General features: G+C 33.3%; 8 protein-coding genes across 14 annotated transcripts in view; 6 read left to right on the top strand and 2 right to left on the bottom strand.

Moving 5' to 3' along the window:
• LOC130648382 (uncharacterized) overlaps window positions 1-2,359 on the top strand; it is a 2,807-nt gene extending 448 nt beyond the window's left edge. The window contains exons 2-7 of the mRNA XM_057454425.1: window positions 1-71; window positions 155-521; window positions 714-826; window positions 908-1,097; window positions 1,207-1,350; window positions 1,473-2,359. The exon at window positions 1-71 is cut by the window's left edge and continues 132 nt beyond it. Coding sequence (XP_057310408.1) covers window positions 1-71; window positions 155-521; window positions 714-826; window positions 908-1,097; window positions 1,207-1,350; window positions 1,473-1,645 — 1,058 coding nt within the window. The 3' untranslated portion in view covers window positions 1,646-2,359. The remainder of the gene's footprint in view (window positions 72-154; window positions 522-713; window positions 827-907; window positions 1,098-1,206; window positions 1,351-1,472) is intronic.
• A 4,108-nt stretch (window positions 2,360-6,467) lies between these two features.
• LOC130648383 (uncharacterized) lies at window positions 6,468-8,378 on the top strand. 2 transcript variants are annotated; one of them, XM_057454426.1, is made up of 5 exons: window positions 6,977-7,109; window positions 7,206-7,399; window positions 7,670-7,734; window positions 7,826-7,920; window positions 8,216-8,378. In XM_057454426.1, the coding sequence occupies exons 1-5, from the start codon at window positions 7,028-7,030 to the stop codon at window positions 8,335-8,337; spliced, it is 558 nt and encodes a 185-aa protein (XP_057310409.1). In that variant the 5' UTR covers window positions 6,977-7,027; the 3' UTR covers window positions 8,338-8,378. The 2 variants fall into 2 exon arrangements, with proteins under 2 accessions (XP_057310410.1, XP_057310409.1); XM_057454427.1 differs by lacking the exons at window positions 7,670-7,734; window positions 7,826-7,920; window positions 8,216-8,378 and adding exons at window positions 6,468-6,661; window positions 6,761-6,826 and having other exon boundaries at window positions 6,915-6,996.
• Window positions 8,379-11,321: 2,943 nt separating this feature from the next.
• Window positions 11,322-19,022, top strand: LOC130649316 (uncharacterized). The gene is made up of 4 exons (XM_057455574.1): window positions 11,322-11,364; window positions 11,563-11,632; window positions 12,003-12,100; window positions 14,706-19,022. Exons 1-4 carry the CDS (start codon window positions 11,322-11,324, stop codon window positions 17,882-17,884), a joined length of 3,390 nt encoding a protein of 1,129 aa, XP_057311557.1. The 3' UTR covers window positions 17,885-19,022.
• A 30,242-nt stretch (window positions 19,023-49,264) lies between these two features.
• On the top strand, window positions 49,265-63,459 carry LOC130648981 (sodium/calcium exchanger 2-like). 3 transcript variants are annotated; one of them, XM_057455151.1, is made up of 13 exons: window positions 49,265-49,403; window positions 50,638-50,716; window positions 53,169-53,933; window positions 54,025-54,092; window positions 55,313-55,480; window positions 56,001-56,049; window positions 58,353-58,467; window positions 58,783-59,015; window positions 59,552-59,718; window positions 60,015-60,189; window positions 60,953-61,131; window positions 61,278-61,607; window positions 62,259-63,459. In XM_057455151.1, the coding sequence occupies exons 3-13, from the start codon at window positions 53,207-53,209 to the stop codon at window positions 62,502-62,504; spliced, it is 2,457 nt and encodes an 818-aa protein (XP_057311134.1). In that variant the 5' UTR covers window positions 49,265-49,403; window positions 50,638-50,716; window positions 53,169-53,206; the 3' UTR covers window positions 62,505-63,459. The 3 variants fall into 3 exon arrangements, with proteins under 3 accessions (XP_057311134.1, XP_057311131.1, XP_057311133.1); XM_057455148.1 differs by having other exon boundaries at window positions 58,332-58,467; XM_057455150.1 differs by lacking the exon at window positions 50,638-50,716 and having other exon boundaries at window positions 49,379-49,403; window positions 58,332-58,467.
• Window positions 63,460-64,950: 1,491 nt separating this feature from the next.
• Window positions 64,951-79,519, bottom strand: LOC130648982 (eukaryotic translation initiation factor 3 subunit B-like). Its single transcript, XM_057455152.1, has 13 exons — window positions 79,359-79,519; window positions 74,452-74,644; window positions 70,361-70,480; window positions 69,738-69,795; window positions 69,499-69,627; window positions 69,111-69,320; window positions 68,924-69,003; window positions 68,202-68,454; window positions 67,797-67,868; window positions 67,644-67,716; window positions 66,432-66,639; window positions 65,805-66,256; window positions 64,951-65,389 (listed from the first exon to the last, which is right to left on the bottom strand). Exons 1-13 carry the CDS (start codon window positions 79,483-79,485, stop codon window positions 65,283-65,285), a joined length of 2,082 nt encoding a protein of 693 aa, XP_057311135.1. The 5' UTR covers window positions 79,486-79,519; the 3' UTR covers window positions 64,951-65,282.
• An 80-nt stretch (window positions 79,520-79,599) lies between these two features.
• On the top strand, window positions 79,600-88,430 carry LOC130648983 (uncharacterized). Its single transcript, XM_057455153.1, has 4 exons — window positions 79,600-80,191; window positions 82,585-82,871; window positions 86,405-86,632; window positions 87,212-88,430. The coding sequence occupies exons 1-4, from the start codon at window positions 79,734-79,736 to the stop codon at window positions 87,826-87,828; spliced, it is 1,590 nt and encodes a 529-aa protein (XP_057311136.1). The 5' UTR covers window positions 79,600-79,733; the 3' UTR covers window positions 87,829-88,430.
• A 274-nt stretch (window positions 88,431-88,704) lies between these two features.
• LOC130648978 (intraflagellar transport protein 140 homolog) lies at window positions 88,705-111,895 on the bottom strand. Of its 2 annotated transcripts, XM_057455144.1 has the most exons (33): window positions 111,690-111,895; window positions 111,288-111,509; window positions 110,582-110,712; window positions 109,941-110,080; window positions 109,278-109,453; window positions 108,948-109,036; window positions 107,565-107,671; window positions 106,455-106,582; window positions 105,543-105,635; window positions 105,063-105,173; window positions 104,464-104,542; window positions 102,965-103,056; window positions 102,514-102,641; window positions 101,408-101,525; window positions 100,994-101,141; window positions 100,613-100,737; window positions 99,767-99,854; window positions 98,891-98,934; window positions 98,347-98,525; window positions 97,853-97,930; window positions 97,270-97,450; window positions 96,893-96,976; window positions 96,506-96,612; window positions 95,811-95,912; window positions 95,145-95,421; window positions 94,438-94,511; window positions 93,345-93,399; window positions 92,909-93,091; window positions 91,913-92,113; window positions 91,537-91,749; window positions 90,862-91,028; window positions 90,432-90,573; window positions 88,705-89,730 (listed from the first exon to the last, which is right to left on the bottom strand). In XM_057455144.1, the coding sequence occupies exons 1-33, from the start codon at window positions 111,831-111,833 to the stop codon at window positions 89,518-89,520; spliced, it is 4,419 nt and encodes a 1,472-aa protein (XP_057311127.1). In that variant the 5' UTR covers window positions 111,834-111,895; the 3' UTR covers window positions 88,705-89,517. The 2 variants fall into 2 exon arrangements, with proteins under 2 accessions (XP_057311127.1, XP_057311128.1); XM_057455145.1 differs by lacking the exon at window positions 97,853-97,930 and having other exon boundaries at window positions 111,690-111,894.
• A 2,849-nt stretch (window positions 111,896-114,744) lies between these two features.
• Window positions 114,745-140,272, top strand: LOC130648980 (1-phosphatidylinositol 4,5-bisphosphate phosphodiesterase gamma-2-like). 3 transcript variants are annotated; one of them, XM_057455146.1, is made up of 31 exons: window positions 114,745-114,900; window positions 120,533-120,732; window positions 121,144-121,306; window positions 121,871-121,947; window positions 123,040-123,082; window positions 123,273-123,376; window positions 123,975-124,029; window positions 124,461-124,577; window positions 125,068-125,141; window positions 125,728-125,804; window positions 126,691-126,814; window positions 127,283-127,369; window positions 127,714-127,806; window positions 129,141-129,286; window positions 129,806-129,854; window positions 130,269-130,425; window positions 131,331-131,404; window positions 131,843-131,914; window positions 132,367-132,507; window positions 133,174-133,212; window positions 133,327-133,344; window positions 133,954-134,010; window positions 134,666-134,707; window positions 135,335-135,485; window positions 135,755-135,889; window positions 136,291-136,377; window positions 136,744-136,811; window positions 137,693-137,800; window positions 138,339-138,413; window positions 138,772-138,859; window positions 139,168-140,272. In XM_057455146.1, the coding sequence occupies exons 2-31, from the start codon at window positions 120,559-120,561 to the stop codon at window positions 139,335-139,337; spliced, it is 2,865 nt and encodes a 954-aa protein (XP_057311129.1). In that variant the 5' UTR covers window positions 114,745-114,900; window positions 120,533-120,558; the 3' UTR covers window positions 139,338-140,272. The 3 variants fall into 3 exon arrangements, 2 of the variants coding, with proteins under 2 accessions (XP_057311129.1, XP_057311130.1); XR_008982991.1 differs by lacking the exons at window positions 138,772-138,859; window positions 139,168-140,272 and having other exon boundaries at window positions 137,682-137,800; XM_057455147.1 differs by lacking the exons at window positions 137,693-137,800; window positions 138,339-138,413; window positions 138,772-138,859; window positions 139,168-140,272 and adding an exon at window positions 137,236-137,655.
• Window positions 140,273-144,179: the final 3,907 nt, after the last annotated feature.

The raw sequence follows: 144,179 nt of genomic DNA, 5'->3' as shown, positions 1-144,179 counted from the left end.
GGAGCCCTAAAAATGCGAAAGAATTTTATAATGTCATTGACAACATATTTTTTGACATACCTATTGATCAAGTATACATCATATTTTTATGCTTTTCCACTGCAAGTTGATTTAATAATCCCAAAATAAAATCTATATAAACACCTAATTTTAGGTCTGTATTCCTGGTCTTCATATTTCCTTGGGTGTATATCAAAAGATGTTTAAAATGTTTGAGTCTTCTTGCCAAGACTATGATGTAAAAATAGCTCTGCTGTTGGCAACAGAAGACAATGAACTGGATTCAGATTATGGTGACTACATCGAAGTCCTTAAAGAAACAAATGACTTGCAGCAAAAGCTGGAAGATGAAAAAGCCAAATTAGCAAACCAGCAAGATCAGTTAAACTGGCTTGTAATATCTGGTGGCTTACAACGAAATATACTGACGTACGAGAAAAGTATAATAAAAACTGAGAAGAAAATCACAGAATTAGAATTAGAAATCTCAACCTTGGGAAACAACAAAAGAATTTTAGTGGGTATGATCATTTTTATTACCTAAGTAATTTTTTGTGATATTCGCAAATGTTTTTTTGTCTGGAAATTCCAAGAAATTTAATTCCCGAAAAAAAACTTTCCAAAATTATAATTTTCATTCTGATCTTATGATGCAAGCCTTATATTCTCTCCAATCTAAAGCTATGTTTAATAGTTTGTTCATCTTATTTTAGGTGTTGGTCCTTGTGCTTCTTCAATAGATAAAACGCTGCAAAAAATGGGTGTTGAACGTCAGGCCTACCATGGCCAAAGTTTTATCGGCAACCATGTACATAAATTGCTAAAGGTTTGTTAATACTAACAATAATGTAGCAATTTAAAAATAACATATTTAAAGAAAATTAAAAAAACAATCTTGCTCTTATAGAAAGAAAACATCCAAAATTTAACATCCAGCATTAAAGAGATTGTTGCAGCACAAAAGCATGATGACCAGCTTATTCACAGTGTGAATTTAGAAATGGATAAGTACGACATGTTATTTACTTACTTTGCAGAAGTTCATAACATTTACAATTCGGCAAAATATCTGTCATGTGAGGAAATACTGGCTTTAGGTGAGAAACTTGTTCCTTTTTTTAATAATAAATAAGTTTTTTTTAAAATTTCATGTGCCAAAAACAAAACAAAAAGAAAGAATAATATACATATAGTACATAATTCTAGAAATTTCAATTAATAAATTCATGATGCATCTGCGAACTAACTGGCCAAAAGTTAATATTTCACCAAAACTGCATATGCTTGAAGATCATGTCACTGAGTTCATAGCAAAATGGAATGTTGGATTTGGGTTTTATGGCGAACAAGGTAAACAGCCACTTAAATTTGTAACCTGGTAACACCAAAATTTGTGTTTTTTACCAAAATGTGTTATTTTTCAGAAAATGTGTAGCTAGCTAGCTTAAATGTCAAATTATAACATTTTTAAGGTGGAGAAAGCTTGCATCATGAAATCAACAGGATGTCGAGCAGGTACAGCTGCATCAAAAACCCAGTCGAGCGGTTACGAAATACATTAAAGCAACATTTTGTTAATGTAAATCCTGAATCGAGCCAATTAAAACCAAAAATTAAAAAAAGAAAAATTGCACGTGAAGAATAACTTTTAGACTTACAGCTTAGATAGCTAGTTATATCTTTAACTGCATATTAGCATTACTTTGCAAGCTCCTTTAGTCTTTGCATTATTTCAAAGGTGGATCAGCTGGTCTAGAAAGAAAAAGAATTGAACAGTTAATTAGCTTACTACATGCATAGTTCATTTTTATTTGACTTTTTGTCGAGCTTACGTTAGTAGTGTATGAGACGCAGAAACCTTATTTAGAGTTACAGAATTGTTTATATAGAATGTTGTTTAGTGTTGTTATTCTGTGAAATATTAGCTTAGTAAACTACAACAGTTTTAATGCCTACAATAAATCATACAGTAGATTATGTCAAAGAGGGAGTTAAAATTTTCAGGTTTTACACTAACTTTTATTGCCAGAATTCAGCGCTCTAGCATTCTTTCAGAAGTACTGATACAGTTTTTTCGTTTTTCTTACCTTGTAGATGAGCCTTTCAGCTTTCCAAAAATATATAATACACCAGCCACATAACTTCGCAACGTCCACAAAACCAAAAATTAGTTGGAACAAGTTGCCATGTTAATTTTAACAAAAAAAAGTATGCCTTCAAAACTGCCACAGTATTACTCCAACAGCATGCTTGTCGCAAAGGTAAAAGAAAGATTTAGCTTCCAGCGTGTTGAAATGCTTTAAAAAACTAAATTAAATCCACTGAAATAGATTCTATCATGCAAAAGCGATTTCAAAAAGTTAGTTACTTATTTATCATGATTGTTTTTATTTGCGCCCGCCATCTTGCGCCTCAACGTGGCCGTAATTATTGACGCATGCGCAGTCTTAGTTTCCGCTCTGAAACAGCCGTGTCTTTTAGACGTCTTAAGATGTCTTTTTTTAATCTTCTGTTAGAAAACGCTATTAAGATGTCTTTAATGCATCTTCTTAAGAACGTCTTTCAAAAGACATCTTTTATACGTCTTTTGAAAGTAAATAAATGCGAATCCTGTAGTATACGCATTTTAGATGTCTTTTAGAAGATCTTTAAAAGACGTCTTTTAAAAGACATCTAAAAGTTATCTAAAATATATCTTTTAAAAGACGTCTTTCTCTTTTTGCTATAATGCATCTAAAACGCGTCTTTTAAAAGACGTCTTTTCCTACTTCTAAAAGTGGTCTAAAATGCGTCTTTTAAAAGACGTTCGATTTTTTATATGGAAAATTCGATTTAAAATAACGGGGGTGTTCGCAAACTTAGTTAGCATGTTTATTTTGTAGGAAATCAATTTTTCACGAAATTGAAAGTGGTAATTGTCACTTTTAATTATTTTTAAATACTAATGTATTTTGGCGACCCTTTATAATACGTTTTTATTTCATTACGTCGTAATTTTGTTTTCCTGCACCCCCTGACGGATATTCTTTGACACTTGACCATTGGAACACTCAATAAAAATTGGCGGTAGTTTCATGAAAGCATCTGCGGGATACCGGTCGTTTAAAAAGTAAGTATTTTTGTTTTGTGATTCTCGGAATAGAGTACAGCGGTTTTTAGTACTAAGTCTAAAGGTCAAATTCGTGTTCGGTTTCCCTGGACACAAAAAGTCGGTCCCGGCCATCTTTTACAGAAAGATGGCGATATGTAAACAAGCAAACCCAGCTAGCCAGCCAGTAGTCAAAAAAAAGGACAAAGACTGGAAAGAAAATATTAAAGAAATCAAATTTGTTTTCTGGTTTTGGTGTTTAATGAAGGAACCGTTATTTTTATTCTATATGCTTTTATTTTTAGACAAAAACTATTTCTTTTAACCTTGAAAGAAATTGAGAAAATGTATATATTTTGTTTTTGTTATACACTGCTGAAGCTAGCTAATTAGTTATTAGGTAGCACCTAGCTATATAGGACGCTAGCTAACTTCAAGCTAAATGGAAAATACTGTCTAATTTTATCTTTATCTAACTCTAATCCTAACCCTGTCTTATTGCTCTTCGGTACAAACTGTCAATGGAAGCTCTGCCCTCCGCCTTTCTTCCTTTACCAGTCAATCAACAAAGTCAATTTTTCATATTTACCATTCATGACACTGTCCAGGTGTTTCAGAGTGATTTTAATCTGCAGAAAGTTCAGTTATGCCATGTTTACATAATATCAACATACATAAAGAGACCACATAACTAAAAACTAATTATATTTTGGTGTCATTAATGAAAACATGTTTTGGTAAAATAAAATTTATATATATATACATTTTGTTTTTTAAATTTGAAACAAACCTTCAACTAAATTTTCAGATACTGTCACTTTGGGCAATGAATGATTCCCGTCTCCGCAAAGAAAGGAGATTGGTTAATCAAAAAGTTGAGATTTTAAACGGTGAAGATAGTGATCAACATGACCTGTTAAGCAATCCTTCTGACAATGAAAATGATAGATGTATCAGTTGTGATGACGAGCCTTTAGATTCCTCATTCTCATCAAATGAAAATGAAATTCTGTATAACAGTCTGGATACAGTGACCAATCCAGAATCATTAATTTTATCTGACATTTCACGATGGGCAGCTAAAAGTGGATGTTCCAGAGAGTGTTTAAATCAACTTTTGTTGATATTACGTAAACATGGCATGACTGAACTTCCTGCAGATAGTAGAACTCTACTTGAAACACCACGTCATGTCGAAACTGCTCATAAATGTGGTGGAATTTATTCTTATGTTGGTATTGTTAAACAAGTGAAAAAGATGTTAAAACTTCACCACTGTCTTATGAATGAAAACAATCTTTTTTTGACAGTAAACATAGATGGCCTTCCTTTGTCAAAGTCATCTCAATCACAGTTATGGCCGATCCTTGGTTCGTTGAACAACTCTGACAGTGTTTTTGTTATTGCTCTCTATCATGGCACCTCAAAGCCCAATTCTACAAATGAATTTTTGGAAGATTTTTTAAACGAAGTAAATTTTCTTCAGATAAATGGCCTGGAAGTTGAGGAAAAAACATTTCAATTTTTTTTAAAAGCATTTGTATGTGATGCACCGGCAAGAGCTTTCTTGAAGTGTGTAGTCGGTCATACTGGGTATTATTCATGTGAGAGGTGTAATATAAAAGGCCAGTATATTGACAACCGAGTAGTATTTCTTCATGATGGTTCAGAAATAGCAAGGAACGATCAACATTTTAAACAATTTTTATACCATCCACACCAGAAATGTATCAGTCCATTAGTCTCTCAGCTTAATTTTGATTGTGTGTCAAAGTTTACATTGGACTATATGCACCTTGTGTTGTTAGGAGTGATGAAGCGTATGTTGCAGTTCTTAACTAAAGGGCCACTTCAAATCAGGTTATCATCTAATCACATCTCACAAATTTCTTCTCGCTTGAATAATATTTCTGGTTCTATGCCAACAGAATTTAATCGTCAACCAAGGCCCTTACGTGATCTTCCATACTGGAAAGCAACTGAATTCAGGCAGTTTTTGCTATATCTTGGTCCAGTTGTTTTGAAAGGGATTGTTTCTCATAATGTGTATGAACACTTCCTTGGTCTTCATATTTCAATGAGCATCCTTCTAAATGATTCTAGTCAATCTCGTTATCGACTTTTGGGTTATTGTCGAGAATTATTACTCTGGTTTGTCAGTAAATCAAAAGATGTTTATGGAAGAAAATTTATCTCTTACAATGTCCACTCATTGATCCACTTATGTGACGATGCTGAAAATTTTCAAAGTTCCTTAAACCACCTATCAGCTTTCAAATTTGAAAATTATATGCAGGTGTTGAAAAAAAATGTTAGAAGTAATAATAACCCGGTTGCCCAAGTTATCAAACGAGAAAGTGAATTGTCTTCTTTGGTTGAAAAGTCTAAACCCACCCCATTCATCTCTGCTGATCACCTGAAAGATTCTTGTTTTTTACTTGAATCAGGAAAGTTTTGTGTTGTTAATGAAGCTCAAAAACATTCTAACCAAATAATTGGGACAGTTTTAAAACCTTGCAGCCTTGGAAGTATTTACAAATCACCAGCAGAATCATCTTTGTTAAATAACTTTTTTGTTGAAAAGATTACTGGTAAACGAAAAGAATTTCCAAAAAACATGTTGAAAAGAAAAGTTGTTTGTTTACCACACCGAAATGGTTTTGCTCTTTTTCCTTTTCTACACGAATTTGAAAAAACAAAGTATTAGAACTTACTTGTTATTCATGTTTGGCTTTACATTGCTTAATATGAAAAAGTGCATAAAGCATATAACTGTATATATATATACTATATTTATATGTTTTTACATTTTTACAAATTAATAAGTTTCTCTTTTGTGATTATTTGTTGAGCAAATTGTGTTTTCTTTCCGATTGAGCAACTTTTAGGAACGAAATTCTAGTTTGAGTGAAAAGCCATTATATACTTTAGGTACTTACACAAAAATTAGTGTATTTTGTTGTAACTCAAGTTGACCTCTACTATTTGGGATCCATTTTACATAATTTTTCAGTTGATATAGTTGAAAAGGTTACATCTTGTTACATATTGTGTGTACAATATATTATAATTACAAATAAAAATAAACGGTGTCGTCCTTCTTTCTTTAAATTACACGCTATTTTGTGTGCCCGTTGCACAACACTTTTCTGGCGGACAGACAAAATACGGCTATTATTATAGAGATAATAATAATAGAGTTAGTAACAATCAAGACTCAGCTAGTATAAATTTAATCAATGAATTGATTTCTCAATTTCTTTCAAGGAGCAATCATTTTGTTTAATGATGCATTAAACTCTTAAAAAGAAAGACTTTTGCATTACCTTTTTTTAATTTTTTTGCTTATTCTTTATTATTTTTTCATAGATTTGGTAGCAATGAGTCATCAATGTGTTGAGTTTATTGATCGAGGCAGGACACAGATGTTGACTATCCCAAACGAGTGGATCAGTGGAGACAAGTTTTTTTGGCCCAATAAAAGTGTATATGAAGCAGGCAAACTCTTCAAAGCCAAAACACTCCCAAAAGATGATTGGCAAAGATATAAGATTACCAGGATCTTAAAAAACGGTATTTATAAATTAAATTTTCAAGATGTTGTGATATCCTTAACAAAATAAGACAAATAATTTTCAAGTTTATAAATATATATATTGTTTTCGTTTTTAGGTAATGAAAGTGAATGTAATGCTGTGTCAAGCAGTATATCTGATAACGATGAATCAGAAAGTCCAGGTGTGTAAATCTTGTTTTTCCAAAGCCAATTTTATATCCATGCTTTTTAAACATGGTGTAATGTTTACTTCTAAAATTTTACTTGTAGTTTATAATGATTTGCTTCCCCAAACCTCGGAGTTAGCATTGCCAATTATTCCATCATTTTCTCCTCCAAAGAAAAAACAGCAGTAAGTATTGTCAAGAAATAAATATTAAAGTATGTATGAAAAAACAAGCGCTAAACCGAATTTTTATAGCTCTCAAAGTTCATCAAAAAAACCATCATTAGACTCGTTACAAGGTATAACTTTTCTTTGTAATCTTTGTAAACGTCCAATACTATGTTTTTAATTTTCCTTTGTTTAAATGGGTTTGTTACATTTTATATACAATTTAGAAACATGCAATCAGATTCTGGAGAATCAAAAGAAAATGTGCAGGTACCTTGTTCGCCTGGAAAGGCGAATAGATGGTATGGAAGGGCAAAACCAGGTACCAGTTGACAAAAGGCCTCTGGTTCAAATTGACAACAGGGAAGAACTTGAGCTTTGTGAGGAACGTTTGGGAAATCCTGAAGACTTCACGGCAATGGTGAGGTTTTTATTAGCCTGATATCCCATTTTAACATTGAATGATATTTTTATTATTTGATCATTATCATTTAATGTCGACATCATGACTCAAATCGGAAAGCAATGTAAAATTGTTCAGTTTTAACTTTATGACTTTAAAAATAAACATCTGTTTATCGATAAACGCATTGGTGGGAACCAGGCTTTAGTGATTTTATTTATATTCTTAATTTTGAAACTAGCATTATTGTAATACCTTTAATTTACACAATCTAGTTTATCTTTTTAGAAACAACAAATATCACAAATTGGCGGGGTGGACTACAGAGATGCTGTACGTCTCGCAATGAATAGGTAAAGGTATAATTTTTTCTCCTTAAGGAAATACACTCTCCTTAGTAGTTTATTTCTACTTACCTTTAATTTTAATTTTAATTTTCGTCAGGATCTTCACCACTACATTCATGGCGCAAGCCAATTTAAAAGGCAAGAAAGACAAAGTCCCGCTGGAAGGGAAATTAATTTATAGAATTATAGTAGGTACGTGTATTAGCTGATGTATTACGTTGTTACCCTTCTATGTATGGTGTGTTTTCTCTTAGTTTTTGGATAGAGAGATTGATTGAGAAAGGCAAGGTTGATTCAAGTTATAATGTTTTAAGAATGTTCTACTGTGCTACAGTCATTTACAAAAATAATGAGTAAATCGTTTTGCTATTACATAGTATGCAAATGATCGCGTTAGGTTCATTGGTCTATTTCTCAAACATTTACTGACTACGTTTCTATAAAAATCTATTATTTATCTGGAAATAAGCTATTTCTTTCTCTCTAGAATCTGTCAACGAGCGTTTTAAAGATGCGAACGAACAAGAGATGAGACGCATAATTGGAACCAAACTTCGAAACGCTCCCAGTCAAAGGATCAGGGACATAAGGGGTACCTTAAATGTATAAATTTCCAAAAAACAAATAAAAAGCCCTTTCGACTTACCTCATTTATGAATGTCATTTATACATTTAATATATCTCTTTTTGTTTCTTCTGAACAGACTTCCTTATTATTTCCAATATTTATTTTGTTTATTTCGGCCTTGCAAGCGTTACGACGAATTTCAACTACTAGCAACTTTCACAAAATTTTTAAGGTGACTCTTTCATATGGCCTAAGCTCAATATGCTTAAGATTTTTTCGACTAGAGTTCCAATTTATGCTTTAAATAGCATGGATAAGTTCACAAGTAGAATTCGTATTACAGATTATTGTAATGATCACAATTTGTAAATATGAATATATAAATGAATTGTATAGTGTTGATTATTAATAATATTTTATTTATTTATTTCCGGTTATATTTAAATTATATTTATGTAATTATAAAATATATTTATTGTACGAGTTTGATATAAAAAGTTCAAAATATTTTTATCGCAAAATATTTGTCGTCTTTCATGTCGTTATTTCTGCAATTTATTAAAAATGTACGTTTTAAAACGTTAACGTAAACGTCTTAAATTTATTTTATCAAATGCCTACAAAAACAACAAAAACAAAGGAAGACGTCTTATAGATAGATAAAAGAAGTCTTTGTCAAGATGCATTTAAGAAGTTGCATTTAAGATGCATTTTAGTCGCTTCTACATCTGTAAAAGGTCTAAAAGGCGTCTTTAAAAAGACGCGTCGTAATAGTTTTTCTTAAAAACGTCTAAAAGAAGTCTTTGGGAAGATGCATTTAAAAAGTTGCATTTAAGATGCATTTTAGTCGCTCCTACATCTGTAAAAGGTCTAAAAGACGTCTTTAAAAAGACGCGTCGTAAAAAAATTTCTTTAAAACGTCTAAAAGACGTCTTTGGAAAGACGTCTTTTAAAAGATGTCTAAAAGAGATCTTTTGGAATGCATCTTTGAAAAGACCTCTTTTAGACGCTTAAAAAGATGCATTATAGACGGACAAATCAGCGCTAAAAAAGACGTCTTTTAGAAATGCGGAAGATGTCTAAAAGACGTCTTTTAGACATCTTTGTGCCGGCTGGGTATGATATTACTTTCAGTATCACTATGCTAGTCGAAAGCCCGTGTAAAATCCACATGAACTTGCCCGTCACAACAAAGTCGACAGAATTATATAGCATTTGTTAATTTTAGCTTAAATATATCGTGTGCAGTTTAGCATGGTTTTGGCCTATAGACAGATAACGTTTTTTTTTTTTAAAAGATCTTTTATATCAGTACGAAAGAAATTCAAATCAATAAACTGTAAAAGAAAAGTTAAAGAGAGATTTTAAGTAGGTTTATTGGAACAGATTAAATAAAGGGAGAGATTAAAAATAGGTTTCCGTGAGCCTTGTGTTGGAAGTTTACGCTTAGGTGCTCATTTATTTTCAGATACCAATCTTGCCGGTGTCACCGTAAAAACATACTCCCCGAAATAATTACTCTCCAGTAATAATTTACTAGGAAATATGTACTCCCCAGTACTTATTTCCCGGGATATTGTTACCCCCGGGAGTATCTATTTACCAGAAAATTATTACTCCCTGCAGGAAATTTTTACTCCCCTACCTTAATAAATAAAAGATGACCATTATTATGGTGTTTATAAAAAGAATTTATTAAGAGAACTTACAGTGGGCTACCGAAAGAGTTAAAAATCCGGTGGGGTGGGTCTGGCTTCTCTTTTTTAGTGGGACCATCAAAATCTATGTAAAATCTTTTATAAGAAGCAAGAGTTGTTTAAAGAAATGTCAATACAGAAAGCTTTCAGAATCAAATGATTTTAATTGTTTCTTATAAATGATTGGTATATGTCAGAGATATCTCAATGTTTTTATTCAGCTGAACTTGACTTTAGAATAATCATTTCAAGATCATTTGATAATCTATTTTCCCACGATAACTACAACCTTACAACGAAAAACTGTAATTAGAATAATCATTTCAAGATCATTTGATAATCTATTTTCCCACGATAACTACAACCTTACAACAAAAAACTGTAAAAATCTGGAAAACATGAACTGCTTGAGCTTCAAAATTTAAAAATGAATTAAATAATAAGAGCTTTAAATAATAGAAAAACAAACTTTTGACCTTGGGCTTAAGAACTTGTCGGATAAAGTAAATAATAGTATTTTGTTGTAGATAAAAAAAAAACGTTTGAGTTTAAAAAAAGTATCACACAAAGTAAAAATAACTGGAGCTTGACACTTTAAAAAAACATACAAAAGGAACTGCTTAATATTAGAAATCGATAAAACAAAGTATAAAATTATGATTAAAGGAACCTCGCGCATTCAAATTTGCAATGCAATGTCTTCATGAGAGTTAGTTTTTACTGGGAAAATAGTACTTCTCCATTCATAAAAGAGTGATTTTAAGGGAGTTATAATTTCCTGGGAAATTAACACTCCAGGAGTAATAATTTCCCAGGAAATTATTACTGGGGGAGTAATTTTTTTCGGGGAGTAATTATTTACGGTTACACCGGAGCTTTCTTTTCATTGCTTTTTATTGCAAGGTACTAGGTAGAATGCTATTTTCGATGCCTAGATATTGTGTTTTAAAGTGAACTTCATAAGTTTTCACTGACAGTAAAGCAGTGTTACATTTTTTTCGACAGTACTTTATGCAAACATCCTAATTACTTGTTTTTCCAACATTTTCTTGTCGACTCCCTTTTTTCTATTACTTTTGATTTATGGTTCATCAATTCGTGTTTCCATTTGATGACGATATAATGACATAGTTATTCTGATAATATGAAAGTAACATAGTACAGCGACTTTTTCGGTGAGTTGTGGTAAACACGCAGTTTAAAATGACAATATTTGGGCTGGCATTTCCATGAATAGACATAACGATTTACGTTGATTAAATGTAACAATTTTTGTTCACCTAGCTAAGTCACATGTGACCTGTTTTAGCTAGCACTCTTTGTCTAACATGACGAGTGGTCTAATTAGTTGTTTATCCTGTTGTAATGATAGTAATCATTTTCTTCGATAATAAAGTAATTACTATATTTGACATAAAAGGACGTTTGTTGGTTCATCTTATAATAAAAGGACGTTTGTTGGTCCATCTTATAAACTATATTGTTTGTTTGCTTGTTTTTACTTCTTTTTCTTTTATTAAAGGAATAATAATCAACATATGTAAGAGCATTAACCCTATTTTTTCTTAGGGAAGGGAGGCGAATTCAACCCCCCACCTCTTTCGATTTTTTTTATAACTCTTTTTTGCTCGGATATAAGGTTATTATACTTCCTGAGTTTAATTATTTAACTAAAAATACCTGCATACCAAATTTTCAGGCCCCATACTTCTCAGAGACGTGGATATTGGCTATTACCCGAAACTACCCCTAAAAATCTCTATGAAATACTTATATTCGTTGGGATTATACTAAGAAGTTAAAAGTTAAAACCCAACTTTATTTCATTAAAGAAAATAATTCTTTAATATTTATTGAATCCTTTCCCGTCATAATATCTTCGACAAACCCTGGACCGAATGTAGGGTTAATGTTACTAAGAATAATAATGTTTCAGTTTCACATTAAAATGAAAGTTGAGAATAAAACAAAAGTTTTTAGTACAAAACGCTTCTCTTTCTTATAAACAGCGTTTTCGTCGATACTTGTTTAGAAGTGAAGATGCTCTATAAAATATCTTTCATTCATGTCCTGACAATAACAACAGCTGTGCTCATTCCTGTGGCAGGTTAGTACAACAACTGTGTACATCAATTTTAGTCCTCTATCAATAAAAAAACACAAAATAAATATAATAAAGTAGTCGTTAGCCCGTGGAAAATTCCACGGGTTCGCCCGTTCTTTTTATACTGTACTGCGTGCGTCTCGCTACTTGCGCAGCTAAGCTACCATTGTGCGTGACAGACGGACAGACGTATACGGGTTTTATAATATAGATAAAGTATAAGCAGAACATCATACTTTCATTTTTGTATTTTTTATGAAATTATTATGTAAGGTTAACCTATGAAGAGAATAAAAGCAACAGGGATTATTTTGTTATTGTAATGGAAAGGATATTTCATTCTTTCTGAATGTCTATATACCATTGAAATCATGTTGTTAACAACTTGTGAATCATGCCATATTATTTCTTATGTTAAGGATACAGTAACCCCCTTTAGGGTAATTTTTTCTAAAAAATATTTTTTTAATTTTGATTCTTTGGCATATTTTCCTGATATTTTTTTTTTAAAAAAATCAAAAATAAATATTGTTAAGAGGGATAAAATGAGAAAAATTATTTTTTTTATCTTGTAGTGTTTTCAATAGTGTGCTCAAAGTTTAAAATTCCATATATTATATCTGTATGATAATTTAAGAGAGTTATAAAAAATTGCATCTTCACGAAACGTTCACACTTTAATAATCTATACAAGTTTATTATTAGTTATTATCTATGCCTTTTTGATTTATTTATTTATTTATTTTCGTTTTTATCCTGTTATGTTATGTTATCCTGTTGTCTGTTTAGCAATAACAAGACCCAAAATTCTGCGAAAATACTTTCCTTTAATTTTTAATAAAATATTCAGGAGTTATTAATTATTCATAGCGTTTAAATGGGTGTCACATTCCTTTATCGTGATTTTTGCAGGCAAAAGCAAAGATCTTTGATTTACTTTTTCTCAAAATAAAATTTTCAGTCGTAACAGTATATATTTTTGTCGAACACTCCCCTCAATCTTGTCGAATTTGTACGAAGATAAGTTTGTTGCGACAATTATATCTTTGGCTACAAAACTTTGAGTTCTCTAACGTAGTGAGTAAGGAAATATCGAGTTATTGATCTATCATGCTTAAAAATAGATAAAACAGCTATTGTAACACAAAATATGCTATATTTGCGGAACAACGTGTTGTTTTGAGTAAAAAAAAGCAAGGTTTTATAGAGCTGAATAGGAGCTTCGCAATGATATTTTTTTCCACGAACAAAAACTTTACTGAGGGGAGTGTTCGACAAAATAAACTGGAAGGGTGAATTTTTGTATATAATTATTTTATCATCACTCTAGAGATAATTTATTTGGCTTTCCGAATATATATATTTGTTAGGGTTAATATAGCGAGCAGAGGAGATATTTTAAATATACTGAGTATGTGTCACAGGAGGTTACCGTATCCTTAAACGTAAAAATTACTAAACTCTTTTTGTTTATAAGAACAATTTTATAAGAACACGAGTCTCAAATTTGGCTGGAAAATAAGAACAATATAAAAACAGTTTCAGGCTGAGACCATGATCTTTAAAACTGCAAACAACCCGACTCTGAATTTTGCTATTATTTATAAACAATCAAGGATGCAAATTTTTTATTTTTGTTTGGGGTCGATTCTTTCCCACTTAAATAACTACAAAAATAATAATTATATTTACTCGATCGTTCATAAACATAACCAGAGAGCTCCGCTTGCAAAAACACTCATTTTGCGTATATAGAAAACCGGATAAATTCTCGGAATAACGGATAAATAAATAAATAAATTTTTGGAAAAAATATTTAGTCTGGATTTTAAAGTTGTAACGGAATAAGAATTAAATTAGACTGAAAAAAGCTCAAATTTAAAAAAATGGCGGCAATAAATGTCAGCACTGTGACGTCATAGAAAGCTTGAAATGTCTCCAAAATACCACTATCTGCTTAAAATTCAATTACTTTAGTTCTAAAGCAAATTTTCACTTTCTGTTTGAAGTTTTTGATGGTTAAATACTAGTTGTCTTTTTAAAAATACTTTATTATTCTTAAAATAAAAGTAAAAAATTGGTATTGATATAGGTGCGACTGTTCATGAACATTATTATAAAGGAGCATTAGCAACAAAAACACCCGCTTCGACCCCCATTTTGACAGCCACTTTAACACTTACTTCTCTGACACAAACACAAAAAGTTCCGTTTCGAACAATTCTATAAATAGGAACAAAATGAGTTTTGCAGCTGTGTTTGCTCATAACAAAATAAAGACAAAACAGGTTGAAAAAAGCTCAAAAATAAGATCACCCACCCACAGGTCAGATTTTAATGGTACTTTAAAAAGCTTATAATCTGCATTCGTATCAGAAAAAATATTGTAAACATTCAGGTACAGGGTAAATCAAACACACCAACAAAAAAGCAACCAACAAAAATAACCATCTTTTGGGAGCTTCATGTATAATATTTATCTATTGTTTTAAAATAGACGTTTTGTCCTTTAAAATATTTATTCAAAGATCCTTATATTAATTTTAGTATATACTTTGTTTTATATTTCAATACTGTTTCCATATTACTGCAGGACGTTTTATTTTAGATTCGACCGACATATTTATTTCAAAACGTAATGGAAATGATAAAAAGGACTGTGGGCAAGATCCAGCCTCTCCATGCAGTTCTGTGGGGTACGTCCTTCGAAACAATGGGATGCTGATACAGTTAACAATAAAAATAGATGGAGGAGAGGATGTACTAAACCCCTTTACGTATGAAGTTAATTCAACTTTTGTTCTACATCAAAACGTTACCATAAAAAGCACGGGGAGAATCCATCCAACAATTCTTATCCCAAATTGGCAAGAACTTGGTTATCCATATCTGTTTAAATGTCAGAATAAGTACACCATAAGAATAGATGGAATTCGATTCCATAATGCTTCGTTAGCTTTTATTGAGTTTAGTATGAATGTAAAGTTAAAAAACTGCATTGTTGAAAGTTCCTTTAACTTTTTGGAAGAAGGTTTGGGTAGAAAACAGACATATTTCCTAAATCTTGAGATCTCCCATTGCCAGTTTAGTAATTCAAGTTTAAAACTATTTTCTACGGCCTTGAAAATATTTAATAGTACTGCCCAAAATACAACAGAAATCCGAGTCTATGGAAGAGCAAATGTCACTATATCAAATTGTCTTTTCAAAAGTAAATTCGTGTTGATGATATACTGCAAAGTAATTTTTAAAATAGGGCATGTTGTTACCATCTTTAATACAACATTCATAAACACAAAGAGCAAGACAGATTTACTAGTTGTTAGGAATTATTTGCAGTTTCGTGTAATTTATTGCACCTTTAAAGGATTTCAAAACACAGCAATACACCTGATAGATGTTAGACATTTCAACATAACTCGCTCGGTTTTTAAAAACAATAAAGGTATTGACGGGGGTGCTCTGCGAATAATAGGATGTGAAGGAGTTATTGGAGAAACTGTTTTTGTTAACAACACAGGAACCCGGGGAGGTGCAATTTTTTATGAAAGGTGTGTGACAAAATTGCTGATAAAGAATTCGAAGTTTATTTCAAATTCGGCAATCTCGCAAGGCGGAAGCATTTACATCGAAAACCCCCTTCCACCATTATATTTAAAGAGTGTTGAACTGCACAACGTTACCTTATACGGAGGACCAATCTCTCCATTAAGCTGTAGTGTTTTAATATACTCAACAGCATTTACAATATTTTGGAACGTCACCATGAGGCTTTCGTCAACGCTACCAAATTGGCCAATGACAGAAGGATTCTCTTGTCATGTGAAGTGCATCGAAGCTATGAGATTTAAAAAGCAAGATTTTACCTACCGTTGTCCAGAAAACCACAATGTCGCACTATTCTTTGAAGAATATGGACGGTATAAATTAATGGCAAAGCCAAATGTCGAAATCTCAGCTAAAGCAATCACAACCCTGCGTTGTGTTAGATGCAAAAAGTTGACTTACACGATAAATGAAGGAAATCTTCATATCTTACGACGTGACTATCAAAATAATACAATCTCAAATAATGGTGTAATATGCCAAAAATGTCCCCCAGGTGGAAAGTGTGACAATGGGTTAATTAGTCGTGGTAATTTCTGGGGCTATCCAATGCGAGATATTGTTACATTTACGCCTTGTCCTCCATCGTACTGTTGCTCACCTGGAAACTCTAAATGTGTTTCATACAATACTTGCAATAACAATAGAGAGGGAGTTCTCTGTGGATCATGTACAACTGGTTACCGAGTAAATTTTTTCGATGACAGCTGTATATCAAAGCGACATTGCTGGAAACGCGCTTTTTGGGTACTTTACATGTTTTATGCAATCATCTACACAGGAATACTCCTTTGTTACAAAAATGTGTTTTTGTATGTTTTAAAATACATCAAAAGTTCTAAGAAAACAAAGGATAATCAAGAATCATTAATGGAACCCTTGCTTGACAATAGTGAATTTGATATGTCTGATGAGGAGGAAGAGGATGACAGTACGGTCATTATTAGTACAGTGTCAACACAAGAAGGGCTTTACACAACTTCTAACTGGAATGCAGAAGTTGGCATGGTACAAAATATTTCTGGACTAAAGACCATTTTGTTTTTCTTCTATCAAATCGAAGTTTTACTGCGAATTAACAACGACGATCACCAAAAAAAAACTGTTTTGGGAAATTTAAAAAAAGCAATTTCATCTGTGTTTAATTTACAAATTATTTTCGTACCGCTATCGAAATTGTGCCCCAGTGAAAATCTAACAAAGGTCGGCAAAGAAGTCGTTAAATTATCAACTATTCCAACAGCCATGGTATTTCTTGTTTTAGCTTTCGTTATAAGGGAAATTTACTTAGCATGGAAAACTCGACAGAGGGAGGACCAAGAATTAGGGAATGGCCACAGAAACATCCAAGTAAAGATAAAATCATGCCTAATTCAACTTGCATTGTTGGGCTACACGGGAATCTCAGCATTCTGTATAAAAATGATGAATTGCGTCAATATAAACGACACACATTATTTGTACATACAAGGTGACGTTGTTTGTTATTCATGGTGGCAATATCTTATCATGGTGTTCTTTTCCATCTGGATTGTGTCATTTCCATTATCAGCTTATGTTTCTGAAAAAATGCTGACTAAGCACAATATAACGAATTCGCAATTTTACTTTTGCTTCTTTTTCCCTCCTTATGCCATTTATCGCTACCTGAGAATAAAAAGCACTATTCCTAACTTTAACAGAAATCAATCATTTAACGAGAAGAAAGAGAAGGATCAAATTATTGGTTTGTTTCAAGGACCGTATCGACCAAAGAAATCTAACTCTGGTTCAGTGAACTGGGAAATCATTGTATTACTTCGAAGACTCATTCTCTCACTTATGTGTGTATGCATATTAAACCCTGTTTTGAAAACGTTTTTCACATTTCCAATGCTTCTGTTATTCTTGTTACATCACTGGTATGAACAGCCGTTTTGCAGCAGTGCACTTAACAGGTTGGAAACTGCGTCGCTATCACTGTTGCTGACTCTCAATGTATTTCACTTAATTTGGGCTATGGATTATATGTATGACCTTATAGAGTTGCCAGGTTTTAAAATGATAGATATAATCTGCATTTGGGTACGAGATGTAATACTTGTTACGCCTCCGTTGGTAATTTTTGTTATTTTAATATCAGCCGCTGTGAAGAATCTCATTTTCAAGGTGAAGAAATGTTTGAGCAAGAAGGAGAACTAATAGATGCAAAACAAATGCAAAAAATGCATGTATATTTAAATTTTACCTTGTGGCTATAATACTTAATAAGTTCCGTTATGGCAATAATTCTATGCGTGGAAAGTATTTCAATGAAAAATAAAAACTAATACATGTGAAAAAATTCATCACCAATGTTCAATATATTCTAAACACGCTATTTTTTTATAAGAATATGCTTGATAAGAATGGCTGGCATTTTAGGTTACAATAGAAAAATAATAATAATGACCAACCTGATTAGAAGTTGGGTATTCTTATAAAAAATATATGTAATTGTACTGTCAATTTTGTTTTGGTAAAAGTCAGCGATTATTTAAATTTAGGTATTATAGTGTTGAGTATAAACAATGTATGGCTGATTAATATTATTATTTTAAGAGATCTCCTTGTCTTTGAGTTTGATGATGTTTCGGTGCTGTGTGACTTTTTTATGACGAAGCCTTAGCTGATAAATACTCTTAGAAGATGAAGCACGTAGATTTACGGACCAAGAATGGGCAAAATCAGCCCCGCACTTACAGTGCAAGCAAAGAGATACACCATAGTCGAAATTCAACAACCATGTTCAACTCGTTTTTTAGAATTGTTTAAAATTGGTTAGGCATATGTCTTAAGCAAATGTACTAAAATTTGCAAAATTTTAGCAGCTTTAGCACAAACAATATTGAGCACAAGTACCAAATTAATTTTGAAATGCAGTCTGAAAAGTCATTATTAGAATTTTGATCATTATTAGAATTTTTTTATTGGGTAATTTAATTTCATTCATTTTCTTAGATAATCGTTTATAATTTATGAAACGACCCTCTTTTCCTGTTTTTAAACCCAATAACTATTTATTTTGGGTGTTTAGGTTAAAATTTAGCATTAAGTTTAAACAGTTATCTGCGTACTCCGAAGGTTTTGGCAGAGTTTTTAATAATTTTGTAATTTTTTTGACTTTTTGCTATACAACAATTTGCAACTTTTAACATTCATGCAAGCTGAAGTGTGAAAAAAATACGTCTTAGAAAAACCAATACCATGTTTTCTTCAAATTCTAAAGCACTTTTAGGTAACAAGGTCCAAAGTACTGCTATGTATTGTAATGTAACATAACATATATTGAAATATTTAGTGTTTAATGTTTTTTTCTTGTGGTGTACGTATTGATTCCGCTTATCTCTTTAATAATAGCCGTATTTTGTCTGTCTCTGCGCGGACCCCCCACTTAGTTAAAAAATGATGTTACGGAGACACGAATATCAAATGCGAAATATTTTTATCCACTTTATTGCGACGGGTAAATATAAAGGACGGGCGAACCCGTGGATTTTTCTACCGGCAACGACTAGTGTCTTTAATAATAGCCGTATTTTGTCTGTGTGTCCGCGAAAGCCGCGTCCCGTAACGGAAACACGAAATTTTTAAAATGCGCACCCATACCAAATGCGTTATATTTTCGTCCACTTTGTTGCGACGGGTAAATTCAAAGGACAAGCGACCCCGTGGATTGTTCCACGGGCTAACGACTAGTCTATATTATAATATCCGTATACGTCTGTCTGTCTGTCTGTCTGTCACGCAAAATGGTACCGCAAGTAGCAAGACGCACGCAAAACTGTATAAAAAGGACGAGCCCGTGGATTTTTCCAGTTTTATAGTGACTAGTGTTATATAATGTGACAAGACAGTTTATTTTGAAATTCGCCATCACATTTACATGGGCTATTTTTGTATTGGAGTCGCGCATTTTGAACTTGTTAATGTACAAAACTTTTCACAGCCGACTTTGGACACAAAATGTTTATAGCGCACTTTGAACTTCTACCTTTAAACGTTTTAATTGTTGCTACTTTGATATTTCGAGACCTTCATGCGCCCTGACGTGGATAAATTTGTGGCGCCAGAGCGTGAGATAATTCTACTATCACATCTTAAATGTTGTCCACCTAGCTGTTTCATTATTTTTTCCACGATTGATATAAAACATACAATGTTATCCGTTTACAAACTTTTTTGGTTAAATTGTCGATATATTTAAATCGAACGTGTGTTATTTATATTAATGCAGTAACAAGAGCACCTGTAATATATCATCTTTTTAATTTGCAAGTTTTCCAAATAATATATCGAATAAATCTGTAGAAATTCACTGTGAAACTGAACACGTTTATATCTGTTCTAAATATAACAGAGGAAGAAGCTAACTTTTCTGGTTTTAAACTACAGTGTGATTTAATACATTCAAGCTATTATTTATCTGTCTGGGATCTCGGTTGACCGAGTTTCTTGTTGTAGCCGGGGCGAGACGAATATGCACCATATAAACACGATTTAAATTTTCAGCGTTTTTTCGCAAATATCCGAGATCTCAGTCATGCGGGATATCTCGGTGGACTGAGTTTCCCGGTCTCATATAAAAAGGCCCTAATTACTCATCAAAGTTTTAATTTTGTGTTGAAAAATTAAAAAAACTTAACGCCTCTAATTAACGTGAATTAACGCCAGATGAAAAGCAAGTTTAAGCAAAGCCACATCGAACCTCAACCATAATTTTGGGTTCCTTATAAAAAAAGTAGCTATGCGTAGATAGCTAAGGCGGAAGTCATTTTACAATTAAGTTTAATGATACGGTAAAGGTATAACCTCGCTTTTAGTGAAAATTATAACATTGTATAACATTTATACATGCCACCCTGTATTTCTTAATCTGTAGAAACACAAAAATGCAAAAATATTCCTAAAGGTTAAAAGAAACCATCAAAATGGCCACAACTAGGCATATCATCCATAAGCATTCTCAGAAATGCGTATTAAAATTATCGACTTAAATGAACGAAAAAAAAATGTGTCGTTTTCAAAATGCCGAGTATCAAAACATTGCAGTTTGAAAAATGACCTCCCGCTTTATGGATAACTTCGCAGCAAGAAAAGAATCCATTGGCTGTTCTTGTATCATTTCGCACACAGACAGAATACAGGTATTGTTAATAAGAGAGGATATGTTATCTTTGCCATTTACGAACGTATATAACTTTCTCATTAAAAATAGATATTGGATGTCTTTCATACAGTGATTTTTCGGTATAGATATAATACAACCTCGCACATATACGAAGATAAACGCCAAAAAAAGTTAAATATCTGGACGAAATATATATGTTTGCTTTAGTTTAATCATTAAAACATTGTTTGATGTTTGATGGTGATGCTTATGATTTAGCAACATTTTCTCTAATGTTTTTATTATGTGTATGTCATAAGAAGCACATGCAACCATTGAGTTATTCATCCACTCTTTAGGTTATTGAAAATGGCTACGACCATACATTGTATACTGTTATATTTTTTTATCATATTTTCTCTTAGTTACTAAGAATCCTGACTTGCATGATGTTACTATTTTGTATGTTGATGAAAGTTTTGTTGCGTGTAATTATAACAGTGATAGGTAAGATTAATTATTAAAACGGTCAATGTGTTTTTAGCAAAGATATACGAATACTACCTTAAATCAATCGTAGTTCCTAAAACTGGAGCATACAGTTAAATAGACATTCAACTTTTTACACATCATCTTTTTTATATTGTAGAAAAAGTACTTTGTTCATCACTGACATACTATAATATAAACTACCCTAAAATTCCCACAAGCAACCAATCCTTTTCCCCACAGGCACAGCAAAAGGACAATTCAGTTAAACTAGAATTTAAGGATACGATAGACCCTTTTTACACATGTTCAGTATAATCAAAATATCTCCTTAACATATCCCTTTTTTAAAAACATTTTTATATATTATTAAACATTAATAAGTTCCCTACAAGTATATAAGTAAATAAATTGGTGAAAAAAACTGGAAAGGAGAAAGAAAATTCCAATGAAAAAAACACCCTCACTTGTTAAAGCTTTTGGTAACTCCCCTCCATTAATTTTAACTATAAGGGTCTACCGTATCTATAAAGTGCTTTTGGCCATAGTCCATGGCGACTATGATTTGGCCCAGTAACGTAGAATACTAGAAAGTCGTTAAGATCAGGTTATTTACAATGTGTATTCTTATTAGTTGAAAACGAAACGAAGCTTTCCTATTGGCTTTTCAAGTGACAAAAAAATAAAAGAAAAAAAAACAATGGCCAGGGTCGGCGCGAATATTTTAGCCTAAATATCACAGCCCCCTACGTCCAGCCTAACTGCGCTGTCACTATTTCTCTATCTCCCTCAAAACGATTTTAAAGATACCTCTTCGCGTAGCGGTTGGTGGAAATCAACAACTAGTTTTAAGATCCAGCTAAAGCCAGCTAGCTAGCTATAACTATCCTTATTTATTTCTATCATTTTCAAGTTTTATTCAGTTCGTCATATTATTATTTATTTTTCATGCTGAGTTGTGGCTATCTAGTTAGCTAGCTCTAGTAAAACAAGTAGCCATATGAAGATTGGTTTACAAGAAAATTCCCAGTCAATAATTCCTATGCTAAATGCAGTTAGTTAAGTGCCTAGCTACACCTTTTATTACTGTCATGAAAACTTATTTTGCATAATAAGATTTCTGAGTGATTGTTTTAGCTGGACCGGGTAATTACAGGCTATTCCCAGTGTTTTTTTATTTTAATCGAAGAAGTTTAATTGATTAAGAAGTTGCGGTTTACCTGTACTAAGCATTCAGCCCGGTGTTAACAACACAGTTTTCTGTGTTTTTTATTTAAACCACGTCTGAAATAAAGTTTTTTTAAAAGGGAAGGTGTGTATATACAAGTGCTCAACCCGGTATTACGATTAAGTTAAAACATGTTCCGCATAATAAAATAATATTGACTGATTGTTCCCACTATGACGGGGTAACGACGGGTTGTAAACTGTGTTTCTATTTCTGCTGAATTTGCAGTAAAGTTATTATTTTGGAAATATATATGACACCCAAAAGACGGACAAACTGCATACCTGCAATAAGTTAACGTCAATATGTTTATTTAGTAAACAAAATTATGTTAATATATGCCCAAAGACTCCTTCAAAAACTACAAAACATTCAAACTGAAGCTTTATATTTTGAAAGAAATGTTCGCTGTTATATAGATTGGGTGAGTTCTCCAAAACTCTCTCGGTTCACTTAGAGTAGCACGGAGTTGTCTAACACGAATGTCTTTCTCATTTTAGCTTGTTTCGCTCGTAGTTTTCAGTTTTGTTCCTGAAACGTTTTGTTGACCTCGAGACGGCACGTTACTTTATAAAGGTCAATAACGTCTTCTAAATCTTCCGATAATTTCTTGTTAAATTAAAATTGGATTTAATTACCTTTATTACAAGCTCGTGAGCTTGTATTAAAACGCAAATGTGTCCTACAAGAATGGAATTTTTTGCCTCTTTGAGCACCGACACGGGAGTCGTCGTGTGTTCGAATCTTATCTTGGTAACTATTTTTACTTTTTTTTCTTTTTTCTTTTTTAAAAAGATAAGACAAGTGTTCAAAACACTTGTTTAACTAACTAGTAAATAAAGGTGTTTCCACCAAACTTTTTAAAAGTGAATGTAGGCAGAATTAACTGAATTAATGAATTTCGCAAATTTTGGGGTTTGTGGGTTTGTGGTCTTTCTTCTTCCTGTCAGTCGGTTCACCCAAGACGGACCCATCGAAAATTAAAAGTTCGAGGAATTTTCCGTTCAGGAAGGTCTCACAAATCAATTTTGAAAAATAAGTGTGTAACAAATATTATTGCGTATCTGAATAGAAAAATATGTCGTGTCTAACTTCGTAACAAAAATCCCAATTTGATAGACAGCTTTTTGTAAACTTTATTCGCGAGGTTGTTTGCGTATATCATACGTCTTGTTTAAACTTAACTTAACTGCTAAAATCTTCATTTTTTTCAATGTACTCTGATTTTGCAGTTTTGTTTCGAATTCTTGTTGGTGTTCGTCAAACTTGGGTTTCGTGTTGGCGTTTCCTATTTTTGTTTTGTGATCGCACGCTACAATACCCGAGCAACAGTTATTTATATCAAAAAAATTAGGGCTAAAGTTCAGATTACATCCAAGTTCCGCAAAAATTCACCAACATAAATTAAAAAAATTTTTAATACCATCCAGCATTAAGCCTTGGCAAATGCAAATGTGAATTACACTTTGACTTTTTTACCGCCCATGTTGTTTAAGTACATAGCATGTTTCTACTTAACTAAACATGCAACGCAAGTAATATTTGAAGACTCCTAAAAATGCAAGCACAGAAATCCGCCTATTGATCCCCGATGGATGTCCCTAAGAGACCGGATGGGTGGGTTATAATGTCTATTTGTCCTTTGGACGTTATTTTGTTGCATGTTGACAGCATCTACTTTAACTTTAAGCCACTATAAAAAGTACTGATTGAAGCTATAGCTAAAAGTACTAAAACTTCTTTCATATCCTTAGTTAGCTAGCCATGTTTTTCACTTTGACTATTGTTTACCATTCCTGGTATCCACCTAGTCACGCTAAGCAAAAGTCAATAAACTTGTTGGAACGATGTAAAAGAAAAGTGCAAACAACTGCTTTTTTTTCTTTTTAGCCAGCAAACTCTTTGTCTTATTTCGTGTCTAAGATCAATTTCTTGGAATTCTGTCCCTGAGTTAGACCACTCAGGCACGACTTGGGTAAAATAATTCTTTATCACTGATTCAATTTAAACAATTCTTTCTTAACCAAATTTGGCTAAAAATTGTTGTATTAATTATTATATGTTAAAGTCAAATATGCGATTGGCTCATGACAACATCTCTTTGAAGTCTTTCCAACTTTACATTCCTTTGCTTTTCACGCGTGACTGATAAACAACATCTTTTTCATGCCTTTTCAACTTTACAGATTTTTTACTTTTCCGCGGGGTCAATAAACTGATAAATTATCGGACGTTACGGCAAGCACTCCAAAAATCGGTCGAATCGGGAAAAGAAGAAAAAAGGGGAGCCTTGTTTTTATACTACCTCGAATGTAATCCGAAATCTTAGTTACTGTGAAATTTTAATCATTGTGATAACAAAATGGTTCGATATTACTAATGCCTGACATTTCGAACATAACTTTTAAATCTATAAAATATATTAAAGACAATGATGAAATTTCTGTAAGCAAATTACAATAACAATCTGTCCCGGGAAGTTTATCGACGTTTCGTGGATTATATTCATGCTTACATATCACACATATTATATTAATACATTCTAACTTTTACAAGGCGGTTGTTTTTGTATGTTATGTTGTATTTTATTTTTATTAAACAGACGATTTGCCTTTGATCTGATTCTTGGCATTAGTACTAAACCAAGTAAATATTGTGCTGAGAAATTTGCTACTTACTATTCGACAGTAGTTAAAACACTTAAGTCAAAAGCCTTTGCTCTAAAAGATTCTATATGGCAAACATCCAAGCACACTATCAAGAGGTCAAAAAAGATTTTCAAATTCTAATACTTGTCCAAAACTGTTATTAAAATATTCTTGAAACAACTCGAACGAAAGAAAGCAACAGGCTTAGATGAACTTCCTTCCAGAATGCTCAAAACTGCGCAAAACAAATAGCCAGTCCATTACATCATATAGTAAGTAAGCAAGTGAGTAAGTAACGGGAAGTTTTACCGTCGTTGAGGATTTCATCCTAACGGTTGGCTCTTCCCTCTTCCGACTGTAACTATGTTACATTACCGCCAGAGATACGTATAGCATTGCTCTAACTTGCTTGCCTGCCACACAAGCCGGTTAGCGGTCAGTAAATGGCACCAAACGTGCTCACAACACTGCATTTAAAGTGTGCTGGAGTGGAGACTTGAGCCTGAAACCTTATGATTACAAGTCAAATGCACTACCACTACACCTATCTCGTTCTACCAGCACGATACCGACAGCATGGAAAAAGACGGTATCAATTTTTATATCAGGTGACACAAAGAATTGAAGGAGCCAAAATGACAAGCTAGATTAAAATTATGTCTCAAGAATCTTAGCTAAGGCTTTTAATAAATAAAACGTTTTAGAATCTTTAGAGAAATGTTTGTAGCTTTGTGTTTCTTTTTTGTGTTTTCAGGAAGTGCATCAAATATTCTTGCTTGATCTTGAAACGTTTTGCTTTCTCCAATGCTAACAATTGGTTCTCGAGAAGATGATCGCAAATTTTATTCTAGGCTCGTGAAATTCAACCTTTAAGTAAGCTGGACATTCTGGGTCGAATTTCGATTTATGAACAAGTTTTACCGTATTCCAGTCAATCAATTCGTTTACAGGGAGCCATTTCAATTTGGGTAAATCCCCAAGAGTAGCATATCTGGACAGCACGTACCCAGCGGTTATATTCTGTATCTTTGTAATCTTTGTTGCTGATAATGTGGTATCTGAGCGAATACTAAATTGCCATAGTTCAATTTCGATAAAATTAGAGCTTCTGCCAAGGACTTTCTCACATGAAAAGGAGTAAACCTACCAAATTTTCGTAATGCGCGAAGGGTTCAATAGGCGGACTTGATGATACTGATAACTTGTTCATTCCATGTTAGAATGTTATCAAATGTAATTCCAAGAAGTTTCACCTTCTCTTTTTGCTCTATAGAGTTTCCAGAACATCGAAGCAAGTAATTACGATCATTTCCAACCAGTTTTGATAGACGTTGAGAAACAAAGGTTATAAATTGAAGTTTCTCACTGTTAAAAAGGAGATTGTTAATTCGAGACCAAGAGAGTAATTCGTCAAGATCATTTTCCATTTCTTGGATGCACTGCTTAATATCTTTGATTTTGCAATGTCGATAGTTAGTGATATCATCTGCATATTGTATAGACTTTGCTGAGATATATCGGAGAGTTCAATAACATAGAGATTGAACAGCACAGGGCCTGAAATGCTTCCTTGTGGCACACCAAAGTTCATTGGTTGACAAGACGATTTCTTGTCATCAATCTGCACATATTGATACCGATTGCTGAGATAACTACTCAATATCTCAAGTGAATCCCGAAAAAAGTTCAGATTGTGAAGTTTTTTAAGCAGAATCCCATGATCTATAGTATCGAATGCTTTGGAATAGTCTATCAAGATAGCCAAAGTAATTTCACTTTTTTGACATTGCTGTCCTGATATCATCACGAAGTTTAAGGAGGAGTGTTGATGCTGAGTGTCCTTTGCGAAGTCCTGATTGTGTTGTTTTATACAAGTGTCGTTGTTTAATGTAGGTGCACAATTGATTTAGGATTACCCTTTTGTATATCTTTGACATTACAGGTCAAAGATACACTGTTACAGCACAAATATTGGCCTGTAGTCATTGACTTTTGTTGGAGTATCAGTCTTTGGTAAGGGACAAACACGAGCAGTTTTCCATTGTTGCGTAAATATCCTTTGATCGATTGAAGAATTGATAATCTCAACAATAGGTGAAATTAAGTATTCAGCTACTGGTTTGATATAACGTATTGAAATGTCGTCAAGCCCACTGGAACAGTCGTTTTTCAAACCATTTATTATTTTGTTAATTTCTTCGTACGTTGTATGGTTGATTTTAAATTCGTTATTTCTACCTTGATCGGGAAGATTTTGCAGAATAGATTTAAAGTCACAATGCTTATTTTCTTTTAATGTGAGATCAGCTGCTAAATTAACAAAGTAATCATTCATATCTGAAGGGTGGTGTCTATTCGTTTTTGTTGGTTCGTTAGAATTCGATTTACGGTATCCCAAACCTTTTTGCGATTTTTTGAAGAAAGTGATTTCTTCAGGAACGCGTTTTTAATCTCTTTGATTTTCTTCTTGTATAATTTCTTATAATCTTGATATAGTTTGCGCCGAGATTGATTATTTGATTCTCAAGATAATTTCCGAAGACGGTTCAGTTTATTCCCAGCCTTGATAATAACAGGATCTTTCATCCATGGTGCCATAGGTCTGGGAAGCTTAACACGCTTGAGTGGTGCATGGCGCTCAATACAAGTCTAAACAAGATGGTTAAGAATATTCAGTTTATCTTTTGTGTCATCAAACGCAAAGAGCAAATTTAGGGGAAGATGTGAAAAATCTAATTTGAACTCTTCCATATTACATTTTTTTTCGTCACGTATAAACTTAAACTCGTATCGAGGTTTGAATCGTTGTTTTTTAATTTTTGTCAGTATATATGGTGTATCATGATCACTGATTTCATATGTTGCCAGAACATCTGTACGAATAACTTTATTTGGTATGTTCGTTATTATATGGTCAATGAGCGTTTTTAACTTTCTCGTCGGTTTTTTTATGAGTTGAAATAAGTTATATGATGACAAAATATATTTATGTCGTTTAGAGGATTCTTTCTCATTACCAAGAAGATCAATGTTCATATCACCCGTCACAAATATGACACCGGTCCACTTTGTCATTATGTCGGCAAGGAGTTCTTCGAATTCAAGGAGCCATCTAAGCTTTTCATCTTCTCTGAAACTTGGTTGATACACAGTTAGAATGAGAAAGGGTGTATTTTTATTACGTCCACGGAACTCAACGCATAATGCCTCAAGTGAATAATTCTTTGTGAGATCAAATCTTGCTTTGAAGTTGAGATTTTCTCTAATATAGAATCCGACACCACCTCCTCGCTGTCCTTTCCTGTTCACGAATACTGACTCATAGCTCTTTAATGAAACGTAATCGAGTTGATATTTATTATCTTGTAGCCAGGTTTCACTTAATGTGACGATGTCAAAATTGTAAGAATTCATCATGACACAAAACTCATCAAAATAAGAGAGTAGAGTCTGAAGTCGTGCAGAAACAGATCCAACAGTGGATTTAAGAGTAGATGATAGACAGCTGCATAGCTAATCAGACTTTAAATCTAATCAAGCAAACTTTCTGATCAATATAAATGAATTACAATGACGGCAGATAAAATTAACTGCATAAGTATGCCTCATTATTTGTGGTCCGGAGAATAATGATACACAATGAAACCTTTTTAGTATTAATGACATGTTATCTTAGTTACAATTTTAAAAAGCAATATCTTAAAATCTCGTAAGATTTGGACACCCTAGATCGATTTTTCCTGAAGATAGACCAGACTTCTTACAAAATCAAATCGGACCGCCACGCGAGGCGGTGCAGTCAAACTTGTGAATTACTTTTTTTTAAAAGTGTAATTTTCCATCTGGCAAAGAGTTCAGCCAATTTTTTACCAAATTTTTAACACTTTTTAAACGCTTCCTTTTCAAGCATATTAATAAACTGGAGCTTATAACAACCGAGGAGGAATAAAAACAAAAATGCGATACCGGCGATGAAAACGACACTTTCATTGACTATAATAGTGGCAGTTATAATTTAGAATTATAATTATTCTTAAACTGTATTTCTAAATTCACTTTCTAAAGAAATTTTAGTTTGTAGTCATTTTGGACATTCAAAGGTTTTAATGTTTAAAATTTGGTTCTACAAAACACGTTTTTTTTCGTTGTTTTTTTGGACTGGACAGCATTCAAAAATACGTTCATTCTACTTCACCTTTGCTAAATGCTCGCAAAAAGTCGCATTAAGAAAAAATTTACATGACGACGGAAAAATTTATGAGGAACATGGGATCATGGCAACGTTTGTGTTATGAATTTATGATCTAATCTAAAACAAGTTAATATCCACTGACGACATTTTAATTTTACTTTGCTTCACACAACGCGTTTTTACTACATTTATTAATACAGAAGGAAACGAAATATCACTCTGTTTTCGGAAACAGGAATGTGATGAACCGTAAGTATTTTTTTCTTTTAGTATTAACTATTTAAGCGGTAATCACGAATGTTACACAATTTTCTGTGTCATTATTGGTCAAACCTTACATTAATTAATACTCCACCAGAAGTAAAGGTTGCAAAATTTAACAGCTAACCAGGGAGGAAGCATGGCAAATGATTTTGTTGATATGGAAGTTTGGAAGAGAAAGCGAAGAACAACAGTCCTTACATATATGTCAGTTTGTATTTTCGGAGGGCTTGAACAAAATGCAAACACGGCAACTTTGTGGATATACCTAACAAAAGTTATTAAAAACTGACAACGCAGACGTATATTATGGATTAATAAATATTGCTGTTTATATCCCACCGATGTTGCTCTCTTCTGTAGTTGCAAGATATGCTGACAAAACAAGAAGCATAAAACTTGTTATTATCATCATAAACTTTGTGGCCATGTTGGGAAGTATGATGTATATTGTGCCATGGTCGCCATTGTTTCCCTTTGTGGGCAAACTTCCAAATGGTACAGTAATTGTATCGAAGCCATTAATGATACGTGAAATGGCAAGATCGTTTCCATCTAATCAACTGCAAAGAAAACTACCGTACTTGGTGTGCACGACGGCTCTTGGTTTTGTTGTTCTTCCTTTTACGAAACTCAATATCTGGTTTGGTAAGCTGCATATTACATATGGAAACATATCAGGCGTTATTCTCATGGTCCTAACAATCATCGTGCAGTTCTTTTTTATTTGCTCTGCGCATGATCTATCAAGAGAATATGACATGAAGGAAGCTATATCCATCGGCGAAACTAGTAAACAAAAAGATGCAAAGAGTAATGGTCTGATGGTTTTGAAAAATGCTCTAAGCCTAAAAGTTATTGTGGTAATGTTGCTTGTTTCATTTTCTGGTTGTCTACTCAATATTGCTTTCTTTCGGGGCCTCCCGATTCTTGTGTTGGATATATTATCTATGCCGTACGCAACTGTTTCTTGTGCTTTTGCTGCTAATGGAATTCTCAACATATTACTGTATATTCTAAGCATCAAGATCAAAATGGGAAATTTAGTCGTATACGTCATTGATCTTGCCAGTCAGGTTTCCATTATCACGGCGTCAATTTTCCAGTATATTCTCGCTAAAGGTGGTCATGAAATCGATTTTAAAATTGGAATGTTGGTGTTATATGTTGCTTCTTTGACTGTATTTGAATTTGGTGAGGAGCTGTTTATGGTTGTTGTGTTAGCGAAACTTGTATCGTCGAAACATCAAAGTTACTTGGAAAGTATACGAGTAATGCTTAATCAGTTTGGAAATATTTCTGGAGCATTTTTATCTTTAATCTTTATAAAATATTGATGCCATTGTTTGTAATTGTAAATTTACTATTACATTTTTTTCTGTATCTGTTTAAGCATATCTTGATCCATCCAGAAGTACTGGTGTGAATTACCTATGTTTTAACTATAATGTGTGTTTTATACTGGTGTGTAATAGTATAACACGTTCTTTCGTTCCTTCGTTTGTATACAGACTACATATTTTTACAGCAGCTTCACCTGATATAATATTATGCTAATTCCGTCCAAATAATTTTGCTTAACGCGACAATCTGTTGCATTATTTGCCAAACGGTTATTGTTTGGTTCCTTATATACTTTTGCAATAAACTTGTCAAATTCACAAAATTCGTTATAAAATATCACGGGTAGTTATCGGGAAAATGACCTTTTTGAATATATGTAGAAAATCCATTTATAAAAAAAACACGAATTTTTAAACCTGCTTTAAAAATGTAATTGGATTTTGCATATCAATCTTTTCTCCAACCAGGTAGAAAGAATTTTCACAAGTCCGACCAGCACATTGTTTGTACTTTCCACTTTGGCTCTGTTAGGCAATCGCATATAATGGCTACATTGCATTCAAATTGCATAAAGACAATATCGATTTCATCCAATATGAGAAAGTCAAAATTGGCAAATAAGACTAACTGTGTTTAGAAACATTTTTCATAATTTTACCTTATGAAGCCCAATTTTCCAAAATATTAAACCAACTAAGGAGGGTGTATGGAAAATTAATGTATGTTGACAGAGCAGAGAGGAAGGGGGTCAAAAATTTTCAAAAATAGTTGATATCAATTGTAAACAATCCTTTACCCCGTCAAAAGAAAAACAGTCACCTTAGTACGGTTGAATGATGTCACATGATTCGCTCTTTTCCTCATAGTAGGTAGTCATTCAAAGTACAGAGGCAATAAACGCCGTGCAACTCTTTGCTTCCAGTGGCTCCTTAACATTATTTGACGTCATCAGTGTTAGCTATTGCATCAATGAGCTACGCATTGATCAAATCCCGCTTTACACGTCGCTATACCTCCTCGAATACTAGTGAAATCATCCATGCTGACTACTAAAAAGAGAGGGTTTGGCCCAGAAATTCTCTGTCGAAAATCTATATCGCTGCATTAGCGCTCGTAGCAGCTACATGTAACGCTTTTCCTGATCGACTTGTGCGAGATACTGTTACTTTTTATTACGATAGAGCAAATTAACAAATCGCTCTGGAACAACACTGCTCGACGAAACTGAAACTGAAGCACAGGAGAACTATTATGGTGCTGAAGACATACAAGGCATATAAATGAATATACTTTGTAAATATTATTTTTTCTTTTACAAATAATCTTGCTTCTTTGCGAGAAAAAAATATCCGCGGAGCCTGAAGGAATAGAATACATACAGCATTTATTTGGAGTTCAGCGTATAGAAAAACCAAAGACACCAAAGGAATACTCTCGAATCAAAATCGGCGCATTTATATAAGAATTTAAGATGCAGCTCGTGGTTATCTCAGATTTACGGTTTTGTAGTACAGCATACAGAAAGAACCATCGAGATCTCAAGATGGGAAGGGAAGTTAGTCTTCCGGAATGTCGGATCAAGATCATAAACACATGGAAGCCATTGCTGGAGTGCAGACCTCTTTCGGACTGGTTTCGGAAGAAGCAATGTATTTACAACTTTGGCAACAGAGATAAAAGAACCAGCAATTTGTGTATGTGGCGATGCCTTGCCGTTGTCTGTCCTGGAGGTAGGAAACAGGCCGTAAAACACATCACAAAACATCAAAGTCTATGAGCTTGAGACAAACAGCGAAACAGCACCCTAACGACTTGTCTATGGCAAAAACCAATGCATGGAGGGACTTCATAAAGAAATAATGGACGGACACTGCTTTTACATCAAGAAGATGGAGGTTCTTACGAAGACACTGGAGTGTGATAACTTTTGTCAACTATCTATAAACGCCTGCCGCCTGACAAGACACAAGAAGAATGAATGTGAGGGTGACAAGACGACAATCATCTGCAAAGGTCAGAAGGTAGAACGTATGCCCAACAGGTTAGAGAAGATGCTTTACGGAGATAACTTTACTTGCTCTGAAGCACAATTGTTAGTGTATATTTCAGACACATATACTACACACTACGTGGTCAGGTAGAAAAAAAAGAACTTAAAGCAGAAGGGCATGAGCCTACCACAGCGACTGTTTACGAATATCGCAGTTGAAAGTGGCACGGATGCCCATATTAACCTGAAGACAACACATACCGTTACGAGAAGACAAATAAAAAAGAAAAAGACATACGAAACCTTGTCACGGTTTGGTATTGTGAGAATTCACCCAAAGCGAAACGATATTTCAGAAAACAGTTCGCACCATGTACTCAGTACATCGTTTTTGACTCTGAAACTCTTCTGCTACCCATAAACCAACACCAGACCTACGTATATATCAAAGCACGTACTAATGAGCGTCGGTATCCACGATTGTTTGAACGGAAAAGCAAAGTTCATAGAGTACGAGCATCCCAAAGTCTGGGATAAACGATTCGTTCAAGAGCAGGAAATAGGACAGGCCCTCATCGTAGAAGACGTAGACAGAACGTACCCCAGGCCTAAGAACTTTGACATGCTTTTGGTTATAAACAAATTGCATGGGATAGGGGGTGAATCAGGTAGCCGTGACTGGCTCTAACAGTGGCAAGTACAACATCAATATGATTAATTGGTATCTTGTCGAGCAAATCCCTCAAGACGAAATTGAAACGATTGCGGTTGTAAAGAAGGCTAATGAGTACATATTCCTGACAACTTCAAAGTTTTAAGTCCTAGATATTTAAACCTTTCTGGCGCCAGTGGTGAAGTATGACAGATGGTTCAAGTTTTTAGAATGTAAATTAGAGAATCTAGTGTTTCCGTACGAGTGGTTTACGGATTATGACAAGCCGAACGACGTCGCGCTTGTTGCAGCGAGTGCTCCTACAACAGTTTTAAACGAAAGCGTGCGCTATCTGCTGCGGGGCTACGAAGCATTTTGTGCAGAGTTTTACAAGCAAGGTGGTGTCACTATGATGGACTGGTTACGTGAGTAGAATCTAGCCTAGTAGACAAGACAAGCCTTCAGTACTATGATAATGATATAGAAATCTTGAATGATGCGGTGAGTATCCCAGTCGCTTCGATGACGTATGTGCTGAACAAGGCGCAAATTAAAAAATGTGGAGCAACTGTTTTTGGTATTACACCTGGTGTTGATTTTTTTAAACAACAAGGCATCCTGTTCCGAATGGCAGACATCCGTACCGTTTTATTTACCTTTTCTATCTGTCTAAACTAGATGTGCAGAACGGTGTACCAAGACTTAACCCTTAACAATCATCTATTTTTTTTTTATTAAACTCTTCTAAATCTGCTTAACCGTAATAACACTTATACAAGTACACTTCTTATTAAACAATGTACCGCAAAAAAGAAAGGCAACAGGAATTAGCGCCTGTGTTCGTGCGCACAAAAGTTATTTTAATATGTACTTAATAATTGGATTAAAATTGTTAAATTAAAACTTTATAGAAGAGGGGCGAAGCATGATTCAAAGAGGAAGCTCTGATTGTGTTGCCTTTGAAAAAGTTCCTTGATTTCAGATAAAGAAACATACCATGGTGCTAGTAAAATTACTAAACTAGCTTCACCCATCCTTTCTATACCGCATTGCGTGGGACTAGCTACTTGTGGTACCATTTTTGCGTGACAAACAGACGTTTACGGGCATTATAATATAGACTAGTCGTTAGCCCGTGGAAAAATCCACGGGGTCGCCCGTCCTTTAAATTATCCCATTTCAACAAAGTGGACAGAAATATATCGCATTTGGTATTGACGCGCATTTTGAAAATTTCGTGTTTCCGTGTTATGGCAAATATCATTTTATTTTGCGGAATAAGTTTTTGTTAAAGTTAAAAAATTAATCGTGACACCGAGCTGAGCGCTTAGTACAGTTAAACGGTGCTGCACAGACGTATAGGGTTAATACCCTTTTGAAAAAAACTTTCTCGCAGACTCTGTTTAAATTAGCTAAAGCACAAGAAAAAGTCCATTACTAACACAGGGCTGAGCAGTTAGTTCAGGTAAACAGTGTTGTCTATCCGTACAGACGTGATACTCGAGAAAGTTTAAAAATTAGTACAGGTTTTACAAAAAACGTGCTTAAAACCGGGCTAACCGCTTAGTACAGTTAAACAGAGTTCAACAGGCGTATAGAAGTACCCTTTTCCAAAAAAACTTCATTGCAACTTCGGTTTAAGCAATTGCTCAGCCATTTAATTTGCAGAAAAAGTTTCAGGAAAATAATAAAAGATGCTGGCTACCTAGTTAACTGCATTTAGCATAAGAATTATCGCTTAAGAATATTGTTGTAACCAAACTGCATTTTTATCTTTATGCTCTCACTCTTTAGCCAAAGATAGCCTCAACATAAAAATAAATGTTGGGTAGGATAAAAAGCTCTTAGACCATACAGATTAGTAATAAGTAAGGCTCTAGCTAGCTAGCCTTCAAAATCTTCGTGTTATACATGAGCATAGGGGTACTATTATTTTCCAAAAGTCCTTATCGCTTCGGAGTTAAGAGAGATCAGCCCGGTTCTGTTTAAGTTTTTAAAACAGTAATAAAAGTGGTCGCTGCCAACTGCATTGAGCTTAGCATAAGGATTGTTAAGAATTGTGTTGCAGCAAAACTCCATTTGACTACTTTCACTAGCAGCCAAACTGCATTTGGCTACCTTCACTTTTTAGCCAGAGGTAGCTAAAGGAGGTAGCTAGGTAGACTCAACTTCAACATAAAAATAAAGAACAATATACCAAACTGAATAAAAACTTTAAAAGAATAGGAATAAATAAAGATAGCTATAGCTAGCTGCCTCAAAATCTACGTTTGGTAGCTAGCCAAAAACTTAAAATTGGTTTGTTTAAGATTTATACGTAGCTAGAAAACGTGATGAAATATTCACCTTAACATGTGAAAACAAAATAAATAATCGTATAGGATAAGAAGTATCCAGAAGAAATAAGGAGGATTGAAAGGACACCTACAAACTTCACACCGTCAGTTCCAAACTACAATGGCCTTCGTAGGGGTAGCATGTTTCCTCCCGTCGGCATGTTGAGGCCGCAAAGCACTTGGATTGGTCATTATTGAAAATGGAGCCTCGTGATTGGTTTATTACGCGTGAGCGGCAAAGCAGGGCCGGTAAAAAAACGGGGTCTGCCCGGGATTCGAAATAAAGCTGCAGGGCCGCGGGGATTTTCGTCGGGTCTCGCTACTTGCTCCACCATGTTGCGCAGAGACAGACAGACGACGGCTATTATTATAGAGACGAGCGAGAGAATAACTCGCATAATAAATATACTCTCTTTAACTTTAAGTATATTTAAGCGTTATTACAAATGAATTTTTCCTAAAGAAGGTTCTGTTAAAATTATCGCTTGTGTTAATAAAACTTGTTATGGAAAATCGTATGAAAATTGCTATAGAAAGTTAATTAATAAAATTTTACATGGTTTCACAATGTAGATAAACCAACACATGTTACTTCTCTTGTCATTTTTAGGAAATATTTCTTTACAATATTTTTTTAGTCAACAATTACATTTGATACAATGATAAAATCTCAAACAGTTATATAAGTCTGACGCTTATATCTAAACACAATCTGAACAATGGGTCAGAAGATAAGAACATCCCAGGAATATGCTCAAGCTGGATTGTTTGTCCTAAATATAAAAATTTGTCTGATGCACACAACTTTTATGTTGTAATTTAGTGTTGTTGGTGTTATTCTAAACATAACCAAATGTAAGCAAACCTAAATCAATGTTTACATCTGTTACGTTATAATCTTTTAAAATATATTCGATTCTTAAATTCGAAGACGCTGCACTGTTATTATGCATAGTACCCTTGCGATATTGTCTTGTGACATAAAATTAAAATAATTGATTTTCTTGATTATGAATTTGTGTCTGTTAGGCAAACTGTTCCTTTACTATCTTGGATTGAAACCTTGCGTTAGATAAACAATATACTGAAATGATTGCATTTAGTATTGGTACATGGCGGTAAACTGATTAAAATTTTATAAAATAATTTAAAATTAATTAGTGCTATTGGCAATTTTGATAGCAGGTGTATCAAAAACCAAACTTTTTCTTATAGTTAACTCCTATAATTTCCGTAAAAATTGAAATGATGTCTTAAAAATTTGGTATCTTTTAGAATGATCTGATGACATTGAGTCAAAATGTAGATATTTTCTGGGACGCCAATAAGCTATTTTGTACACCGTATACATTTTTATAAAGATACAAATGCAGAAGCCATTTTTATAAATGAAATAGGTCTTTGGTTGTGAATGGAACAGGTACAAAATGCATAATTTTGCCATAATTTTGTACACCTGCATAATAATTTTACACACATGCCAATGCTCTATTTTCCGTCAACCGCAGTCAGTGAACGCTCTGAAATCGAAATGAAATTTCATTTTAGCCAACTTGACTGAAATCAGTTGGACGCAGAAAGACTCAGGCAAAATTCACAAAAGATGTCAAATTTGCATAACAACGAAACACCGTGTAAACTTGTACCTAGCTACATGCCAAAATATTCTTTTTTAATTATATAGTTATATATAAGGGGCTATTCAAAGTAGCCTTTGTTTCCTATCTTAAATTTGTACATTGTAGATCCTATGTTACTTTAGCCGGTGTTACAATATGGAGCATGTTTTCCTTATATATGACTAGTACTCTTGATCAGCTAGCTGCACCATGCAATGGCTGAGGATGAATATTTTTTGGCAAATGTTATATTTTGTCAAGGCAATAGGTGAAATAACAATATGTAGCCCTTTTTAGCAAGAGTAATCATAAATATAGGTAAGAAATGAAATGTTTTTTTCCAGAAAAAGCATTGAATATGTGGCATTCCTGCAGCAAAGACTCTTTCCGTTTTTATTTGGTACCCTAATAAGTAGCCTGTGTACTATAAAAATCTTACAACCCGACTTATTTGCCGAGTGCAAAGCGCTATGACACGAGCTTTCAGACTATTATTTTTCTGGTGAATATGATTAAAATAAAAGTTTAAAAAATTAGATATAGCATATCCACTATGCGTATTTTAGAATGAACAAGACGTATGAAATACGCAAACAACTTCGCGAATAAAGTTTACAAAAAGCTGTCTATCAAATTGGGATTTTTGTTACGAAGTTAGACACGACATATTTTACTATTCAGATACGCAATAATATTTGTTACACACTTATTTTTCAAAATTGATTTGTGAGACCTTCCTGAACGGAGAATTCCTCGAACTTTTAATTTTCGATGGGTCCGTCTTGGGTGAACCGACTGACAGGAAGAAGAAAGACCACAAACCCACAAACCCCAAAATTTGCGAAATTCATTAATTCAGTTAATTCTGCCTACATTCACTTTTAAAAAGTTTGGTGGAAAACCTTTATTTACTAGTTAGTTAAACAAGTGTTTTAAGCGCTTATCTTTTTAAAAAAGAAAAAAGAAAAAAAAAGTAAAAATAGTTACCAAGATGAGATTCGAACACACGACGACTCCCGTGTCGGTGCTCAGAGAGGCAAAAATTTCCATTCTTGTAGGACACATTTGCGTTTTAATACAAGCTCACGAGCATGTAACAAGCTCACGAGCTTGTAATTAGTTTATTATCATGAGATTATTCGTTAGCCTGTGAAGGAATCCACGGGGATTCTAGGATCGTTATTGTGTGCATCCGATATGAAATTAATCTGCGCTAGCCATGGTCCCTAAAAATACCTACTAAAATTTACTACTTCAATAGAGACTTTTTAAAAACACGCAAAATAAATATTAAATTGGATATTGCATTCCGTGTATCCGTAGCATAAACGAACGGCTATTAATAGAGAAACAATTTGATTAGACTAATCTCATAGTAATAGGTTAAAAATCTACTTAGGCTGAAGAACAATGAACAACAATTCACTACTTAAACTTTAATAACGTCAAGAATGATCCGTTGATACACTAAGGCTAGTTATCTGTGCAACACACAGCTTCCAGTTTCGGCTATTAGCTCGCAAAAAATTCTGATTTTCTGCAATTTAATTAAAAATATGCGTATCTCGGACGCGGTTAGTAAAATTGGCGTTTAATCCGCTATTTTAAAAGTTGCATAGTTGAGGTTTGAAAAAGATCTCGTTTTGATCTTCTTATCTTGTAAATACTTTGCATATTTTCCATACTTTTATATTCTAATAAAGATATCTTTTCATACATTATAATTTACTGTGTTAGCTTCACAGCAACAGAATAAAATACTTTATCCTAGTTGTATAAACGAGTTTTAATGTTTACGATTTAACGGTATTTCTACGATTTTATACATATAAAATCTGAAGAATCGACAAATAATAAAATGCAGATTACATAGAAGAAGAAAGTTAACAGTCAGGAAGAACTGGTAATTAGCCTTTAACGAAATAGTTAATCGACGCTTTTACGGCTATAATACGGAGATATATATATAAATATGGAGATATATATATAATATGGAGATCTTTTTTGCTTAAATTTCCACAATTTTCTTTAATATGTCGATATTGTATATAGTGTACGCCTTCCCCATCTTTTTCACGCATGGCTACATCTTTTCAATGTCTTTCCATAAACTCAGCATTGTCGTTTTCAAGAGCATTTATAAATTGAATAAGCTAATTATATATATACTATATATATGTATATATATACGGATAATTATACAGTAACAGCCGTCGTATTTGTTATGATAAAGCTGAGGTCATGCAGTGCCAGCAAAGTTGGTTTTTTTACAATGAATTAGCAAGCATCAGTTTAAAAATGAATATATTTTATGCGCAGTCGTTTCTTGTTCTTTTTTAATTTTTTATTGAAGCATAACATGCTATGGAACTAGGTAGATGACTATCAGAAGATCAATATCGAAGAAAAGTATGGACATTTAAACAAGTAGCTTATTTTACTGTAGGTTTATACCGCATAATTATCCTGTAATGGCTAACTATCCTTTACAGGCTAATTATCAGTTCTCTCTGACTGGTTAAGCTATGGTTAGAAAAATTGTTAGGCTAGTAGCATTTTTTCACTGATGTATGTTGTAAATTAATCTACAAGCAAAAATGAGATTTTAATTTCAAGACGAAAAGATGACTTTACTCCAAATTAAAGTTTCTAATAGAATGGTTGGTCTACGGTTTATCGCATTTTTATTTAGCCTGTCGATTTGCGCAAAAGATTTGGGAGTATATGCAACAGGAATCACAATGAAACTAGTCTGAAATTGTTTAGATTTGTAGAAATTTTCTGCAGACCATGTTTGAAAGGGCGTTCTATTGGACTACCTTTCAACCCATGAAACAAGGGTTGACTATCGCAGATATTTTCAGATTTTCGCCCATGATATATCTCCTTTTCATCCCTTTTTCAGGTGTCCCAGGTACAAAATTGTAATTGGGCCACTAGTTTGAATAAATTCGCATATTACTATTGCGTTTTCTGCTCAGTGACTAAACCGAAGGGTTCTACAATTTTGCCAGCCTGTTTAGTTTTTCCTCTGTAAAACAACCGCAAAATTTTTTTATTAGTTTGATAAGCTCAAATAGAGGCTGCTTTTGTGATACAGTATTATAATCAATCTCGTTTGCTTAACCCAAAGAGGTAGCTTGTTTACTATTTTATTTTATCTGAAGTTACATGAGTGTGTATGCCTTAAAGTGTTTTATCGATGCTGTATATACTTTATTAGCATAAAGTAGATGCTATGATGCAGGGATTTTATTTATTAAAACATCCTTTTACTGGTTCAACTTTTATTAGAAACCTTATTTACTAAAAAATTGGTGTATCATTTTATTGGATTATATTTCGGTTTTGTGTTTGTGAAAAGTAATGAAAAAAGATTTTTAGTAATCAGTCTAGCATCACCTGTTGCAAATGCAATAGGCAAGGGAGGATTGAGTTTCTTATTTGCTTGCGATACGTCGATAGTTAGAAATAAGCTTCTGTGCCCTAAAATGACAAAAAAAAAACAGTTCCGTTTTAACATTGGTTCCACAGATTCCCAGCTATAAAGCTGTCTTGTTATATCTACTTCATCTACTACATCATCATCTTGCTAAAAATCCAAGAAAATCAAAGTTTACAACGTTTAAATTTCTTCACACTGTGCAAATACTTAAGCAATTTTGTTTCCCGGATATTAATAAATTTAAGCTTATAGCTGAATATCTGAAAAGTAATGAAGACAAGAGTGTGGTACAGACAAAGCTTTCATTGACAATAACAAAAGTGACAGTGATGGGTTGATAATAAAACTTAAATTACTCATGAATGTTAATTTTAAAAAACAAATTTTTACAATTTTAAATTTGTGGTCATTTTGAATATTTACTAATAGAAACGTTTAAAATTTTGTACTACAAAAAATTTTGGCGCTAATTATTTTCGAGCATTTTCTTCGTACGAATTTGCGTGGAGCAAGCAAAAGACATCAAAAATGCGTGTTTTACTCAATCTTTTCTAAATGCTTGCATTAAACACAAAAAACCTGCATTAAAAACAAAAATCAGAATCCTTCACTACGGGAAAATTGATTCTGTATTATTATTGATCAAAACTCAGCAGGACTGTTCAATTGAGCAAGATATTTTATACGCTAGCTAATATACATAAGTTATAAACTAAATAATATTCCACCGGAAAAAAAGCTTTCAAACTTAAACAGCACCAGTACTAGCACGGACGAAGCATGCTAAACGATTGTGTTGATATGAAAGCTTGGAAGAAAAAGCGAAGAACAACAATCCTTGCATATATGTCAGTTTACTTTCTAAGAGGAATTGAACAAAGTGCAAACACGGCAACTTTGTGGATATACCTAACAAAAGTTATAAAAACTAACAACGCAGACGTATATTATGGATTAATAAATATTGCAGTTTACATCCCACCGATGTTGTTCTCTTCTGTAGTTGCAAGATATGCTGACAAAACAAGACGCATAAAACTGATTATTATCATCATAAACTTTGTAGCCATGTTGGGAAGTATGATGTATATTGTGCCATGGTCGCCATTGTTTCCCTTTGTGGGCAAACTTCTAAACGGTGCAGTTATTGTATCGAAGCCATTAATGATAGGTGAAATGGCAAGATCGTTTCCATCTAATCAACTGCAAAGAAAACTACCGTACTTGGTGTGCACGACGGCTGTTGGTTTTGTGACAGGCCCTATTGTTGTTTTTCCTTTTACGAAACTGAATATCTGGTTTGGTAAGCTGCATATTACATATGGAAACATATCAGGCGTTATTCTCCTGATCCTTACAATCGTCGTGCAATTCTTTATTATTTGCTTTGCGCATGATCTATCAAGAGAATATGACATGAAGGAAGCTATATCTATCGGAAAAACTAGTAAACAGAAAGATACAAGAAGTAATGGTCTGATGGTTTTGAAAAATGCTCTAAGCTCAAAAGTTATTTTGTTAATGTTTCTTATTTCATTTTTTTCCTGTCTACTCAATATTGCTTTCTTTCGGGGCCTCCCGATTCTTGTGTTGGATATATTATCGATGCCGTACGCAACTGTTTCTTGTGCTTTTGCTGCTAACGGAATCGTCAACATATTACTGTATATTCTAAGCATCAAGATCAAAATGGGAAATTTAGTCGTATATTTTATTGGTCTTGCCAGTCAGGTTTCCATTATTACCGCATCAATTTGCCAGTATATTCTCGCTAAAGGTGGTCATGAAATCGATTTTAAAATTGGAATGTTGGTGTTATATGTTGCTTCTTTGACTGTATTTGAATTTGGCGAGGAGCTGTTTATGGTTGTTGTGTTAGCGAAACTTGTATCGTCGAAACATCAAAGTTACTTGGAAAGTATACGAGTAATGCTTAATCAGTTTGGAAATATTTCTGGAGCATTTTTATCTTTAATCTTCATAAAATATGCAAGTATATTGATGCCATTGTTTGTAATTGTAAATTTACTATTACTTTTTTTTCTGTATCTGTTTAAGAATATCTTGATCCATCCAGAAGTACTGGTGTGAATTACCTATGTTTTAACTATAATGTGTGTTTTATACTGGTGTGTAATAGTATAACACGTTCTTTCGTTCCTTCGTTTGTATATTTGTGTACTTTTTTATGAACTACAGACATATTTTAAAGCAGCTTCGCCTATACACTAATTCCGTCCAAATAAATTTGCTGTTTTTCCTGAAGAACTAAACGCTGTAATCTGTTGCATTATTTTCCAAACGGTTATTGTTTTGTTCCTTATATGCTTCTGCAATAGACTTTTAAAATTCACATTTATTATAAAACATCACGGTTAGTGTCGGGAAAATGACTTTCATAGTTCCCTGATTATTTTTTTTTTTTCACGATTTTTGAATATATTTAAAAAATCCATTTATAAAATAAACGAATTTTTAAATCTGCTTCTAAATTGGACTTGGATTTTGCAAGTGAATTTTTTCTCAACCAGGTGGAAGGAAATTCCACAAGTCCAGTCAGCTCATCATTTATACTTTTCACTTTGACTCTATTAGGTATCGAATTGCATGTAATGGTTACGCTCCATTAAAGTCGCATAAGGACAATATCGATTTCACCCTATATGATATGACTGAAATTATAACTTAGAAACATTTTTCGTTATGTTAATTTCATGCCAGGACAATTTTGCAAAATATAATATCAACTAAGGATAGGGAAGGTTGCAAATTTAACGTACGTTGACAGAGCGAAAGGATAAGGGGTGGGGAAATCTTAAAAGAATAGTTGACGTCAATTGTAAACAATCCTTTACCCCGTCATAGAAAAACAGTTACGTAGGACTTTTTTGTAGAATATTCTTATATAAAAGTTTTACCCTAGTTTGATCGTGAAAATGATCGTGCAAAAGTATGTCGAAAAAGCAGAATGCTATAAACTGGGAGCGGTATATGAATATTTTAAAAGGAGGGTTAGATGGTGGAGGGAGCACAGGCAATCCAACCGGGGATTTTAAGCGTTATACGATAATGCACACACAAGCCTTAACAATACACACACAAGCCTTAACAATATAATAACAAAGCGCACTCATTAGCATTCGTAACTACGGGAGTCGTTTAGCATGCAATACACCTTTTTCTAGTTTTAAAAACGTTCTGCAAATTATAACTTAAATATGTGCCAACATCTTTGAGTAAGCTAGATTTTCTGTATGAATTTTAACATTCGTGAAGAATGTTGTAAGGCTTTCTACAGGTTATACTCAAGATAATAATAAAAAAGTAAAAGCAAACCTTAAGGTATACTAAAATTGTGGTGGCATAGAGGTGATGGATGTTATGCGCGGTATAGAGCATCCCAGCTTTCACCACACTTGTGCCAAATGTCGAGTAAATCAATGTCTGCGCAGGGACGACCCTGGAAGAACCTACGAAAATAAAAAACGTGAGTTCTTTAACGCGTAGTGCAGCATGACATTCTGTATGGTGTATCAAGAGCAAGTTAGCTGAGTCTAAAGCACTGTGAAATATAATGGATATGGAAAACCAAAGGCTCCGTATGGGATACTCGCAGTTAAATCAAACTCCTTTTGGATCAAATACGTATAAATAACAACGGTAACAAAAACAAAAAACCCAGAGGGTTCTCCCAATAGAGTTTTGTTTCTGAAACAAAAAGCCATGAAAAGTCAATGCAAGCGCTATAAACACTCCTTACCTCTTGCAAATTTTAGGGCGAGCGGACAATGATAAAGAATTGTACCCGATGCTTGCATGCTGCCAATTTATTAGGACAAAGCACAAAATGCCTGCACAAAAAATAAAGGAATCATTGTCCAATCTACAATTACTCTGTATATAAATATGATATTATTTTAGTAAAAATTCGAAATGCACTAAAGCATGACACAGATGTAGCCTCCTATGAACATCTAGGTTGTGACATTGGTTTATTGGTAGCAACCGAGTTCAGTGGCAGTTTGACCACAAGATACCGATAGAATATGTAAAGAACGGCATGTATCCGACAAAAGAAAAACAACAACTACCTTAATATGCAGCCCCTCTGGGTTATAGACAATCATACGAAGAGCCATCGATATATTTTGAAACAGTCTAGTGCGTTTCATCAGCAAACTAGACATAAGTGACAATGATAGTAATCCTTCTTCTCACACAGTTGAGTCTAGGCTATGCTATTTTACATACCAGAAGGTTATAATAAAAAATAGTGAGCTCGCACAAGTCTTTGATATAGCGGATACCCCCGTTCAGAACTATGGGCGGGAGCTAACGCAATACAAGTAGACGACTGCGGATAAAAAGCTAGCATTAAAGGAGGCTCAGCGCAAGGCGAGGTGTATCTATTACCAGGAAAATGCGCAGAAGGTTTTCTAGCCAAGATGAGGTCATGGATAAGATCTGCACGAATAAAATGAGAAAACAGCCAAGGCACTCTCTGGTCACCTAGTTAATTTGATATCAAGCAAGAAAACATCATTAAGGATAGTATGACAGATCTTGATATTCTTGTCCTTTCCTTTGGAAGATATTTGGCAGTATTGATGGTTACATGCCATACCGTGAATGATATAACCAAGAAGATACACGTTTCTACGGTTTTAAAGAAAGAATAAGAAGATGTTTGAAATTGTGTGTCAAAATTACCTGAGAAATATTCCCAAAACTCCCATGGCACAGATGTAAGTGGTATTGGTGTATATATTGCAAGAATCAGTATCCTGACACCACCTGCCGCTAGATTTCCTCCTCATATATGTAAGTTGGAGCTAGATGAAGAATGTTCAAAGTATATCGCCAGACTCAATGAATGAAAAACTTATGATAGGTTTGCAGGGGTTAAGTTGATGGAGGGTTTACTTCTATAAAATAAAGGTTGATCCAATAGAGCACAACGTGCAAGAACAGCGTGTAATTACAAAACAGTGAAGTATCCGGTGGGAGTAGCACAAGGTCCCAAGTTAGCGGCACAATCTCAGTCACAACCTCTACTGCACATGATACTTCACAGTTAAACTGTGGGTGCTATGGTGAAGGAGCTTTGGCCGTTTTTGCATTAAGTTTAGTGTGTTATATAAGTTCGAGCGATCGCCAGCGACAGTTTAAACAAAGCTTGCCGGAAACTGGGCTCTACGATGCGACAAACTTGTCGGTTTAGCCATTTGTCGGATGGGTTAAAGTATAATTTATGCGCTACCCAAAGGTCTTCCAATGTGATAATGGCTCTGAGTTTGAGTCAGATGTCACAAAACTCTTAGAGGATTTTGGTGTGTAGATCAAGCGCACAGCGACCAAGTACCATCATACTTTTAAATAATGTGTAATAAAATTTTTGCGAAAATACTCTTCTGGAGCACAAGATGCGCGGACAATAAAACATTTGTATAACTTATCTTCAGTTCCACAGCTTTGGGTTTCCTGGATCTACACGTAATCTCTAAAGCAACGCCCAATACTTCCAAGGGAGATGGAAAAACCCACACCTATGAGAGGCATGCTTTTCACGCTCTCGTATGCTGCTTTTATGTCATGAAAACCTAAAAAAATTTCCGAGATCTCCACACTTAAAAAGAGGTTGTAGTTCGTACAAGACCTCAATAGCCCCGTCGGGTACAGCGAAAAACAATAAATAAATCATAGCAAAGAATTAGCCAGCTTTTTCTTATTTTGTCACGAAGGTATAAGATTACTTATAGGGATATCAAGTGAAGCGATAAATATAGGGAAACGGTGCCGTAAATCCTTGTGTAGCGCTTAAAGCAGTCCACCCTTTCAGATGTAATGTCTAATAACTGTGGATTAAATTGTCACCACAAGTTTAGCCAGCCAGATTGGTAAAGGCAACGCAAAAAAAAAATAATGTTTGTTATGATAGTGAGCACCAAACTAAATAAACTCTTAACAAAACATCATAAATACATGACTAGCTAGCTTACTATGCTCTGCTCCATGACGATTCACGTATGTAGTTAAAATCTTAATACTTATATTAACATGTAGAAACATAGAAAAACAAATATTATAAAAATAATAAAGTCACATGAACCGATTGTGGCCGACACACTGAAGATATTTTTTCTGTTCGATTATTGTCTATATTGCTTCGACGTGTTATCTTGCAATGCAACTTGGTAATGGACATTGAAGAAGGACATTGAAGGGATCTCGGAAACACGTTACGTGAGACAACAAAAGCTACGATCTTTGTTAGCATCTGGTTATGCTGGAAGTCACTGTCGCTAAGCATGCTTATACTTAAGCCTGCTAGACGGCAGTGCCTTCAGTGGTGCGATGTTTACAACGAAGTGATACCTTGTCCAACGGAGCCATTTGTGTTTAACTTTATGATAATTCATTATGATAAATCAGCCAACAAATAAATAAGAAAAGTTTTAAAAACACATGTTAAGATTTTATTTATAAATTAAAAATAAAATCTTAACATGTGTTTTTAAAACTTTTCTTATTTATGATAATTATTATTCAGATTGTTTATCCAGGATAGCTTCTTTACTTTCTGCTAGTACTGCTATCACCGAGGATCCCGCGAAGGGGGTGCACTTACCACTTTAATATAACTACGAAAGGCGTACAAGCACAGCAATCTCTCAACTAGAAAACCGCCTAAGATATATAAAGGACGGATTCACACTTTTATAATCTCTGGCATGACTCGGCCGGGGTTTGAACTCGAGACTTCCTGCACTGGAAGGTAACGCTCCGTTTTCATCTCATTTAGTTTTCAAAATGGAAAAACAGCGTCAAAACGTGGTCAACACTGGACCAAAAATGGACTTAAAAGGGGCAGAGACTTAGTGGAGACGAAAGGCACTGTACACAAAATCTGTATTACGAAAAAAACTGCCCCAAGATCCAGAAAGGTTTGATATATCGTTGAATCGGGGCGTGCTTAGGCAAAAATCCCTAAAACAAGGGTGGCGTCCTAACCTCAGCAAGAAATAGCGCCTTAAGATTTTTGATCTAACGAGATAACCTCAGAACTGCTGAAATAAATGGTAACCGCGTTCTTAATTGCTTGTGGCTGCGATCCGCCCACTTTTAATATTTTATTGCCTGGCCGTACTTAACGATAATTGGTCTTAATTTGTCCGCCGGGAAGGCTGCAAAGTTGCTTCTTTTACACATGCATAGGTTAGATGGACAGTTTTTAAATAAGCTTGCACTTCCACGGCAGTCAAAAACAACATGAAAATTTCCCGTTCGTTGCTACTACAGATTCTATCATTTTACTTTGGTTATAAATAGAAATCTTTCATGGCCTAAAGTTGTGTTCTATTTCTTTGGGAAAATCAGGGGAGAACAATCGGTTAAAAAAATTAAAAACGCCTGAGTTAGCGCCCTGAACATTTTAAAAAACTTGAAACTACAAGATAGGTAGAAATCTATACCAAAATCTTCACCTCAGAAATCTATACTAAAAATTATGCAAAAAATAGGTATTAATTTTAAATTTAGATAGCCTATGCCAAAGATATACCGAATCTTTTAACACAAAGAACGGAATGCAGGGCGTAGTGCATCCCCCCCCCCTAAAAATCCCCCCAAGAAACCACATACTTAAGTAACGCTATCGAGACCGCTTAAAATGTGCCCTTGAGCCCTCAATGAGCAAAACGTTTTACCGGGGGTAAATAGGTATTTTACAAATATAGATGTTTACGGACGTAAAAAAAAGAAGATCGTTAAAATCTTGTAGTAAACTCATTACTATCCAAGTTTGTAAATACCTTCATATTTTTAAGGAAAAAATAAAATCGAGAAGAACGCGACTAAAGTTGTTACTTTTTGGTGAAATCCTTATAATAAAATAAATTATTTTATTGTGAATAAATACAGGCAAAGATCGGTATTAATGTAATGGAAAATAAAGAAATAAGACATTCTGAATCCATAAAAAAAACTGTATTTAATTATTAATATTTACAAAACACAACCCTTAGATGAAATCTAGGTACGCCCTGGCGTTACTAATCTAAAAAAGGAAAATATAAATCATTTTCGGCCTAAAATTTCTCGTTGAAATTCCTGGGAACGAGATTGGGTAGAAGATAGAACAACAATGTTGCCGTCCGCCGAATCGCATCCAAGGGGCGGTATCGCATAATGGCAGATTACGATGTAAACAATAACCTCGTAGTTGCCCGTTGCTGGGCGGCTTGAAAATTGGTACAGATCAAAGCATTTATAACATTGGTATAGAGTCCTTTGTGAAGTCTTAAGTACGTTTCGTGTGTAATTGCAGCCATACATCATTTTCTACTTAATTTTTCAAGCTGATTAATTTGTAAGTTTGATGTTGTGAAACTATACTTTATTCACATTGCTTTTTTTACATGTGATTAATTTTTGATTTATAGCTACTAGCTGGCTATATATAGCTATAGCTACACTGAGCTAGCTACTTCTATGTATCTAAACATATTTGATTTTATTTTAAAGCAAGAGAATAGTGAATACTTTAAATAAGATATGACTTAACTTTATATAGCTAGGTCGTTTATAGAAATCATACACATTATATTATAAGAGTAGAAAAAAAGTGGTTAAATTAAATATTTCTTTTTTCATTATTTATTTTAAAACAAATGTTTTTTATGTCTTTTTTAATTTATTACATATTCCTGAGAAATGTTGATATATATTATATATATTGTATGAAACAAACCTTTTCTTGAATTTACTATAAATAATAGTATCAACATTATATTTTTGGCAAGATTATGTGTGCAATTTTATACATGAAATTTCATATGTCCCATGAGAAACTTAAAAGTTTAATATAATAATACGTTCGCTTTTATGATGTGATCATATTGTGTTTAGAACCTGGTTACTTTACGATATTGTTCACAATATTTCAGATTTTTTCAGATCACTGAAGAAATTGAATTGACTGGCCATTATAATTCTTTGTGACTGCCAGGGATAATCATTTTAAAAGTTGGCGTGCCATAAGATTTATATAAATTAAATATATATTCCCCCAAATTCCTGTTTTTGATTTTAAACTGAAAAAAATGTATATATAATTTATTATTCATTATTAACATTATTAACAAAAGATTGTTGTCTGAAAAAGTTTTTTGTCATTATACTTTTTATTAAACTTATATGTGTCTGGCCAAGTTAGTTGTTTTTTTTGTCATTTTTTATTATATATTATTATTACTAAGTTACCATTAATGTTTATTTTGAAATATTGCCTTGGTAACATAAGGGATGGGATGTGAATGTCATAAAGTGTAACTTTCTATGTTTAAATTTTTTATTACTAGGAGTTAAAGCCATCAAGATGAGCTTTGAAATGACTCTAATTGCAAAAATTCACCACATAACAGCAAACCATTAGCTTTACTATGGTTACTTAAACTTAAATTGGTCACATCTCTCTACAAAAAATTCCTTGTATAGATAGCAAGTTTCAAAGTCTTTTAGTTGAGGTTTTTTATATATAATCTCATCTAATTTTTTCTTCATCGTTTGGTGTTTTATTCCTGTTTGTGTTTTTGTGTTTTTAGTATTGAACACAAGCTGTTATACACACACACACACACACATAAAATTTTGATATAAATTATTCTCTGTGAAAGTGACAGGGTAAGTACAGTTTTTTTTAAAAAAAAACAAGATTTTTTGATAATATCAAATAAAGTATATACTGATATTTTTCAACTTTTTTGAAGTGACATAAGATAAAGCAGTCTAGGCATTCTTGTTTGTTTTATAAACGAAAGTATGTAAAAGAAAAATGAGCCCCTAAAAGTATCACAACTACTTTTTAATACAAAATCACGCTGTGTTTTTTTTGTGAAAAACTGGTTTTTTACAATCTTGATAAATGTTGCCTCGCAGTACTGCTTAAAAAACCTTCTAATTGTCTCATAGTGAAATTTTGCTTTTCCTTAATTTTTTTACAATAATTTTAATTAAAGCCTTGCAAATAAGTTATTGTGGACCATTAAAACTATTTTTTTAATTTTTATTAACATTTAGGTTATCATAGATCATTTTGTTAACCAAACGAATGTTTGAAGCTTAAAATGTTAATTAGCACACTTTGTCACAGGCCGTAAGCTTTAAATTTTCTTTTCTTTTTATAAATCTTTCCAAAACATTTTTTTAAAAACATCACTATGAAGTTAATTGATTAATACCAAATAATTTTAATATTGAATAAAAAATTATTATTTCTTTTTTCTTTTATTAAACTTCGATAATGTTTCATGCAATGTCCAGTTAAAATAATTAAAAAAATCTTAGTTTTAAAATACATGCTGGTACAGTATTTCCATTTATTAGTCTTTCATTTACTGGTGCTCTTAGTGTGTATGTGTATGTAATGTGTATACTTCTATTTAACAGCAGTTGTTGAAATATATGTAAGCCTCTAGCAAATATATAACAAATTTAAGGTTTCCATCCACTGACATTTGTTAAGTAAAAAATTATAACAGGCTAAATTTGGAGAAAATTATTTTATATCCTTTTCTAAATCCCAGTCTTAACCCACCAGGCACAAAATCGTCCAGTTCTGGGGACAAGTTGTGTCTTTTAAGCTTAAAATCAAAGGCGCAAAGATTTATGTTGAAGTTCTGACTAAGGAAACTTCTTACTAGGTTTTGAGAGTGTGAGCATTTAATTTCTACGCTAGCTAGTTTTCAAATATAATTATATTGATCCTTTTGGTAAATTTGACCAATTAAAAAATTATTCTATTTTTTTTTTCATTTTACCTATCACTAGATATTATGTAACTTCAGACGCCTGATCAAAAATTAGAACTAACTTACAGGAATTAGTTCTTTTCCAAATATTAAATTCCTTCATCAATGCACTGCTCAAGAAGGGCTATAACTTTGTGACTTTTGTGTTTCTATTTGACAACCTTTTATTAAATATTATATCATTAATATTGATATTATCCCCCAGAATGCCCAGTATAAATAAGGTTAAAATTTTGTACACTGTATATACTGCATTGTTTTCATCATCTTCCATTATTGAGTAGCAGAATTTCTAAATTTTAATAAAGCCCTGATAGTTCAGATTATTCTTTTTATTTTTGTAAAAGCTTTGACAATAACTATTTTTATTATTTTAGACTTAAAGTAATCAATAATAATACAATAATTAAACCCAAATTCAAGATTTGTAGCTATGAGTTCAGTTAAAATGCAACACTCGTTTGAAATTAAGATTAATACTGCTTATTTTAAATATAAATATTGTTTTTTTACAATTTTATTAGCTGTGTTACTTGTAATTAACACAAGATATATATATATATATATAAAGAAAAAACCTTTGATACCATGGTTTCAGTGAGCAACACCTTATATAAGTTGGTACTGTCATAATGTATATATTGTATATAATTCAATTTAAAATATTTAAGTAATTCATACACATATAACTTCAAAAAAGTTCATTATTTTTAATCAAACTTCTGTTTCATAAGATTCACCTGCTTCATTTACACATTTCTTTTTTTTCACTTTTTCTTTTATTCCTTTCATATTGTTCTTCTGTTTTTTCATAAATTAGTGTTTTTCTTTATTTGTAATATCAAAAATATTCATATATACTTAATTCAAATGTTTATTATTTTATTTCGATGTTGGGAGTAATTACTTTTTTGAGTTGGTTAGCATTCGTTGCTAGGATTTTTTTATTACTGGAAAAGATTTTGTTAACATGTTAATTTTATTAATTAAAATAACTGTAGTCATAAAGCTGAAACTTTATATTGAATGAGTAGGTGTGTCAAATTGTTGTCTTCAGTTACAAGCTTGTATAGTGTTTAAAAATTATTTAGTTTGATGTATATACTCAAAAATTCTAAATTTTTTAATGATTTGTGTCTCTACTATACGCATAAAATATTTAATTATTGTCCATGACTTTGATATTTTTCGGAATCAAACATAGAAATTTTTATATTATTTTGTAATGTATGTATTTATATATACTATAGTGAACAAGCATGGATAGTGTTGTATAAACAAATATATACATGTATTTTGTCAAATTTATATTTTTTTACTTATAGTTATGACATATATATGGTGACCAAATTTTGCCTCCAAGATGTCAAATAGTTCCAGTGTTGTGTATCAATACATGTGCAAATCAAATTACTCATGCAGCAAGATCAGTGAAGGAACTCTTCTTATTCCAATCTTAAATGAATCTGAATGGGGTACTGGACTAAGAATATTTTTCTATGTTGTTGCACTAATATGGTGTTTCATGGGTGTGGCTATTGCTGCTGATTTGTTTATGTGTGCCATTGAGGTTATCACTAGCAAGACAAAAGTTATCCGCGTTGCAACTGACGATGAAGATGTGAGTGGGAAAGGTTATGAGGAAGTTGAAATACGAGTATGGAATGACACGGTTGCAAATTTAACCCTCATGGCTTTAGGTTCATCTGCACCAGAAATTCTTCTTTCGATTATTGAAATTGTTGGAAACAATTTTGAAGCAGGAGAATTGGGTCCTGGAACCATTGTCGGTAGTGCCGCTTTTAATTTGTTGGTCATTACTGCAATGTGCGTTATGGCGATGAAAAATGGTGAAGCAAAACGCATTAATGCATTCACTGTGTTTTTAACCACAGCATTTTTTGCAGTATTTGCGTATGTCTGGATGTTTCTTGTAATGTCTGTCATATCGCCAAATCGTATGGAGGTATGGGAGGCTGCTTTGACTCTGCTGTTTTTCCCCATCCTGGTTATCCTTGCTTACATTGCCGATAAGGAATTGTGCTCAAATATTGGAATTTTGCGTAGAAAACGAAGAAAAGTTGAACTTAGTAAGTGTGTTGTACATATTCATAATTCATATTTTTTATGCTTCAACTGTAAAATTTTTACCATTTTATTAAAACTTGTTTTAAATTTTAGACAACTTGGATCTCCTCAATGAGAAGGTGTTAAAGAAGCATCATCCTGATTTGATTGAATATATGAAGGTATATTTTTGTTGTTGTTATGCTATTTTATTCCCAAATTTTCACAATATATATTTATTCTTCTGGAGGCTCAAGTAAGGGTACAAAATTCCATTACAAAAAGCTGCAAAGTTTTGGAAAAATGTCATGCGATTAATAGCAAAATTTATTATCGTGCAGTTTGTTTATGACCACAACATTAATACTTGATATTTTATTAAGTTTATTCTGTATATACTCTATATTATTATAGGATACACTCAAAATTATTATTAAGTATTAATATGCTAAAATTTCTATAAGTTTTTAAGTTATGGCCATGAACATGGCAACAGCATGCATAACATTGTTGTTTATAATTTCGTGTTAGTTACTTCCCCATAGTAACAAGATGAGGAAAGTTCCAATAATAATTTTTTTATAACCCAACAACTGATTTGGTACTATATCATATTGAGGACTCTTTGCTATGCTTTCCTGGATTTATAACATAGACCAATAACGCATCTAGTTATGACATTACCTTAAAAAAGAGTAACCACACAGCTTTAGAAGCAAATTAAAAAGAGAATTATGAAATATAAAAGTTATTGCATGCTGATGTTATCTCTCAGTCAAAATTAAATGTAAAGTTGATTGTGTATACTTACAGGTACACTAGTGTATGAGACTTTTCGGTTCCTAATAATCCCTGTTCCTTAGATGGGTTTTTTTATGGTCAGCAGTTGATGAGACTTACAGGTTGTCTAAGAATTTGAAAAACAACAAATAAATCCGTTAATAAGGTTAAAAGATTACCTGAAATTAATTTTGTGATAAGGGAGATGACAAAGGAACTGGTTTCTGTTTTCTCTGATAAAAAAAACAACAAGTCAGATTAAATACTGAAAAAATATGAAACACAACGTTATTAGTTACTGTGGCAATAATTTTCATCTTGTACTGGTTCTTCTACCTTTTCTCTTACCATATATTTTTGTTGTGGCAAGGATGAATTACCAACTTAAGGCAGGTTCTGACAAAGCCTATTAAACATAAATCACCACAGGAAAGATTAGATTGTTAACACCATGCTGCCATTGTATGTTTAACAGTATTTTCACGCACAAATTGTTGTGATTCAACCAAAAATATATGTTTGAACACCAAAACAACAGTGCTTTTCTTGTCCCAGTAACAACATCTTGAAGCAATTCATGAACCTGGCATATTTGCTTAATAGTTGAATTTTTTAACCTCAGGAAATCACTGCAAATCCCAACATAACTGAGGAAGAAGCTGCGAAATTAATTGCCATCAAAATCGAATCTTCAAAGAAAAAGAACTATGGATACTACAGAGTTGGCGCTCTTCGAAGTTTTGGAGGTGGACGTAAAGTTGTTCCGAGAGTCACACCCAAACTGCAAGAGGTGAGGTTTGCAACAATCTTGCTTCTTCCTGTCAAATACATGTTTTTTTTAAAGCAAATGAAATTCAAAATCAGGCTGGGATATGCTTTTTGTGTTATGCTTGTTAGAAAAACGAATTAAAAACTTAAACGAGGCTGTCTAAGTATGGATAAAATGAGATGTTCTCGTTTTTATCTTCGAAGAAAAAGCTATACAATTTATATTTACACCAGGCCAGGCCCAGACATTATATTGGCGTTAATTAAGTTATTGTTTATCAAGAAAAAAAAGACTGTGTCGCATCAGAAAGATTCATCAAGACTCAACATGTGTTAAAAAAAATTTCTTTACCTAAGCCTGAATATACCCATAAGTGTTACGGTTATGAGAAACATTTGTAGGAACGAATGTTATTGTGTGCGTATATAGCTGGATAAAAATTATTTTTTTTTATAATTTTGCTTGCTTACGAGATGTAAAATATCTTTGCAACAAATTACTACCACTTTCCATTATGTAATCTATGCCTCTTTGTTTAAAGATTTTGGATAAAGAAGGTAATTTGGCCGAAGTTCAATTCCAACAACCTGGTAAGACTTTTAAACCATAACTTAATTCTGTCTGTCATTTTTATTGATAGCTATTGTTACACTTCACCATTTAAACTGCATTAACATTTACTAAAACTTTAGTGACGTATCCAGACATTTTTTTGGCTCTGTATCAAATCTACGAAGACGATGTAAAATATTTTTCTTTCGATGTTTGAGCATCTGCATTTGAGACTTAGTCGAGAAAAAGCTCGTATTAGAATCCGTCGATTTAACGTTTCGATTATCGGGTTAAATTTTGCCGTCAATAGTTGCGGCTAGTGAAAAAGCTGTTTCTTGAATACTGTATGGTCAAAAATAGGTTAAGTTTGTGAAGTCAAAAGTTATGCTAATAAGAAAAAAACGGTTTGAGTGCATTTAAAAGCTCATATTAAGATCTATCATATCAGCCTTTCGATTGTTGGGTTAAATTTTGTTGTTCAATAGTTTCGCCTAATGCACAAACCCAATGTTTTATTTACAAAAGACTACAAAAGACTACAAAAATTTGGCTTTTCCTTCGTAAAGGAGTGTTGTCTTTTTGCACCCTAGATTGTCTCTGTTCAAGGTTTTCATTTTTAAGTATTGTCATTATCGTAAGAGTTACCAGCCTAATACAACTGTCAAAAAGATATGAATATGTCACTAAAATGATAACATTAAATTACTTGTATATAGTCCACTAAACTGACTTTAACCTTAACAAACTTAACTGGAAAAGACTTTAACAAAACATAACACTTAACTTTAATGACGTAACAAGATATTACATATAGCACAGCTTTGCACATGCCCCTTTTAATTTCTAATGTTTACAAAACATGCCAAATTTAGTTGGGAATTTTTTTCATTTTTGATTTTTGTACACCTTTTTGACGAGAACCTGGTTTTAACGTTGAGGCTGAGATTTTGCAAAGAAACTCAGACGATATAAAGAGCTTAATCAGTTTGAATTCTTTTAAAGATTACTAAGAAGAAAATAATGTGAGTCTGGAATTTTCTGGAATATAGTTATTTCCAAACTGTTTTACGAATTGCCCATATCTTTTTACAATAATTTAAACACTTTCTATAAGTGCATCCAACCTCAAATTTGGGCGTTCTTATATAAACATGCAGTCGTTAAACATGAAAATGGGTATCTGTTCTCAAGTCCAGTAAAAATATTCGAGTTATGAAAAATCTTAAAATTACTCAGAAGATAATTAAACCGAGAAAATAATGTTCAATTTTAAGTTAACGTCAAAGAATTAATTTCTTAAATTTCTAATGAAATAGTATAAAAGCTTAAACAAAGAATGGAAAATGAGGAATATTCTATGCACTCATGAATATTGAGTGAATTCAGCGGAAGCAGAAGTTACGGTAACGAACGTAAACATATGGCTGTTCACAAAAGACTTATGGTTATAACCAACCATAGAAACAAAGATGTTACATGCGATTAGATTTACTGAAGTGAGTAATTTTAATAACTAATTTTATCTCTAAATATAATCCAGTCATTAATTTCTCGTACACAAAGCGGAGAGGGGGCTTCAGGATCAGTGTAATTGTACATGGCAATAATTTCAAACAGTTTTGCATTTGTGGAACTGTTGCCTTGTACGCCAAGGGTGAAGGGGCCTTGCATGACAAACAAAGAAGAAAACAAAGAAAAGGCATATGAAGTTATAATCAATAGAGATCATGCTTGTTTAAAAATTCTTTTATATAACTTTACTTCGTCAATAATGAAGTCAGTACCTGTTACAACATAGTTTTGACTCGATAACTTAACTAATAGACCACAAATGTAGGTTGATAACCTCAGGTAACTCATCAACTCCAACCCTACATGCATGTAACAAACTTTATTTTGCTGGTGATAATCTAAAAGATTGGGGTAAGCGAGAAGCAAAAAGAGGTTGGAGATTTTCGAATTTGTGTCATATCAAACACTATAAAACACACTCAGCTACCTATACATAGTATATACACAAATCATGAAAAACATAGAATGATAATCCGTTGTAAGATTCAATCATGAAAATCCTTTCAATGAATTGGTCCAGTACTTATACTAGAAAAGAAAATGCTAATTCTGGAATGATGTAAAACTGGATAGGTAAGTGTTTCTTAGAAGCACTACTGTTAACTGATAACAAACAAACAAATCGGATAACACCTTAACAACAACAACAACAACATTACGTCATAAATAAACAAGTAAACAAATAATCGGTAAAACATCATTAAACATTCACTTTTATTTTACCTTCCCGCTGTGGTTGCTTGTGCAGAAGAACCACCTTCTGTTGCAGACAAAAAAGCGAAGATTGAGTTCACGGCTACGGCTGTATCGGTGCTGGAGAGTGGGAAAGTGGTGAATCTTGGTGTTGAACGATCGGATAATTTGAACGTCGTCGCCAACGTAACGTAAGTTGTTTGTTTGTTGCCTGAATCAGCATTTTTTTGTCTTAGTTTATTTAAATTTTGCCTGAGTTTCAGAACAAAATTTTTTCCTGGAAAAAGTGTCGATTTTCTTTGCGATGTTACGAGATTGTCGGAAAACATTAGGAATTTAAAAAAATTGCGAAAATTTCATTGTATTTTCACTATAAATTAAAAATTCATCATTTTCTTATTCTGTGGTCATTGTACAGAGTTCAGTATCGCAATGCCAATAAATCGTGTACCAATTCACACAAAAAGCAAAACATCTTCTTGAAGACACCTCTTTTTTTCTTATAGCTACGAAACTATTGACGGTACAGCAGAAGCTGGTTCAGACTACATAGCTAAGAAAGAGACACTCACATTCGAGCCTCAAGAAACTCACAAGTACATCGAAATCATCATCATCGACGACTATGAATGGGAACCTGACGAGACATTCTTTGTGAAACTACACTCTGACCCTCATGATAATGCGGTGGAGATCGGACAGCACTCCATTGCAGAGGTTACTATTATTAATGACGACGGTAAGTGTCAAGTATTTTGTCGTTTTTTTGTAGGTTTTTTTTTAAAAAAAACAAATCGTTGATTCTGTTTTTTCCCCGAATCACCTCATTAGCTGTTAACATTAGCAAGTACTTTGTCGCATTGTTAAAAATTTTTGTTTTTAAATTGTAAAACAGAAAAATAGCGCTCGAAATTTTTGCTTGTTTTCACAGTCCTAGACAAACATCTTTCTGGTGAGAGTTCAGATTATAACTTCTAGTTCTTGTTTTTGTTTACAACACAAGTGAGACTGTTTCCGGTACACTGTTCTCAATTTTTTTTGTATTTTCTGGATAATCTCCAATGATAATCCTCTTATATATAAAGAACGTATCATAGATGAACAGATATCAATAATCAATAAAAACAATTTATTTTCACGAAGCTTTTCGTAATCTATGTTACATGTAGACTTACACAGATGAACAGACGTTTTGGAGATAATTATTATATTTTTGTTCTTGTGAGAAAACAATCGCGTTTTAGAAAAGTAGTTTAAGGTTTGACCACCATTTAGAACCCGGGACATTTTCATTCAACAAACCGAGTCATATTGTGACAGAGAGTTGTGGTAGAGCTCAGATCGATGTTGAACGTGAAAATGGCGCCGACGGAAAAGTGGAAATTGTTTGGAAAACGAAAGATCAAAGCGCTTTTCATGGGAAAGATTTCATCGGAGGGGAGGTAGGTGATTTTCTAAGGGCGTAAGATATCGCTTGTTTAGCATACTTATCATAAAACAGCTTGCAAATCGTCCAAGCACAACACATCAGCGCCTTGACACCCCAGACACTAATGTAAGGCGCAGACAGTAGACAACATATTTCAAGCATTCCTTTGCGAAAATTGAGATTTCACGAACTGTTTAGTGACCCGTATTACTCCACCTCTAAGTGGACTGTCTATTTTTACGTCCTTAATACTCCATCCGTACGCCCTTATTGGTCACACGAATGTTATGCTATTATTTTTAACAATAGGGCACTCTTGTGTTCGACCATGGCGAAACTCTGAAAACTATAGATATTGAAATTGTGAACGATCATATGTTTGAGAAAGACGAGACCTTCATGTTGGAATTGGCTGAGCTGAAAACGCCTGGTGCAAAACTTGGTCGCTTGAAACGAACGGTCGTCACTATTGTAAGCGATGACGGTAAGACAATTCTTTTGTCGACTTCATTTTATTTTGGTTTTTAACTTTATTTTATCTCATATAGTTGGTTTAGGTCTAGTAACCTATTGGTGAGAAATTTTAAAATTTGTTATGATACAGTTCGCTTTTAGCTGACGTCTGTCTCGAGACCGTACGACGGTTTGTACCCGAGGATGAAAATCCTTTTTGTGATTGTTTAAATATATACAACCTTTGGGGATTTTCATTTTACAGACTGTGTTTTACGGAATTTTTTTTTACGAATTTTTTTAGTATCTCGTTTTACGGATTTTTGTTTTACGATTTTTTTTTAGTATTTCGTTTTACGGATTTTTGTTTTACGAATTTTTTTTAGTATTTCATTTTACGGATTTTTGTTTTCCGATTTTTTTTTAGTATTTCGTTTTACGATTTTTTTTTTAGTATCTCGTTTTACGGATTTTTGTTTTCCGATTTTTTTTTTAGTATTTCATTTTACGGATTTTTGTTTTCCGAATTTTTTTTAGTATTTCATTTTACGGATTTTTGTTTTCCGTTTTTTTTTTAAGTATTTCGTTTTCCGAATTTTTTTTTAGTATCTCGTTTTACGGATTTTTGTTTGCCGAATTTTTTTTAGTATCTAGTTTTACGGATTTTTTTAACGATTTTCGTTTTAAGGATTTCGTTTTAGGGATTTTCATTTCACAGACTTCGTTTTACGGAGTAGTGTCCATCCCAGCCAATTAAAGGGACACTGATGTAGGATATTTTTTTTATTTTTTAGAATACCAAAGAATGTTTGACCGTGTCGTTAACGCAGCCCATTTAAATTTGCATAAATTCTCGTTGGGATCAGAGACCTGGGGTCAGCAATTTTACGAAGCTATGAACGTCAACGGTGGAGATGCTGACGGAGCCACCACGATGGATTACATTATGCATTTTGTTACATTTTTCTGGAAGGTATTAACCTTTCTGCTTCGTATGAAATATTGCTATAAAACGATATAACCCGATGAAGTTAATAATTTTGCTTTATGACGTTTTAAACTAACCAACTTGATTTCTCTACCAATGTGGCATGGACTTATTTTTCTCTGTTTTCGTAGGTTCTGTTCGCCCTAGTTCCGCCAGTGTCCTGGTTAGGAGGTTGGTTGTCTTTTTGTATCATTCTTGGTATGATTGGAGTTATGACGGCTATCATTGGTGACATTGCGACCGTCTTCGGCTGTTTAATTGGTTTAAAGAAAGAAGTGACGGCCATTACCTTTGTTGCACTTGGTACCAGTCTTCCCGATTTATTCGCCAGTCGAAACGCTGCGCAAAATGAGAAATACGCTGATGCGTCAGTTGGTAATGTCACTGGTAGTAACGGTGTGAATGTGTTCCTGGGGCTTGGTATTCCATGGTTGATTGCTGCGATTTACCACGAAGTCAAAGTAAGTTTAATGTTGTTAATGAGGGCACGTACAGCTTGTACGTGCAGCGTGTACGTTTAGTTTCACGTCGCCAAATTTAAAGTGAAGTGTTCAGCTGAAATGAAATTGTCATGCCCACACGACGTTTTAAGTAAATTTCGAGCATCACCTTATGATTACTGCATATACGCAGTTGCACTCTTTTAAACTGAATTTTACTTTTTAACACTTGTAATGAATTTTTACCTCTGAGGAAGTGAAATTGAGACCAAAGTGATTTTAATTTCAGACTTCATCTAAATCTTTTTTTCACCCGATAATTTTATAACATCTATACGGCGTTATCGTTATGTTAATAACAAATCTTAAAATAAACAGTCGACTTGATATATACGTGTGTTGAGTGACAAACATTTATCAGGAGAATTATGTTGCAGGATTTAATAAAATCTATAAAAGGGGGTGGCACTTGTTTAAATGGCTTGTGAAATTATTTTTCCTATATAACAGGCGCTAAACCGTTAAAACGTTGAGGTGGCATTTAATTGAGGATTTACAGCAAATTAGCAACTGAAAATATATACATGGATATAGTTTTGTAATAATGTTTTGGGTAAGAAATTATTCATTTTTTCTAATATATTCTGTTAACTTATCATAATTTTTTTTCAGGGCGACGCATTCGTAACTCCTGCAGGTTCACTGGCAACAAGTGTGGTCACGTATTCCGTATGCGCCATCGTTTGTATCTGTTTGATTATCGCGCGACGTTACCTAAAATTTTTTGGAAAAGGTGAACTGGGCGGTCCGGCAGTTGGCATGTATGGTTCCGGTATTTTCATGATTTCCCTATGGTTCATCTACGTTATTGTTTCCTCCCTAGTAGCGTATGGTCACCTCGATCCGATATCGGTTTAAATTATCCTCTAGTCAACTTGAAGAGATAAAGAAAACTTGAAGAGTTATTTTTCAATATAGTTTTAAAAAACCGCCTTGAAGCTACCATTTTGATTAAAATATAAACAAATATGGCTGATTTTTCGCGCCGATTGCTTTTTATCATGGATTGAAATGTACTATAGATGTAGGTTGGAGGAAATATGTCGTGCTAGGATGTGATACATTATATAAGAAACTAGGAATTTTTTTTCTATTATAACTTAATTATTATTGTACTGTGAATTCATTAGTGAAATCATTCTAGTAAGAAAACTTTTCGTCAAATATTTAGAACTATCTATTTGAAAGAAGTATAACAAAATCCTCTTCAAGGTTGGGGCGTTGTCTTCTACGCTAGCTTAATAGGAAATATAATTTAGAAATAATTTAATCATTAATTTTAGTGATTTTATTTTTTGCAATGTTGAAAATAATTTGTTGTTTTTGCTAGAGTAGAATGATATTTTGAGATTTAAATCATCTACATGTTCGGTTACATTTTTGATTTAAAAGCCTTGTTTAACTTCTCTATGCCTTTAGAAACCAAACTGTATAATGTGATATGAGTCATAAATTAAATTTAGTCGTCCAACCTCGTTACTAAAACTGATTTGCATAATCCTGGTACGAGGTTGCTCTCGCTAATAATGACGGGTTAGTTTATTTCAATTTTTTTGGTTAATTTTTTTACATTTTATGTATAATGTATTTAAACTTGCTTTTTCTCGCACTTTATTTTTTGTAATTCTCAAAATAGATCGCTTTTCTTGTGGTACGCATTGTCTTCAGAGCGCATGAGTGTAGGAAGTATTCTTCTGCTTTGTCAAAGCAAGTGCAGAACAAGGAAAGCGATTTGTTAAATTCAGAGATACGTTTTTAAATATTCAAAACACTCATTTCCGTTATGTGAAATATTAATGAATCTGCATGGTTATTTCGTTGTTTTTTTTTGTGCTAGCTGTAGCTCTTCTTACGATACCCGCTACATCACTCATATGTTTTTTGTCACCTAGCAGAACCGGCTATCATTTTTGGCTAAAACGGGTATTTTTTTCGGCCTAAAATGGATACACTTTCGCAGCCAAGTTATTGAATTATAAATATAAAGTATTCCTGTAAACAAATTTTTTAAGTACAACATACAGTTTTAGGAATATGTCACATTTTCGACCCCAGAGCTCCGAGGTTTTAAGCTTAAAGAGCTCTGGGTACGAGAATGATCGTGTCATTTACACCGCAGCACATTCTAAAATAAACATTAAACAGTTTTTTCGAACAGCCTGATCAAATATTAAACTTCTATTAAGTGTTACCTCCCATGTGTGACAAATTCATTCTCATGCTTCAGAGCTATAAATCGTATTTCTATTTCTGTTGTCTGCGTTAAGTTTTTTTTAATAAAAGGAAATAAAGGTTTAGTTTTACATTTTTGCTTTTCAGACATGCATGTCACAGTTTTGGCTAAAGTTTATTTACCAGTTACCAGTCAATAATTAGGTTTTTTTCAGTACGGTATTGATATGTTATTCCCAACAATACCCATTATGGATAAGCCCCACAGCGAAACAGAACTTGAGAACTATTTGTTCAAATAAAACAAATACACATTTTTTTATATAAGCAACCCCACTTTTTGGTTTAGGGCTGGGGTTGCTATGGAATTTTAGAAATTCAGGGCTAAAGTTGCTTAGTAGGTTGCTAAGGAAAAATAGACCTGGAAAAGGAAAGGATAAACGCGATCACGCAAACACTGTACAAACACCAAATATACAAACACCAAAGGCGAAATTTAATATTTCTGGTTTTTTAAAAAAACTGTGTTTAGTTTTCGCTATTCTAAAATTAAGTAGAGAAATAGACATTAATCCTAAGAATTCAATCATTGCTAACGGAATTCTGCCTGTTTTTTTTAGAGCACCAAAGAAATTGTTGATAAATTAAACATAAATAAAACAGTCCAAATTCAACCCGTACTCACCTGCGGCACCTGCGTTCCCAGGGATTTTTACCTGTACTTATACGAAAGTAGACGCTCTAGCATGAGATCGAAAAAATTAGGGAATTGTGTCATGCTGACGTCAGTAATGATGAACAGTTTAAAAAAGGCAAGATGTAACAAAATAACACAAGATTGTATATTCTAATTCCGCCCTGAAGTTCAGACTGCGTGTTTCTGAGATAAATCGATGTTCTTATTGGTTGTCTAAAAGTTCCCCATCCCCACGAAGGGAGCGCTTAATTTCTTCAATAAGCCCCGAACGATAAAATTTGTTATGACGCGTGTCGTATGCTGCATAATTGCCGAAACAACTCGAGGATTTTATCACAACAGGAAGGAAACATGAAAGATGGCGACTATGATCACGGAAAGGAAAATCTGACACCAATGAAATACGCCAAACAGCATAGGTACATAAAAACGGCATAACTTATATTGATTTTATTGAAAGAACTAATTTTTAAATACATTATCTCCTTTTCCACGGAGGCCAGAGAAACCATTTAGTTTTTTGTTCGAAGATGTCTTCATAAAAGTCTTTTAAAACAACATTCGCCATCAGACAAACTTCGTAAATCTGTTCCAATCGGTCCCAGTAAAACATGTATTCAAGTAGCTCTGACTGGAGAGCGGAATTATTAAGAAAATTAACTTTAGAAAAGAGGAACATCAAATAAAACGGAAGAGCAATATACTTTCTTTACTCGAATTCGGGGGGATTCACGACAAACTCGAAATTTTCACCTCGCCAACTCTTCTTACTCTTCCTTATCGTCGATAATTTCAATTTCTTCACGAACGAAAAATTCAATAGTTTCTTCATCAATTTCATCATACGCACTCTCCAAACTATCTGTGTCCACTCCTAAAGAAAATATAGTATAATAACAATCAGTAAACAAATCTAAGGATCTCTTTTACCTGTTGCCACACCACCAAAGACAAGAGAAATTTCTGAGGGGTAGCACAACATAGAAGCATTTTTATCAGAAGCTCAAACACGCAATGCTGTTGGCACCATCAAGTCGAGCCACAGTTTTATAAGTCGATTTCACCAAAACTGGGTTGACTGTCATTTTTTCACAGGTAACTTCATTTTAGACACCCTAAACTCGAGAGAATGCTCTAATTTTCTGGATACAGGTTCTGGTACAGATTTTATATAATAAGCTCACATCTACTGCAATTTTTTACTTGACAAGATATGACCTCGCTAAATACTGCATATAATGGATGGATTATCACATGTAAAAAACGAAGTAAGGAAAGTAAGTACATACCTTCACGTAATTCAACTCGGAATTCTTTGTACTCTTGGAATGTTATTTGATGTCTGCTTCTAAACTCGGCAAACTCATTGTAAAGCGCGCGACGTTTCTCGATCAACTCCTTCGACGCTTTCGTCTGCGACATGCGATCTTTGATTTCGAACACCTTCTGATACTTTTTCAAATCCTTTTTCACCTCCTTTATGGCTTTCTCGTCCAACAAACTCGGAGGACGAGGTCGCCATAAGAAATGACAAAACTGATCGATCAGATGACGCTGTAATATTTTCCCTTGAAACGACCAAATGAAGAAGCCATTGTCAACTTTATGAGCCCACCAGCTAACGCCAGTCATGAAGTAACGCCCAGTTGGATCCCATTCTACATCAGTTGCCATGTAATGTTCGCCAGTATTCATTGTGGAGACATCAGAAGTATCGATAAATTCCAACACACCGTTTAAACTGCAAAACAAGAATAATAACTGACATTAAAGTATATCCGCAAGTGTTTTGGGGAAAATAGGGTCACCCCGTAGTAGAACGGATGGTGCGGCAAAATTCGTTTTCTATTTAACATGTTTTTCTTTTCAACTTGCGTCATCCAATCCTATAGACAAAGCAAAGTAAAATTATTCACCTTCGCAAACCAGCCAACACACAAAACTGTCCGGTGGGTGACCAAGATATCGTGTTGCAGGCTCGCTTCTCCAATTCTTTCATCAACGTTACCTGGCCTAATTGCCTCTCCTCAAGCTGGTAAAAACTAGCGTTAATGCGTGGACTTTCACCGTGGATGATGCAAAACTTGCTGCCGTTTGGTTCCCACTCAAATGCTGTTATTTGTTCTATAAAAACGACCAGAGCAGGAGTTAGTTGTAATGTTTTGATAGATTTTTAGGGAAGTTTATTTAATGGGACGTTTACTAAACTTCTAAGGTGGTGTAGCATTGAAGATATACTCTTCTAATATTTAAAATATGTATTTAAAAGGATGACGTAATTCCATAAAATTAACGAGTCAAGAAATTACCGCGAATTAAATTAAAGGTCGTAAAATTAACGCGGTTTAATAAAATTATTTTAAAAAAGACATTTAATTAACACGGTTGAGCAAGGTTGTCTTCAAAAATGCATTTAATTAAGGCGAATTGACAATATGCGCTATCACACGAAGCAAAAATTACGGCAACAGTAGAATCCACGGTAGTGAAGCGGTCTCTTCTTTTACAAGGCGGTTAGGAAATGAAAATAAAACTTTTCGTTGTTTGAAAGGCAATGTTAAAAAAATCAAATTTTGAAAGAAAAAGTGCTTTCAGTAAATTTTTCACTTGGATCAGAGTATAAAGATGATACAATGCTACTTAAAAAAAGATCGCTGAAAAAGAGAACACCGTTGAGCTATCGTCCAATAAGGGAGAAATGGTAGAAAATTTGTAAACCAAATTGTATTTTAATGTATTTTAGGCTTTTATATATTATAAAAAAGTCACCAAATTACCCTTATTTTAATTAACAAGTCATGAAATTAACGGTCTTTAAATTAACACAGCATTTAAATAACGGTTATTAAATTAACGCGAATTTAAAAAACCGCGTTAATTTCATGATTTGTTAATTTCATGGAATAAGGTATTGTCCGTTAAATTCAACATTGACATTGTGCTTTCAATAAACGCGTGAGTGACTGAGGGAGTAGTCAAAACGTTTGTTTACACTGAACTTTTTTCTTTTCTTTTCCTTTTTTGATCTTTTTAATTTATTCCTTAACAAAAAAATTGGGTAGTCTATACCATTTTTGGTTCTAATTGTCTCCAGAATTCTTATTGGACACAAAAATTATAATACGCACCTTTTATTTCGAGAGTGTCCACAGGGATATTTTTTTCACGCATCCTGAACAGCTCCAAATTGAAATAGATACCCTAAAACATTTACACCGAAAGAAAATGTTACCAAAGACTCTTACTATTTCGCAAAAGAGAGTTGCTAGATCACACCTTACCTTCCTGCTTTTAGTATAACGTTCCACTCTTACACACAAATAATCGCCGTTCTTCTGCCAATGCATCTTGCACTAAAAAGTAAATTAAAACGTTGTTGAAAACTTTTTTCAAACCATTGAGGATAATAATTAAGATTACAAATAAAAAATGCTGGCCTAGTGTTAGCTAGTAGAAATGGCGACACAAATATGTACTTTGAAAGTATAAAATTACTGACGGCAGGAAAAGAGAACAATGCTTCAACCTATGGATGAACCAGAAGCACATAAATCTATTACGAAATCGTAGGAAAGAAGAGGCAAACTTTTAGTGTAAGTTTGCAAATCAGACTGATGTATATACTTATCAACCTGATTTGAGAAGATTTTTTTGTTCATTCTTTATTACAAAACCAAACAACTTACGTCGTGCACGTTGAACAAATTCTTGACTCGTATATCTTTTCTACTGGGCATCTCCATTATACACACCCTAGCAGGTGCGTCTTTATCTTCGGGTACCCAATATGCAATCACGTTTTGGGTGGGTGACCAAGAGAAGTCCTTTAAGCCAGGTAGTTTTATGCTTTTCTTCTCTAAAAGTCCAAAGCCAGGTGATTCATATACACTGAGGCATTCGTTGGCAGCTCGAGCAACGTACATACCATCTGGACTCCACCTAATGAAAAAATATCAAGCATTATACAGAATTTTTATAAGCAAAAATTCGAAGTTTTCTCTCGTAAATGAACTTATTATAGCTAAGATGGTGGCTTTACAATCATGTAGTGTGGAAAATAACAAATGTCTGCAATGAGCTGCATTTTTTATCATACGCATTTCACCAAAACCTGCTAACTAATAAAAAATATGCAAGCTTTCTTCAATTTCCCCTCTGCCATTGGAAAATATTTATAAACAACAGTATCAAAACAGAAATATATCTATTCTCTAAACAGTCGAAGTACAAAATATCTACAAATGCACGCGTTTTATTCCTGTAAGAATACACCTAAAATATGAAATTTTTCATCTATTCTGTTTTTAGTAAACCAAGCCAAAAAATAGTTCACATTAAATAAATTCTCAAAAAACAAACATTTGTAAATCAATAGCCACAGCAATAATCAGAAAAATGTTGAACTCACTTGAAAACAGGCCAATGACCACCACCAGCTAAAAAGCTACGCTTCTTGATTCCTGTTTTTATATCCCATATAATAATCGCCTAACAAAGAAGGTTTATCATATCACGTTGTGGTTAGCAAATTTAGAATTTCACAAAATCCAATCTACCGATTTTGCAACAACAAACTACAGAACCACAGAACTTACAGATGGGTCTTGTATCGTGTTATCATTATTTGGTGCATAAGTCACAACATATCGTTCGCAGGGAGAAAAATCAATTAGTTGCACATTGGTGTGATTAAACCTGTGCAGACGAAAAAACTCTTCTCCACCCCACAATGCAATACCCTGTCGATGAAATGTAGCCAAATATGTTCCTTTTGGTGACCACATAAGATATGTTTCTGTCCAATTCTAACAAAGAAATGCACGAAAATTTAAACTGAACACCTAATCCTTAAGAAACTTAGGGTTGTTAAGAAATGGATAAAGTTGCCACACCTAGACAAACAGAAAAACGTTTTGGCTTTTGCTTTTTTTACATGCACTGTTAAAACAAAACAAAAAACACTTAGTAAAAAAACCAACATACTTCTCTTTTCTTTACTAATGTAGCACCTGTAGCACTATTCTGCAAAATGACAATTTTCTCGCCTCCTCCAGATATTACAGAATATTGGTCATTACTGTCAGGCTCAAGTAACCATGAAATCAGATTTCCCTAGAAAAACATAACTTCTGCTTGTAAATTAATTGACAGGACACACTTACTACAATAAAAAACTATACTGTTCAGGATCTTTGCTACTATAGAATAAATTTATTACCTACCTGGTCCATAAATGGGCGTTTCTCTGGAGGTGTCCACTTTTCACTTACATCTTTGTATCTACCAAGCAAAAGAGCAGTGTTAATTTTTTTGTTGATACAGGTATCAGTTCAAATCACAAGGCAAAGACAAGATCATCTTATTTGTTTATTTCACTTCTTATGTAATTCTAACCTTTGATATCACTTAAAATACCACTTGCTAAAGTAAACTAATATATATAAGAAAAAAAAATAGAAGTTTGTATTTTTAAACCAGGTGTGTTCAGATAAATAGGATTTAAACTTAAATGATTCACTCTATAATACTGGATATTCTATTGAAAAAATATATATATAGCTATACAGCATGTATTTGATACCTGCAAAATGTCAACAAAATTTAAGTCTGACCACAACTTTGGAAGGCCATTTTAAAATAAAGAATTTGCCAACTGCTAATTTTAAGTATATAACTAGTCCTTAGCCTGTGAAAAATCCAAGAAAATTTACACATTGCAGCAAAGCGGAAAAAATATATCACATGATAAACACAATCATCTCAGACAAAATACATAATTAAAGAGAAGCATGTTTACGTTTGTTTTTCAGTAACATGACATAAAACAAAACTTCAAAGTACTCACTTATCTAAATCTGAAAAGGAATTAACAACAAATGTATGATTTTTATCCAATTTGTAGCCATTTGCCGTTTTGATTGCATTTGCAGCATCTGACGCATTGGAAAATTCCAGAAAGACAAAGCTGAAATAACAAAAAGGAACACAACTGAATGCTAGCAACCAACAATGAAAGGTGTGAGGTGCATTCACGTAATTATCAGAGGTTGCTTAACACTGAGTTTGATTGGGACGAGGATAATTTGTCTGATGATGATGTCGTAGAAGGGCCTATGCAGATCAAGACAGAATGGGTAGTGGAGGCTACTAGGAAATTGAAGATTGGCAAGGCTGCAGGAGTATCAGGTATTGTTGCAGAGATGGTAAAAGCATCTGGATATATTGGAGTTGAGCTTATTACAAGTCTTGCTAACCAGATTATAAAGGATGGTGCTATTCCGAGTGAGTGGCAGTCGAGTGTAATAGTGAACTGTTTCAAGGGCAATGGTGATGCATTAGAAAGGGGTAACTATAGAGGTTTGAAGTTGGTTGATCAAGTAATGAAAGTTATTGAAAGAGTGATTGATAAGTTACTTAGAGAAAGAATTGATATAGATAAGATGCAATTTGGTTTTGTTCCAGGGCGTGGCACTACAGATACAATATTTTTACTCAGACAGCTTCAGGAAAAGTATTTAGGAAAGAGAAAGAATCTCTATTTTGCCTTTGTAGATTTAGAGAAAGCTTTTGATAGAGTGCCACATAAAGTTATTTGGTGGGCTATGAGAAAATTAGGTGTGCATGAGTGGCTAGTTACGATGGTTCAGTCTATGTACAGCAATGCTAGAAGTCGTGTCAGGATTAACGATTCACTTAGTGATGAATTTAGTGTAAATGTTGGTGTACATCAGGGTTCTGTACTTAGTCCTTTGTTGTTTATTCTAGTCTTAGAAGCGCTGTCGATGGAGTTCAGAACAGGTTGTCCATGGGAGTTATTGTATGCAGATGATTTGGTTCTCATAGCAGAGTCGATGGAAGAATTAGTTGAAAAGTTTGAGAAGTGGAAGAAAGGACTAGAAGAGAAAGGGCTGAAGGTAAACACAGCAAAGTCTAAAGTCATGATAAGTAGCATTGCAGCCAAGTGTGACCTTGTAATTGGAAAGTGGCCTTGTGGAGTTTGCAGGAAAGGGGTTGGTAGTAACTCAATTTTTTGTCAGACTTGCAAGCATTGGGTACATAAGAAGTGCAGTAGTATTAGTGGAAGGTTAAGAGCTGACATACAGTTTGTATGCAAGCGTTGCAAAGGTGAGATTATAGAGAATGAAGTATTTCCAGCTTTAATGATGTACAACAGTGGCTCGTTAGAGATAGTTAAGAACTTCTGTTACTTAGGTGATATGTTGGGCAGTGAAGGGGGTGTTGGAAGAAGTGTTACTTGCAGGATAGGTTCTGCTTGGAAAAAGTTTAGAGAGTTACTTCCTTTATTGACTAGCAGAGTCCTGTCAATTGAGGTAAAAGGTAGGTTGTATGAGGCCTGTGTAAGAAGTGTTATGTTGTACGGTAGTGAGACATGGGCAGTGAAGCAGGAAGATCTTGACCTTTTAGAAAGGAATGATATGAGAATGGATGTGTAATGCCAGTCTGAGAGACAGAAAGAGTTCAGATGAGCTAAGAAGCAGGCTAAGTCTCCGTAGAATTAAAGATGTTATCCAGATAAGAAGATTGAATTGGCTGGGGCACTTGGAAAGAATGGAGAAGGATAATTGGGTAAGAAAGTGTAGAGACTTGATAGTTCCTGAGGCAAAGCCCAGAGGCAGACCGAGAAAGACTTGGCAGGAGGTTATAAGGACAGACTATAGAGAGGAAGTTGAGTTTAGATCTAACACAGTCTAGATCAGATTGGAAGAGGGTCATTAATATACCTCTTCCAACCCATGCTAGCATGGAAAACGGACGTTAAGCCGAGAATGATGATGATGATGATTTAAAAGTAGCTAGACAGCAATAAAAGCAATTTTTATTTAATGAAAGTTTTTTCTATTCATATTAAAAATTTTGTATTATGGTGTGTTTCAGTGATCAAAAACAAATTTGACATATATTTACGGTTAGTGAATTTCCTTAAGGGCTCAGCACAACAATGCATAAAATATTATCTAAATTTTAGTATGGCCTTAGGGGACTCCAATTTGATTAGTTGTTCTACGGGCCCGGCCAACCCTAATTTTCACGAAAACAAAAAAATAATAATATCAACCAAAGTTTTAAAGAAAAAAAAAGGAAAAAAAAACAAATTCTCATCCCATCTCGTGAAAATATAATGAGCATAGAAGATAATTAATGATGTTATTTTTTGTTGGTTGAATGTCAATAAGGTGAATCAATAACGCTACTTCACTTAGGACTACTGTTGTTAAGGCCACTGGAAGTTGATTCTTTGTTTATGGTAATTTGTTGCGATAAAACTAAAATGCGTGAGGCTCTAATTTTGCAATCACAAAAATAATTAAGTGGTTAAACAGAAGTTTTTAAATTTTTGTGATTTATAACAAAAATTAGCCACTTTGACTAAAATAGTTATAATACAAGCGAAAAACAAGACAGATTATTGTCGTAACACCCTCCTTCATTATGATTAATATATATGTTTAAAATTAGGCTAGCTAAACTGTAATACACAGTCGATATCATATAGGAAAAATAATTAAAACAAGATACACTTGTCGTAACACCATCCTCTGTTATGAATTTAATAAAAAATGATTTTAACGCTGCGAAACTAAACAACCATAGTCCGAAAAAGAATTTGCACTTAAATTTAGATTTCCTATAAAACTGCGCAAAAAACATTAAAAGAACACTAAAATCGTTTGTTTTATTGTTTTAAGTAGGAGAATAATAATCTGCTGTATAAGTTTGGAAATAGCACAATTATAACCTGCTGAAGACTTTCAAAACAATACAAGTATATTCTGTACAACTCTCAAATCAGCACAAAAATAATTCTTGCTGTGTAACTTTAAAAACAACACAAGAAAAATTCTTGCTGCATAACTTTTAAAAACAAGTTTTTGAGCATGCAAGTATTTTTATCTTTTCACCTTGAGAGAGTTACCTATTTTTTAGTGAGACAGATTATTATTACTTTTCCTTCGCAACTAAAAAATATAAACTGTGTGCGTTATGCAAAAATACATAGAAAAAACAGTTGTCATAACACCCTCCTCCGTTGTTATTTTTTTTGTTGTTCCGACCATACATTCTCGATAAAATTATTTTTATTTTGCCGACAGACCATAAGCTACTATCGACTTCACCCCGTAGAACAACTAATGAAATTGGAGTCACCTTAGGAATTAAAATAATATCTGGGGACAGGGATAAATTGTTTACTTGAAGAGCTACATGTTGGTTGAAGGTCGTAAATGTCCAAAATGAACTGTTTAGATCGTGTAAAACCAACGCAAGTTATATGTTGGGTTTTGTAAGACCAGTTCAGGTAAAAAATAGTAATCTATTGAACATGAGAGCATACACAAAACAATAAATTTTTTAGACAAACATGAAAACGTTATTTAGCATAATTTAAAGTAGTTAGGGCCTGATGTCTAGCAGAATATTCTTTCTTAAACATAAAATAATCAGTTGTTCTCAGGTTACCGTATTCTATAATAAAGAAGTTCCTAAAACATGTAAAACACCATATTTTTAGGTAATTTTGAAACCAGATTTTTAGAGCATATGAGACCAAATGATTTCTGTACTAACATTTTAGACCATTGATCCCAATTTATAGGTCACTCTGGCGTGTGACCAGAAATACAAAAAATACACTGATTTCAGGTAGCCTTCACATGGAAAATAAAATCATAAAAAACATCACTAAAACAGTTTATAAATACCCACATTTTTCACATTTCATATCTGCTGCAACTGCTGCAAGTACAAACAAATAGGTTTCAAAAAAAGATTTAATAAAGTCAAAGATAAATGAGACTACCACAAATGGAAAGACATCGAGAAAACACTGTGTATTATTATTTTATAGTTTTTTAAAAATATACAGTCCGTAGACCAACTAATTAAATTGCTCTGGCTAAAATTAAAAATTCTTACCCTTTAGTTTTGCCATCTTCTTCTGGGTAAAACTCATTAACAACATTTCCAAATTTAGAAAATACTTTTCTTATGATTGACTTAAGTTTTGCTAATCGGTCAGGCCCAACAACAGGAACATTGTCCACAATAATGACAGTGTCAAGACTGTCACTTTCTTTTGGTTTTTGTTCAAGAATATCACCAACTAACTCTAAAAAATGATAAAGTTCATGATTTTATTTAATTATATACTTTTAAATTCTGGTCCATAAATCAAATATCTTGAATTGACAGTCTTCTGTCACAGACTTTTCATTAGACGATTTAGGGAAGCGTCGCGTTTTAAAAATCAATACGATATTTTTGTTTTATGGAATTTAATCATTTTAATATGGTAAGCACTATGATAATGAGTTTCGTTAATGTTCTCCACCATGGATACTATTGTCAAAAAATACGTGTTCGAGTACCAGATGAAAAATAAGTCAGTGGGAGAGTCCCGATGATTTGAAGATTTTTCTGTTTGATATCTTTTTGCGGAGCATATATTACTTCTACCAGGTCTTGTCCAGTATCTGGAGGTTTTCGTTCCTTTTTCTTCTTATATTTGAATCAGCAACCAACATCTTCAAATTAATTTGTCTTTTGTGTTTGTTTTTCAGTTAAAAATAAAATCACCGAGCTAAACATATTACATGTTGAAACCCACACATTTTAAAGTATCCCAATTTGCTTCCTTAAATCAACTTTACTCGGCGCCATTTTTCGCAAAAAACAAAACTGAACAAGTTTTCATTACTTTTATTATGTTCAAGCATGCCGAAATGTTTATTCACCTGTTTCCATTTTAAAAATATCGTCTTAAGAGCTATCGGATACATGTTATGTCACTTTCATGATCTGCACGGAGTGATAACTATCTGATAGCCAATATATGCCGAAACAACACATTTTAAATGGAAACAAATCCCCTATATGATATGCTTTTGAAGACCCTGCGATAGTAAATCGTCTAATGGAAACTAAGTCACAGTTAACTGAAACTCCTTTAGCAAAAACAATAACACCAAAAACAACTGATTTTTAATCTTAACGCTAGTGGGTAGTTGATATACATCTCTTACAGGTTTTCATCAGGAAATATCTAGCTATAACATGTTTTGTTATTATAATGAAAAATATCTTTTGGAAATTGAAAAATCATTGGAAAAAAATCCACCTCATTTTTGCATGGACTTTTAAGTTAATTTGGCTTACAGAATGCAGTGATACAGAATGCAGTGATACAGCATTTCAGGTTAATTTTTGAAAAAAAATAACTTTCCAACAAACTCTATAAAACAACTCTATAAGCTATAAAACACAGGTTACAACCTGCAGTTATCCTGTCATAGCAAAAACAGTTAACCAACATTGTGTTTTTTGTGGAATAATATCCTGTGAAAGTCCACTGGAAATGTAAACACACACGAAATCACTGGTTAAAACAAGTGAAAACCATAGAAACAAGATAGCTTTTTATAAACAGAACTTAAATGGAAGCTAAAGTACAGCAGGTTTTGCATTAAAAAACAAATGAAATATAGGTTAGCAATAATTCACAGTATCCAAAAGTACATAGAAACTTACGTATAAACCCGATTCTTCGATTTTATTTTTTGGTACAGGTAGCTAGTTAGCTAAACTGTACGTCTGTATAGCACGGCTGTTTCGCTACGGTCAAACCGCAGACAAAATTAAAATGACTTCCACAATTTTTTTTTGAAATTTTGTATTTTCATCATTTTTTAAGTTATTGAAACTTTTTTTGTATTATTTTAATTTTACTGAATTAAGTATTAAAACGATCTACTTTTCTCCTTTTTAAATGAATAAATATGTTATATATACATGTGTTATAAATTTTGAGTTATTTCGTCGAACAAAACACACAAAACTAAAAAAACATTATTTTTGGCGAAAGTATACCATCTTTCCAACCTTGTGCCAACGCCGCGCTACTATCTACAGACTTGAAAATTAGTATGGGGTCCTGGAAGCATGGGTCTATCAGCTGGCACCATGCACCATTTGTCTCGCAAACTATAAACTACTTAAATTTTAAGTTAGTCTTCTTTAGGCGATAAAAAAGAGGAGGAAAAGTTGCCAAAGTGGTGCACGGCAATTTGATGTAGTGTGATCCCTAATTAAATAATTATCTAAACTTCTAAGCAAGTCACAGCGATGGCGTTTAATGTTTTGGTAGGTATGGTTTTTCCCAGCAAAATTACGGCAACCCAGTGTTTACTTTTGCTCGACCAGGGAATACTAGTTCGAAACCAGGATTTTTCGAAATTGTTGGAATAAGCGAGACAACGGTGTCTTAGCAATTTTGAAGCTAGCTAAAGTTTGGCATAGCACAAGGTAAGGGACAAAACAGTAAACTACTTTATTTTGCAGGGATTTTAATATTATTCTTTTGCTATAAGATCACCCTTGATTTTAAGAAATTGTTTTATAGTTTGTAAAACTTCAAACGTGGCTAATTGTTATCTTTTTTAATCTTTTTTCCTCTGTTTTGTATTTTTCTGTAAAGAGTAGCTATTTTTTGGTCTTACAGTCTATCTATCTATCTCAAGATGAAATTGTTAAAATCAAAGACGTTTATGGCTAGTTAGCTAATCTTGGCTTTATCAGAAGATTGGGTGCTATTTTATACAATTTATAAAGAAACACAAAATGATTACTGGTATATATTAAGTGTATATAATAAATAAACTATGTATGCACAACTTGAGATATTTTCTACTAGCATGATAAACTAGAATGTTGAAACTGTTGACTCTGAATGATGTTTTATTTAAAGTATGATGTCACTTATTTGGCCCGAAAACCTTCGGACCAAAAGTGAATGTTTTTTATTCAGTTAATAAACGAATTTTAAGCATACATTCAGGCTCACATTTGGCCCAAAAATAACCCTTTGGACAATTTCGGACAGACTAATATGTCATCTACATCATCTTTAATAACCTTAGAATTCAAAGTAATGTTTTTTATTTAGTTAATAAACGAACTTTAAGCATACATTGAGACTCTAAAGTTTTTCATATAGGTCTCACATTTGGCCCAAAAATAACCATTTGGACAATTTCGGACAGTACTAAAATTAAGTAATTTTCATTCCAGATAATTAACCTAGCCTGTGGACCATAAAAACACATTTCCTTAACTTTATTCCAGAGATATTGTGGAAGACATTTATCTAAATGATAATTTTTAAGTCATTTTTAGACATTTTGGCCTAAGGTCATCAAAGAAAGAGACTTCTTGAAACGGAAAGCATCAAAAACAAAATCCATCATAGACTGGGAAGCTTTCAAACAAAAAAGGAACCAGGTAATAGGTCTCAAAAATCGACTTAAAAACGAGTACTATAATGATGTTTTGCAGGACTTTCAAAAACGGCCAAAACAACTTTGGAAAACCCTAAAAAAACTGGTTCCTAATAAGTCAGGCAATACTACCTCGATAAAACGAGTAGTCCAAAACGATGGTACAGAAACTTCTCACCCAAAAGAAATTTCCAACACATTCAATTCATTTTTTGTCAGTGTTGGTGCCAAACTAGCCTCTAAATTTTCTTCTGACACTACTAATGTTAATCCACCTGTTAGCGGACACGATTTTCGGTGGGCTCGTATTGAGACCAAAAGTGTCGAAAAAATAATTAGTTCACTAAAACTTAATAAAGCTACAGGCTTGGACGGAATTGGTTCACGACTGCTAAAAGCAGGTTCGTCAGTTTTAAGTATTTATTTATCAAGTCTTTTCAACAAATCTTTATTTACTGGTTATGTACCTAAATGTTGGAAGACTAAAAGGGTCTCGCCTATTTTTAAAAGTGGCAATAAAACAGATCCTACTAATTATCGGCCTATCTCCATTTTGCCAATTCCTATGAAAATTTTTGAAAAGTTAGTGCATGAGCAAATGTCTCATTTTACTTCTGAGCACATCTTCCTGAATGACAGACAGTCCGGATTTCAAACTCTTTTCCACAGAAACTGCAGTAGTCGATGTCTCTGATTTTATTCTTACTGAGCTCGACCAACATAACTTTGTTTGTGCTGTGCTCATTGACCTTAAAAAAAGCTTTTGACACTGTTGATCATAAAATTTTGTTAAAAAAACTATGGTGTTTTGGCATCAGAGATGCTGCCTTTGACTGGTTCGAGTCCTACTTAACGGGCCGAATGCAGCTGACTCTTGTAAACGACACAGGATCAGATCTGCTTCATGAAGACGCTTTTGGGGTGCTGCAGGGATCTGTGTTGGGGCCCCTGCTCTTTCGTTTTTGTGATTTTCTGGGCTAGCCACTTTAAATATTTATTATTATTATTATTATTAGGTGCCCAAAAAAATTTTTTTTAATAAAATGGACAATTTATCTAAGATTATTCTTTTTACAGAATATAAAATTTTTATTTCGTTCTTGAGATATCCTGTTTTAACTGAGAGGGCAATTCGAATTAATTTTTCGCAACATTTTTGCCGCTTTGAAACAGCCGTGACAGGCATAACACCCTCTTTCAAAAAAACTTTATTGCAGATTGTTTTAAATAAAAACACAGTCCATTGTTAGGACCAGTGTTGTTTATCCGTATAGGTGTAATAAGCTTTTCTAAAATAATTTTATCGCAACTACTTCTCCTTTTGCAAATGAGACCTGTGCAAACGAATAAATATAAAAACACGTCTCCATGGAGATCATTTGAAGATGCAAATATGATGATTTGCTTCTGTATTTATAAACATCTCTGAATACAAAGACTTTTTCGTAAAAATACTGCATTGACTGGTTTGTATTCACCAAAAATTATTAAAAATTTCAAAACCCGAACAAGCATAGTTTAAAAGCATATACAATATACTAATTTTTTTACCATCCTCTGTAACTGAATCCACATAATCTTCAGGATCTTCAAACTGTGAATCATCAATAAATTCTTCCTCAGAGTCATATCCATCATTATGCTGTTCGTATTCGTCGTCCGCCATGATCCCCACCATTTTACACGTGAATAAAGAGAGGCCTTTCCATTGCCTAATGCGCATGCACCACTAAAGCGTTATTTTACCGAACATAATCTTTGTCAACCCCCGGAAATTACGTATAAACGTTTGAGCTGACTGTTTTTATATTATGAACGTATAAATATTTAAGGTTATAAAGTGGCTTTTAAAGTGGTCGTAAACATGATACGACAATTCATTCACATTGACGCAGTCATTTTATATAGTCAAGCACTTCAGGATTTATGACATTTCATGCGATTAATAATGGAATAAACAAGAATAGCATTTCAGGTGTTGCTGTTCGTAAAATGAATAACGAAAAAGTACAAGAAAAAAACCCTCGTGGTAACACAATCTGTCATACTTTTTTAACCGTCTTCCTATTTGCATGTTTATTTATATCTAATTATTGTTTTCTAAATCATATTAAAAGCGCTAACGATGCGATAAAATTACGAGTGCAACACCTAGAAAAAGACGCCGAAATTACGAAAGACATTATCGTTAATGTTTCTGGTATACTACGCGATATAACGTATGTTGTTACCGAAAGAAGCGAACCCAACGTACAAGGTACTGACAATAAAAAAAGACGTAGAAGAAATATTGACAAAGCAGTGAATAATAATGATGATACACAAAAAATAATGGAAGGAACGCTGTACAGTTTGAAGAGGGAAATGACATCCTTAAACGACAGGTACGAGACAAAAGTTTATAAATCTTTTTGGATTAATCTTAATACAGATTTTTTTTACCCCAGTCTATTTGCAATTTTTCTGTACTTGCATAAAAATAGTTTTTCTTTTTTCTTTCCTACATAAACAAACTTATGCGATTAACTGCATGAAATTTATTCAAAGGGTGTTTAAACGTTATGACGTATTGGGCGTCTAAAATTTTAAACAAATGTTTATTTAAATAACGAAATGTGTTATAAAGTTACATACAATATAAAACAGTAAGTGAAATGTGTATAAAAAGTGGCGGGAAATTATACGATGTACTTCGTAATTCAAATTTCTTTTCTAATGAGATATGCTTTTATAACATTTTTATTCTTCCAGAATAACATGATTCGTACAGGAGACAGACTTAAGCTAGCGCCGCGTAGAATTCTAAAACATAAAGCATGTTAGCGACTACAAAATGTTTGTAATCAAAATATTCGTCATAAAAAACATAATCGAGAAAGTTTAATAAGAAAACAAAATTGGAGTCACTATTTAAGTTTTACTTTTCGAGAAGTTCACTAACCATTTTGTCAGGAGTTGTCGTGTTAATTCTTTTCTTCGTGCGAGTCGGTCTCTTTTTTATAATCAACAGATAAATCTGAAGCGTCGTGTTACAATCACGTTATGTCTCGAGCATTTTTTCTGTTCTACGAGCAACATCGTAAAACACAGCTGTCGACGTTGCACAGCGCAACTGTCTTTAAAGGACTTTTTAACTCGTATGAATTACAGTATTTCATTAGGGCATTCTCAACCCCAGGACATTCTCAATCCCAGGACATTTTTGATCAATTTAATAGCGGCCATGTTCACTCCGTAATAACGGCTTAGGTGTCAAGAAACCTTTGGGACCAGGGTGTGCCGCTTTTCTTTAGGCACATACACAAATAGCGAAGTCGCGGTCAGGGTCGCGGTCAGGAATACATTATGTGTACATAGCATAAAATAAGTACGGCTTATATATCCTGTCCAGAAAAATCTTAGAACAATTAAAAAAAGATGAGAAGATGTGTGGATGATTCGGATAAAGGGAAGGGGGGGGGGGGGGGGGGGGGTGGAGGAGAGATGAATAAATGATGAAATCTTATACTCAAGAGGGGTGACTATCAAAGCATACATCTACATGTCTACATGTAGGGGGAGAGACAAATCGTCAACTAGTGCAAACGTGCTAAATAGATAATCGATAATATCAGTACAACAAAAACGAGAAAGAACAAGATGTGTTGTTATTGTTTTTGTCTTGCTAGATTGAAAAAGATTATTGTAGGTTCCACAGGCGGTTTTGTGGTTAGATTTGTCTTTAATCGACTGTGCGGTACGTATGGTTTTATTCAGGAGAACACAATAAAAATGTATAAATATCGTTAGTATAGTACTAATGTCGTGCAACGGAAGTACGAAGTATTTGTCCCGGAAATAGAAAAGACGACATTTATAAGACAAGAAAATTTCCGCGGATTATTTCACAGGCTAACGATCAGTCCCTTCGCGATTTTCCAGTCCTACTACGGACACACTAAAACACAAAGTGCTAAGGCAGAATAAACCGAACAAACGCACTAGTATCCTGCCTCTGCTCGAAAGACTTTGTGTTATGAAAATAGAATTTTAAGCATGGTTGTAATATATCGTGGAAAGGAATTAATAAAACGTGTCTTATAATAACAAATATTTTCCAAACTAAATAAGATCTAAAAATTATAATACATATTAAGTATTTTCGTAGCACATGACTTTAAGAGTCACGTGATTAAAACGTAAATAAACAACAGGCAGTACCGTGGACTTTTGCACGGACTAACTACTAGTAACATTATAACACTCAACTGTAAGCCTAAAGTAGTAGACCAGGGTTTTTCAAAGCATTCAATCACAGGACTTAAAATTTTGCTGGAAGGAGAACTGGTGGAAATATACATTCGGTATTGTCAGTATTTTGAAACAGGTAAACGAAACATCCACTTCAGAATTTAAGCCCGCCAATTTGACTAGCGATCAAATGCGCGGAAGGGTAAGCCTTTTTCTACCGGTCCAAATATAAAAGCTACAAGCCAACGCAAAAATTCGTACGAGATGTCAATGAAAATTTTGGTTTTCAAATATAAACAGAAATGATTTTGCTATCATAAACGGTTTTACGACATATTACATTTTCTAATAACTTTAATAAGGAAATTTTTATGCCAGAAAGAATGCAGTGATTTGTCGTTTCTGAAAAATGTTTAAGAATTTTTTTATTATAAAAGCCTTTGAACATTTAGTTATGACTAAATTTCCCGGCCTTTTTTCCCTCACTTTGTTTTGAATTTGATATGTGACATTTTGCGTGTGATTACAATCTCTTTTATTTCTTTAGGCTCCGCATTCTTCTACGTTATGGCAGTGAAAGCAGTATATTTCCTGAGCGTGGACCACCAGGACCACCTGGATTGCCAGGCAAAACGGGCTCTCCTGGGCCTCCCGGGATTAACGGCCGAGATGGTTTACAAGGTATTAGAGGTCCAAAAGGCCCTGTTGGACCTGTTGGCCCAACTGGCTTGGAAGGCCCTATGGGAAAAGACGGCATACCTGGAATTAATGGAATTCCAGGTATACCAGGATATAGCGGAGGAAAAGGTGAAAAGGGCACTCCTGGTCGAGAAGGTATTTCTTTCTTTTTTTTCTCCTAATTGTCCCTCATTACAGACGGGAGGATACTTCCCTTCTAATTAGTTGCAGCAATAGAGCAGTTTCTTTCATGCGACGCAATGCTTTGACTTTGCGTTGAGTACAATAGACATGCGCACGCATTTCTGTAGGCACAAAATATAAACCACAAACCATAAAAATCAAATACACCCGTTGAAGTAACGAAATATTAGCTTAAACATTTTCTTTAAAATAAAGAATATAGTCAAAAATAATTTCTTTCATGACCTTTTGGGTCTTATGTTTCCAAAAAATATTAATGAGAGCAATCTCATCACCTATGGTTCTTCTTTTTTTACTTACAAGAACATGTGCGCTTGTTCAAAATCCGCAAAGCTTTGCAAACGTTTATATACAGGTGACAAGACATCTATAGTGCGCGCAGCAATATCGCAGTTTGAACCTGGAAATCATTGCATAAACTAAGGCATATCCCGTAAGATATAGTCACAAAAAACTGCCCAATTATAGAGGGTAAAAAACACATAAAAAGGGTTCCTTGACCTAAAGGCCCACGGGTGTCCCTTTGAACAGCACTTTAAACAACGCATAAAAACATAAATAAATTTGAAACCGTATCCGTATTTTTCAACTAACATAAATCAACCGGGTTAGCTTTTCATAAACGTTTTCCATTTAAAAGCAGTCTCTATCTTTTCCTAGTAAACTTTCATTTTGCCAGTACATTGCATTAACCGGGTCAGCTCTTTATAAACGCTTTCTGTACATTACATACATCTTTCTAAAACCAGTCTCAATTTTTTCCCAATAAACTTTCATTTTGCCAGTGCAATGCATTAGCCTCGCTGTTTGCTAGTCTTGAAGTAATGACAGAAAAGTTTGCGCATATCAGCATACATCACGTTCTCCTCAATCACGCTTCCTTAATCACGCTCTCCTCCCTCACGCTCTCCTCCATCCCCCAACTACAAATTCCTCAAACTCCACGTTATTGTGTAGACACTTCAACTTGTTTAACTTCATGTCCCTCCTCACACCCACGTATTACGTCTACATCGTTTCCTTTTCTTTACATTATCATCATGCTTTGATACCTTGTCATCTTTATCGTCCTTTAAATTCTCCACCTCCCAGACCTCCTTATTACCTTCACCATTTTTTTGCTTTGGAGTTTTCTTTAGCAACAACATAACTGGTATTGAAATACATTGATTCGGCATATCCAATTCATTCCTGGAAACTTCCAGTCGACTTTTCCTCGCGACAACGTTTTGATCATGTTTACCTTCCATTTGCAGCTTAAGAATGGCTTGGGATAAGATACCTTGCACATAGTCTGTGATGAAGTAGTCATCTACCAAGTCAGTGTTGTTTGTGACTCCAAGCGATTGTGAAATGACCAAACATTTTGCAACTTTAGCAACTTTAGCACCAACATGATCCATATCTAAATTCGTCGATTTTGTAGCAGGTAAAGTTTCTTCAAAACTTGCAGTTGTCTTGCAGACATTGTTTTTATCTTGCTTATCTTCTACCTGCAGCTGATGAATAGCTTGAGACAAGACACCTTGTACAAAGCCTGCAACTAAATCTTCCTCTTCCATCAATTGTGTGTCACTCCGGTCCTCAACCGATTGAGGAACCACTACACTCTTCTCAATATTAGCAGCAATATTCTTGGTTCCCGAATCCATTGATTGTGCGGGCAAACGTCCTTCCTTAAAATCTTCAGTGGACGTATTCTTGTAAGCAGTATCTTGATCAAGGTTATCTTCCATTTGCAACTGACAAATTGCTCTGGACAACACACCTTGCATAAACCCAGTGATTATCCTTTTATTAAAACTGTGTCGCTCAATGTCTCGGTTATTGAGATATGACCAAGCATTCTTGAACCGCTGGTATGGATTCCATAGGCTCTGTTTTGGTGTTGAAACCAATCGTACTTTGTTGTTTATCATTCTTCTCATTTATCATCTTTTGGTCAACCACCATGTTATTACCATTCTTCTTAATCACTTCTTTCTCGGTTTTATTTGCATCAAGCCTTTCTTCATCGTCGTCGTTGGTACAGCTTTTCTTGTTATTCTGATCATTCTTTACCTCCTCGTCCTTCTTCTCGACGACGTTTACTCCGTTCGCGTCTCCTGACACTGTGATGTCATCAGCATCGTTAATTTTAAACGTCTTCTTCGCGTCACAGACTTTTTCTTTTCCTAACGAATCATCTTAACTAGATTTCTCATCCGAGTTTTCCTGATCATTTTTTCTTTTACAATCTTCACATTTTACCTCAGATTTATCAACATCGTTATTAGCTGCCACTTTGTTTTGACTGGTAATCTTATCTGGATCAACTTCGACTTTCTCTTGAAACTTCCTGTGTTTGCCAAATTCGACATTGTCTTTTTTCTTTGTCTTCTTTGAGGTCGAAGGTATAGATGCTTGTATGGTTTCTCCCACTAATGTTATTTATTTTATTGATAATTCTGAGGGACACACGATAACATCAACATGGGCGAGTGAATGTTGCCACAGTCCCGGGTTAACCCAAGCCAGGTGACGGAAATTAGGGAGATGGCAAACTGTGTGGGCCGTTGGATGTGGCCGGGAGTTGTCTAGTAGAGCAGCGTTTAGAGTTCTTGTAATACCATCCAATGGTATTACAAGAACTCTAAACAACCTAAAGTCGGCATACACAATGCACTTACAACTTCGTACTCAGAACCTTTTCGCCTTCAAAAACAAGGTCTGGTGCAACATATCTATATTCCGCGATGGGTAAAAAAATTCTCATTGAGGCTATCCTAAATTAATTGTTGGTTTGCCGTTTCCCGACTCGTAGTTTTGTTGCAGAGGCGGTCGCTTAGCTGATTATTTTTTTTATCTTCTCGTCCGACAAGAAAATATGATTTTACTGTCTACTCTGGTCTTCTTGTGAGCCTAGCTTTACTGTACTTCGCTGGGTCTTCTTTTTTTTTACCTCCGGGATATGCATGCACATTACAATTGCTACACTTCAGAACTGATGTCTATTGTCGTTCTTAGTCTCCGATACATATAAACAAATTTGGTAGCCGCTTGAAGTGCGGTATCGCGGCATAATTTGTTGTTTTGGTTATTCATTTGCTTAGCAATTTGTTTGCTATATTTTTATTTAAATATACTTATACTTTATGAAAAAAATTGAGGCAGCAGTTTAATTGTTTTTGGGTTGGAAATCGGCGAAATACTGGGAAAATAAAAAAATGTTGAAAAAGCCCGACCCAAACTTTTTGTGGTCGGCGAGAAATTGCGAGGGCCGGTCAGAAAGCGGCAAACGAAAAAAAATTTAAGGACAGTCTGAGGAATAAATCCTCATAAGTTATTTGATTAATTGAATCACATGTAAGAGTGTAATGTCATCCCCCGCACGATTGCACAACCTCGTTCCTAATGCCCTATGTTTTGCAACCATAACCTTCTTATAACTAGCCCGTTAAAAAAATTGCTTTATTATATACTCTTTATTATATACTCCATCTTAGGGATAATGGGAATAGATGGGTCACCTGGAACAACGGGCAGAGACGGCCCACCTGGACGGCCTGGAAGAACTGGTCAAAAAGGAGAAGCAGGCGACTGCAATTGTAAAGAATCTTATGTAACACCACCAAATGCCGCAGAAAAAGGAACTACAAAGAAGGCTGTTAATCTGGTTTACACCATGTGGGGCTCTTCAACCTGTCCGTTTACAAGTGATATATTGTTTTCAGGTATTTCATATGCTTTTATATCAATGTTTAGGCTTTTGTGGATTTTTCCAGGTATTAACTACAGTATTAATGTTTTTTATTTCTTTACTTTCTTGAGGGGTGGACTGCAAAAGAGCATGGGAGGTTATTATCTTAACGTCTTGTAAAAATTATGTCGACATAAAAGTTGAGATTTGATGAATATTGTAGAGGTGTAACTAGGAGGGGGAGGGGGGCCGTTATATTGGAAAAATCTTCTGACAAAATTAAATAACAGTCATAGTTTTCCGCCTTAGCCTTTTTATCCCGGACAAAGATGACACTTTTCGCGGCCACTTGAAAGTTATTCTTAAATGTTAGCGATCAATCTCTTAAAACACGTAACATCGCCTCTTTTTACCTCACTTTTTACGCCTGTTTTTACGACGCTTTGCAAAACAAACCCTACTAGGAATCGGGGTAAAAAAAACTACAAGTTAATAAAAAAATCCTAAAGCAGCTTTACAAAGCGATGAGCAGGGTAGACTTTGCATTCGTTAACTAGAGCTGAAACCATGAAGTCACTGCTGTGACAATTTCTAGTAGGAATTTCTTCTTTAGGTCAAGTCTCCGTTGGCAAGTTCAAATATAAAACTGGTATAGGTGGATCCAATCCAATATGTTTGCCTTTATCAACAAGATCGCGAAGACGATCAGGACGTGATGTAGATAGTATCATGTTAGGCGAAGAAAAAGAAGAAGAAGAAGAAGAAAGTGAGACTACAAAAGCGGTGTATTTGAACGTTACTTCAAGTACAAAGAATACTTCCACCAATCTAACCACGACTGGTATCCCTTTTACAAATGCAACTTCACCTCCAACTGTGAAGCCATTTGTTCCCTCATATTCAAAATTGACTGGTACTCGTAAATATGTCCCTTGTGCTGCATGCCACATTGAAGGGAAGTCTGCAAAATTAATGATACCTTCCCGAACGCAATGTCCAAAGTCGTGGAGGATTGAGTATCAAGGCTATTTGATGAATTATCACCATGATAATAAAGAGAGCGAAATTTTATGCGTTTACGATCAAGCGATGGGTGCGAATCCAAGTTCAGATGCGGGGATAAGAGAGATTATTTCCACGTACATGACCCACTTAAGGATTGATTGCGATACGATTCCATGTCCCCCTTTTCATGAAGATCTGCTGAAATGTGTTGTTTGCTCCAAGTAAGAAATTCTGAACAAGTCAGATGTTGTCCATTGTCCATTAAACTGAGAAGAAAGATGAAACCATCCGCAATAATTATTCCGACATTAACACGGATAAAAAGTAGAATATGTACATGAAGTTTCTCGCCTTAAAGCTCTTTTGGATTCTTAGGTTTATCTCAAAGAGCTGTATCGTCGAGAATGTTACGTGAATGCTTATGAGCTTGAACGTGTTTCTCCACAGCCTCTTTTTGAAATTGAGAAACACACTTGTTTTTATAAAAACCGTATATACGAAGCGCGACATTCTAAAATCGCACTAAAATAAAAGTAGTATGGAAGAATCTTTCCCAACCATGACGAATTTTCTTTTACTTCTATCAGTGCACAATAGGGCTTCGTTTAGAATTTCCAATTTCTCCTTTCCCAAAGTTATTTTTTCAAAATAAGCCCAACGGTGGAGCGACAATAAACACCGCTGAGAACGGAAGGAATATTTTTTTTATTCCTTACGAACTCTTGTATTATATTTTTGAAATTATAATTTGTAATATCCGTATTTTTATATCTTGATGTTGTACTTATGTTCGTAACTGCAAACTATAGAACAATATACTAACTACATTAGCGCTTGTTCATGGTCTACCCCTATCAAAAAAGCTGTTTTAGGGGGTCTCAGGGGGAGAGATTGGGTTAAAAAAAATTATTCTTTATCACCATGGTAGGCAGAATATAAAAATACAAAAATTCTTAAATTAAGGGAGTTAAACCCATTGCTTAGTTTTTCATACAAAAAAGAAACATACTCGAGCTAAAAAAATAATTGACTAAAAATATAGGTGGGCACAAGTTCTTCGCTTGCCTAACATTTTGATCTTTTTTAATTAAGAGGCTAAAGTCCCAGGGACAAATTTATTTCACGTAACTGGAACAACACGTGACTACATACACATGTATTTACAAAATGTACACCATTTACATCTAATAAAATCACTTTTTTAAATAATCAAATAATTTTTAAAAAGTTTCTTCATAAATCCACTAATAAGTAAACCAAAACAAATATCGTGTAAAATCGGTCCCAGGACTTAAGTTGATTTTGCTTGATTCCAAGCAAAATCTATTATTATAGAGGACTAGGCACGACAAGGTGATCACAAAATCCCACTGCTAAACTTTTTAAGGTAGTTTTTAAGGAATTCTCAATACCAAGTTAAATTTTAACAAAAAGTTCAAGCCCTAAAATTGATTGAGGAGGTCCAGGAAGCTATAGATAGAAATTTAATGTTTCTGACAATTCATAAAAAATGGAGAGGTTCAATAAATATGGATAATAAAAATAAGATCTTAAAAGCATGTAGTAGCTGTAGCTAGCTTATTGCAGTCTTTGAAAAATGAACTTTTGTGAAATGAGACACTCAATAAGGCCAAAAAGAACCAAAATCTTCGTTCTACTACTATCGTTCGTAGTAAATCATCACGGAAAACCTTCAAAATCTTCAAACTCACGAATCCTTAGTAAGTAAAACCATAGTTGCTACATCAAGCAAAAATGAGGGCGCATTTTACGCCTTACCAAGGGGCGTTATTTGCCTTTTTTGTAACGGGGTAATTGATTACAAGTTTGACTTCATGCATTTGGAAAGTGACGTCAATAAGGAGTTATAATTCGAGCGCATAAAAAGGGTGAATATGAAAATTTAAGAAGCGTTTATATATATTCGTCATCATCATCATCTTCAACAATCTCCTCCTCCATTACCTCCTGCTCTTCATCATCGTCATCATCCATCATTCCGTTTCGAGCCTCATGTAGAGGAACGCCCACTGCCTTGTGTATTTTCTCCAATACGCCCATACTTACGTAATGATGAAGTTTCAACGTCGGGTAACGGTTTCGCATATCTTCGATTAGTTCGTACGCCTTAAAAAAACAAAAGAGAACAAACTTGATGATGGTAACAGTAATAACATCTAAAAAATAAATAGACTTAAAATTTTTTGCACAAGTACTTATTGTGCCACAACAGCCGCGCTTTGAAGGTTCAATAATAGTGTTACTAGTCATTAGGTCGTGGAAAATTCTACAAAATTACCAATCGATTCCTTCATCCTTCTTCGGCTGTTAGCATGTAAAGCTACAGAGCAACCATTTTGAATAGGTAGGTTATGGGTATCACAATAGAAAAAAATAACTGTCCCTTAAGCTGAACGTCACAAAAACTAAAGGTAGCGTAAACTAATGTACCGTTAAAACATTAGCAAGAATTACATTCAACCACACGTGTTTTGTTATCTAAACTTTTCCACTCCTTGTATCACTCCTTGTAACAACCTACAGTCCTGTCTATATTTGACTTCTGCTCGTTTTAACGTCCTTCATTTTCAAGGGTTTTGAAATATTCGACCAATTTCTTTTCCCTCCACAATCAACGCCCCCTAATAGCTGGCGTTAAATAGAAAAATCAGAATATAAAAAAAAGAATTTGAAGTAATTTTTTTAAGTGAATAAAGTATACGACCCTCATATCTTATCTGACTCAAGGAGAACCAAACCATTCTGTAGCAAAAATTCAAATTGACGCCTGGGGCGTTAAACTGAGGACACAAGTCAGAATAACTAACCTTGTTGTAGTTCTGTGCAGCCGCATTGTGTTGTATGACAGGCGAGTACACATCACCGATACGTATGGACATTTCAGTATCAGGATCGTTTATAAGAAGTTCTAATGACTGAATTGCTTCTTCTGGACTGTCTTGGTAAATTCTGCAGACAAAAAAGGGAAAATTTTAACACACAAGCTAACTAAATGAAACAGCTCAACAGACAAACTAGATAACAAAGTCCTAAAAGAGTTAGCTAAGTATTCACGAACGACGATTTTGGTACTCTCACGCATGCGTAATATAAAACTTGGGAATCTATTTGTCACGCATTTTCTATGCTGCGGACAAGAGCTTTAAGAGAAGACCCCACTGACAGGAGATTACGTACCAACAAAAAGATATAAAACGGGGAGAAGATATGTAAGTAATGAATATAGTTTCCACTTACTTCTTAGCTTGGATGAACTTCTTTACAATAGTAACTCGAGTTTTAATATTGTTAAGCTGCTCCTCCTGTTGCTTCGTGTTTTTCACTTTGGCTTTTGCTAAACTTTTGTACGCCTCAGTAAGTGCTCCGAAAGCTTTGTCGTAATTCTGATATTCTTGAATTTCAATCTAAATAAGAATACGAAAAGACGTTTATATAAACAGTAGTAGAATATTTTTTGTGAGTATTTGCTAAACTGTCAAAGTTTTTAACGATCTTCCCATCCCCCCTCCCCCTTCATATTCTCCTGTTTTCTAATGCTTTACCTAACTTTTTCCTATATTATAATGTCTAGGACGAAGCGGACATAAGCAAAAAAAAAATTGTCCAGGGACGGCCAAGTTAAATGTAAAAGACTCCAATTTTAAACTCATGAAAAGAATAATAATAAAAATGCTCCAAATAAGACAAGTTTTAGTATTTTTGTTTAGAGAATGGATATGCAAGATTTTTGACGTCAAATAGATTTAAGTTCAATTTAATCAGACAGTGTCCAAAAGTTTTACAACTAGTACCACACTATGAAATACCGTTTAGTTTAATAACGGAAAAAAAAGTCAAATAAACAACAACAAAAAACCAGCAAACCGATAAATTTGTTCTCTCTCAACAAACTATTACTAGGCAAAAACCTACCTGTGCGCATGCGTCATAAAACGAAGACAAAGTCTCTAAAGCGCGCCCCTTTGTGTAAAAACCAATAATATGCTTCATAATGTCGGTATCAGCACGCCAATCCAACGACTGTAAATAATTAGCTGCCATAACGTAGATCTCTTTTTGTCTCGATACACCAGCGAAAAAAATAATTTTCTCCGTATCTCCAGATTTTAAAAGAGACTTCATTGCCTAAGGTTACAAAAAGTAGGTATATACAAGCTAAAAAAATTCTTTTGATTTGATGTACACGTTTTTAAAACAAACTGGATAGCTATTAAACACACATTCAGTGGATCCTGTATCACTTTCTAGATCCCTAAAATTATCCATCCTTATAGAGTACTTTTCTCACCTTCATTTTATTACCAGCTTGTGTGAATTTCTTCGTAGCAATATGATACGATCCCTGCCTGTAGGCGCACTCCGCTAACTTCTCCAACACCAACACGCGACGCTTGGAGTCAGGATGATCCTTGGGTAACGACATTTTCTCAGCGAGATCTTCAGTGATGGGAATGTGATGTTCAAGACACATTTGTATGGCTTCTTCAGTCTGCAAAATAGTACACATATTATTTTTATACCGCCAAAAAATTGCCGACCAATCTTAGCAAGTAACGACGGCTCTAACTAATAAAAACAAGACACGCGACCCTAAGAACTTTAAACGCTTGGTAATTTAAAATTGCCGGATATTTATTTAAGCGTAACTGGTACTTTCACAAAAGTCAGATAAAATATCAATGTCCATTTTTCACAATAATGAATCGCAAATATATTTAAACAAAGATATAATGGTTTAGGGAACCGATTAAAAAGGCCACCGAAAATCTACAAACGATATGTTCACAAATGTGTTATTTAGCCCCTTTGGAGTAAGAAACGCAAGACTTCGCATGATAACCCTAAAACAATGCGCCAATCTTTTTAAAAAGTCTACGGGTTAATTCGTGTATCGTAGCATAAAGTGACATACTCTGCACGAGAGGGTCGCAGTAAAATAAATAAAAACACAATCGTAATTGCTCTTTTGTTCATCAATAATTTTTTGTGTCCTTTAGCACAACCCAGTTACACAAAAACAGAGACATGTCGGCTACTCTCATGCATTAGTCTTTAGATCGTAGAAAAAGCCACGCGTTCACCCGTCGAACATATTCTGGTCCTCAGATTTTCGCGAGTAGTACATATCCCGGGCTTTGATATTTCGTGCATCCTTTACACAAAGTAGCAATCCGGCTGCCATTTAACAGAATACAGGTATTTATAAAGAAGGTAAAAGTAGTAGTTCACTGCACTGTTTTTACAGTGACCCTCTGAAATTATAAGATATTCACTTCGTGCTTACCTGTCCAGAAACCACAAGTAAATTAACAGCTTTATCGAATTGATCATGCTCGATAAAAAATTCAGCACATTTCTTTAACACTGTAGGATCAGCAGATTCATCCAAATCTTCTGAGATCAGTTGAAGGGCGCCGAACTGTTCGGTTTTGAAGGCGAGATCAATAGCTTTAGAAGCACTGCCGCCCTAGAAAAAACGCAATTATTGTAAACAAAAAACATTTCTCAATTTTTCATTGCCTCAACTTTTTTTTCTATATACTGCTTCCACCATACCGTGGGAAAAGAATTACATGAGTGATTTAAACCTTACGTGTTTTAAATTAAGGAATACTCCAGATAATAGTATACAATAAGAATAATGAGAGAACAAAAACAGCAAAATCTCTACACCATTACAAATTTTTGCAATGAGATTTTTGCAACAAGAGTGAACAAACCTTGTGATACAGCATCACTGCTTTGTCCTCCATCCCTTCCTTCCCTTCAAAATATCTAAAAAAAAAGATTCGTTTGATAATTCCTTCTCTAGTCATACTAAATCCGGCTGTTTCTACACAACACAACTGGAATGGCTTAACAACATGGGCGTTTACAGTCAGTAGGTTGCTAAAACCTTACTTTGGCAAATATGTAGGTTAAACAACGTCAAAATGTCGCAGTTTTTACAATGTCTGCATTATATAAAAACCAACGTCGTGACTCTCTCAAACGTGCGAAAATCGGGAAAATAAAACATGCTGACGTCAGCAATTTGATATCAATTATGATCTTGGAAATGACCAAAGTTGTTGCAAACACTGCCAATTGAACTTTAAAAAGTTTAAAGTGCCCGTGTCTTATATAGCAACACCATATAATCATATATAGAGACGATCTTCTAGTTTGGCTCTCCAATATATTATGTCCGGGGCTGTGGAGTGTATGCAAGACATTACACTAGAATGTGTGAAAAAATATCTAATTGTTACACATATATATTCAGATACTTAGGTAACCAACCATACCAAGCAGTGGTAAGGTTTGCAGACTATACAGTAACACATCCATCAAGTGCCTCTGACCTGACACTAGCCTACTTCGACCAGATTTGTGTTTACTGTAGACTTGAAAGTGAGACTTAGGAGTCGTACGTAAATTGAATACGGAGGTAAAGAAATACTCTTTTTTCATTGACAGTAGCTAAATCACACGGACAGTAAGTATATTTGTCAAACTTATGACAGTAGCTAAATCACACGGACAGTAAGTATATTTATCAAACTTATGACAGTAGCTAAATCACACGGACAGTAAGTATATTTATCAAACTTATGACAGTAGCTAAATCACACGGACATTAAGTATATTTATCAAACTTATGAAAGTAGCTAAATCACACGGACAGTAAGTATATTTATCAAACTTATGAAAGTTATATTATTATTATGTTTTTATTCTTTCAGTTCAACCCACTGGATCACCATTGTCAGAATTTTACTATACATATTTCTGTTCGCAAACAAAAAAGACAAGGAAGGTTACCGGGCTTACCGGGCGCAGTCTAGCATATCTTGTGGCGTGCTCAGCAATGCAAGATTCATCAATTCTTGATCTAACTCGTTCTCCTGGAAATATATAAATACATCTAAGCAACTAAAATTACACGAAACTAAGTACTCCACCACCCAGACTTTAGAAACCTTTAGCAGCTAGAGAAAAAAAAACGGTTGACGTTATTATAAAAGCCTAGATAAAAGAACGTGCGAGCAAACTTTAGTATTATTATTATTATTTTAAATATTCACACAAGATGACCACTTCAGTGTTAAAAACACTGTTAGCAACGTGGGTCCTGTGTTCTGAATGTATACATTAGGTATACAACGGACTTGCCGACCCAATTTCACTCACATGGCATGGGTTGACCCTTAGCTGTGGTGAAGACACTCGCCATAACCGCAAAGCCACGCCTTGTGATTTATAACGGGTCAACATGTTCCAAAGCTTTAAACACATGAATAAGTAGGTGGATAAGAACACCTAAAGTACATACGCTAATAGTTAAGGCCTATGGAAGGGACGTTGAACTTACTTTTATTTAGAATGTAAAAAAAATGATATATAAAACCTTAAACAACATAAAGTAAAATCCAACACATCTAATATTTCACACCAACTTAAAATATTATTCACCTATCTACCTTATTTTATTCTGAGGAAGGGGAAAAACATTACTTCGTACGTGAAAAATATCTAACCTTTGCTAAGCGGATAGCGTTCGAATACGCATGCGCCCGTGAGAAGTAATGTATTGCATTTTTAATGTCGCCATTTGAATCGCATTGCCTAGCCAAGTGATAAGATGCGGCTTTATCGCCAGTGTCGTTGCAAATCTCTGCAGCACGTTTCATGTTGTCGCAGAAGCAGTGAACGCGAACCATGGATAGATAGTCTTGCGACATTTCATAGTAGTGTAGAGCAGATTCCATTTCACCGATACTTTCCATATATTGCGCCCACCATTTGTGTAACGTTCTAAATGAGAGAAAAAGAAAGGAAAAGAATAATAACAATTCTCATATGTTCTTAACTTGAAGTCGAAGAAAACTTTAGACGCTTTGTAAGAAACAAATCGAGTGATCATGTAGCTCATGTCACATCATTATTATTATAAAAAAAGAGAATTATAGCCAGTGAGAAAGAATTATTGTCTACAGAGATAAAAATAAAAAATGCTTGATTAGTGACATCAAAATTTTTAAGATTACTTTTTCGTTAAAAGCACAAACTTAAAAACAGACATAACGACAGATTTATTTTTTCAAAAAAATTGACTTTCAGAAAAATCCAAGTGCTCTGGAGTACAAATTAATCGTGTGATATAGGAAAGGTGCAGCATTCGTGTAACAAAATCGTTAACTTACTTATCTTTATTTTTGTTTATATAATTCTCCAGTTTTTCATGCTCTCCTTCTTCAAACATCATTCGTGGCACTTCGTAGCGGTTTGTGTCTGATCGTTCATAGCTGTACACGAGAAGAAAACATTCATTACCGTGTAATCGTAAATCATAGAAAGTGGGTTATAAACTTTGGTTGTAGTTATCCCGTAAAAAATAAAACTCCGTGCATCTTTTTCCCGCCTGTTAGCATTATGTAATTTAGTAGGACGGGGGTTATTACTGTGAATATAGGTGCGATTATACTGCGGTTTTCGATTTAATAACCCCCTGGTTTCTAGCAAATTGTGAAAAAATCACAGGTATATAAGCTAACATTTTGAACAGACAGGAAATATCATCTTTCTCATCTTTTTGTTGTACAACATTACAACAGTTTCTAGTTTACCAAAAAATTTATTAAAAAAAAACTTTAATGAAAAGTTTTGGTGTTTTGAATTATGGCACTACCTTCGTCATGGTAAATTTAAAAAAAATATTAATAATAACAACGGAGATTCATGGAGTTCATCGGGACACCAATCTTTTACGTCAGATTTGACGTAAGAGACAAGAATTGGTAACAAATAAACAATTAAGCTTTTTCTGATTAGGATGGCAGCCATTTGAACTTTACTTTAAAAACTAATATGTAAAATCAAAAAGAAAAAGTAAACTCACTGTTCAATAGCTCCGCTTTCATCTCCAATCGATTCTAAGTACTTTCCATAATTATAATAAGTAGTACGAAGATGTATCCTGTCACTTGTCTCTGCGCACTCGATCGCCTGAAGAAGAAATAGTAAAATGGATTTTCTGGTTTTTGCACAGAGAGACATTAAAACCAAATTAAAAACTTTTTTTGAACAAAAAATGATTAATGTTTGGAATAGGAACTAAATTTCCTGCACACGAAATAAATTAAAAAAAATGAGCTTGTATTCGCCACAGGCAACACTTTCCCTATGTCCCATAGAGTTGAAAAGCAAACAGGTTCATACCACGTTAAACAAGTTCATACCACTCAACAGACGTTTATACAACTTAAAACAGAGAAATCTGAATTACCTTTTGCCATTGGTTGGATGCTTGGTACAATTCATTGAGCAGATCATATCTGTTGCAAGCTCTATAAAGCTCATCCGCTTCATCCTTAACAAATGGCATAGAATAGAATCAAACAATGAAAGCGTTTCAACCTTTGGATTATGATTACAACATAAACGTGGGTAAGGTCCCTGGCAACGAATACAAAAAAATTAGAACATTTTTGCCGTTTTACACTGCATGGTAATGCTGTAATAAAACATGTTTATTTTCGTTGTTTTTTTTACCTACAAAAACAATATTTTTCATACTTTTTTAAAGAAGACTGATCATAGAACAATAATTAAACAACACCATTGGTTAACATTCAAATTGAATATTAAACATGATCAACTTACGTATAATCCCACTTGGATAGCCAGCATTGCGACATGTGCGTTTATCTCAGGTTCCTGTGCTTGGCATTCTCGCACAGCTTTTGCACCTGCAGCATTTCCCATGTTACCCAGGCAAACCAAAGCGACATCCAAACGCTTGGTTTTCACGCACATTCTGGCCATATTTTCCCAAACAGATCCACTAAGATATATATAAAAGAATACTCATCCGGATGAAAGTTTGAGGTTTCTTTAACTTAATGGCTAAGTAACACAATGTGCATTATCAGTGGTAGGACGTTGCGGGTTACAATTATAACGCAAAGAGACCCTCTCTTCTGATTACTCGACAACAGGTTTTCCTAGATGAATATCTAGTTGAGTAGCTGTTATCCTTGAACTACTTATTGATTTAGTTAAAATAATGAAAAAAAACATCAAAAAGGGACATTGTGATTTTAACTTAGTCCAACTGAGCTATGTCTGTTGGCTCTATACACATATATATAGTACTAAGACTAAAATGAAAAAATGTCTAAAAGACACGTCTCACTAAAACACATTCTAAAATGACTGGCTAACTAGACACTAAAATTACACCCACCTTGATTCAATCTCTTTTCTTACTTCAAAGTATTCTTCTAAGAAGAAAACATCCAACTCTAACTCACTAAAGTCTAAACTACAAGAAGATATAATAAATCTCAGTATTTGTTATCAACTCATTCGGATTTGTTTACTGTATGCGGGGAAAAATATGAAAACTTTAACACGAAAAAAATTCTACACTTCCAATAGCTTTACATGTCTAAAAACATTTTTTTTTATGAAAAATCACACTTGGACTCATATTTCTCTAAATGTTATATTCAAGATTTTTCCAGTACGCAGAAGTTTATACACATTCATATTGGTGGTAATATTGCAACCGAACTTTTACTTTAATACACTTAAACAATACAGATGAATATATATTTTGGTACTTCTAAAAAACATTTAAAGAGGTATGTATAATCAGTATATAATTAATGTTTAGGAGCTACTCTGAAAGTCTAACATCAAAAGTAATTTTCAAATTGCTTTGCTAGCTATCTATACCTTTTTATCGCTTTAATAGCCTTAAATGCTTCATCCATGTTCCCAATAGCCGACAAGTAACTGAAATTCGCCATGGCTTTAATAACTCCATCATCAGCACCTTCCAGCCCAGCAAAATCACGAAGAGGTTTCCGAATCACTTGCTCTTTACTTTCATCAGCCTGCAATTCTTCATTGGCCTGTAAATTTGGAAAAATGTGAAAACAAATTTCGTTACTTTCTGGAAAGTGAAAAAAAAAAAAAAACACAAGAAATAACCCACATATATTAAAAACTTTGCCTACTTTCTTTTAGATAAATTACATATTTTAAAATCTAATACATACTATCATTACCCCCCTGTTCTTCCAATCAATATTCTAATTAGAGCAGAATAGTAATTTTGGTAATTTTATTAATGTCGTTAAGAAAATCATTATGGTTTAGGTTATGTCTAGGTTGTCAATTAAGACATGTCTAAGCAGTGTCATATTTTACATTGCTCTTACAAAACATATTGGCGTAATACAATAATACACATTGTAACAAAAAAACACAAACTTACCGAATTAACAAAATAATGATATGGGATATCGAGACCAATAAGGGCTGAAATAAAAAAAAACAGTTGTTTTTCACATTTATCATGGCCCTGTCAGTTTAAGAGAATGCAAGAACAGCAAAATTAAAACTTTCCTTGGCCAATAGCATAACAACACTGAAAAAATGTATGGTACATTTCAACCATATTTAACCAAATTATATCTTGAATCACTTTCTAAAAAACTGGTTTTCAAAACTGTTTCATAAAAAAAATTGCTCACTTAACAATGTTTTTGTTTTTGTTTTTGTTTTTGTTTTATAAATTTTGTTACTTGCACAAAATATTGCTGTTTTTATTTTGTCAACATTCGCTGATTTCTGATGCTCTTTGCCAAAGCTGTATTCCAAATAGGTCATGTTTACAATGTCGGAAGGCATATGCTGTAAAGATTTTCAAAAAACACAGGTCGAGGAGAAAGACCTTGGTATAAACAGGAGTTAAGATGATAATGGATGATAAGCGCATAACATTTTACGTGGTTTCCATTTTGTATTCAAAAAGCAGATTTTTTTCTTTATTGCAGCAACACATTATTTCAATGGAATTACAGATAAAATAAGTTTTATTTGTAGAATGCTGAAAAAACATGATTTTAACTGAAAATCCATTTGTACAGTGCGATTAAAAAATTGTTCATAACAAGCTTAAGTTTCTCAGTAAGTTCACATTCATGTATATATGTCGTAGTAAAAAAATAAATTATTATCATAATGTTGAGCTGCATTTAACACATTGTTTCCAGCTGTTTCTGTAACCAAGTCTCAAAATAAACATTTTGTTTTCACTAACCATTTTGTTTTCACTAACAGCAAAAAATTTAAAAATTATGTGATATACCTGAGCAATTTTTATCTATGAAGAAATGATCTTGTACAATAATACCAAAATCCAGAGTACTAAACATAGTCACAACCAGTGCAGTATTCTAAATAAGAGAATTATATTATTTAAATTTTTTTTTTCATGTTTTACGAAGTGGATATATATATTATATATTGCCTACTTCTGCCATTCACTCATAACTGCCTTGCTTATTACTATACCTTTATGTAATCAAAAACTTTGTTGCCAAATAAAAACAACACAGATTATTATGTGACCCTACGAATCTCAAGTTGCTAAAAATAGGCACTAATTTTTATCAAATACAAAATTAACAGTATTATTGTCGTTGTTATTTTTGTTTGTCTGTAATTCCGATAAAATCGCATTTGCTGTATATTCTGCTAATATAAGTTCTTACCAAAAAAATTTAAAAGGTACAGCTATTGAGGTTTGACAACACTACTATTACTTAATTAACATGCTCGTCAAAAGAAACACCATATCTCAAAAGATTGATTGGACATCTTAACTTTTTCTTGAGTAAATATGGTAATTAAATTTCAAGTACATAACTTTAAGATCTTCAAAGAAAAGTTAGTTGTAATTTAAGCATTATTTTAACTGTAACTTCTCTTTCAATTTGCATAAAACCATGAACAAGCGAGTTTAATCTAGGCTAATCATGAATGAGCGAGTTTGTTCTAGGCTAATCATGAACAAGCGAGTTTATTCATGACATGATAATATTTATATTATTTAATGACGATGACTGAACAGATAAGTGGTAATATTTTTAAAATGCATAAAAGCAGTTTTCCATCCATAACTGAAAAAATCTAACTTAAAAATATTCCTTACGTCTGTACCGCTATTGCTTTCAGATTTAAACATAGAGTTTTTCTTTTGTATTGTCATCTTCTTTGTCTCGCACACAAATAAGTTGGGTTCAGTTGAATCCCAAAAGACAGTTTTTGGAACATATCCTAAATAAGCAAAGACGTCAGGTTACTAAGAAAATTGGGAGAAGTTTGCAAGTTGAATCTTCTAAATGCAAACTGATAAAAAAAAATCATAAAAAGACGAATAAAATACAAGCAACCTAAGCTAGTATATTAAAAGTGAAAGAAAAAGCACCAAAATTGTCTCTGTGAACCATTTGTGCTTTTAAATTATTACTTTTAACTGGTTTTACCTTAGCAAGGTATATATAAAATATATATTCAAAAAAATAACAATCACCTTTTAAAGTTGATGTTAAACGCTGTTGCGTGATTGCTAAATCGTCATCTAAAGTGTCACTGCCGGTACCAGTTGCAAAATTAAAAGATTGTATAGTGTCACTCTCAACATCCCACACATACAAGATAGGCGATACAGTCTGATTATTCTGAAGAAAATAAAATGGGACCATTTATTAAGATTCAATAACTAACTGCTGAAAACAACCAAAGCCGCAACAATGATAGTTTCTTATTAAATCATCACAGTTGGATAAGAGTGTTAATAAGTCATGTCATTATTCCTGTTATGACCCAATGTAAACCCAAATAAACTGGAAAATATAATATAAAAGAATATATCCTATTAAAACTGAAAAGTAATGTTGTTACAATGCATTAGAAAACTTTAATGACAATAAAATCTAAAACTTACAATATGTGATATTATAGCTACTTTACTACCATTGCAGTTGCATTTGATGCTTTGAATATGACCAAAATTTGGTACAGAATCTTCTAAATATTTTGTGCTGCTTATCTGACGAGCTTCTCTAAAAGAAGGAAAGAATTAGGATCTAAGTATTTTTTGAAAATTTAGCTAGTTATTATACCAAACTAGTCGATAAAGCCCGTGGAAAAATCCACTTAGACAGGATAACAGTAAAAAAGAACCATTATTTAAATTTTGATGATGTCAGCAAGGATCTGTCAAGAGACAAAATATTTTTAAATTTGTTTTCACTTTGCCTCTATTGTGTAGAGCTTAAACTGCTGATCAAGTAAATGTATATGATCATGTGGTTTTGATAAGTCGTTAATGAGATATAGGGTTTAAAATTTTTGCTGACATCAGCAATGGCCAAAACCCCAAAAAATTTTTTTAGAAATTTGTATACCTGTTTCCTTCATCGTATAGATCTTAAAACGATGATCAAGAAAATGTATAGGACCATGCACTTTTGACAAACGGTTGCAAAGATATTAGGGTTAGTTACCCTAGTTACCCACACAGTAAAAAAACATTGACGTCACCACCTCGTTTTCAAGTTATTTCGCCTCAAACTTTTAAGTGCAATGAAATGGCTTCATCAATTTAATATATAGGATATTGTCGTTAAAGTAGTGTTATTGACGTCGCGCCATAACGTCAGAAAATTTAACATATTAAACATAAGTTTTTCGGCGACATCAAAGGAAAATGACGATATCCACTTTGCCTGTTACAGACACAGTCTCTGTATTATTATAAGAGATAATGTCATCAATAAGGGATATATAAGAATGCCATGAAAACCTGAAGCTATGTTCACTCTAACAAAATCATTTTGCAAACTTGCCTCAGGATAAATGCAACACGGACGAGCTGGGTCTAGGTAGAATTATCTAGGTAGAGTCTGAAAGCTAGGACAATCCGTTATTGATAAAAACAATTGTGAAAACCAAGTACTTTCAATTCAGAAAGATTTGCAAAAAAACTGGACGAGAAATTTATTTTAGACTAGTAGCTCTCTCTCCGTTATTTTTATTATATAGACATACCTTCTTGACAGATTATATATTTTTAAAGACGACTTAGTTGTAGCAACAGCCAGAAAATCTTTGCAGATATTTAAATCAACAGGATCTCCTTCTTGTTCTAAGAATGTCAGCTCTTGTTTTACAGTTCCCTACAAAAAACAGCTTTTTGTTTATATACGTAGTACATGTACGAGTTGTTACCAGACCTTCCTCCACAATCCAAATGTTCCGAATAACAAAATGTTGCAATCAGGTCCAAAAGTAGAAATAAGAAACTGCAAGAATTTTAGTATTTAATTAAAAAGAGATTAATTGAAAAGAGACTTTTCAATTAATCTCTTAATATGAAGTCTCTTTTCAAGAAAAAAAATCAATGAAAAAAAAAGATTTAGAAGTTTTAGGAGTGTGATCATCCCATAGATTTGTTTCTGAACTCAATATTCACCATATGAATATATAGAGGACATTTTACCTGAAAGGTTCTGACAGTAACCTTTTCTGGTTCAATGAGATATACATTTAATTCATGCAATGCCATTTTCTGTGCATCAGAGTTAAATGAACCTTAAGCATAAATAAAAGACATATTTTACATTTTAAAGTATAAAAACAAAATTAGCATGCTTGGAAAACTTAATTTACAGCAGGCATAAAAATATTGAAGGAAAAGCACAATTACCTAAAAAGTGTGCTCTGAAAGGAACTAATTGAGTACTAATTGGAATAACATAGAATAACACAGCACAATGTAAAAAATGTACAAAGCCAGCTTTCCTAAATTGCAATGATATACAGCATATATTTAGTATAAAGTCGCTTAAAGAGTTGATAAAGTTTTGCTGCCATCAACTTATAAACCGCTGCGCTGGCCAAGGTTTGGCCAATTGGTTTTGTTGTGGACCTAGGCAGTCCCTAGTCATCCATGCAGGAAAGACTTTTTCCATTAATTTTCATGTTATCAAGCCTTAGACTTTAATGCACAATGCAATGGTTTCGTTATTGATGTCAAACTGATGTATTAACAGCAAGAAAGAGCTATATTGTCAGCTAACAAATGGGACATCAAAACATCCTCATTGCAAAAGTCACAGACAGGCAAAAAAAGATTTAACTTTTTCATGTCTTTTCATAAATAAAACATAAAAAATGTTATTCCAGACAGAAAAAACAATGAAAGTGTTTGTTGTGCTATGAAAAGTAAAAATCTGAAATAAATAAATTTTTTTTCTCTGTCAAAAAAGTGCCAAAGCATTAGTAAATAATGTAAATAAATGTCAAGATCTCTCCTCAGAAGGGGAAACTTATTCTAGGGAGTGGGAGGGTGCTCTTATTCCAGGGGTGCGCTTATTCAATTAAGAAGGGATTAAACAAAAGAGGCACTTAATAAAAAAATGATCTTATTACCCTTTTTAGTCTTTTCTCTTTATAAAACAAATACAAATTCATCTTTTGTTCAGTATACATTTTTTAAGGAAAAGCTCATTTTCATTAGTTACAGTATAAATTTAAAGTAGTTTTAATTACACTAGCTCAAAAAATTCAAAAAAGGACCTTGGTGTGCCTAAATAAGACAAGTGTTAAATCAGGTATTTAGGGCAGGCATTTCCCAACATTTTGTGAGCACAAAATTTAATAAATATTTGAAAAAGTCACAAAATTTATTAATCCAAAAATTATCTTATGCTAAAAATGTCTTTTACATACTGTGAATTACCACTTCACATTTATTCCAGCACAGAATGTACCACTACTTTGTTTGTTACTGACATTGTTATTTGTTCGGCTTATGCCACCTTTTTGTTTTAAATAATTTTTTGAACAGAAACAGAATTGAAAAATTTATTTAAAAAAAAATCTGATCTTCAGGCCTTTTAAAAGCCATTAATACTTCAGAAGTATTTGGGGTAAATTTATGACTCAGTAGGCCACAGGAAAGAATAATGGGGAAGTAGAAGGGTTTAAAATGTGTACCTGCAGATCGAACAAGTGATTTGCTTTCAGATACTTCATATACTGCTACCTTTTTACCATTCCAAATAGCGGTATGACTCTAAATAATACAGATTAAATGCTTTATTAGAAACCTGCTATATGGTTTTTAAATCACTATGGTTTTCAGGATTTATGAGCCCACAGGCGAATGTAAATTAAGTACAAACTGCTTTCCTTAAGGGGAAATTGACCAGCTTTCTTCTTTAACACAAAGTTTAGTATTGAGTTTTCAACGTCCATTTTTAAGCATCTCGAAGTTTTTTCATTTCAACTAAGGTACTTCAAAAAATTTAATAATTAATACCAAACAAATGCTAATTTTTTGTATTCAAACTCAGTAAATGCAATTTTTATCCAGGCCTAGGGCAAACAAGTGCAACATTTGACATAATACCATTAAAAATATGTTTTGCTATGTTGTGCAGAATGTTGTATGGTGTGTTTGCAACAGTAAATCTTCTTTAATGCAAATAAATCAGTACACATTTCAATATGAGTTGTCAGGACACAAGTTCTATCAACATAATGATAATCACGCTAAGACACTCACATAAGGAGTATTATCCTGATATTTTTACCTTGTTACAAAAAACTCCTTTAATATGTACGTCGGTCTTTAAATCAGTTACATGACCAGAAGGAAAAGACTGAACAGAAAGGTGGTTGGGATTCACTTGCACTGCTGCTACCTGTTAAAACAGAAAGAAATGATGTAAATGTTATGTTACCCATAAAAGCCTAACGAAAAAATTTGAATAAATTATCTTTTAAATTATTTTTTTAAGGACGTCACACTTTTCTACAGCCAGAAAAGTGTACAATATTTTCAAGGTGTTAGCCAGAAATTTTAACTTTAGGAAGTTAAATTAGAAGTTTCTTTTGGAAAGATTAGGTTGATTGACTGAAACTTTGCCTTTCTAAATTCTATTTGTGCTAGCTAACGCTCTGTGGATCTTTTCAAGACATATTTATAATTCATACTAGCCCTCAACTGCACAGATACGTATTGATTATAAAACAACAATTCGCCTACATTGTTATTAATAACACAATAATACCTTGTCGTTGAAATGAAAGTTCATGACAGACTGGCTAAGTATTGTCACACTTGTGTTGGTATTCACAGCAAGTACACCACAATTTGCTCCCCACTAAAAAAAGGCTCATTATAGTAGTAATGATTTCCATAGAATTAAATCAGTATACATACAGAACAACAAATGTGAGAAAAAAATCAAACAGTAAAAACTAATTCAATGTAATTACCACCTAAAATAATGTGATTACCACCTACAATAAGTTCATTTTGTAATCATGTAGAGGTTACTGCAAATTTATACGTAACACAGAAAAAAGTACTGAAATCGTCAATCTAATAGGAATAGAAAATGTTGCTTTACATAAGCATTAAAATGTATTGAAGTCAACAGAGGCAATGTCATGTTTTAGTGTACATATAGACATAAGCATGCTGATTTTAGTCAAGAAGATATAGTCACACCAGACTTTTCTTATGGAGCTCAGACCTCCTTGTTACATGAACTCACCTTCATTTTGAATGCTAAAAAGGTTTGATATATGAGGATTATGTTAGAAAAATTTATAAGGTATTTCAAATTTAAAGCATTGAGTGAATAAAAAGAGGTTTGCAAGAAGTAAAAAAACAAAAATAGAAATGATACAAATAATAGTTTTAAAGAAAAATGATCCTATTAGATTTTGTAGAGATACCCCTTCTCCTACTTGAGAACCATATACCATGTGAGAGTGGAATAAAGCATAGCAAATGGTCGATAATGGCATTAAAAATATTTAGCTTTCCTAAGGTATGTGAAAATTTAAAGGTGTAAGATAAAAAACAACAAGAATAATAAAACATGAAACAGATAAGAAAATCAAACTCACAAAAACCTTAATAGAAGACTGAAACAATAAATTAATATTTACATAAAAAAGGGGAACCTGGCTACCTTAAGTTGCGAAATGTTTCCTTCGATTTCTGATGGTGGCTGCAGTTCCCAGGGATGGTCATCAGATTTTGAAGGATTGTATTTCCACATAGCAACATGACCACTATTTGTGCCACCTGCTAGTATGCCTACAATATGAATACATTAATATATCAATTTTGAATTTTAAATTAAAAAAATGAAAAACAATAAAAGAAGAGCTAAAAATATTGATGGCATAGTATTAGAAATAAAGTGGAGTTTTAAAGTCTAATTTGCAGTAGGAACGAATTAACCCTATTCAGGTCGGGCTATTTGCCCCCCCCCCCCCCCCCCCTCCAAAAACCATGAAGGAATTATGGTATTGTATTGAAACTTAGTACACATGTTGACTAAGTCATTGAAACATCCTTGGGATAAAAAAAATTTGAATGACATCATTCTGTCAGCAATGACATCATCACAAAAAATAGTAAGTTTGAATATATGACAAATTTGAAAAATTAATCCAAGACATATAGTAAAAGATTATAACCCATAAACAAATAAATATTTTAAAAAACCTATAAGTAAATGCATAAAATGAATGGAAAACAATTTCTACCAAAAATTAAGTTCTTTTTTTTTCTTATACCGCCTGTTGACAGATGTGTCACCATGACAACAGGTGTGACGTCATATCCAAAAATTTTATATATTCGTGGAGCTTATTAAATTTGTTTAAAAGTCAGAAAATTATAGCTCATAATATGGCATATTTTAATAGATCCCCCCCCCCCCCCAAGTATTGATATTGCTAGGTCAAGCTTAGAGCCCTGTGGCACTAAAAGTGTCACTAGTGGCATATAAGTTTAGGAGGAAAATTATGTATTATGTGCATTCTTCTCATTTACCAAATTAACATGGTAAATAAGAACACTACAGTTGTTTTTTGATGCTATGAAACCCAATTATGTATCGGAAAAATGTTATGCAACCTGATAACCCTAACTTAATACATACTAGCCAGGGACCCAGGATAAAAGTTTACAGGATGCTTTGGGCTAGCATACTATTTTAAAGAGTAACACAGCATACACATTACCATACACTATCGTTTCCTACGTCACAAAATCACTAAAGAATTTGCACCTTGCTTATGATTGTATGCTAAACAGTTAATGCACTCTCCGCTTCGAAATGTCGAATTCCCATCAAGATTTAGTACAAAATTTTGATCACTGTCTATATCTAAAACTCTAAAAACATGAGGAATATGATAAAAAAATTAGCAGCTGAAAAAAATCTGTTCTCACAAGTTTTAAGTGCAAGGTAAACATTTTTTTACAATTAACTTTAAGATGTATTTAACTGTTTTAATATGACTTAGAATAATATAAAAAAAACAACTTGTAAACTTGCACTAGTACCGTATTTTCTGTTATATAACCCGCGGGTTATAAGTTGATTTTTACAACTTCCATCGTTGGTGCGGGTTATGTTGTGGTGCGGGTTATGTGATAAGTTTTATATTTTCTGTTATTTATTGTTAAATTTAAAGTTCATAAATTCAATGAAGAAAAAAAATAGTACCAACAGGATAAAATGCGTACATTAATATAACTGCATGCGGGATCCTATATCTACGTAATCTTACTTCAACTACGTGATTTAATTTTTTTTACACAGTGAAATTGCTTTCTTTGACTTTCTATTGCTTGCCATTGCTAATATTACGAGCTCTCTCTGAAACACAATTCTGGAGATCATTTTTCTTTTGTGTTGAATGTAATTCTAATCTATTTATATCTTTGCAATCACATTAAGAAAATTGAATATACATAATATACATAAAAAGCAGAGATTTTACTTTAGGTTTATAGCCTGATAGAATGGTTTTTTAATTGTTTGTTTGTTTAATCGCAGGAAGCAAGAGTTATTATTGGCTGAAACTAATGACGACAAATAAAAAGAAAACAGCATTGTCTGATTTAGCACTGTCAGCATTAGCAGAAGATCGACTTGTCAAATTTATTTTAATTCATCATTATTTCAGCAATCAGAGACAAGGAAGTTAAGACTAAGAGAGTCGCTAGTTCACACACTCGGTTCTCGTATTTGGGGTTCACGAGTTTAAACATCCCCCACTTGTCTCCAGCATGAAAAAACAGAACACACGCACATGTTTATAAAATGATTAGGGTAAGTAAAAATACCCTGAATTTTTTTTCTTAACATGATGCGGGTTATGCAAAGGTGCGGGTTAGTAAAACACATTGATTGAAATTTTATGTGGGTTATACGAAGGTGCGGGCTATCTGATAGCATCTAGTTTATAACTCCATTAAAAAAGCTGAGCTGTGGGTTATACAATGTGAGGGTTATATATCAAAAAATACAGTAATTAGGCTGTAAAAAAAGGCATACTACGACTAAAAACTACATGCCATGCTTGCAGCTCTTTTTAAAAAATGACATAACAGAAGGTAAAGAAATGTTGTGAGCATGCACAGATGCTCATTAAAACCATCGTACCTGGCAACACGTTCTTTACATGTTGTTGCAATAAGTCCTGGACCAGCCCAGGAGACCGTAAAATTTGAAGCTTGTCCACTAAGTTTAACCTATGAGAGAAAAATTATAAAAAACAGATTGTTATATTGGTTTGATGAGTAGTTGCACACGTCTGTGGCAGTCATGGACGCAGTCATTAAACATAATTTAAGAACAATTCCTTAACTTATAGAAAAACAATGAAATCATTCATAAGTAAAATTCTGTGAAATAAGGACACATACAAGGACAGGTGTTAAACCAAACCAAGTATTACAAGACTCACTTACTACAGGGAATAGCAACAAATACCTTTGATAATTCAGAATATGCAGCATCTTGTTTTGTGCCATGTTGTGTTAGTAAAAGAGATTCAGAGATGGTGACAACAATATCATTCCTCTCGTAATACAACAGATATTTCACTGCTCCTTCTATTTGAAAACACTTGCTGCATTTTCCACGATCATCAAGGAAGTAAACGCTACCTGTACATCCAAACAAACAAACAAAAAAATCGGTATAAAAAGGGTTTGTGATCAAAAAATAAAATCCTATTATTATATCATTATTACAATTAAAAAATTCTTTGCTAAATGGGGGTTCAAACATTTTTCTCAAATTAAACTAAAACTTAAAAATTGGTAAATTGTAAAATAAAAAGAAAGCAAGCAAAATTACAATATTATTTCCAAATTTGTATTATTGATAAAATTGCTTTAAAAAGGATCAATTTAGGTTTCCCTGCAACTTAACTCTTAAATATCATTGGATACTGTATTATTTTTAAATTTGTGTCGTTTTTAAATGACTTGTTAACCAGCGAAAGTATAAAAATGCTGGAAAATATTTGCATCTACAGTATATACTATTAATGATTTTGTTAAAAACATAAAATTTAAGAATCTCATGGTATATAAAATGTATAAAAACACTAGGATTAAAAAACTGTATTATTATGTAGCAAAAACATACCATTTTTTGTGCCAAAAAATAATTGGATACTCTCTGCTTGGCTCATACTAAATCTTTGTTGTCCCCCTTTTTGCGATTCAAACATGTCTAATGCTGATTCATCACCGCTTACTGCAGCACGGGCAGCAGCAGCAATATCCCTGAAAAACGTATATGTGAAGGTCATATTCAGTTAAAGCTTGGCAACAGCTCCCAGTATCTGAGAATGTGGACCAAATTTGTTCTAAAATGTAGTGACTTATTTTAATCAACTTCTAAATTGCTTGGAGCAAACATTTTCATTGACGACCAATTAAAATTCAAAAACTGTCAGCTATAGCAACATTAAAATTGAGCTGGTGTTTAAAATTTAGGAGCTACAGCCAATTATGTTTTGATGAAAAACCAGCCATAAATTTTTGGATAGTTATTACATCTTCAGACATTTGCATCCACTCAACATTTTTAATGTATGGCAGCCATAAGGGTCACTCAAAAATTCATTATTTATATTAAAGAATAAATCTGAAATCGTTTTAATTTAATAAAGGACATTTTAATTTTGTTTTAAATAAAAATTCACAAAATGAAGTATATAAGTATATCGATGAAAAAACATCATCCTATACACTTCATATTTTCAGACACCATAAAATTCTTACGCTGCTACATCAGCTCCAACAGTTACTTTAAAAATCATTTGAACAATTGGAGAAGACACATCTTGCTGAAACATAGGAGATTGCTGGAATCTTCCACGCTGATCAATCTTCCAAACACATAATAAACCATCCTAGTAACATATATTACATGAGAGTACATGAACTTAAAGTAAAGAATTTATTGCCAATGAAAAAATAAAGGATAAGTTATGTGGCATTCAATCTTTTCATTATTTTTCATAACTATATTTCATTGGTTTACATCATCCTTTTAGCAGAAAAATGAATAACTGTAATATTAGGTACTTTCTATATCAGCTAGATACAACCAGGGAAAGAGTTCAGCTATTGTTAGCATTCGGTCCAAATTATTTTTTGTGAACAAGTATATTGCTACTATATACATTCTGCATCCTCTGTTTTAAATTTTGTTCCTTAAATGAAATTCTTTTTTAAAAAACTGCAAAATCTCTATCTAAAAATTTAAGTATTTGCCATGACTTTTATTTCAGAAATACAAAAATTGTGTCAAACTTATTGTGTCAAACTTTCTATCATTTAAAACTCCCCTCAATTTAACGTTTTTCCTAATTTTCTTTTGAGCCGACTTAAAGTCAACATGACTATAAGATTTTGTCACTGTGAACAACACTATGCACATGAAGCATTACTTTCTTATATACTTGTAAGAAAGAAATACTTATACCTCATCCGTTGTGATTAATCGTGAGCCAGTGCCGTTCCATTGGATATCTGTAATGGCTGATTTATGAACAAGTGGTGCTTCATGTGCTTCTTTGTCATGCTCATTCCACAATACGATGTCACCATTTTTCCAACCAGATGCAACAAGTTTGCGAGTGGGATGCCATTGTAAAACAGATACGGATACATCTTTTTCAATTGTCGAGCCATCAACCAATTCTCCCTTAAAAAAACACAGTGATTTTTCAAACATGATTTATTTGTTAAAAACATTCACCTTTCTTTTTTTCCCTTTATCATCCACAATATAAAACACTGCAAACCAAACTTTTATGAAATTGCCAAAACTATACTAACTTTTACACTACATGTGTTATGTATTTCAGTAAAGTAAAAGCATTACCTCATCCAAATGAAAACATACTGTACTTCGTCCAGCATTTTCCAATGCAACAGCAAGCAACGGAAAGTTTTTGTGCCATGATACATGAGAGTATTCTCCTTCCTCATACAGAGGGTTTATTTGATAATCAAAATAGACAGCCATCTCTCTTGTATTAATTCATTTATAATTTATTAATTCATTGCCTAAAATCATAAATAATTTTTAATCAATGGATTATTTTAATATATAGTATCAAGAGCTTTTAAACTACATATTGTATGACTAAATCCTTACTCTATTTGTATATATTAAATACTTAGAACAATTAAACGCATTTACTACATAAATCAATTGCTTGTGTCTTGTAGTTAATATATTTTCATTCCTTTCTCTGTTTCGTCCTAATGGATTTTCTTGCAAATGGTATTTCATTTTAGCAATATTTGCTAACGTAAAATAAATTAAAATAGAAAGGCTGAAAAACTTTTTCCCGATATAATTATTGAAAAAAGTGTAATTAAAAAATTCAATATTCTTGTTTATAACCCCTAGAATCTCCATCTGCTTTGAGATAAATTGCTTTCCAAAATCTGAGTTAAAGTAGGAGCCTAATGAAAAGACCTATATGGTTCATGTTTGTTACCATTGGGAAGCCCATTTAATCCCCTTGTATTCTTTGCTTTAATACAATTCTTATAAGGCGACTCCAACTTAATTAGTTGTTCTACGGGCGAAGTGGACTGTAACTTACGGTCGGTCAGCGAAATAAAAATAATCTTATTGAGAATGTATGGTCGGTACAACAAAAAAAATAGAACTAAAAATATACATTCTACAGTGTTTCGCTGTCCCATCAGGGCCAACCAATGTTTATATAATTTTGTTACCCATTTATCTCATCAATCACAGTGTACATGGTAAAATAAATTGCAAATTACCATAATGCTTCGAATAAACGCCCCCTCTAATAAAGCCCCCCTCGAATAGACGCCCCTCCTTTTCAGTCATTTTTTAAATAAACGCCCCCTCGAATAGACGCCCCTCCCTCATCATCATCATCATCATTCTTGGCTTAACTCCGTTTTTCATGCTAGCATGGGTTGGACGAAGTTTGTTAATGACCCTCTTCCAATCTGATCTAGACTGTGTTAGATCTAAACTCACCTTCCTCTATATCAAGCCTGTCCTTATTACCTCCTGCCAAGTCTTTCTCGGTCTGCCTCTGGACTTTGCCCCAGGAACTATCAAGTCTCTACACTTTCTTATCAAATTATCTCCCTCCATTCTTTTCAAGTGACCCAGCCAATTCAATCTTCTTATCTGGACAACATCTTTAATTCTACGGATACTTAGCCTGCTTCTTAGCTCATCTGAACTCTTTCTGTCTCTGAGACTGGCGTTACACATCCACCTAACCATTCTCATATCATTCCTTTCCAAACAGTCAAGATCTTCCTGCTTCACTGCCCATGGCTCACTACCGTACACAGGCCTCATAAAGCCTACCTTTTAACTCAATTGACAAGACTCTGCTAGTCAACAAAGGAAGTAACTCTCTGAACTTTTTCCAAGCAGAATCTATCCTGCAAGTAACACTTCTTCCAACACCCCCTTCACTGCCCAACATATCACCTAAGTAACAGAAGTTCTCTCTATCTCTAACGAGCCACTGTTGTACATCATTGAAGCTGAAAATACTTCATTCTCTATAATTATTATTATTATTATGTACCCAATGCTTGCAAGTCTAACAAAAAATTGAGTTACTACCAACCCCTTCCCTGCAAACTTCACAAGGGCACTTTCCAACTACAAGGTTACACTAGGCTGCAATGCTACTAATCATGACTTTAGACTTTGCTGTGTTCACCTTTCTTCCACTTTTCAGCTTCTTCAAACTTTTCAACTAATTCTTCCATCGACTCTGCTATGAGAACCAAATCATCTCCATACAATAACAGTGTGCCATCTCACCAACTTCCGTCACATGCCTTGTTAACCTGTTAACCTGGGGATTGGTAACATTCACTCACCCATATTAAATTGCCGCCAAGTTAAACCCCAGTCTCCTGCACGATGTGTGAGAGTTAGAACCACTAAGCTATGACGCTACATACAAATATTATTAAATATTTTTTTTTCGAATTTTGAGCTTTTATTCGCAGACTGACCAGCTTTATTTTTAGGACTCTAAAAACACCATGTTTGTGACGCCTCTGCCTACTAGGTTGTTTTTTTGTCAAAAAAAATACAGACATACCCTGATACATATAAGACTTCCCGTAATACCTTTAAATTTTGCTAGAAAAATTTCCACATACAGATACCTATCTCTTGATAGGGATAATAAAATTTGGCGTTGGGCTTTTATTTAATTAAAAATTGTAGCTAGCTATGTGTGGGTTGAGTGCTAATATTGACAAAAACTGTTGAAAGACCCTTTTAAAACGTTTGGAATATATTTAGCATGTATTCAACAAAATACATTGCAAAACAATTTAACTGAGACTCAGTTTTAGTTAAAATTTCACATTTCAGTAAGCTACATAATACAAACTAACCACCATCACAACGGCCATGTCTGTAATAAATAATTTGTTACTAGAGTATCTCCCGTCAACAAAACGTACGGAAACGATTGATTGTACGATTTTAAAAACACCCGAATTAGGGTGAGCTTAAAAATTGAATTTAGAATATTTGGACTTTTAAGGAATTTTTTTTAAAATAAGTAATATGAAATATGCTTTTTGGTCCAAATTCTTTTCTTGAGTCTTAAAGTTTAAAGTCGATTTTTTGACAAACAAATTTCGATACCGGTTTCACGGCTAGATTCTGCAAAAATTACCGAACATTGTAAGCACCTACCCTTTGTACGCCATATAAGATTAACATTAAGATAAAACGAAATCATTGCAAATATTTGGAGACAAGTGCTTTTTCAATTTTTTATTATTCCATTTCTTTTTAAAATAAGAGTGAAAAATTGGGTTTTCTTTTTCTTTTAACGTTGTTACGATTCCAAGGTAAAACTACTTTGCATATGACTCAACATCGTGCGGTATATATGTAAACAAACAATTTTGTGCAGTGATTACTCGAAGCATGCGAAACTAATTGTCAGGAGATGCACAACTGTTTTGTTGAAGACCAGTGCATCCAAAATTAGCTACCTGACTGTTCTTCTAAGTGAAATTATAAGTAGATGTGACATGCATTACGCAACAAAGTAAGTCAATATTTATCCTAAGTTTTTTAGCACTTTTATTACGTTTTGTGGGCAGGAAAGACACGCATGCATATTAATATTAATATGCATGCGTGTCTTTCCTGCCCTTTCCTATTATTATAATAATAATAGAGAGTAGCTATTGTGTTACGAGATAAAATGTACACAAATTTGTTGAGGCTAAAGAAAATGCATAACATTTTTTTTTTATCTCAGATATATTCAAAAACATGTGTGAGAAAATTTATATTCTCACACATGATTTAAAAAGAGGAAACATAAAATTTGGGGGAAAGGGAGGGGGCTGAGTGGCATATTTGGATTTTATTTATTTATTATGAATATTTACACAGGATTTACACTTCAGTAATAAATTACTGCTATTATTGCGTGTCCTGCGTGTTTTGTTTACTAACAAAAAGTATATAGATAGGGAATTTTGAATACTGTAGGATTATTAGAACCAGATTTATTGTATTTTAAAGCTTTAAAATTTTATAGTTTGACCAAACCATAGTTCAGTTAAAAACTGTCAAAGCGAGACTATTGTAGGCTTCATTTTCTCGTTATTCTATTTTTAAGCATAATAAAGATTGTTTTTATTAAGCACATATCCTTTCTTGTTTAACTAGAATGACATACTGCGATTTTTAAGCATCATAGGATCTTTTTTTTATTAGAACTAATTAGAGTGATTTTTCAGCTTTACAGAGATGTGTTTTTCTTATTTCAAAACAAAATGCAGTGATTTTTAAGCTTCAAAGGCCCGTTTTCTCATTATCAAAGAAGGGAATACAGTGATTTTAAGCTTCATAGAATAATTTTCTCACCATTCTAAAAAAAATGTAACGATTTTTGAGCTTTGCATATCCGTTTTCTCTTTATTTTAGACAAAAATACAGCATTTTTTAAGTAAGGTATATTTTTTTAATATAGAGTAAAATATGTGAAGCTCTCTAGGAAAATCGACCATTTCTCATTTTGTATTAAAATATACAAAATACGGAAATTTCGTATAAAAAATGCCGATTTCGTATTTTAAAATACACACATTTTTTTTAGAATACGAAATACGAATTTTTGTCTTTTTAAAAATATGCAATTCTATTTCTAAAAATAGAAAATACGAAATGCTATTTTAAAAAATAGAATGTGTGTTTTTGAAAAATGTTATGTGTATCAACTGAGTGATTGAATAAACTGAATAGAAAAATTACTCAATTTTACAAGTTTGTTTTTATTAGACTTTTAATTGGCTCAATGATCTCACCGGGACGTTTTTTCATCACTTTAAAATGAAATACGTCAACTCGAAAGCTTCACAGGGACAAGAGAACTTTGGGAAGAAGTTGAGCACTACCTATATATTTGTGTATTAGACAGTTTTAGTCACATGGAGTTACTGTAACCTTGTGTTGGCACTGGTTTGAATGTGCTAACCAGACAATAGACATGTACAATTACTCCTTGTTTTGCCCTACCAGATTGTACAAATTTTGGTAGCTAATTTAATAAATCATGAACTAAAATAGGGTATGCGTTTGCCATGAACTTCTTGAAAATGTACTTTTGACTGTACAACTTCACCTTAGCTTTTTTTTAGCCTCCCTTTGGGATTTATCCAGCAACAGCAAAATTGTGAAGTGTTTGTTTGTAGCATTAATTCTTTGCACATAATACAGTACAGTAATACAGTATCTAATTGCTTTAATGATCTTTGCAAGAGCTATGTTGTGAGAGATTTAACAAAGGCTTTATGATAAAACACCACAGGAAAAATTTCCTCAGAAATGCAAGTTTCTTTGTTAAAACTTATTGAAAATAAAATGCCCTTACTGCAAAGTAAAAAATTAAAATAAGATTACAATGAATTTTTAAGATTTACCGTATTTTAGTCTAAGATGCAAGAAAATGACTATAGGAAGTTTTATTATAAATTCACAAAAAGTACTAGAATCTTTGTTTTATGTCACTAAAGTACATTAGGTTATATTTAAAACAGTTTTTCTTTTTTATTCTTGTTATCAAAGCACACACTTGCTGAATTAATTGCTGAGTATTAAGCATCCTGGGGCTAGGGTAGAAATTTTAAATAGGTGCCCTTTGAAGTTATTTTGTTACGTACAGTAAATTAATTCAAAAACATTGCTTTTAATTTCATTTTTTTAAGGGAATGGAATCGATATCACTGTTTTTGAGAAATTTCTGTGGTTTTCAGCTTGGACCAAACAGTACAGCTTGTTTGAAAAATTAATTTTGGTAAAATTAAGCAAGCTTTAAGACAAAGATGGTAGCATTGTCAACTTTAAGGGCGTTTTCTACCAATGGAAAAAAAATGAAACAATGTTAGCACAGCAGAAAGTTAGTTTGCAGAAACACTTTCCAGCTTGTATGACCTTTTAACATCATCTTGACCAGTTTGGCTTGTCATATCAGAAGCACCGTAACAAACATAGAACTTTAGATAACATCATATAGATATCTCACACATTGATTACTTTTTAAAAGTGTTGTTTGTTGATAAATAAATTAATGGTTTTGTGTTATGCGTATTTCAGTATTTGCTGAGTGGTTTGTAAGAGATTCGATGCATGTGCGGTAGACAAACACCATTGTACAGTACCTAGAAATATGCATCAGTGTATGGCTTATCTCTTCTTGGATATGTAGCTGGTCAGCGGGATGAATGAGTGACAATAACACAATGTTGTGAGTCATATTTTTCAAAGTCCCCTGTAAATTTTATTTTTAATGGGTAGATAATGATGTTTTAAACCACCAAATGTCCCGTGTTATCAAAGAAATGGTTAAATGTGGAAAAGGTGCAAATCCTGTAATCAACTACATTTAGTATTATTTTTAACAACTGATTTTAAATGTTTACAATATTTATGTTGGAGAGTTCTTAGCAATTTACATAACAGAATTCATTACATTTTTATGCTTGCAGGTGGTACAAAATTTTCACAAGATAGATGCTTTAGTAAATTCAACCAGAATGAGTGAAGTCAACATTCTGGTTGGAATACCTATTTTACCAGCACTTTTGTCAAGATTCCAAACATATCGTTGTATCAACAGTTTAGTTTTGATGCAGACATTTTGAGGTGTTGTTTGTACACAAGCTAGCTTATACACTGGAAATCAGTAGGGAAATTTTGAAACCAAGTCTCAATCTCTTGTGTTAACAGCAGGAATGGCTATAGAGAGAAAAGAGTATATATCTGTACAAAGAGATTGTCGGTTTTGCTGTCTCAGTACGAGGGATTTAGTTTTACCGTTACACTAAATATTTTATTATGATTTGTTTTTATTCTGTAGTGATTTTGGTTGATTTTATTTTTTTAATCTTTACTTGACATTAAGATACAGAACTTTTAATTAATTTACTGTGTCTTAAAAATTTCAAAAATTCGAAACTTTAAGATGCATAAAAAACATAGGCATTACCATTGCTACAACACATTTGAAAATTTTTGAAAGAGTCAAGAATCAAACAAAAATAGATTGAAAAATCTGCGGCAGTCCTTGGATGATGCAAGCATTTTTGTTTTCGTATTTTTTTTAAATTTCTTTTTTTACTTTTCCAAATCAAATTTTTAGTATTTACGTAGTTATATTTTTGGTGACCCCAAAAATTAAGCTAAACAAATAAAATAACTTTGTTGTTACAAATACTTGACTTTTTTGTGCTCAATAATCATTTGCAATGAAAAACTTATGTGAAAATAAAAAAATATCTTGAATAAAAATCATATTTTTGGCCCCATAATGTATACAAAGAACACAATGAAAACAACTGTGGCGGTTTTTCATGAAAATACTAACTATACCGGACAGACCTATTTCCTGAGTTTGAAACAGCCAAACAATCTGGCAGTTATTGATATCAAAATCTGCAAATCTTTAATGCAGAGAGCATCCACCTTTTAATAGTTCTGTTAAGGAGCTTAAAAACGTGGTATGATCCGCATATTCCTCCCCTAAGAGAACTGGAACCTGAAGAATTGATCTAATAAAAAAATATAAACTTTCTGAATTTTTCGGTTGTTGGCTCAAACGAAAGACTGGCTGCACATTATGGCAAACAATAAGAGCACATTGCCAGGTATACAGTCTCAACAAGAAAAGCAAAGATAAAACTCAAGAATTGTTGAATCAATAACCAGATATAATGGAATATGAGCTGCATACAATTTTTAAGGGATCGCTGATTTTTATAAGACATTAAGAATGTTTCACCACAGATTTTACTAAAAAAGAACGTATTAAAAATAAGAGCAAACTAATGTAATATTAGTTGTTTTCTTGTTTCCTAAGCTCACACAAGTAAATTGACTGCCTAGGAATAAGGGATCTAAGACCGCAAATTTATGACATGGTTTTTGTCACACTTTGTTTTTTAATCCCACTCTTTGTTTTGAGCCTTGTGTTTCTTAGGATATCAACATTTACAACCGTAACTACCATGTTTTAAATAAGTGACTTTTAAGTGGCATTTAATTAATTTTTCGCTTTTTTAAGGAGGAACATCTATTTTAGCCAGACATTTGAAAGAGGGGTTTTTGATATAATTTTGTAATTTTTGTGTTTCTTAGAAACAATTTCAGCCTTAATTCTTTAAGTAATTCTGAGATATTTTTTGAAAAACTGACTACCATAATGTTTCAATTAAATGCCTTGCGTAATTTTTCTCTTTTTAATTTTTCTATTTAAGGTAGGCATAATTTGATATTATTAGGGTTTTTGATAAAATGTTATAAATTTCTCTTTTCTCTTGCCAATATATGTGTTTTTAATGTTTTAATATTTATTAAGTTGTAGTATATATGGTCTCAGACGTTTTTCTTGTTTGACACTTTCAGAGTACTTTTTTTAATATATATATATACATATTTAGGTGTTAATGTGTTATGAGCACATGGTGACAACAATAGAAATATATTTTTATTTTAAATTTGTGTGATTATTATATAAATGTGTTATATTTCTTCATTTCAAATGTTGTGTTAGGCTGTTGTTTTTTGTTTTTTTTATAAAAGTTTTAGTAATGTGAATATTAACTTTGGTTTTATTTTGTTGTCCGAAATAACATTTTAAGGATTTTGTAGTAATTTATTTTGTTTATTTTTTGTTTGTTTGTTTGTTTGTTTGCATGTCTTTATGTATTCAAAGTAATTTCAATCTGCATAAACTGGATAACTACTTCTGTAAACTCCTTAAACCAAATTTTAAATATGCTGTACTTTTAATTTTACAACGTTGTCCTTCATTTTCTATATATCTCTTTAAATCTTATAAAAATCTAAAAATGGATAAATTTAAAAAAAAGAACACTTAAATAATAATTGTTTTAGTAACTTAAAGTCATTTTTTCATTTTTGAATAAGCTTAAATTTCCTTTAAAACTGCACCTTAAAACTTTTCTTTAATTTTCTCAATTTTTATGAAAAATTGGAGCAACTTTATTTTATGTAGTAGAACTGTTTTTATGGTTTATCACCTGTCAAAAAGTCTTCCAGAGTTCCTAGAAATTTTATCTCTCAAATTTCACGATTTCCCGTTATCAGAAGACACAAAGTATGTTTCGTGGGAAAAACTAGGTAACACCAGTTTAACCTTGTTTTTTTAGAATGTAATCAGAAATGAATTATTACAATGTTTAGTGATCAGAGCCTAAATGTACAGGAAAATGAACATGCAGGTCGCACTGTGTTAAAACAAGGCTATCTGCATAAAGTTGATCGGAGTCAATACACAGCCAAAAGTTGTCCTTGCTGGTCTGTGGTATTAACCAGAGGATCTCTTGATCTTTATCGGAGTGTGAAATTTGTAAGTTGTGTATGTTTTTAATTTGATTTAAAATTTAATTTACAACATTTAATTCATTATGAAATGGAAATTTTAATTTTTCGGAAGTGGGGGGGATACATTTTTTTCTTGATAAGAAAAATGAGCCCTGAATAACAGCGTTGAACAATATTACTCCCTTAAAAAATCAAAGCAATACACACCACAGTTACACTTTACAAGAAAAGGATAGGAATGTGATTTCTTTGAAGTCTCAAATTTTTGGCCATCATTAATGAAGTATTTTTGCACATTCAAGCAGCAGAAGATGTGTCATTAGGAACTTAATTTGATAGCTGAATGAATTCTTTTTTGGACATGTGCATCCTATTGATGTGTTTTTCTTCTCCAACATGCGATTTATGTTTAACGCATCATTTTTTGCATTCACAGGACAAATTGAAGAGAAGTTACCCACTAGCTGTGATCAAAGAAGTAAAAAATGACACAGACTCTCCTTATAAATTCACTATCTTTTTTTCAAGCCAACCCCCTCTTGTGTTTCAAGCAGAAAATGAACGTGATAGCATTGAATGGGTGAAGCTACTTAGACAAGGTGAATAAAATATTTATAGGAATATGGAATATCAGAGACTATTATGAGGACTTTTTTACTTATATACATCAATGACATTTCCTATCTACTTATTCTGGAGCAATTTGTTCAGTTTTTTTAGGAGAAATTGTTACACTTTATATAACTTTTCGATCCAGCAACGATGTTCAGCAATGCCAACATAGATTCCATTCTGTATTTTTATGATGAAAGACATGTTTCTTTCACCATATAATGCTAATCGTTTCAAAATATTGCTAGCTGTAAAACTTATATGTTTGTTTACAATGCTATTACTAGTGTAAGTGAAATTCACAGAAAAAGTAATTTAGCCAAATTTGTCTTGTAATTTCCAATGATAACTCTTCTTAATCTTCTAAACCCGCTTAACTCAGCAGATGAAAAAGTTATGTAATCATTATTCTAGATTTTAAGTTGGTTAAGTATGTGTTTATATGGTTGTTTCTTCATAAAAATTGAAAAAGGGAAATGCCCCCAACAGAAAAAATATTGGGTATTTGATCCTTAAAATGTGATAGTTTTCTAAAGAATGTTTTTTAACAGGAGTAAAAAGTTGGAAATGCATTGAACCATCAACTCAGGTGAAGAACGACAGTGTAAATGAAGACAGTGAATTAAAGGTATATTACTTACAAGATAAATGATGCAAAAGTACAGTGTGAAGTTTTTGTCGTATAATCTTCGCCCTTTTTTATATTTTCTATATTCCATGTAATCGTTTAGCAAGTAATTTTCATTTTTTTACACTGAATGATTAAAATTAATGCATCTATTTATTTTATTTATAATAGTTTCAAATTATTTGCAAAAAAACACTGTGTTAGTATTTTAGTACTAAAGTAGTTTTCAGTGAACAGACACTGGCTGTGAGGAGGAAAAATTCACTGAAATTACAGTTGGTTCTAGACCACCTATTACAAATGGTCTCCCTAATTTTAAGTACGTAATCATAATCAGTGAGGACGGGACAATTTTTATTGAAATTTGACAATTATTTACCTAGCTTCAGCTTCTGTTGGTACTGTGAAGAATTCCCTAGTACATTTAAAGCTCCCATTTGAACTAAAACAGCTATTCAAGAAAAGCAATTCCAGATGCTAGATAGCTGCTTAAAGGCTGCTTTTTATACAGCTGACCTGGCACTTTCGCATGTGCTAGTGCAATCAAAATATAGTTAAACAGGCTTTACTTTTTGGGAGCAACACTTTGCATTTGAATTATATAAGAATTTTTTTATTAGATTTTATTTCAAGATGGTTATGAAAACGTGAATTTTGTTTTGGAATTCTTCCTAGAATCCAAGGAGAGCATAATGTCAAATATTTCAAAACATGTATTAAAATATGCCATTGATTTTACCATCTAGCAAAGTACTTTATCCCTATCCAAACAATCCTTTAACCCAGAAGACAGTGATATATGTGAACTCAATGTACTTGACTTAAATAAGAACCTGGACATCCCCACTTTCCATCTTTCCTAGTAGTGGAAGTTCCACTTAAATCGTTATATGGCTTGACTGTATCTAATAAGGTTAATCTGCCATCTGGCAACATACCTACTAACAAAACATTTAATCTTTTTGCCAAACACTTTCAGCCAAAGATTTAATAATTTGTCTTCCACTTTACTGGAGTTTTAGTTAATATATATTTTACTTTAGGTCCAGTTGTCTCTATACAACTCTGACTGCTAAATGATATATCTTTTAGATCATTTTTCCTTCTCAAAGAATTTCACAGCAATTTTGTAATGGTATGTATTTTTTTGTTCTTCAGTCACTTTTTGGTTATTATAAATTTGGTTCCAATGACTTTGATACTTGATTCAAGGGACCATTTAACTTTTGAATTAGTTTGGCATTGTGGCTACATTAAGAATGAAACTTTACTAGCTAAATAATATATCATTTTGAATCTTATTATTTTTCTACTTTATTTTTCAGATGAAAAGTTAGAAACTCTTGGAGAAAGTTCAATGATAAAATATGCACGAAGCGGCAAAACCATTCCGCATGAACGTGTGTTCACCATTGATGATAACTATGTGGTAAGTTGTATTAATTAGATTGTCGTATAGATTTAATCTGTTACTTCTAAAATATTTGTCTTTAAAATTTTCATTAATTTAGTCATAACAATACTAATTATTAAAATAACAGCCACAGGATAGATCATGTAAAAAATTTGACAAGGTTAAAAGGTTTATTGACATATTTAGTTATGCATTGATTGTAGGTAAAAACTTTCCATTAAAAGATCCTGTAATATTGTATGTTTCCTATTCATTTAACAACATCCTAGAAAAACGCATGTCCAGGTTTAATCACTTCGCTGACTCAATGTTTGCCATGCTCAATCCATTTCATATTACATATTGTGTTTGATTTTGTTAGTTTTCTACTAAAAACTTGTTCCTGTCAAAGTTGATCGTCTATGATGGCTAATTAAAGCAGTGGAAAATATTCTTTTTTTACCATTATCTTTTTTTGTGAAATGTTAATAAAATCTCTGAGTTTTCAAAGCTGAAAATTATATAAAATCGTCTATATAATATATAATCTGTTTGAAATCGCTACTTTTTTAGTATTTTTAAATCAAAATCTTCTTGTTCTTTTATGTTTTAATTATAAACTTTACAAATTTAGCATATAATGTGGAAGAAATCTTTAACTAGTGGAGGATATCGTTATAATTGCTCATGTAAGTTTATACCTCAAATTTGAACTTTTTTTGTTAGTCTACCACCCTAATTATTTCTATTTTGTTTTAAAACTTTTTCTTTGCTTCTAATAACCCTATATTTAAACTAACATGTAATAAACCAATGGAAGAATTCACTGGTTCACCTTTTAGCGTAATGAATTACTTTGCAAGAGAGTTGAAATAAAGCTTCATGCAACTTTGGAGAAACAGAATATATGGATATTAATATAAGCGATTTATGAGCAATGTACTGCTGTAGCTTTTAATTTTTTTTAATTTGTATAGTAGACCTGTTTCAAGAATAGCAAATACGAAATTTTTTTACTTCATCTTTGCTTGATACTGTTTATTGTGTATGTTCTTGAATAGACAAAAGCTTAGCTTGCTTGTTCTAGTCAATATTTATTTGTTTGTTTGTTTTGTTTTAGTGTCATTTCAAGACGTAACGGAAGTTCGATGTGGACAACAAACAAGAAACTTCAATCTCTTCCCTTACATTGAAGTAGAAAATCAATCCTTCTCTTTAATGTTTCAGAGAGACCAAGGTAACACGTTTAGACACAAGAAGGGTGGCTGGTACCACTGGAAATTTTTCACAAATAACTTAAGTTTCTATAATCCAAGAAAAACTGCCTTTATCTGTAATGTTTAGCAATTCTTTGTTATGTTGTTGTATTAGTGATGCTTTGATACAGTCTTGTCAGTAAAGAAAATGCTAAATGTGTAGCAAATCACACTCCCAAATATGATTTTATGGTGTGCAGGCATGTCATCTTCAAGTCTCCAATTAGCCTGTCTACAAGGAGTAAACCTTTGCATCTGTGATGTTGGTTTTACGTCCTATTAAGGCCTGAAAACAGCACGCCCAATTCTGTTTTAGTTGTGATGATGGCAGGTATATAACAATAATAGTAGTTTTACTATGATTTACTTATTGTTATGTCTTTAAATTTTATTGCAAAGCTTTTAATGTTTTTGTTATAACGTTAACGACTTTCCATAAGAGACTATTTTTGCAGGTTTTTGTATTTCCAGGAGAATGGTGTGGCTTAAATTCGCTAGATCTCATATGTGACTCTGTTTTTGCATTTCAACAATGGAAACAAGCTGTAAGTCATGTACCATTTTTTTACTGAAGTGTTTCTTTGATTTGTTTGGTTTTGTATATCAGCAACATAAGCATTGAAGATCATATGTTTTGAATTAGTCTATGCTGCAGACTTTTTTTCATTCACATGGTCACTTGGCAGTTGCAAACACAAATGCTTTGTGTATTAAAGTGGGCAACTGACTGGTAGCCTTGTGGTTTGTTTCCAGTGCAGGAGGTCTTGGGTTCAAACTCTGGCCGAGTCATGCCAGAGACTATAGGAGTGTGAATCTATTCTTTCTGCATAGCATTCAGCATGAAAATAGCGATTGCTGCGCTTGCATGACTTTTGTAGCTCAAGTGGGAGCTTTAAATGCAGGACCCTTTTGATAGCAGTACCAAAAAAGAACTGAAGAGGCTATTCTGGGTAAATAATTTAAATGATAATAATAAAATAATTAAAGAAAATATCTTTTCACTTCTACAACTTTTTGCTGATGTTAAAAAATTGAATTAGAAAGCCTGCACTGCATTTGAATGTTGTGGTTCTAGAAGCAGTATTCTTGTTCTTCGAATACAAAAGCTTAATTTGCTTTGTGTTTTTTTAGTTGGAAATCTTGATTTATGGAAAAGATGGAAAGTTACCGCTGCGTGACTGTCATAAGATTTCTGATCCCATATTGGTGTATCCTTTCCCTATGCATACTTTTTTTTAAAAAGCATTTGCCAAATTATAATAATGATTATTCTCTCTGTCAACCAAAATAGTATCTAACATCCCAAAATTTAAAAAAAGTCCCTGCACATAATTTGTAACAAGTCCTTGCACATGGGTATATTCTTTAACATTTTTTTTCAATGAAAACAAAACAAAATTATGTCTTTGTTTCTCATTTTTGTGTGACTGTGTTACACGGTATGGTCAGTGTCAATTGTTATTGCTTGTTAATGTTATGTCAGATATGATTGGGTTAAGGAACTCTAAATTTACATTTGCATTTCAGATTACTGTATTATGTCATTGGCTACTTTATCTATACTAGTCGTTAGCCCGTGGAAAAATCCACGGGCTCGCTCGTCGCAGCTAAGCTAACATTTTGCGTGACAGACAGACAGGCAGACGTATACGGGCATTATAATATAGATGTAATAGCCAGATTTTATTTGTCTGTTCAAAAAGGTAGCTAATATTCCTGTGATCTTTGTGCAATTTTTTAGAAACCACAGGGGTTTTTAAATCAAGAAGCTCATTATAATCCTACCTAAAATCATCGTACTAGCCCACATCCAAGTAAATTTCATTACTTCATCCTAAAAGACCAGGCAGGAATGCACAGAATAGCGATGCAAGAAATATGTACGTCAGGCGATCCCCCATGGGATATTTCATGGGCTTGTTTCTGTAATAATCATGTTAGAGCAGGGAGGTCTCTCTTTAAACCTCCTTGGTTAGAGTAGCAACATTTTACTTATACCTCCACTATTATTCAGGAGACGTGCTTAGAGCTTCTGTGTCTGTGGTTTGAGGGAGGCTTCAGTAAAACTCATTTTGTTTTTCTTAACACAAGTAGTTATCTAAAACGCTATTGGTCTGTTCTTGCTGAGAAAAATTTCATCTCGTTGGATACTTGTTTGTGTTTCATGTGGAACTTTAATAAATCAGTTCGAAAACGAGCATTACGAAGTTTTGTAAGGGTATGTTTTAGCATTTTGTTCAAATAACAAGTTTTTAATCCAAAGCTAGCAAATTCTTTTTTTGAAAATGAAAACTTTAAATAGGACTGCAGACTGTGTTTTTGTTTACTGATTTTCACTTCTATGTAAACTTTTGAAATTTAATTCTTTTTCAAGTTGTACACGATTATCAGATAATATTCTATTATATAAGGTGTAAGCAAAATGAGTTCATTCAGTGGACAATGCTCATTACTCGCGACAAAAACAACATGTTAAAATTTCTGGGGAGTTTGAGTGCCCTAACCCTGTGTCAGCCAATCTGTTGATAAGGATATACTTTTTAAGATCTACTTTTACAAAAAAAACATTTCGTTCATTATGAGCATTCTGTCTTCTTATTTGTTTTTTGAAACTACACATCTTTTCCTAAAAACAATGATCAATGAAACACCTTAAAGCAATTGACTTGTTTCCCCTTTTTTTTAGAATATTTCACGTTGTCAATTTGCTGAGGAGCAGTTAAACTTGGATTACTTTATTTTTATTTTCAACCTCCTCAATCGACAAAAGCAGGTATCTATATTATATCATCTATATTACAATATATGTATACGTCCTGTCTTTCACACAAAATTGTACCGCAAGTAGCAGGACACACGTAATGTGGTATAAGAAAAGGACCGGTGAACATGTGGATTTTTCTCGAGCCATCAACTAGTTATTATATTGTACCAAGAATTATTTCTTTGAAAAATAGTCAGTATGTTTGTGTGTGTATATATAATGTTGCTTGTAAAATCTGATTGGATTTTTCTTAAACACGAAATGTTCTTCATGCTTACATATCAGATCAGGTATTTCTCGACTGTTGTTATTGGTCTGTTGTGTGTTCATTTACCTCTTCATTTGTTCTGTAGCTTTACGAATATTTCAAGAGCTTCGCAAAATCATTTCCAGATCTTGGCATGACAGCACAAGAATTTTTATGGTTTTTAACAGATGAGCAAAAGGTACTATTTATGATGCTTTTTTTTTCGAAGTATTGTCACAGCAAAAAAGACTTCTTTGGGTACGGTTTTGAATCATAGAGAATTAAAGCTTATCTCCTACGAAAAAACAAGTGGAGATCGTATGAAAGAACTTTGAGAATTATCTAGGAATCGTTTTATTTTTTGGAAAAATCTTAATCGGTTCTTAAGATATGTCTTCAAGGTTCGGATAATTATGCGAGATCATGGCGACACCAACTAGCTTTAAAACATGTAATTATAGATCCTAAACATTGAAATTTGTGTAAGATGTTTGAAAAAGCAAACTGAATAGCTAGTGACATTTCTAAACTTATATGCCTGGCTAAAACTGTTAAATACATCACCTCATTCAGAGCTAGTTCTTGATGTCATGCAATAATCAGTGGAACTTCAAGTCCAAAATCTGAAGAACAAATCGAATTTTTTCAAAAAAATATACAAATTCTTTATATGAAATTAGCTTGTTTTTTGTGGGAGGTAAGCTTTAAGAAAAATAATTCAGAATTCCATTGAGATTTAGGGCTTAAATGCAAATTTGATATAATGCAACCATTAATAATGGGAAAACAATGGGAGTTTCTTTTCTTTAGGATAAGGACTTTAAAAATTGAGTGAATGACGTTCACCCAAACAACTAAAAATGTAAAGTGAGACCAAAAGCTGAGCTTGCCTAAGAGCGCATGCGCTAACAAAAAGTGCGATATAAATGCAGTCAAATGGAACCGGACCTGCAGACTTTCTTATTTTATTACTATTTTTTTGTGAAAGGTTAGAAACATTTGCGAGGATAAAAAACTAATAAGGGCGTTCTGATCTTCAATATTTTTAAATTGGGACGGAATCAATTAGTGCCAAACAAAAGCATTGGTCCGAAATGCAAAATTCACTAGTGTGAAAAGTCAAATTTATTAGTGCAATTCTGGGTGTTTTTTCACTCGTTACTTATAGCTGTATTTTAGTATAAGCAGCTAATCTAATTTACGTTTTTGCTGTGAAACTAAAGCAAATTATGTGGTGTTAAAATGCCAAGATATGTTAATCGTGAGAATAGTGCTAAAATTGCTCCTATTTACGGAATGTAGAATTTACTAATGCAAATCTTGAGTTTTATGACGACGTAGTATGAAACGTATTGGCGTGAATTGCCTTTTTGTGTGGATTTACAGAATGCAATTTTTAGCTACATTTGTGCTTACAAGTTCCGTATTTTTAACGCTTTTTTTCTACCCTTCAGGTAGTGTCAACAACCAAAGCGACAAAGTAAAACTAGAGAAAAAGAATTATTATGATGTAAAAAAATTTTTGTTTTTTAGATGACAGATATGGACATTACAACAGCAAGAAGCCTTATTGCACATCACGATAAACATAACTGGTTGTTTAAGAGGTTTTCAGCTGGTGATGATCCGACTGCATATCAGACAAGTGCTACTCTTCTCTCTTTCCATGGCTTCATGAGGTGTGTTAGATAATTTATTCTTGATATGTGCCTCTGTCTGTTGATTTTTGAAGATAAAGAGTATGGTCACACTTCTCACAAAAAATTTCTGATAATATAATACCATATCATTGTTATTTATATTTCATTCTTACATTTTAGACATCTAAGATTTTCGTATCAGCAGATGATCTTTTTTCTTCCTTCTACTGTTGACATAATAGCTTTCTTGCAGTTCGATCTCCTATGAAAGCAAAGCTTGGCCTGCTATGAACTACGAAATCAAAAAGCTTTTTAAATATATACTGTCCCTCTTTTGCAAAAGTACTGGCCCACTTTTGTTAGAAAAATATAGCTAAGAGAGAAAGGGGTTTCTGTGCATTTAGCCTCGTGTTGCAAAAATTTTTTTCCTTGTGAAAACCTACATGCACATTGAGTTTTGTTTTTGTTTATTTGATGGTTTTAAAATTTCTCAATGACATAAATGTTTCGTGCATTTCTATACTTAGTATCCAGGCTCATATTTGTTTTGTTTTTTAGTTTCTTACGAAGTGGGGATAATTCAATCGTAGACAGTAATATTGAACAGGTTCGTTTCCCTTTATTTTTCTTTTTTTGCTTCTAACACTATTAGAATGCATATCGTTACTTAGTTGTGGCATTTATTTTAACATTAGCGGAGCTTAACGTAAGGTATACAAAAAAACCTAAAATACCTCAGCTCCAAATAATAAATTATTTTGCGAAAATAAACATACCAATTATCATATTTTATTTACTCAATTTGTCTAGTATGGAATCTCCACCACCTTTTATTCACATTAATCTTCAGTTATAAAGTGCATTTTTGAAAATAATTTCACAAACCTTTCAACTCATCTGAATTCTCGCTCAATTTATTCTTTCCTGACTCAGCTATAAAATTTAAAAATCGTTTGTTAGACCTTTTATCCCCCTTCTCTGCCTCATTCCTAAATCATATATTTATTCTTTTCTTTCACAGGATATGAACAGACCACTTTCTGATTATTTCATCAATTCGTCACACAATACATACCTAACTGGTCATCAATTAAAAGGCTTGTCAAGTTGTGAAGCATATGTGTACGCACTGCAGCAAGGATGTCGTTGTTTAGAAATTGATTGCTGGGATGGACCAGGTAGTGATTAGTTGTAAATTCGTTGATAACAATATCATAGGCTTCACACTGTGGTATGTTTTAAGATAGCATTTTTTGGGGTAACAGTAAATCCTCTCCTAAGCGCCGGGCTTGTACAAGTTTTCAACTGTTTTTTAGGGGAGGGGGGGGGGGGGGGGTAAGGCTTAAAAGAGACAATTATGAAGGGTGTAAATGTTCAAAGGTGAAGACAATACCATTTGTTGATGTAAATTTTAGAATTAACATTTCATCAGTTATAAATTTCTTTTTCGTTGAAAGCAGAGCAGAGAGAATTGTTTTTATTATGAACTTGTTATAGTTCAGACTTTATTTGGCACGAGAATTCTTTTAATGCTTTTATTTGCAATGAAATGTTCCACACTTAGCTGATGTCTCGCAAAGTTTTTTATATATATATTTTTTATTTTTATGAGAATGATGTGGGCAATATATAGAAATTAAGGCGTATGAAAGGTTAGGAGTATTTTGCTAAAATTCATAAAACGAATGAAAACTCAGTTGTGTTAGAGCTTCAACATCTTATTCATTTACAGCAAAAAACTGTCCCAACAATAATTTTCAAATCTATATTATAATACCCGTATACGTCTGTCTGTCGGTCTGTCACGCAAAATGGTAGCTTAGTTGCGCAGATAGCGAGACGCACGCAATGCGGTATAAAAAGGACGGGCGAACCCGTGGATTTTTCCACGGGCTAACGACTAGTTAGTTTTAAATTCTAAAACTTTTGACTTGCATTTAAATTGATATTATTTCCTGATGTTCCCGGTCTACACAATCATCATTCTCGGCTAAACTTCAGTTTCCATAATAGCATAGTAGAATCTAATGTAAATATAAAAAAAAAATTGTAACTTTTACTGACTGTTTCCATTTCTCTTTAGATGAACCTATTGTAACTCACGGCATGACTTTGACGACTAAAATTAAAATGAGAGACGTTTTAGAAATTATAAAGGTTTGGGTTTTTTTCTTTATTTCGTGGATATTGCGAAGTTAACTTTTCCAATGCACGTTTGACCAGGGACTTGCAATTTCAGATGTACCGGAATTTTAAAGGGTCGTGATATAGAAATAATGAAAATTTAAGATGTAGAAAATGAAATAAAAAATCGTGGCATCTGTGTTAAGGTGGTTTTCCACTCAAAAACGAATTGAAACAGAGCGGAGTGGATAATTGTGATTTCTAGAAATCTGATTGGTTGATAAAATTGTTTGCTCCGATCAAAACTGGAATTTGATATCATATTAACTTTTCTTGCAGACAGAAACGAAAAAAACAAAATAATTAGTAGATAACCAATCAAATTTAAGTATTTTTGTTACGTACCGTTTTGATTTTGACTGGAAATCCATCCAGTGTTTTGATCATCTATAATTTATTTTTCTATTTTAGGAGTATGCATTTGACTATTCTCCTTATCCAGTCATCTTATCTTTGGAAAATCATTGTTGTAAAGAACAACAGGTCTCTTTTAATTGTATATCTATGTGTGGGTGGGTGGGTGGGTGGGGGTAGGGTTATGTTAGTAACATGTGTACTTTGGCAATGACGCTTATACCTTTACACACTCGTTCAGATTTTTATAGATCACCTACCTTGAAAATGTTTTTGGAAAGTCTTTTTAAAAATCAGGAAAACATCAGAGAATTCGGAAGCTTTTTGTATTGATTATATGATAACAACAATGTTTAGTGGAGTAGCCCTGTTTATGCAGGCTCAAACTTCTTCAGTTAAAACTGTCAAAGGTAAACAAGTATCAATAAATGTACCCTTAGAAAAAAAGTCGCAAATTTTCAATAACCCCTACGGCCTTTTTCAGCTTTACGGTTAGAAGTATGGTCCCGAAGTTTCAGCAGAGAATTTCAAGTAATAATTCCTTATTCTTGATGCGCAATGTGTTAATTTTTTTTTTACAGTTTATGATGGCGAATATGTTTGTTGAAGTGTTTGGTGATATGCTTGCGACTGAAGATTTGTGTACAAACAACACGTTACCTTCTCCTGAAAAGCTGAAACATAAAGTTATTTTGAAAGGACATGCCAGATCAAAAAAGAAGGTAATGTGGCGTTTCTTGATTTTGTCGTTATTTCTGTCACTATTGTTCATGTTAACGTTGTTTGTCGTTTATAATGATTGTGGTGGTGACGGTGATGGTGGTGACGCGTTGGTGGTGGTGACGTTGGTGGTGGTGACGGTGATAGAGGTGACGGTGATGACGTTGGTGCTGGTGACGTTGGTGCTGGTGACGGTGGTGGTGACGGTGGTGGGGGTGACCGTAGTGGTGGTGACGTTGGTGGTGGTGACGGTGGAGGTGGTGACAGTGGTGACGGTGGTGACAGTGGTGGTGGTGACGGTGTTGGTGGTCGTCGTCGTCGTTGTTCCAATTTGATCATCATTCTTTTTTTCTGACTGTGTTATTTTTGTGGCTGTTTATGCGTTTATCCAGAATATTTTATGTAGTTTCTAATAAAAATTTTACCATTTAATATTAAATCTGTCAAGGTGCTACAACACTGGAGGATAGACTCTAATAAATATTGAGGAGGGATAACTTAACTAGAGTAGAGGAGGGAGTCAACAGTCTAAACAATTTAGCAAATCAAACTTACAATTATTGCTTTTTCGTTCTACAATTTGTGTGTTTTCTTTTATCTCGAACTAATTGTTCTTTGCAATTTTAAAAGACGAAAAAACAGTGATGCATATTCTTGTTTCTGTTTAGTCTCGTGTGAAGATACATTGCAAAAAATTATCAAGACAGGTAACTATATTTTAAAGTTCTATTTCATTAGAACGACGTCTTTCCTTAGTTTAAAAAACATTTCTGTTTTCCCGAAGTAATTTTTAATAATTTATATATTTGTTTTGTTCATAGCATCAACCATCTGAAGATGTAAGTAATTTATGAATTTTTTTTTTTTGTTCACAGTTTTTTTCTTTAGCAAGGATATCTTTCTTCACTATGAAAGCATTTGTTTAGCATTTAACGTCATTGCTAAAAATGTAATAAATATCTGGCTGAAGTCAACATGTAAATAAATAAAAAGTTAAACTATTTAGTTAGATTAAGAAATGTATCTATACAGCTTACAAAGGAAATTGTTGAATAATTTTTTTCTAACTTAACCTTTAGTGCAGTTTCAAATGTCTTATAAATGACCTTCTACGACCTATTATAGCTGTATTAAGCACAGTATCTGAATAGCCTCTCAGCGATATGCGCTGTAGGTTTTGTGGAGAGCGTTATGATATTTCTCGTCTCTCAGGTTTTTTTCATAAAGGCTTTTTATGAGAGTTGTAATTTATGAGATCTTTTATACAAGTTACAACTTTTCGTTCAACATTTAGCGCCGGTGCTTAGAAAATAATAAATTTCTGCCAGTTCATAAATTAATTTTTTTAATTTTTCAATATTTATTGGAATGTACTCATAATTTCAGTCTTAAAATTACCGTTCCTTCGGTGAAGTGAATTTCAAGTGGGTGTTGTTTGTTTTCCATAGTACTCTGGCATCAAATCTCCAAAGTTACGAAGTTATTCCACTGTCAGTCAGCCAGAGGTATGATTCAATATTTCTGGGGATGATGTAAGACAGACAGTGTAGTGGTAGCGCGTTTGACTTGTAATCATAAGGTTTCAGGTTCGAGTCCCCACTGTGGTGCACTTTAGATGTAGCGTTGGCGGCTCATCGGGAGCCATTTACCGCGAACAGGCTTGTGTGGCATTGTGATCGAAAAACAAGCTTGAGCAATTCTATGAGTATCCCTGAAAGTAATGTAATATATTTACAGCCGGATATGAAATAGAGCCAGCCGTTCGGTTGGAAAACCCCAACGATGTTAAACTTCTCATTATTTACTTATTTCTAAATGTCATGTATTTGATTATGCAAAGCGTTTTACGAAGAATGTTTCACGTGTTGGCTAGTTTCTAATTTGGTAAATTACAACTTGATCTTTATTATTTTTTTTAATGAAAAGTATAATCAGGAAAAAATTGTTTATTGAAAGTAAAAAGACATAACAGACCTGAAAATCTTTTCTTCGCTGTTGATTGGTTTAGTATTTTGAAACCTAGATTTTAAAAGTAAACAGTACAGCAGTGAATATCAGAGACGCGATTCGATCCGGGAAAACATTTCACTTTAAATTCTCACGGAGAGGTTCGTATATTTAGTAACACATACCCAGTGATTTCGTATATTTTATTTTAAGTTTAATCAAGATGAAAAACAACAAGGGGGAGAAGAAGATATAGTACGTATACTCTGATTCTTTGTGAGAAATTACTTGTCACCATTCATTTGATTGGTGTTAATCAATCTTACCGTAGAATCTCTAACATTGTGTTTGTTTTTGTCTATCTTTTTGTATATCTGCCTGAGAAGTGGAGTTTTCTCTCTAAATTTTAAAAAACAAGCCTTAAACCGCAAGGTCCGTGAGCAAATGTGCTTGTTGAAAAGGTTCCTATGCAAATGTGTCTATGTAAAGGTTTCTATGCAAAGTTGCCTATGCAAAGGTGCCTATGCAAAGGTGTCTATGCAAAGGTGCCAATGCAAAGGTGGCTATGTAAAGGTGCCTATACGAAGGTGCCTATGCAAAAGGTACCAATACCATGTGTAATGTTTCTATTACTGCAACTAAATTCTCAAAACAAGTAGGTTTTTTTTTCATACTTATTGTTGGCCTTGCATACCTAGCATAAATTAGTGACTTTTTTGTGAGGAATGCCAACGCGGTAAAAAGATATTGCATTTACTATTTCTTGCATAAGTATTTTGTGTGTCCTCTGGCACCACTTTGGTTTCGCGTAGAGGTAGAATACAAGTATTAAGGCTCCATTTAAACTGTCATGGCGTTATACAGTGTTTGTCTTTCCCTTAGGTTCAAGTTCCGTTGGATGACGTGATGAGCCAACTGATAGTGTATTGTCGTGCAGTTTCTTACAAGCGCGATGATCTCAGCCACAACTGCACGGAAATGCACTCGTTTGGAGAAAACACAATTTCTGTGATAGGAGAAAAGTTTCCAATTGGTGAGATAACCTTCAAATTTGTTTTATTGATTTGACTTTGTTTGTGTCTACTGACTTACAGGATGTGCATCGCTATAGTTTAAAAACCAGTATAAGACCTTATTTTACATACATTTTATGGTATCGGAAAAAAGTTTGTAATGCATTGGTTTGTTGGGGAAAATTATACTGTTTTAAAGAAAGATTAGAGAACTAAAAGCTTTCCAATAAACTGAAGGGATATTAAAGAGCGGCTACTTATATTTTTAAAGCTGAATATTTCTTTTAAGATGTGTTGTATCTTACTCGCCGAAAGATGGTAAGAACTTATCCACGAGGATCACGCGTTGATTCGTCGAATTATAATCCAATGAACATGTGGAAACTAGGTGTTCACATGGCCTCTGTGAACATACAGAAACCAGGTCAGTTTTTTTATTTTTCATCATTTGCGGGCAATCGCCCACTAATTATGAGCTACCTAAGCCTAGTATGGCAAATAATCCTTTTCTCAAGCTACAGCGTCACACTATCTTTTGAACATTTTTAATCCTACAATTTACATCCCACCTGTACGCATTTTTAAATAAGAACCTGGCTCTCATTATTTTGTTCTTATAATCTATGAAACAAATCAGCTTGAGTAAGTTCAGGCTGTTCTAAGTTTCTTGAGACACTTTCAGCCTCGATTTTCTTATAAACTAGGTTCTTATAAGAACGTGTGTTGGGTTAGACTTGGTTCTTTAAGGCGCGTTTTCATTTAGCCCATTTTTCGTTATAGTGCAAAAAGCTTACGCTTTTTATTCGTTCATTTTTTAAATTTTAGATTTCGGACTCCACATCAACACTGGATTCTTTCTAAAATCGGGTTCTACTGGTTATGTACTAAAACCACAAGCACTGATCAGCCAAAGTATGACTTATTTAAAGTTTCAAGTAAAGTTCTACATAAAGAGACTAAATTGTAAAATAGCGACACACTTTTGTACCAATCACTGAAGATATAATGCATTAGTCTGCATGGTGGTGAAAAAAAGCTTGAAAGCGGTTCGTCGGGTCCGTCAGCAGCGGTACTATTGTCACTGAATTTGGAATTTTAACCATCTCTTTTACGAATATTTGAAAAAATTAAACAGGTACCCTACATATACTGTTTACCCTAAGCTGACAAAACTGGTGAAGGTTGTGCGACAATGAAACCAGTATTTTTGAGTTAGAGTCTATTTTGAAAATTAAGAGAAACAACCCAACTTTAAATAAATATTGTGATTTGTTTTAGAGTCCACCTACCATCCATATTTGACGAGAACACCAAGTGGTGACAATATGGAATCGTTGACGATAAAGGTATGTTTTAAAAAGCAGCAGTCTTGAGGTTTTGTCTATACCAAAAGCTAATTTACATAAAAAACGACTTAATGATTTTTAAGGAAGCGTAAGAGATTTATCATCTTTGTTATGTCTTTTTTTTATCAAAATTAGATCTTTTAAGTTCTGTTTGTGAACTGTCAATCGTTTTGCATGATTTATGTTTATGCCTTCCTTTCTTCTATTATTTTCTCTGGACATTTTTTCCCAGGTCAACACTTCGCAGAAATTTGAAAATTTTTTAACAAATGAAAACGTCTCAAATACTCTTGGAATTGTGCTATTTTATTTATGTTCAATTTATCTTTAAAAACATGTTAACTAATTTTGTGGCTCCTAAACCATCTCATGACTTCTAAAAAAAATAAAATGGTTGCCAAAATGGTTTTTAGTTTGTTTCTAGGTTATATGTGGCCAGTTTGTGGAAACGATAAAGTTATGTTTTAAAAAGCAGCAGTCTTGAGGTTTTGTCTATACCAAAAGCTAATTTACATAAAAAACGACTTAATGATTTTTAAGGAAGCGTAAGAGATTTATCATCTTTGTTATGTCTTTTTTTTATCAAAATTAGATCTTTTAAGTTCTGTTTGTGAACTGTCAATCGTTTTGCATGATTTATGTTTATGCCTTCCTTTCTTCTATTATTTTCTCTGGACATTTTTTCCCAGGTCAACACTTCGCAGAAATTTGAAAATTTTTTAACAAATGAAAACGTCTCAAATACTCTTGGAATTGTGCTATTTTATTTATGTTCAATTTATCTTTAAAAACATGTTAACTAATTTTGTGGCTCCTAAACCATCTCATGACTTCTAAAAAAAATAAAATGGTTGCCAAAATGGTTTTTAGTTTGTTTCTAGGTTATATGTGGCCAGTTTGTGGAAACAGATATGTTTTTAAATCTCCCAATATGTGTGGAGTTTGAGACCGTTGGAATTGATGGTGACGCACGTATCTCCTCCACAGAGGTAATAAATATTTTGCCTTTCTGATAAAATTCACCCTTGAATGTACAGTACTTTAGTGCCGAACTTCTATGTTTTAACATCAGGTCAGCTTACACTAGACAAGAAAGCCCAACATGCTTCAACAATGCTTCTTAAGTAAAACACACTAAATATAAAAGCTTTGCATACACTAGAACTTCAGCTTAAGATAGACATTAAAGCTCAGCATACACTAGAAATTCAGCTTAAGATAGAAATTAAAGTTTGACAAGCATAAAACAAACTTCTAAAGCTTAGCATACACTAGGTGCCTAACACTAAAAATTGAATTTAATCTTAGCCTTAGATTAAAAATTGCTAACAAACTATGACATGAAAATTCTCACGAGATATACGCTTGCAGAAAATCATCTAAAATTATTTCCCTTTTGTTTACCGTGTTATAAATGTATTAACGGCTTGGGTATGATAACTTGCAAATTATTGTCTGTTTTGTAATAAAACTTGTAGTATAGTTCCTGTTCTGTAATATAATGAATTTTTATATTCTGTATTTTAGCCATGTGATGATGGTCATTTTAACCCAGTGTGGGAGAAGGACACTCACACGTTCAACCTAATCATGCCCTCACTGGTAAATAAATTATGGTCGTTTGTTTTTAGCGCGTTGTATTGCGTTATTAAAGCTTAGCAAAGGCAAATAATATTCTTGGAAAAATATTTTTATCATCTACAGTTTTTATCGAGTTAGCAGGCCAGGTAAATTTTAGGAAAACGTACATTGGGATTGTCTCATATCTTTTTATCTCATTGTCTCATACTCAAACTTTTGTCAGTCCCATTCTCGTCACCTGCACAAACTTTCTCCAGGGCTACGGTGATTTAAGGTGTCGTGTGTGTTCCATTTCTCTCCGGGAAATTCTGGTCTTTATTGATCGTACGCAAATTTGATCTGTGAAACGTTACATTGTTCTGTCTCGTTTTTTTTCCAGTGTGTGTTGTACATTAAAGTGCTTGCTGTCTCTCGAGTACACAAAATGATTTATCAAAACTGCTTCCCTGTTGACATTCTGAAGCCAGGTTAGTATATTGTTGGTACTTATATATGTTCTTGTTCAGGATGTAAACGGGGTCCTTTTCAGGGCGTAGGAGAAACAGTGCGTTTAGAGTTTTTATGAACAGTTTCAAAGATTATGCGCCATTACGAATTCGAGATATTTAATGGTGCAAGTAACGTTATCAAAATATTTACACTTACGCAAGCTTTGTGTAGTAACTTCGTGTTGTCACTTCTTGAATGGTGTTTACACTTACGCAAGCTTTGTGTAGTAACTTCGTGTTGTCACTTCTTGAATGGTGTTCACACTGTCCATCTTTCTCTTTCGCAGGTCTGCGGTACATACCTCTAAAAACATTAACTGGCGTAAATAAAAAAGAAAATGGCTTGTTCGTAAGACTGACCATAGAATATACCAAGGAGCAAAGGCGACATGGTAGCGAGTTAATTGCATCCAATGTGGGTGAGAAGACTGACAGGTTCAGACTACATACTGCATAAAGTCGCATAGAACGGTTTTGTAAGGCTGACCATGGAATACACAAACGATCGAAGGCGAATTAATTGCATCCAACGTGGAGTAAAAAAATTAGTAGGTTCAAATTACATACTGCATGAAATCATTTGAAGTGGTTTTTATGCTGACATCATAAAGTGGCTCCTCGACGCCACGAAGTGATTTCTTATCAAAATAAGAAAACCTATTATGGTCCCTTTGGATACCGTTACTTGCTTATCTTGTGGAACAGCTTGAGAGCAATGCGCCTAGTGCTTGAAAATTACACCAAATGTTCGTCTTTGATATACATTTGGACGCTTTTTTATGTTTCTAGCAAAACATTTAAATTTGTGTGTAGATATCCAAACTGATACACCTGTTTCTTTGTATCCATATACCTTAAATAAATTAAATAGTTTTCATTTTTTAAAAGAATTTATCGTTAAAATTAGTTCTCTCGAAAATTAATTTTCTTGAGGTAGTTCTATCAAATAAATTTATGCAAAAATTCACAAAACAAAACAGGAACACCTCTACACAGGAAAAACATTTGAAATGAGTTCGGTGTTATGATACTATACACTTATGTCTTTCTCTTGTTAAAATTTCATCTGTTCCTTCTTGAGTGAAAGATAACAAAATTTAGTGGCAAAGATCTCATGTGTGAATACATGGAAATCTCGAATAAGCTCCTGAAATATTGTTGTTGCAACTAGATTAATTGGATGGTTGTTTTTGAACATGTTCGTGTCGCCGTCTTAGTTAACAGGCGTTGGGAACGAGTTGGTTTGTTTTAAAAGAGCTAAATATTATACAAAATATATATAAATTATAATATAGAATAAAATTTATTTATTTTTTTTGTATATAGCAATATAAGTACTTGTTTTGATTGAAAGTTTGGAAATAATAAAAGAGCTTTTAGCGTTCTAAAGAATTAGCTGTTTTTATACTGCGATTACTTTAGTAGTGGCCGGCTTATTTTAAATGACAATTGTTTTAGAAAGTGATCAATTTATAAACTATTTTTAATATTTTTCTAACCAATTGAAATGTCGCCCTTCCTGCTTAAGAAAAGGTGTTGTGAGGTAAATGAGCTGCCGAGGTAATTCATAAATACCACACATGTAAGAAAGCATACCATCTCTACTTACTAGAATATTCCGTTTTGACAGCCAATTCAGATGCTTAAAATTAGGTGCTAACGGGGTCCTCTTTAGGGCGTAGGAAGGACGTTTAGAGTTCCTATTCAGTTTCAGAAATTGCGCCATTTTGAATTCGAGATATTTAATGGTGCAAATACAATATCAAAATATTTAAACTCGATTACGCCTCGGTTACACAAGCTTCGTGTAGTTTGAATGGTAAAAAATAGGCCACTCGCAATATTTCGGCTCGAATAAAGCTTCCTTGTTCGAAAATATAACTATGACACATGTATGATGATATCGATGCGACAGACTGATAAGATAATGTGTGGTGTGTTGTTGATGACTGATCGAGAGCATGTAAAATGAAGAAATCAATTCGTGAAAAAAACATACTGTGATGTTTAATCGTTTGAAATTCTTCGGAAAAGATCTGCGATATTCAGACAACAAAATTATGGTGAGTTATTGTAAACTCCTCTTATCAAGCATCGCAACTTCATTCCCAAATCTTTCATACTTTTTCTTACAAGGTTTTTTCAACAAACTAAATTAAACCTATAAGTCATTTATAACCATAGCAACGCGTCACTAACAACATCAAATTTTACGTACAATTAGCTGGATAGCTGTGGTTCAGTTCACTGTGATACAAAATAAATAATGCTTTCGAATTTCCTCGATTTATAAACTTGCGCTAGGCCTGTGTAGTTCTCAACAGCGTTGCACTTTCCGATACTAGGGTCGGGTTAACTTTTTAGTTTAACCCAGCACTTAATTTTATATATAAGGACCGCTCTCTTTCCCGGTACAGTTTGTACTGGAAAAAGGCTTGGAAACGAGGTTGTATGAGAACAAAGAACCCTTAAACTCGAATCATTGCTCAGCACTTTCTGTTTGTGACTGCGTCATTGTCTACCAATTAGTCGCGTTTGCAATAACAGTTAGATTCAAAATATTTGCAGTGGGTACAAGGTCTTAAAACTTCTACAGTGTAAACCAGGTCTTCTATTAATTGCAATTAATTTTAGTAATTGCGTTTGATGTGTTTATGGAGAGTTTTGCGGTGACGACATCCTTTCTATTACAATGTTGATGCCTTATCCCTAATTACTTTGTTTACAAGAAAATCAAATTTTCTCTTGTGATTAAAAGTTTTTGTTGATCATCGCGAATGATGGATGGAAGAAGTTTGTTATATTAGTCGTTCATTACTGTTGTTGTTGTTGTTGTTGTTTTTGTTGTTGTTGTTGTTGTCATGCTTTTGTTTATTTTGTTTGTATTTTTAAGGACTTGTTATTGTTGTGTTTTGTTTGTTTTTTTTTAATTTTTTTGATTTTAAGCTGAATGGTTTTATATATACCTAGCAATTCTTTGTTGGGACCCTAAGACCTAAAAAATATAGTTACAAGTTTTTTTATGTTTTGTGCTAGAATCTACACCGTCAATGTTCGCCGATTACTTTACATGTTTTGCGTTGTTCTTATTATATCTTAAACAAAGTCAGGCTGAATTGATCTTATTTTATAAGTCAATATTTACATTTATAAAGCAGAAGGTGTTGAGTGACTCTGTATTATTTGCTCGATCATGAAATAAGGGAGCATCTTATTACTAGTTGTTAACCCGTGGAAAAATCCACGAGTTTGCCCGTCCTTTTTATGCCGCATTGCGTGCGTCTCGCTGCTTGCGCAGCTAAGCTACCATTTTGCGTGACGGACAGGCGTATATGGGTATTTTAATATAGATTGGCTTTTTAAAAGACGGTTTATCAAAAGATGAGTCAGGGAGGGGGCTGATTCAAGGGAGCGCTTGTTTAATTGTTATTTTATTTCAGAATCTACAGATTAAATGATGACAAATGAATAAATCTTTTTTTCTTTCTTCTGATCCTCCGGCTTCGTTTGACAGGGACTGCCTAAAGAGAACCAGAATATCATTGAGAACCAGAATATCATTTAGAAGATCAAACAAATAAATTATTAGTTAGGTCGTGGGAACAGTAGCTAATTCTGAAAATTCATCAAAAAAACGATCAGTTATTCTTATTTGAAAGAAGATATCAATTATTTAAAATGCTGAGTTGTAATTGGTAGTATTGCTTATCAATCATCTGCTCCCACGCATTCTGATTGGTTGAACGTTGTTAACTCCGGCTGTATCGCATCTTCCTCTAGGAAGCTGCCTTTCAGAAATATAAAATCCGGAATACAAAGAAGATGTTTGTGATGAAGGAAGTGTTTTTTTAGCGTTTGGTGCGTGATAATAGATAGCTTTACTCTAATATCATACATAGGCTGACAAGTTAATCATCGTGTGAAAGGTTAATCGACTAATCAAAGTGTTTTTGAAACAACAAAAAGAAAATTCTTTATTCTTGACATTTGTTATATAACACCATTTTCGGAATGTACTCTTGTGCCCCATGACTCAAGCATATAAAGAGCAAGCTGGGAAGCTTAGAAAAAATTAATAAAAGGGACCAGTTTTCAAATTAAGCGGGTGTAGTGCAGGTATAAAAAAAGCCAAAGTAGTACTCCCAATTTGATGATAACAGATACCAAACAAAGCAGAAACATGTAAAAAATCAACTCGTCTATCAATTCTGCATGATCAATGATACACCATCGACTGATCAATAATACAAGATTTTTAACGTCAACGCACAATTTTTATCGTGTCCTAAACCCCACCCACTCCCCTCACTTTTAAATAATGATTTTTTTTTCTCGACATTATATTTTATCGTAAACACACCATTCTATCGTTTTCCAAACCCCTCCCACTCCCCTCACTTTTAAATAATCATTTTTCTCTCTCGACATTATGGTTCTCTCATCGCTAATTCATGTCTGATCAATTAACTTTTTGACTTTTCTTTTAAAACATATTTTGCGGTGAAAAAGAAGTCAGGTATAAGTCTCAAAGTGTTTTAGGGTTAAAAAAAATAATAACATTTTCTCTTTTTATATCGCACTTTTCGCTTTATATAATGTGTGACCTTCACAAATCAAATATGTAGATCAAACATCTGATTGCATCCGTATAACGGGAAGCACTTGGACATGAGGTCAAAGCTAAGGCATGTAGAAAACTAAATAACAAGACAGTAAGCATTTTATTTTAGCAAGTGAAGAATACTACACTCGAAATTCTCAATGTTAATTAATAGTTCACTTCATACTGGTTATGGGGTGTCTTAGATGTAGGAGGGTGGATTCATATCTCCTCTAGCTTTGATGGTATTATATTTAGAGAAATTGCAGTTTATGATGCTTGTATCGCTATAGCACCTCACCCCCAACCCACCCCCTTTACTCATCCAAACCCCTTTTTTAAATATTATTTTTGGGATACGTTTTACAATTCTTGTGTATAGAGATGATAAGATATGTAGACTCCTGTCAATAGCTCAAACTGATGGATTTTCTCAAGGGCTGGGGATGTTGTTTCAGAAAATGCATAAAATTTCAATGATTTCAGGTTGGTGTTACCTACTGGAGTTGCTTATAATATCGCGTGTGAATTTCTTTCTTTTAGATCAAACGTTATGACAAAAACCTTAAAAGTGTTATACATCTTATTTTCAATATTAGCATTCGTATTGTTATGCATCAGCACCGAAGATGAACATTGGACAGTAGGTAAAAACCCATCTCTTCGAAGATCGGGTTTATGGAGGTATTGTGTTTTTGG

The sequence above is a fragment of the Hydractinia symbiolongicarpus genome, chromosome 7, assembly GCF_029227915.1.
Source record: "Hydractinia symbiolongicarpus strain clone_291-10 chromosome 7, HSymV2.1, whole genome shotgun sequence".
Classification (NCBI taxonomy): Eukaryota; Metazoa; Cnidaria; class Hydrozoa; order Anthoathecata; family Hydractiniidae; genus Hydractinia; species Hydractinia symbiolongicarpus.
This window is presented reverse-complemented; position numbering and strand designations above follow the sequence as displayed.

Excerpts from the sequence above, each read along its gene's own strand:
- LOC130648981 (XM_057455148.1), top strand. The coding sequence starts at position 53,207 with ATGTCAAATAGTTCCAGTGTTGTGTATCAATACATGTGCAAATCAAAT. Across the intron at positions 58,468-58,782 it reads AACGTCGTCGCCAACGTAAC|CTACGAAACTATTGACGGTA; the intron begins GTAAGTTGTTTG and ends TTTTTCTTATAG. Across the intron at positions 59,016-59,551 it reads TACTATTATTAATGACGACG|AACCCGGGACATTTTCATTC; the intron begins GTAAGTGTCAAG and ends ACCACCATTTAG.
- LOC130648978 (XM_057455144.1), bottom strand. The coding sequence starts at position 111,833 with ATGGCTGTCTATTTTGATTATCAAATAAACCCTCTGTATGAGGAAGGA. Across the intron at positions 110,713-111,287 it reads GATTAATCACAACGGATGAG|GATGGTTTATTATGTGTTTG; the intron begins GTATAAGTATTT and ends ATATGTTACTAG. Across the intron at positions 94,512-95,144 it reads ACGCTATCCGCTTAGCAAAG|GAGAACGAGTTAGATCAAGA; the intron begins GTTAGATATTTT and ends ATATATTTCCAG.
- LOC130649316 (XM_057455574.1), top strand. The coding sequence starts at position 11,322 with ATGACGAGTGGTCTAATTAGTTGTTTATCCTGTTGTAATGATA. Across the intron at positions 11,365-11,562 it reads TTTATCCTGTTGTAATGATA|GGAAGGGAGGCGAATTCAAC; the intron begins GTAATCATTTTC and ends ATTTTTTCTTAG. Across the intron at positions 12,101-14,705 it reads TGTGCTCATTCCTGTGGCAG|ATTCGACCGACATATTTATT; the intron begins GTTAGTACAACA and ends GTTTTATTTTAG.
- LOC130648383 (XM_057454426.1), top strand. The coding sequence starts at position 7,028 with ATGTATGAAAAAACAAGCGCTAAACCGAATTTTTATAGCTCTCAAAGT. Across the intron at positions 7,400-7,669 it reads CTGAAGACTTCACGGCAATG|AAACAACAAATATCACAAAT; the intron begins GTGAGGTTTTTA and ends TTATCTTTTTAG. Across the intron at positions 7,735-7,825 it reads GTACGTCTCGCAATGAATAG|GATCTTCACCACTACATTCA; the intron begins GTAAAGGTATAA and ends AATTTTCGTCAG.
- LOC130648983 (XM_057455153.1), top strand. The coding sequence starts at position 79,734 with ATGACATTTCATGCGATTAATAATGGAATAAACAAGAATAGCATTTCA. Across the intron at positions 80,192-82,584 it reads ATGACATCCTTAAACGACAG|GCTCCGCATTCTTCTACGTT; the intron begins GTACGAGACAAA and ends TTATTTCTTTAG. Across the intron at positions 82,872-86,404 it reads GGGCACTCCTGGTCGAGAAG|GGATAATGGGAATAGATGGG; the intron begins GTATTTCTTTCT and ends ACTCCATCTTAG.
- LOC130648982 (XM_057455152.1), bottom strand. The coding sequence starts at position 79,485 with ATGGTGGGGATCATGGCGGACGACGAATACGAACAGCATAATGATGGA. Across the intron at positions 68,455-68,923 it reads GGTCATTGGCCTGTTTTCAA|GTGGAGTCCAGATGGTATGT; the intron begins GTGAGTTCAACA and ends TTTTTTCATTAG. Across the intron at positions 65,390-65,804 it reads CCGAGTTGAATTACGTGAAG|GAGTGGACACAGATAGTTTG; the intron begins GTATGTACTTAC and ends TATTTTCTTTAG.
- LOC130648980 (XM_057455146.1), top strand. The coding sequence starts at position 120,559 with ATGTTTAGTGATCAGAGCCTAAATGTACAGGAAAATGAACATGCAGGT. Across the intron at positions 124,578-125,067 it reads AATGTTTCAGAGAGACCAAG|GAGAATGGTGTGGCTTAAAT; the intron begins GTAACACGTTTA and ends TTGTATTTCCAG. Across the intron at positions 127,807-129,140 it reads TTTTAACAGATGAGCAAAAG|ATGACAGATATGGACATTAC; the intron begins GTACTATTTATG and ends TTTGTTTTTTAG.